The sequence below is a fragment of the Neomonachus schauinslandi genome, chromosome 3 (genome assembly GCF_002201575.2).
Source record: "Neomonachus schauinslandi chromosome 3, ASM220157v2, whole genome shotgun sequence".
Lineage (NCBI taxonomy): Eukaryota > Metazoa > Chordata > Mammalia > Carnivora > Phocidae > Neomonachus > Neomonachus schauinslandi.
In genome coordinates this window covers 123,787,892-123,932,070 of record NC_058405.1, presented here as the reverse complement: position 1 = coordinate 123,932,070, position 144,179 = coordinate 123,787,892, and the positions used below count along the sequence as shown (strand labels likewise).

The 144,179-nt window shown below is 37.4% G+C and overlaps 2 protein-coding genes across 2 annotated transcripts; both read right to left on the bottom strand.

Moving 5' to 3' along the window:
* Positions 1-12,232: 12,232 nt before the first annotated feature.
* On the bottom strand, positions 12,233-20,366 carry TBR1 (T-box brain transcription factor 1). Its single transcript, XM_021703206.2, has 6 exons — positions 19,527-20,366; positions 18,774-18,928; positions 18,288-18,409; positions 17,556-17,714; positions 16,318-16,379; positions 12,233-13,091 (listed from the first exon to the last, which is right to left on the bottom strand). Exons 1-6 carry the CDS (start codon positions 20,216-20,218, stop codon positions 12,233-12,235), a joined length of 2,049 nt encoding a protein of 682 aa, XP_021558881.1. The 5' UTR covers positions 20,219-20,366.
* A 4,709-nt stretch (positions 20,367-25,075) lies between these two features.
* Positions 25,076-131,381, bottom strand: PSMD14 (proteasome 26S subunit, non-ATPase 14). The gene is made up of 13 exons (XM_021702926.2): positions 131,318-131,381; positions 130,889-131,211; positions 123,971-124,098; positions 121,632-121,683; positions 69,109-69,180; positions 68,768-68,887; positions 65,688-65,758; positions 64,560-64,710; positions 50,082-50,189; positions 43,074-43,148; positions 39,519-39,644; positions 27,936-27,998; positions 25,076-25,491 (listed from the first exon to the last, which is right to left on the bottom strand). Exons 4-13 carry the CDS (start codon positions 121,677-121,679, stop codon positions 25,393-25,395), a joined length of 933 nt encoding a protein of 310 aa, XP_021558601.1. The 5' UTR covers positions 121,680-121,683; positions 123,971-124,098; positions 130,889-131,211; positions 131,318-131,381; the 3' UTR covers positions 25,076-25,392.
* Between the last annotated feature and the right edge of the window lie 12,798 nt (positions 131,382-144,179).

The window sequence follows — 144,179 nt, the reverse complement described above, 5'->3', positions numbered from 1 at the left end:
ATCCCCAAATACATTTAACCAAGGTTTTTCCTTTTAACCTTTCACTCTTTAACCATTTTGATTCCTAGGGCAGGTGAATTTTTGTATTCTAAGTGATATTTCTCAGCAAAAACAAAACAAAACAAAAAAAACAGATCTCATTTCATCCTATCCTCTAGTTATGGTATAACACTTCTATATATAAATATTATGTAAAACACAAGCCCAGATCAATTTATACGAACTTATTATTCCTAGGGATAATAATAGCAAATAATAACTGCACACTTTAGAGGATTCTGAATCTAAATGAAACAAAATATAAAGTTTCTATGGTATTTCTATTATAATATGCTTAATACAACAAATTCTCAAATACATAAATTTATCTGTGATTCACTTTGATGGGTGATGTTCATATCATGACTCAAGTGAATGCAACCACTTAAAAATGAATGACTTGGGAGATTGCCATGGACTATCTGAGTAAGTAGGCTGCTTATATCTGGCCTATATTAAGGGGAAAAAATCTTTCCATCTGATACATTTTGGAGGTAATCCCTCCATATCTGAACTGAAATATGATATATGGCTGGCATTGCTATACTGAATTCCCACCCTATAATTCTGTATTTGTCCCATGGATTAGGACTATTCTGAATACTCTGGCATGTATTGTTTTGAGAATGATAATCAGATGTCAAACATGCAATACTTCTGGACGATTTCCAATTTCAGTCTCTCTAGATAAAGGCTACGTTATGGATGACTATAGAGTTTCCAGAGACAGAACTAATCACCATGTTTTAATCATGATAAAGCTGGAGGAGGAATACAAATGCTTCTTCTATACAGAAAGTAAGAAGAAAGGGCTCTTCAGGTCACTTTGCTCTTATAGCCAAGGGCATAAACTGCCTGTTCTAAAACATGGCCATACTGTCACAATGTTTTTAAAAAAAAAATAGAAGGCTATTTGAAAATAGTTATTTTTAAATCTATGTGCTTATTTTTATTTTTAAGAACGTTGCCATTACCCAAGTCCCAGGCATGAAATTACAATGAATAGGTAGTTTACCACCATGGTTAATAGATGTAAAACTGAAAAAAACAAACACCTTTTTCTTTTCATTTCTACCTCTTCTTTCATTACACAAACAAAAAAACCTCAAAAAACAAAAAACCTAAGGGAGTGGTCCCCAGATTTTGCTGCACATCGCAATCACCTAGCAATCTTTTTTTTTTAAAGATTTTATTTATTTATTTGAGAGAGAGAGACTGAGAGAGAGAGCACATGAGAGGGGGGAGGGTCAGAGGAAGAAGCAGACTCCCCGCTGAGCAGGGAGCCCGATGCGGGACTCGATCCAGGGACTCGATCCAGGGACTCGATCCAGGGACTCGATCCAGGGACTCGATCCAGGGACTCCAGGATCATGACCTGAGCCGAAGGCAGTCGCTTAACCAACTGAGCCACCCAGGCGCCCCACCTAGCAATCTTTAAAAGTACTGATGCCTGGCTCTCACTACTAAACACTCACATTCTGATTCATCTGGGATAGGGTGTGAATCTGAGCATTAAAAACTTTTAATTTTTAAAAGCTCCCTTGCTGATGCCAATGTGAAGCCACTGACCTAAAGGATATAAGAGCTGCTATCCTCTTGCCCCCTTCCAGCTGTGCCTTAGGGTCAAGAAAGGGAAAGAGGCAATGCATGCAAAGAACCATACCAACAAGTATGGACCTGCTTATCCCCAAGACTAGAAGGGACACCAATTTTAATAAATCACTATGCTTGGAGTAGGCATGTGTGTGTGCATGAAAGAGAAAAGAATGAGGGGTACATGGCTGGCTTAGTTGGTAGAGTGTGAGACTCTTGATTTGGTGGTTTTAAGTTTGAGCCCCACATTGGGTATAGAGATTACTTAAAAATAAAACCTTCTAAAAAATTTTTTAAAAGAGAGAAGAATGTGAAATGACTAAGGACAAATAAGTTAGGTTAAATCTTAAATAAAGGGGCACCTGGGTGGCTCAGTCGTTAAGCGTCTGCCTTCGGCTCAGGTCATGATCCCAGGGTCCTGGGATCGAGCCCCACATCGGGCTCCCTGCTCAGCGGGAAGCCTGCTTCTCCCTCTCCCACTCCCCCTGCTTGTGTTCCCTCTCTCGCTGTGTCCCTCTCTGTCAAATAAATAAATAAATAAATAATCTTTAAAAACAAATCTTAAATAAAATCTAGCAATCTCAAAGAGACAGAATTTAAAGATTTTTTTTTTCTTAATGTGCAGATCATAATGGAAAGAACATTGTAAAGGACAATCTCTCAAGCCTTCCCCTCAAGCATCCTTTATGCCATACATCCAAGTAGGTTATCAAACAAGAAACAACTCATTCTACTTTACTAATATGTATAGTCTGCCATTCTAGAAAAGAAAGATTAGAGCACAGAGATACAACAGGAAACTGAAGACATTCTATGCTAGTCTAATTAACATCACCACTGTGAAATTGCTTCTCACTTTGAGGCACTGTCCATCAGAGAATCACGAAATAAATTTACTAGGTCATAACCAGAATGAAATTAAATATAAAAGAAAAAATATCAGAGTGTATCAAATGTGGTAAAGGTAGTATTTTGTGAAATCTTTGTGTGTGTCTGTGTGTGTCTGTGTGTGTGTGTGTGTGTTTATCACTGTGAGTCTCAGTTAAAAACTTTGAAAGCCCCTGCTCTCGAGGTTTTTCTACCCTAACTCAGAACACTGGAATTCAAGGTGCAGAGAAACTCAGAGGTCCACAAAAAGCAAAGTTCTTTAAAGCTGAAAAATACCTGAAACATTTGATTTATAATTTTATTTTACAAATGATTGTATTGAAAATCAGAAATAAACTGTCTTATTTGTGTCCAGTGTTTTCTGCTATACCTTAAGAGTCAGGTTCCTTTGAGACCTATATTTTCAAAATAAATTGAATGCAGGTATCTCACATACTAAATTGCCGTGGCACCAATGACAAGTTTTCAGTCATATTATGTGAACATTTCTTTGACATGGTGGCATTTTCACCAATTTCTTCCTCAAGTGGAAATTATACCATGTGCAAATTAAGTGATAAATGTAAAAGCCCTTGATTCCAGTGCTCAGAAGTAGAGAATTATTTTCATAGATAAGAGATTGCCAAAAGGGTATTTCTTCAGGCTCCGATAGGAGGTCCTCAAAAAGCACACGGTCATGACAGGACCTAGGGCAGCACTGTGCAAGAAGTGTGACAAATTCTCCTCTTGCTTTTCCTGAGTTTATGTTCTTATTCTCCCGTCGCATCATGGTGTTGTGTACACACACACACACACGCACGCACACACACACACATAAATGTATATATACATTTGCTGTAGAGCAGAAAGAATTGAAAATGAAATTAAAAATTGGTGTAACTTTAATCTCAGGAACAAAGAGTTTCCTAAATAAATGGTAATGCAAGTAAAACTGCTTCTCATGATCTGTAAGGCCTGAATCTCCTAGGTTTGGAACTTTATTTTTTGAAGCTATGTAGAGAAAGGGCTGATAATGTTGTCACTAATAAAGTATAGTACATACACTTGTAGAGCCATTCAAAAAAAACCCTTCCTTCCTCATCGTGTTGGCATACACACTTCATATTGCAATCTCCTTAAGGGGTTAAATTAATTAATATTAACTAAGAAAAATTCACTTTTAAAAAATTCATTTTAGTCTTCATCATGCTAAACTTAAGGGCAAGGAGAACATGTGTTCGTATCAGAAAGTTCAAGAAAGGATAATAGAAAAATTCAGAATGTCAATTAAAATGTACCAGGCTACAAAAAATAAGAAACCATCAAATAGGTAAAGGCTACTTGGCAATGGGTGGAAGGTATATATTAAGAAAATTAGTACCAGATCTTCTTTCTCCCACCCCATTCTTCCCTAACACATATATAGCAAGTTTTCTTAGGAGAAGTGTATGAGGACACACCCTGGGCAAAGAAATCCTATAGAAACATATAAATGCATAAATAAATAAGCCAGCAAACAGAGAGACCCATGAAAAGCTGGAAGAAGGAAGGGAAAGTGAAGGAGTTGCAGAATCAGTGATTCTGAGTCACCCCAAGGGCTAATTATGATTTTAAATAGCTAAGAGAATGAAGATTAGTCTGTAATAGGTCCTTACACTCAGTCAAGAGCACACTGACAAATGTAATAAGAAAGATTTTAATGTCTGTGCAAATGAGGAAGCTGAACTGAAAAGGATCAAAGAAAGCATTGAAAGATGGGTCCTACGTACAAAAGAGAGCAGGGGTAAATGGAGTGAGTGCCTCACAGAGCTAAAAATGTTAGGGGTAAAGAAGAACACAGAAACACCAGTAAGAGACAAAAATATTAATTTGTCCTTTCACAAATACAAAAAAAGATAATAGAAAAGTGAATATTAAGAGATGAAATGATTATAAAAGTATATAGGGGGAAAAAGCATAAAATCTTGAAAAACAATATGGGAGAAGCTAAATAAGAAGATACACTGTATCTGATGTTTGTCCTGAAAATTGTACAATTGCTTTTGGGGAAAGCATAAAAATTCTGACCTGAAATAAACAAACTGATGAATCAGGCATAGATTTTATAAAGATCAGGTTCAGTGTGGTGAGAAAAAAAAGAGGAGGTTAAAAAAAAGTTGTTGGCAAGAGAGTCAACAAGGGCAAAATGAGTGTCAGAAAGACAGCAGAGTTGGAGGAGGAAAGAACAAATTTGTTGAGGAGGAAGTCAGTATGTTTCTTTGACTTTCTCCACAGGAACAAAGCAGAATGTGAGCATAAATTAAGAGAGTTAATCCCAAAGGTGAGTGAGCTCTAAGGATTATTTAGAATGCAGTCAATTTAAAAATATATATATAGCAAATTAAGACAGAGGTAGAAAAAAAGATTTTATTTAAACAAAATATATAGCATTCAACGGTAAGTAAGCTGGAAGGAGTATGTCCCCATCATAGCCTTTCAAAGAGAAGTGCTGAGTAGTAAACATTGCTATTGTTTGGTAAAATTATAAATTTTTAATTAAAAAAGACATCAGGTTATAAAAGTGCTAACTACCTTTGAAACATTTTTAATTGGCAATAATGGTTTGGCCTTTAGTAAATTTCCACTTGAGCAAGCCATTCAAAATAGAAATCACTATGATAACTGGAAAGTTCTCATAAAATGTCATTGTTGATTGCAGATGGCCTGAACTGAATCTACATAACATGTATGCATATTTTATTAACTGAAGTTCAAGGAGGTTAAAGTTTAAAAATAGAAATGTGATAGCTTAACATTGTAAATGCAAAGATGAAACTATCAAGAAAGTTATAATTCCACGAAGTAGTCTATAATTTCACTGTACTACAAAAGGGGAGAGATGACTTTGCTATTTCATGTTTTAGATACAATCAAAGAAACTATCTCCTAAGGCAGAGGGAGAAAAACACCTCTGGGACTAAACAGAATAACCTTTCGGTAATAGAAGATAGCAAATGTTCGAATGTTCACGGGTAGGCATATCACTATTCAAAGAGGACGTTTCAAACACACACACAATTTAAGCACACGTATCTGAAATGGTCGTGCCTTCCATCAACTTTCACAAGCAGCCTTCCTTGTGCCCACAAATGGCAGCCCAGCAGGCAGTGACATCAGACCCAGAAATGATGTGGCCTGTATAGTATGCAGGGAAGTGCAATGCTCTACTTGTTTGCAATGGTTTTATTTTTCGACTAGTTTTTTATCACACTTGGCATGAACAAGGGAACATGTGCTTTGCTAAATTTGAACTTTTAAGATGAAACTGAATTAACTGAGAACCAAAAAATTGCTTCTGAATTATCCTAAGATTGAAAAATGCCTTCCCTTTCATACTAGGAATGACAAAATAAAAGACAAATACATCTTGGAAGTTGAAATGTGAGCTAGGAAGATCCTGTGGTTTGAGAACAACATTGTTGACTTTTTCTTTTTTAGGAACCTGAAATAAGATTGTCATGAAAAGGCTTTTTCCCATACAGTACACTTGCTAACGTGAAGATATGTACTAAACTGAAACCTAAATAAATCTAATATAAGCACTAAACCTAATATAAGCAAGATTTGTTTTGTTATATTTTTCAACCAGGAAGTTTAATTAATTTGTCATTCCTTAAAACTTACGATCATATATATATATGATAAACATATGTACTACTGATATATACGAAATCAGTATAATCCTTGCCCCAAAACTGAATCTTACATTCTTTTATTTTCTTGCTAGTATTGAAACAAAATAACTGTATGGGCTAAAATGACCAGAGGCATATCCAGAGAGATTCCCTCCCCTCCTAAATTTCCTCTTCCTCCTCACAAAAGATATGCCAAGATACCCAAGTATAAAATGCTTTGTATATAAAATGAGTGCCATCATGCAGCTATTTTTAAAGAGTTGAAATCCAAAATAATTTTAATATAAAATTCAAGTTATAAATCACAGGATATGTTTTAAGGAATCTAGTGATAAGTAATAGGTCAAACAACCTGAAAGAACCAGCTTGTGGTACAAGCTTCATTGCATTAATAATGTCACAGTTAGTATGTTTATTAAATTAAATATTACCAGCAAGGGTCTTCTAAATGCCACGTTCCTAACACTAGATTACATATTTATTTCAGAGTTAGCATAGTAAGAGGGGGAGCTATCACTAGAAGGTCTATTAAGCCATGTTTTTTTTTTTTCATTGCTTTAATGGAACTATTCAAATCAAATTTTTCACGCCATGCCTTGAACACCGCTGCAAACCATACTGTGGGTGTAAAATACATGCAAGGCAGATATAATCAGCTCAGATGAGACCAGTGACTTGTACACCATCAAGTTTACTTTATTGTGAAAGCAGTGGGGTTTTCTTTCAAGTGAATATATTTTTAAATATGTTGCAACCCAACTTACAAGCTAAAGACAGGAACCAGGAAGGCCCACAAATCTCAAGGCAACTGAATTGAACCAAGTATAATGCCATGCCTGAAATCTTGCCTAGTTTGCCTTATCTTGTTCTGGCAAAAGAAAATCTGATGGTCCAAATGTAAATCTTGCACTCAGATTGTAACTTCAATAAATCATATAGCCTCAACTTGCTTGAAAAGTCTCACCTGACCTTCTAAAAACCTGATTTTACTGGTATTACACTAAAAATTTATTCTTTCCAATATTAAAATTAGCCAAGTAACTGCCCACATACCAGAGTAAATTAAATATTTTTTAAATCGAGTGCTTATCACTGGTCTTTAAAGGTGCTGACGTCTGTGGCCACTGGCTTGCTAAGTCCGTGGACCATGTGACTCAGTCTCTGGGTTGTAAGTTCGAGCCCCACGATGGATACAGAGACTACTTAAAAATAAAAATCTTAAAAAAATAAATAAAAGAAGCTGAACTTCTTCCTAAGTTTGTCTAAATAATAGTTGCTTTTCCTTTAGGGAATCTAGATTAGTTTGTTTTCACACAGGTTCTTAAGTTCTACTTTTTTCCTATCCCCACGGGTAAAAAGCCTACATGATAAAATAACTAATACACACACAAAAAAGGTACTGCACCTGAGTTCAGGTCATTTTATAAAATCACTTACGAACACAAACACGTTGCCCAAATATTGCTATAGAGAGTTTTTTAAGTTCTGCAGGAATATAAATGGTCTCTATGCAACGAGGCTTTTGTTCCTAGCCTGCACCCTCAAGAGAAAGTAGAACATCCTTGAAAGCTTCAATGCTATAAAGATAAATACTTAACGTCACCAAAATGATGGGTCAAAGAGTTTTAGCAGTAGGATTTATAAGAAAATATAACTGCAGGAGGCAAGAGGGTGCAGAAAGTTCTCTAAATACCCTAAATTACTACATTTAAAGAGCTCGGGTGATGTCTGCCAGCCCTAAAGAGACAGAAACAACCTGGCTTTGGAAGCAAACTCATCAGTAAGCTTCTGCTAGGCCTAAAGGGGCCGTCATGTCCTAAATCCTGGCGGGTCGCCTGGCGCGGAGCTCTCGAGGAGCTACAGGCTGGAAAGGGCGCCCTCGGGCACAGCCAAGGTCGCGGCCCGGCTGCATCGGACTCCGAGGACGCAGAAGGAGTCTCCTGGACTCCGGGCCTGCAGCTGGGCCCGGGTTGCCAGTCTAGACCAGCGCCCCGAATCCCTGTCTGGACTGGGCCAGGACAGCCAGAGCCCAGCCGACGGCCCACCGGCCAAGCAGGGGAGCCTCGGCCCAGGCTCCACGTCGGGGAGCGGGCCTCCCGCACGGCCTCACTCGCGGCGGAGCTCCTGCAGGCGCCCGCCCCCCGCGCGCCTGGGCTGGAGGGCGCCCCGACCGACGGCGCTAGGCCCAGGCCAAGAGCAGCCTCGCCCGCCAGGGCCGCACGGACCTGCCGCCCGCCGCCGCAGCGCGCTCTGGCTCCGCCTCCCGTCTACACTGACCCACAGCGTCTGCCTCGAAGGTTAGGAACCGAGGGCACAGCACTTCTGGCTGGAGCAGCGCCGGCCGGCGGCGGCACTCAGCCCCGAGCGGGTGGTTGCAAGTGAGTTAAGATGGCGCGGAATGCGAGTGGCGGGAAGGCGTGAGCCAGGATGCAGTGCTCGCCGCACGCTCGCCTTTTTTCTTCCCGTCTCTTTTAGAAAAGACACTGCTGAAAACACACTTTTGGAAAACTGAGGATATCTGCAGGTTGCGGGGAGGATTCCGTCCTCGCCTGACCCCTGCCCTCACGGAGAACAAGCGGCAAATCGAAATCCAACCCGGGACGCGAACTTTGGTTCCCACGGGCCCTCCCAAATCCAAACTGATTTCCTTGGAACAGCAGCAGCTCCTCAGACACAGCGACAGTGTTACTTCACTAGACACCCAAGACATTGAAAGCGAGCAGAAATGATCATGCTTGAAAGGGACAGGAAAGCACACTGCCTCCGAGAGGAGCGCGGAGCTGCAAATTTACCTCACGCTGACTCAGTCCACACAGCAGATGGTGGAGATGGTGGCAGAGCTGCAAGGGAAACGACCTCCCCAATTTTTTAAAGTACTTCCTAATAGCAGCTAAAGTGCGTCTTTCGGTACAAGGCACTACGTTCCTGTGAAATCTATCCTCGGCTTCTGAGAGCTTCGTTTCCGCCACATGACAGCAGCTCGTTTGCTCGCCGTGCCTGTGGCCCGAGGGCGGCGGGCCGAGGGCGCCCCCCCCCCGGCGCCCTCGGGCCTCGGCGCCCCCCGCTCCCTCGGCACCGCACGTGCGCCTCCTCCCCGGCCGCACTGGGCGGCCCGCTCGCAGGAGCGCAGAACCCAGTGGGGGCATTACAAGAAAACACTGCTCAACTTCTCTGGCTACACAGGCACCGTGTTTTGTACTTTTCGTCCCCTCGTTCGGGTCTTAGGTGTGGGAAGGGTGAAAGAAACACAAAGGAAAATCAGCCATCGCCTTTCTGTGTGGCAGACAAAACTCCGCGGAACGCCGTCTAGTGGCGAAATTGTCCAGGGACAACAAACCGGTTTTGTTTCCCCCCCCCCCCCCCCGCCGCCCCCCGAATTTTCCTTTTAACTGGAACTTTGAAGCCTCTTTGCATCTCTCAATTGCAAAGGGGTTTCGGGACAATCTCTACGTGGTGGTACATTTAGTCCCATAACCTGACACTGACCCAGACTAAGCAAGAATGTTGAACCATTTTCCACCTCTTTCCTGGATCTCCTTTCTCTGGAGACAAAAGTACAAAAAATCTCTTCTCCACGAGATAAAGTCAGAGCTCTGCGGACTCCTCGACTAAGACGCAGCGAACCTACCCCACCCCCATCCCCCAAGCTGGGATATCCACGTTTCTGCATTTGTTCTCAAGGGATGGGCATCTGACCTGGGCAGGACTGGTACAGGAATTCCACTGTAGAAGAGATGGAGTGGTACCCCCCAGATACCTCCCAAAGCAAGTTTTAAGCTCAATGCTTAAATACCGACCATTCCGAGTTTGTTCTATGAGTCCTTACCCCACTCCAACCCTGCCCAACCCCCCTGAAACATCCCGCTCAAGAAATATAGGCCATTCTGTGTTTGCAGTTACAGATTGGCCACACATCTCCAAGGCCTCGTATTTAAAGACCGGGATTTTCGACATCTGCCTAAAGCGGTGGTCAACAGCCTATTCTGACACGCATTTCAATTACATCCTACTCTTGCCCAAAGCCTCCCGCCTGTGAAATTTAAAGAAATTCTTAAGTCCTTATTTAAGACCCTCCTTTTCCTGCTTGCATTATTTCCGACTTCAGAGAAAATCAGATAGCTACGATGAGGAAGTGCCTACATCTTCCTGGGGGGGGGGGGGGAAGTGCAACAAAGTGAAACTTGACTCAAAGGGAACTAAGTTACTTGTAAATAAGAAGGAAAAAGTAATTACTGGTAGTGCTATAAAACAAATTTAAGTGGGAAATGGGACATGATTCCCATTACACAGACTGCCCCATATTCAAGTGGGGACGGGCTATTCTTCCTTAACCCTTAAAAGTAATCACCTATAATAAAATATTTTCAAACTGTAAACTGCTTTCAAACACCATAGCGTTTTACCAGATTTATTTACTTGTTATACACAGACGATACAAACGAGCAAAAAACAAAACGTTTCTCAATGGAGTGTGTACTTGTATAAATTATTCAGTTCACAGACAAAACGAAACAAATATAAAAATCACAACATTAGATTTACAGAAGAGCCAAAATATACACACGTTTAGACCCTGAATTCCTATTAGGAAAAATCCCCCCATGGACTGGAATCTAGATTGAATATTGTGTATGATGCATATTTCACATTAATTTTAAAATACAAAAAAAAAGTATAGGTTTGCTACACAACATTAGAAATCCTACTAATCTATTTCCAGGGGGATTAATGCTCCTTATCAAATATAACAAGACTTAGAGGGGGGAAAAAACCAGTCTTACTTGCATTAATGCTAGTGTTTTCCCAAGGAAGTCAAATTTCAGCTGTTTCTAGGTGGCAGGGAAATCATTTTCAAAACTAAAATGCAGTAAAATATACAACTCACACAATTTATCTTCACTAGACTACACTATAGTTACCAACAATTCAGTCATCTATATCATTAGTAGAATATTCATTACAAAGATTTACAGCATATAAAGGTGGAGGGGGGACTGAAAAGATATTCAGAAACAGTTTGTCAGCATATTTGGCACCTGCACAGACCAGTAATGGATTTGGCACTTTGGGGAAAAACAAATAAGGCAAAATAATATTGCTGATGTAGAGCTATTCTATTGGGGGGGGGGTGTTGGGGTGGGACATACAACTCCAGTTAACTTTTCTTTGCAGGCATCATGCCACTTAATGGACTTGCCTATGAACAGACACCTATCCTTTACAGGTGTTTGGTCGGATTCTCCTTAGCTATTTGTGTGCATTAGGGCACAGAGTAATTATTTCATGCAACGGATTGAAGAGAAGTGAGAAACCCATCATTATCTATCAAGTATTTCACGTTTCCAGAGCCTCTTAGAATATTGTTAATTATCTCACAAGGCAATTTTTTAAAGTGGAGGGGGGGTGGAGAAAATGGCAAAGAAAGGAAAAGAATGGAAAGGTTAAGCGTGAACTGGTTTTGTGCCTTGACGATGAAAATAAAAACTAGCCATTCGGTACAATAAATTAACACTATATACAGTCATTTCACAGGCTTTGTTCCACTAAAATTATTAACATCCCTACCATCCATCCATCCATCCACTCGGGGATAAGAAAGGACGCGCTGGGTGGGTCCAGGTTCTAGAGTCAACATCCTACGGTTTAATGGGGAGGCCGAGACTTGGAGGGTCGGAATCGCTGCTGCCTGACAGGACTGCCCAGGTCTCCTAAAGGTGAAGAGTTTCATTACAAGAAAGAGAAGGAGAGGGTGAGAAAAAGACGAGAGGGAGGAGGCTTGTTAGGAGTATAACTTCACAGAAGGAGAGTAAGGAGGAAAACCAAAAGGTTTACAGCAAAGTTGAAGGTCGGTGTGCTAACTGCAGAAACTGCTGTGCAAAAAAAGGTTAAAATCGCACTCGGAGACCTGTGCTTATTCGTTGCAGACGGTATTCGAGGGCCAAATAACAGGAGGGGGTGCGCGAGGTGGGCCGTGGGGAGGAAGAGCTGGGGAGAGCTGCGAGGGGCTGGCTGGGGGGCCGGGCGGCGGCGGGGCGCGGGGCCGGGCGGGCAGGGCCGGCCTAGCTGTGCGAGTAGAAGCCGTAGTAGCCGCCTATGTCCTTGGCGCAGTTCTTCTCGCAGTCCCGCTGGGCCAGCACCTCGCTCTTGAGCGGCGACGAGCTCTCGGACACCGGCGTGTCGGCGGGTGAGATCCGCCTCCGCTTGGCCTGCTCGTAAATCCCCGAGTCGCTCGAGTCGATGGACTTGATGGAGGAGGGTGTCTCGATCCAGCTGGAGTCGGACAGGTCCTTGGGCTTGGCGTCCTCGGCGGCGCCGGGCGGTAGCGGCGAGCGCTCGGCGGCCAGGCCCTCGGCCTCCTCGCCCAAATAGGGGTTGGCGCCCGCCATGCGCGCGGCGGCCGCGGCGCTGTTGGGCCAGCAGGGCAGCACCGAGCCCGACTTGGCGCCGCAGTACTGCGGGGGGCTGCGCGCGCCCCAGCCCGACGGGTCGGCGTAGTAGCCGAGCGGGCGGCCGGTGCAGCCCGCCGCCTGCAGCGGCAGCGCCTTCACGCCCGCCGCCGCGTAGGAGAGCAGCGTGGCCGCGTTGCCCGCGAAGTCCGTGGCTGTGTCGTAGGCCGAGGCGGCGAAGTCCAGCCGGTTGTTGGCCGGTGTCACAAACCAGCGCTGCGGCGACGGCGCGCCCGGGTCCTCGGCCTGCTGCGGCGACAGCAGCCCGTTGGTGTGGGGCACACTGCGGTCCGTGCCCGGCCCGGGGCCCGCGCCCGCACCCGGGTGGAAGCGGGCTTTGGCGTAGTTGCTCACGAACTGGTCCTGCAGGAAAGAGCCGGCCATAGCGTAACGGGCCCCGGGCACGATCTGCGAGCGCGGGGAATCGTTGGGCGAGGGGGTCAGGCGGTCCATGTCGCAGCCAGTGTAGATCCTGCGAGGGAAGGAGAGAGAGAGAGAACCGAGGGGTGGCAGAGAGGTCCCCTCGGGAGGCAAAGGGAAGGCCACCTCCACTTTTCGCCCACCCCCACACTCTCCGTCTGTAACTTGCGGTCCAGGGCGGAGACGGACAAAAGGTCACAGACTTGCGTCCTCCCCAAAATAAAATAAATCGTGAAATTGTAAAGAGGTCGGTTTGTCGTTCAGGGACCTAGGCAAAACACAGATCAAGAGGAAGGCTTCCCTGTCCCCTCGCTCTCTCTCGCCAACTGTACAGGGGATCAGAGAGCGGAGCGCAGCAGGGATTCTCATCCCACTTCTCCAAGGTCTGCATAAACATTAGGGCAGATTTGCCCAGGGACTAAGGTGTTACTTGCCCAGTGGGCCTTTTCTGTGCAGTGAGAGTTTCTGAGCAAAATTTCTAAACAAGATACCCATTTCTTCACTCTTTGAAGAACACTTTCTTCCATCTGATACACACGCAGGCTATCCAGGTAGTAATCAAAAAAGACTGGCCTTCACCAGGCTTCTAAGACTTGAGCACTGCTGCTGGAAGCCTCCACGGTACTTACTGTCCATTGTTTCCCCCGTGTGATCCTTTAACCCCCACCTCTACCAATAATAAGAATTACTACTTGGAAACAAAGTCATCAATCAATAAAATTCTTTTACAAAGAAGAGGGGGTTTTGTTTTGTTTTGTTTTGTTTTTGCAAAGTAAGCTCCATGCCCAACGCGGGGCTTGAACTGACCACCCGAGATCGAGTCGACCCCAAAATCAAGAGTCGCATGCTCTGACTGAGCCAGCCAGGTGCTCCAAGAAAAAGGGTTCTCTACTCTTTTTCCAAGCTTTTGAACCGTTACTGGTAAATAATAATAATAATAATAATAATAATAATAATTTTTTAAAAATTTTAAAAAGACAAAAAGCAAAACAAAAAAACACCAAAAACTACCTTTGGGGCAAACTCTTACAGTGATTATCAACCTCCTCCAAGCTAACCCTTATACAACTTGACTATGTGCCAGGCACTGTTGTCTAGGACTGTACAGATAGTAATTTAGTTAACCATCACAACAATCCTCCCAGTTATGTAGCATTATTATCCCACCTTACAGATGAGAAAACTGAGGCAAGGGGAAGTTAAATAACTTGCCCACAGACGGTAATTGTGTTACTGGGAATCACCTTAGGTGAAATAATGATTAACTCTAGGCCCTGGGCCTAGAAAATCCCATTAGAATTGAGAGAGAACCAGAGATTGGATCAAGATTGGTAGAAGTGTTTTCTTCTACACATAGACACATGCCTCCCTTTTTATTTAGCTCACACATAAATGTTTTAATCTTTAATCAACACAGTGTTTTGAGAGAGAGCCTCAGTCTTGTCAGACCTTAATCCTTTGGGGAGGAGATTCCCTGGGGAATGGCCAAGCAACCTTCTAGTCCCCCTGAACTCTCATTGCTCACCCTGTTTCTCCAAAAGTGAGCCATGCCCAAAATATCAACATAAAAGGGGATAGGGTGGGTGGCATAAGCCATTTTGCTCTCCCCTGTCCCCTAATAACTAAGGTCTCCATTTGTATAGATAAAGAAGCTTTTATGGAAAATATACAGTTTAAGAATCAAAAAGAAGTGGCTTTTCCTACAGGAGTCAGCCAGAGGAGGTCGGGTGAGGGTGATGCTGCTGCCCAGGTCCATTCTGCTTACCACACAAAATTTCCCTCCTGAAATTTAATTCCAGTTTCAAATAAGTAGAGGGAGGCAGGAAGGGAACATAACCAGCAAGGTGCAAATATCTTCTCTGTTTGCCACCACAATAGTTTAAAAAGAAAAAAGCAGCCTGCAAAAGATACAGTTTAGATGCCCATCCAGGTCCCAACCCACTTGGGATTACCGAATTGATTTGTGCAAAATAAAATGCTTTGGAACAGATGTTCGCAACAGAATTAAAAGCTCAAAACCTACAAGACCCCCTAGTACAGAGACCAGTATCTCTGGTCTCCTGGGCCACATACTTTCCACAGTGCCGGGTCCACATTTTTAGATTGTGAGGACTAGAAAAGCTGAGTTTTTATTCCGGGGTATCATCTTGATGAGCCTTGTTTCCTCAAAACTACTTTTAAGGGAGGCACATGACAGTTATGGGCAGAAATATCAATGACTCTCTTTTCAATTTGTTATAAAAAATATCAGGAGGAAACTTTGTTATCTACCTGGAGATGGAATAGAAGAAGCAGCCACTTGTCTACTTCTCCATAAAATTAATCTATTTCTGGTCAAAGACAACTTCAACTTTGTAGCTCTATCCCAGGCACTTAATGCAAGCCATAAAATTAAAATTTATGTAGTCTTCCTTTTTATGGTCAGAATAAAAGGGGGGGGGGATCCCGACAATCCAGATTTAGATTTTGCTATATAACACTATCTGAACTCTTGGACACTGTATCTGAACTCTGAGCAAGAATGCTAGAACAAGCCCAGAAAGCACTAAGTTTATATCTCTTGTTGCCCCCAGAGAACATCATTTTGATAGAAAAGACACGGAGGTAAGTAAGGGAGGCCCGGAGAAAAGGGTACCAACACATTTAATTAAAACACGCCTAGATGCAAAAGATAAAAGGAAATATTTTTCTTTTGAAGCTTATAAATAATACACAGCAACAACACCTGGGTCCTTCCCAAAGCCCGAAATAACTGTAACAGTGGCTCTGCTCATTACCTTGCCTACGGTGGGTGCACATTTTTTTTCAGTCCATAGTAAACTTGCACAGGAAAAGCTATTACACAAAACTTGGAAATGGGTAAATAAAAGTCACATATGCCAAGGAGAATGTAACAACTGCCAGAGCCACATGCACTTTCCGGCAGAATCGGGCGGTTTCAGACACACAATCTGAGCTGAGCATCTGCAGCGCCACATACAGCTCCCACACCCAGGAACCAGGGCAGCTTCCCCAGCCAGCTAGCCCCAGAGGCCCGCCAACAACTTTGTAATTCATAAGAAAGATAAAAATAAGTGAAGGAAATCTTTGACCAAAACCACAAAAGCACCAGAAAGTCACCAGAAAGAAGGGGAGCCCATAAAAGGGCAAGGGAAAACCTTGGAAACAGCCTTGTCTGCACACACTCGAGCTTCCAAAAGCCTTGTACACAACAATCCACCTTTGACCTAAAGCCCAATTCCACAACTATTTGAGAAGGAAGGTGCAAAATTACTTACGTGTCATAATTATCCCGAAATCCTTTTGCAAAGGGGTTGTGATCTATTTTCAATTGTGTAATCTAGAAAAGACCAAAAAAAAAAAAAAAAAAGATTAATACGGTCTCACCTTCTATGTAGGTGGATTAGGTGTTTACTAATATAACACCACTTTTTACAGGGGCCTATGGCCCACAATTTCATTAAGTAGCAAGGTTTCCCTACCTGAAAAATTTGAGGGAATGAATAGAAAGGGAAAAAAGAGAAAGTATCATGAAAGTTATGAGAAACATGTTTAAATTAATGATGCCTAACACTAAAGGATTGCTTTCAATTAGCTCTCCCACGTGTTCTAAGTCAGTTAAAATGCACATTTTAAAAATGCTTGTTACAAAAAGGCAGAAATCTTTAAGGGGCACTTGAATTCATCACCAAATGTTGCCTATTTTAAGTGTTTCACCAAATTTTTAAAAGTTGGTCACTTCTGATTCACAGCCTCAAGAACCCATAACTGCATCTTAAAATCAGCTTTAATTTAAAATAAATGCATATTTTCATTTCTGATTCTTTCATTTAAGTTTTTTTTAAAAAATCCACCGTCACTCCTAGTAGTCAAATCAACAGAAGTAAAATAAGTTTTGGTGAACTTGCAAAAGCTGAAGAGGTTCAAGTGCTAAAAAAAACTCGCTCCACAGCTTCCGGTAATTTGATTTATTGTACTTTTTAGATATGTGAATGTGTCTGTTCTTTTGATCACCCAAAAAGTGGTGTTTGTTTATTTCAGCCATCAGTTCTGAGACTTTAATTAATTAATTAATTTATTTATTTTTAGATAATGCCAAAGCTTGCCAATAATAAAATGCAGGGGGAAATCTGCTTGTTTTCTAAATGGAAGAAGGACTCAAAAAAAAAAAAAAAGAGAGAGAGAGAGAGCGAAAGAGAGGAGAGGGAGAAAGCAGATTTAAATCTGTTCTAGTTTGAGAACTAAATTAAAATTCCCAAAAGAAAAGGCCCTAGAAATCCTGGGCCCCTCAACGGTGGCCCGCGTGACCCGCGATGGAGACGAATAGGAAGCGTTTCCCCACCGGCAAGGTATTCAGGGAAGGTGCCCAGCAGGCCCCTAGCCCTCCGCCCTTTTGGCGCAGCAGAGCCAGCTGTTGCTGATGTTAGTGCCCGAGCCGGGGATGGCGGGGACTGCGGGCAGGTGCCGGGAGAAGCCGGAGCCGCCCGCCGCGCGCCCAGCCCCCAGGCCTCCTTACATCGGTGTTCTGGTAGGCGGTGACGGCGATGAACTGTGTCTCGGGGAAAGTGAATGTCTGCACGCGGCCAGGCTGGCTGGTGTCCTCCGTGCCGTCCTCGTTCACTTCCACCACATGCAGGCGGGGCTGGTACTTGTGCAAGGATTGTAAAACCACCATCTGTCCGGCGAAGAGAAAGGGGAGCGCGGGGCGGCGCGTTAGCGCGGTCAACGCGCGCTGGGCTGGGGCCGCGGGCCGTGCAGGGGCTGGCTGGAGCCCGCCGCCCCGGCTAACTGACCGTGGGACTCGCCGGGCAGGTGACTGGCTAGCGGGGGCAAGACCAGCCCTGGTTCCTCCGGGAGCAAGGATCACCGGAGCACCGGAGGAAAACCGAACCCGACTGCCTGGTCGTCAGGGCCTCCCGATCCGCCTAGCCCTCCTTTTAGGAGGAACAAAGATTTTTACAACCCCAGATCCTGTGGGTTTCCTTTTCGAAATCAATCAATCAAGTATTTGTACAGTACTTGGGAAGGTCGGGCACTCGGGAATTGGGCGGGGGGCAAGAACAACTTTACAGGAGGGTGGAAATAGAATTTTTAAAAAGTCTTTTTAATGTAGCAAAGAAACATATGTCCAGTTTCTCATGCTGATTTAAACTAACGGACTGGATGTTAGCGAGGGACGTACGTGTGTGTGAAAGAGAGAGAGAAGAGAGAGGGTGGGGTGGGGGGAAGGAGCGCTTGAGCCACTGACCTGCCCATTGTTGTTTGAAGCTCCTTTGTTGTTTGTAAGTTTTAATTTTCCAAAAGAGATTTCTTGGCGCATCCAGTGAGCCCCCGTGTTGGGGGAATCCGGATGCATATAGACCCGATTTCCTAGAGAAAGAAATACGTTGTTTACATATACCCCGGGCACTGCCCAGTCCCAACTCCTCACCGCGTAGGACACACACACACACACACAGACACACACACACACACACCTTATTCCACAGTGAGGCCCATTAGCTGGGGGTTTTTTAGGCCTCGCTTTCTTCCTATTAACTGGAGATGATTAAAATAGCTTTTGCATAATCCTCCCCCTTCTCGCTGCTCAGTCTGTCCCCCTATCCCCCTCGTTTCCTTTTAGAAGTCATTGGCCGATCGTTTTAAAAGTCTCTCGAGCCAGTCCACAAAGGCTTTAATTAATCATTCTCACCTAAATAAGTGTCAGGAAAATGTGTTAATTGGAAGGACTTGCCTTGCACATTGGTGTCCGCTTTGCCGCAAGGAACCCATTTGCCTCCTTGAAACCTCCAGTGATTGGGATCCGCCAAAATCACATCCACAAAAATATTGTAATGAGCCGTGGGATCGAGACCAGAAATGTTAAAACTTAAAAAAGGAAACATGCGCCTATTTAAATTAAAGGGGGGGGGGGGAGAGAGAAAACAAGAGGGAAAAAAACCACATAAATGTTAAAGATTAAATGCAAGAAGCGCGGCGCCAGATAGCAAAGCAAAACTTGTTCTTCCAGCGTCGATGAGCGAATGTTTGCTGGGTTAGAGAAGGGGTGGTGGGGGAGGAAAAGAAGTGAAGCTGAAGTCGGGGAGACCGGCGGGTGAGCTGTGGAGTGGGGAGTCGGCAGGTGTCACTGCCCAGGTGGAGAGTGAGGTTGGCGACCCGCACCTCCACCTGCCCTTGGTTCCGGGCTTTGATGCGTCCCTACAATTTCCCAGCCGCAGGCCGGGACTCTCCCTCTCTTTCGCCTTTCTCCGGCCCCTGACTGGTTCTCTGACCACCTTTCTAGAGCGGGAACACCCTTACCAACATCACCGCGGCGGTTATATCTTCCACTTTCCCCTTTTTCCAAAACCAGCCAACTCCAGGGCGCACCAGAGCGCCTTCCACTCCGCTCCCGACCCCAAAACATCGCTACCGGGGTTAGTCACAACCCAGCGCTCTTGCCCCCGGGCCGTGCCTGGAGCAGCGACTGCCAAGAATGTAGCATTACCTTCCCTGTTTGGTGATGATCATCTCCGTTTGGTGGCGGTGAAATTTCAGCCAGAGGGGCCTGTTGCACAGGTACACCTGCGCTTTGCCGGGTACCAGTCCGGGCTGCGTGGAAGAGAACTGGTAGAACGGGGCTCCTTGGTAGGAGTGGCTGTACTGCTGTGGGTAGGGGTAGCCGGCCGCGGGGTAGCCCTGCGGTGAGGAGTTGGACAGGAGGCTGTTGTAGGCTCCGTTGGTGATGACCGGGTGGTGGGCCATGTAGCGGCTGGGACTGCCGATGGAGAAGGCGGGGTGCGCCGGTCCGTGCTGGCCGGGGTACGGGAACATGGCACTGGGAGCAGTGGCCGCAGACTGTGGCTGGCTGGACTGAGAGAGGAGGTAGCGATCTGCAGCAGAGCCATCGAAACTGTGACGAAGCTCAGAGACCCCGTCCAAGACAGGAGAGAGTTTACTTCTCTGGACGTCCCCTGGTGAGTCCTTGGAGTCAGGAAAATTGTCTGTATCTGACTGATTCGTCATCCCCCTGGTAATTTTTTTCAAAGGTGAACTTCTCTCCAGGTTGTCAGTGGTCGAGATAATGGGATGATCGTGCAAGACAAGCTCAGATCCGCCTGAATGTGGGTAGCTGCTGCTCACATTGAGAAATTTCTTGGAGAGCATGATAGAAGGAGAAAGGCAGTGCTCCAGCTGCATAGCTCTAGAACCTGAACACTCGCCCTCCTGTCCCTGGTTTTTAAAGTCCTATTTATCATAAACTAGAAATCCACAGACCCCCTCACTAGACAGAAAGCACTTCAACCAGCAAATGCTTCTCAAAGGTTTGATTTACTTTTTTTTTTTTCCCTGGGAGAAGAGATTGGCCAATTGACACTATGCAGCAATCAGAAAAGGCTCACTTTTGATCTTGCTGCTTGTGCAGCCGATGAAACGGCTCCTGCCATTGGTTAACTGCTGACAGTAATTTAATTAGATAGACATTAATTAGGATAATCACCTGGCTCCTGGTCGCGACGATCATGGCAAATTGAAGGGGATGATTTTATTGTTGGCTTGGGGGGTGGGGAATGTGTGTTGGCTTTACGTGAGCACTGTTGTGTCACCTTTAAGCTTTGTGACCACTGCTTTAGGAAGATTCAAAGATGTGCAATTTACTAAACATTTCCCTACCTTCCCCCCACCTCCCTCCTCTCCAGCCGAGGGGCGGAGGAGGGAATTCGATGATGCTAGGAGACTTTTCGGATCTGAATGAGCCAAATATTCAGTTGAATGTAACGATTTCAAGTGCAAAGTATACAAAGCGCGAGCCGGTGGCCTCTTCTCGCCCTGTAAAAGTTCCAGAGTCTGTCTTTTCCAGTTAATACAGAAGCACATAACACCTGAGCCAGTCCTTTGTGAGCAGGTCCTGCGTGTCCTCGGCGAACCGCCTCCCCCCCACCACCACGCACACCTTTTTAACTACATACATAAATAAATAAATCACTGCTGCTGAGAGCCACAGCGATGAAAGTGAGCGGGAGGGGGGAGAAGTGGGGGCGAAAAGCTGCAACTCACCCACCCATCCACCCACCTCGGGAAGGTTCGGTTTCTTGCTTGAGCACAGAAACAGTGACAATCCATGATCACCTTTTTAAGTTTTGAAATAATCATAAGCTGTCGGGCTGAAGTGCTTTAATGTATTTGCAGTGATGTTTACGAGGTCTTTACTAAATATTTTATCAGCGAGCTTGGTTGCAGATTATCTGAAGAGCATCTAACTGGGGGCAGGCGCCATGCATGCCGCGCGTCCCACTGCACTTCCTTCTCTCTGAGGTACTGGCTTGGCGACAAGGTTCAAAAGCCTCGCCAGGAAAAGAAAGGGCCGAGTCCTCGTGCAAATGGGTTCGCTGGAAGCGCTGATCTGGGGAGACAGAGTGGAAGTGGTGTCAACGCAGTGATCGATACCGAAGACGTGTGTGTGTGTGTATGTGTGTGTGCAACGTTTATATAATCTGGAGGGGAGGGGGAAAAAAAAACCATGCCAGTAAGTTTAAAATGAGGAAGAATCAACGGAGGAATAGAGAAAATAACCAATTTAAAAGGATGTTGGCACAAATAAATAGCACGAGGCCCAAAGCGACCCTGAGATGTCGGAAGAAATCTTCCAGTACTGGCTCTAGAGAGGAACCCAGCCCTGCGCCTGGACCAGAGGGCCGAGAGCACAGAGGCTTTATCCGCCCCAAGTTGCTTCCGGCGGCGGCACCCGCCAATCTGCCCTCCTGCGGCTTTCCCCGGGACGCCGAGCCGCGCGGGAAGGAGGAGGAGGAGCGCGGCGGGAGCTCAGTTGGGCCCCGCAGGCTGGCCGACAGGCGGGCGGGCTCCGCGCCGAGCACTGCTAGCGCTGGCAGCCGAGCGGCCCTCCCCGCGCCCGGCCATCCGCCCGGCTCTGGTCCATTGTCTAACGTCCCCGAGCGGCCTGAGCGTAGGGTGCCCAGCTCCTCGGCGGTCCCGAGAGGCAGCCGCCGCCCGGGAGGCTCAGGGAGCGTGGAGAGAGCCGCGCTGGCGCAGACGCCGGGGGCACACACTCTTCCAGTGGCAGAGGCACGGCCCGGGAACCTCCGCCCGGTGCCGCCGAAGCCTTCGAGAGGGCGCGTCAGCCCTCCTCGGGCCTCGGCACCTCCCTGACAGAGAGCGGCGCTGGGGACACTGGGTGGGTCCTGGACTTGGGCAGAGAGGGGTTAACCAGACTCGACTTCCGCCTAGGCGGACGCCTTTTTAAAGAGCGCTGCCTCTTTGGACCGAACGGTCAGCGCGGAGCCCAGCCTGAGTCCCCGAGGCGGGCTGGGCGCCTTGGCTGCAGAGGGCACCAGCTGTGCCTCCAGCAGGGCGCCGCGAGCCAGGCCCAGCGCGGACGGCCCTGGGCTGGACAAGTGGGTGACCAGATGTCCGACTGAAGCCGAGACAGTTTTCGGAGAGAAAAATACAGCCAGACCCATTTTTTCCTTCCGGAAGCAAAGCTCAGCTCCTGGCCATGAAGCTTCATCAACAAGCAGGGCCTTGGCTGTTGAGGCTTCGAGGTGCGGGGGAGGGGACAGTAGCTATGACACTATTTGACACTTGGTATTTCTGCCCTTTACCTTCCACCACCATTTCTCCTGAGAGGTTTTTGCCCAATTTTGGCTAGTCTTGCTTTTCTCCTTTCTTTGATCATTAACTTCTTTGTCTCTGAGGGCCTCTCTGTCCCCTGCTTCCAAGGTTACCCTCCGCCCCTTTCTCAGTGGGCCAAGAGCCTTAAGTAGGCAGCCAAAAAGGCAAGACTGCACCTGGGCTCTTGAGGCTTTCTCATTCGTGGCATCCTGAATTAACTTTTTAAAGAATGAAGAATGCAAAAATGAAATGTTAAAGTATAGAAAAGGAATAGAGTGAAACTTCCTCAGTTTTTAAGGAATTGGAATAGGAGATAAATGTGCATTCTGACTTTAGATTATCAGTACTAAATTCAGTGATTCCTCATTACAGGCTATATCTTGAACTTACATATGCTCAAAAGGGAAAACTCACTTTCCTCAAGATCAGCACACCTGCTCTTGGGCCATACTTGTGTGCAGCAGGGATTCTCAGACTTTAAAGTGCATATGAGCCATGCCAGGATTCTTGATTCAGGTCTGAAGTGGGGGCCTGGATTCTCTCTATATAATGAGCTCCCAGAAGAGCCAGGTGCTCCTGGTCCAGGCAGATCACACTGTATAGTCAGGCTGGAGCTTCCAATGGCCCCATGTTAGTCAAAGAGGAAAGCAGGGACATGTCTATACTAGAGGCAAGCAGGAGTTTGGGTTCTTGTGCTGCTTTAACGCTGCATAGGAGATGGGTAAAGATGCCCACATAAGCACATACACACCTTACTGAGCTTGTGATTAAATAAGTCATTTCAATGCCTAACTGGACCTGAGCCACCAGGCTGCTGCTAAAATAGCTGTACATTCCAGGACAAAAGTGTTCATTGAGACTCAGAGCATCCTAATTTTGATCCATTCCAAATCTCGAAAGAAATGCAGGTTTTTGCTAGGAGGAATCCTGGTAAGGTTTTGAAATTGGGAGTGTTTCCAACATGAACCAAGTAGGAGAAAGTGGTACTGGTTTTGGGGAGTCCACGATGATGAGGTGATCAAATAAGAGCAAAAGGCAGGCATTGTGTAAGCCTTCTCAGGAGATGTTTTCAGGAGACTAAAATGAAAAACAAAAAAAAGTATTTCAAATGGAATGTTGAGAATAGCCTCTGGATTATTGAGGCCTTCTTCTAAGGACACACTGTATGAAAAAAATCTTGACTAGCTCTAATGATTATCTGTGAAATAAATCATAGAACCTTATTTATGTAAAGGGAAAGATCATGTATTCAAAAAGTCTGCACACAAGATTAAATTAGGCAAAAGGAAAACTTCTGCTAACTTCCACTTATATTTTAATTGTAAATGGTTAGCTGTTGTAATCTCAACAATTAAATTAATACATATTACATGTCCTACATAAAACATACTATGACTATATATAAAAGAAAAAGCCACAGGACAAGCAAATGCTCAGAATACCTCTTATTCCACCAAAAAAGAGACTGTGAAACATAGTGGGAATTTAAGCCATTTCTACTTTTAGTTTCTGGTAATTGTTCATTAGGCAACCAGTAAGAGCCTAGAATTGTTCAAATAGGACGGTAATTTGGTCTACCACACATTCCTACCACCTCTAGTAGGAGTTAAGTCTAAATTCCAAGTCCCCAAGTAAAACCCTCTTTTAATGAAGCCTTAGAAACAAACATTTTACCATATTTTCACAAAGGATACAGACAAGAATTAAATCTGTCTCCATATGTTTTCCCATACTCCTTGGTATACCCAGAATGGTGCTGTGCCATGACTATTAATGGGGGCAGTTATTATATCAGGTTAGAAACAGGTTGAGGGATAAGGTCATCTATAAAACCTGCTATTAGTCAAATTTTTGTCTTTATCAGAAAACTGAGTACTTTAATTGGGGAAAGATGAGAGAAAACAGTGACAAAATTATTTCTTATGTGCTCATGATACTAAATTCACGTTATGGTGCCTTTTCTTAATTTGCTTTGAAGAGATTATATACCTTCTGTGGCTGTCTTAGCTAAAAGTTTAGTGGAGTTTGAAGCAGGCAACTTCCAGGTAACCTCCGCATTGGTAGAATGTACTCTTTAAAAAAAATAATAAAGTCTAAATTAATATTGTTCCCTTTTTCTCCTTAAATGTACTCCTCTGAAACCCTGGAAAGTATAATATGTTAAGATACTGACTATACAATATTAATTTGTGACAGATACTTTTAATAAAATATGTCAACATTTTTTTCTGGGTTACTCACTAATGGGGTAGCAACTCTTTAATGGCGATCATTTTCTATTTGTGAAGTTTTGTTATCACACTGATGTTTTATGTGTTGTAAGATCTTAAATTGCAAAGAGAAACATATCTTTGTGTGAGATTTTGAGAGCACTGTCAAATGTTACTCTCTCAATTCCACCCAGTGCCAAAAAAACCTCAGGAGACATAGATTGTAAATGTATTTTATTTTGTAAGCAACAATCAAAATATATTTGTGTTACTGATTTCTTCAAATATTAAATGGGATCTTAACAAAATTTGTCCACTTTGATGTACTCTTATACAACTTTGGAATCTGCAAAGACCCTGACTAAAGAAACAGAAGTAATTGCACAACCGAGACTGAAGGTGTTACAGTACTGCAAATGATGCCAGATGTCTTACATTTAACCAAACACACCTTCAGAGGTCCCTTGATTTTGAGCATTAGGAACAATAGAGGAATATACGCTGAAAGTATCACCAATAGCTTTTTGCATTGTTTTATTTAAATACGACAGTATCCAACATAGCTGCTAAACACTGGACAATATTTGAAGTCATAAGTACATCCACATGTTCCTCCAAATGACGTTTGGGGTCCTAAATAAGAAAATAAGGAAAGAAAAAGAAAAAAGAACCATATTACTGACAGAAGAATTACTTAAAGTAGTTGATGAAACTGGTAAAGAAAGCCAAACCTAAATTTATATATATTTTACAATTTCATTTTCCTAATATATTGTTATGTTCTTAGATAAAACCTGATAAAATAATAGATTACACAATAAAAAACTTATTTACACAATCAATGCTTCGACTCTGTACCAGAAATTATAAAGAGTAACAAGGAATTCTATACAGCCGCAGCATCTGATTTTTTAAAATCAGTGTACATATTTAAAAATAAGTGTACATAAGCCCAAGTATGTGTTTATTTTCTGCCATTCATATTTATTGACTGTCTAAGAGGTTCTTTACTCGAAGCAGACGTACCAATAGGTAAGAGTTCAATGTGAATTCTTTCTCATCCCTTCCTCTGCAATTTTAATTTAAATTTAATTCCTGTATAATTTTAGTATTTCAGGAAAAAGTACTTTAAATGATTCAGGAAATACTCTTGGATCAAAAGCCACTGTTAGTTGTTTAAAAATCTAAATACAATGTTAAGATATACATAATTTACATGTATATAATGTGTATAAAATAATGCTAAGAATACATATTTTCTGCAGCTATTTTGAAAAAATAAAGTATCAGAGAAAAGGATATAGGTACAATCTTTTAACTGAAACCTGATCAAATCTATATTTGAAACATCTGAGTTAAAAATGAGGCTTAAAATAACACTGTAATAAATGAAGTTAAATTAAAATGCTTAATTATATTTATGTTTAAGGCTGAGCTGAATGAAGTATTTCAACTACATGTGAAAGCTTTAAAATATATATATCGCACACAATAAAAAATTCTCAATTAAAGCATTATTTTTGTATAGATATTGCTAAAATACCCAAGACTCCTAACTTTAAACAAATGCTCATCACTGGAATTATTTCTTGGCTGTTCTTTTCTAAATTACAATTTCAAGACATGCTTGATTTCCTTAAACAACCCAGAGATGCAACATGCTACAAATAATTTCAAGTAATTAGACCACATATTAAATTTTCTTTATTTCAGAAATAAGCCTTAGGACATTTTAGGTGAAAGTGCCTGAGAAAGACTGGCAGGAGTAAAAGATAGTGATCTGATTCCATTACAGACAGTTTTGCTTTTGCCACGCAATAGGCTAAACCAGTTAAATGCTAGATTAAAAAAAATGATTCTGATGATTATTCGACTTCGCCCATTACATATTTTTCAGCTTCACTTTTAACTTAGATCTTTTATTTGTTACTAACTGCTAAAATCTACATCGTAGCCTCAGAGTCATTTATTCAAAAAACAGTGAGTTCTATCAAGTGCAAGACTCCAAGTTGGTGATCTAATAATATATATTAGGACTACAGTAAGTAGTGGGAAATGACAAGGTAACCAGATCACACAAGATGTGAGAACAAGATGAACTATACTTCATTTTGTTTGGGGAGGGTTCTGGCTGTTTTAAATTATAATATTCAGAATGTAGTGAGATTTAATTTCACTAATTATGATATTTAAGTCAGACCTTTGCCCCTACTGCTCTGTTGGAGTAACTGGTTTTGTAGTGAACTGGTAACACACTTCCCTCAGTTATCTACATTACTTCTTGTGGCAGCTGGGTGATTCTTAGAGATTTCCCATCCAAGAATGGTCCTGGCCCAAACCTACATAGCTTGTGAGATGTGATGGGATCAGAGCATATGGTAGGATGGCTGAAAGCAAAGACAGCTTAGTGTCTTGCATCTGAAATATCAAGATTCTGCCAACATCAGCAATATGATAACCATGTTCCATGAAATGAAAAAAATGTAATCAACATTCTTTAAAAAACAGTCTAATTAATCTGTAGATTCTTTTAATTGGCTGGTGTGTTCCCCCAACCCTCAGAAAATAGGAACTAAAATATATATTTCATCTTGGAAATGTGAAAGAGCAAATACTTAAAACCCTTTCTCCTCACTCACTATAATCCAATGGGGCTCTCAGCCTTCTTAGGAACATTACCTACAAACTGAAGCCTACATACTGACAAACTGTATCATTTAAAAAACTGATACATATGAAATAAACCATTATATTATCTTCACTGATAATATTATTTCAAGTAAAAATAATACCTGAATAATTAACTCAGGACATAAGTTTCTTGATTTATTTCTAGTAAGTCATTTTCACTAAAGATAGTATCTTACAGATCTATTTGTGACTTCACTATATATGGCAAAGAGCATTTGACATCAAGTAATTCAGTGACCTTTAAAATTAGCATCATAGTTACAGGACAAAAGAAAAATGTAGAGCGAACAAACAGGGAAACAAAAATCGTACAGGCCCTCCCACAGTTTTAACTCTACAAGAGCACGTCATTGTGCGACCGCATAACCTATTTCAGTATACCTCACCTGCTTGCCGACATTCTTTATTGCCAGCTGTTCTGCTGTCATCTTATCTTCTTCTTCTACGGCCTGTGAATGAGACACAAAGGACAGAGTTTCAAGTTCCAAATTTATTTTTCCCACCACAGAACACTCACGGAGGACAATGGTGATCATAATTTTCATTCACAGAACCTTTTATTCAAATGACTTACTAAACCAAAAAGCAAGTTTGCTAATCTTCAGAATAACCTTCAGTGTAATAAAAACTATTACCGCCATCATTTATGTTTATTGTATCTTTTATTTTATTTATTTGAGAGAGAGAGCGAGAGAGCACAAGCAGGGGGAGTGGCAGAGAGAAAGGCAGGCCCCCTGCTGAGCAGGGAGCCTGACTCCACGAGGGGCTCGATCCCAGGACCCCAGGATCACGACCGGAGCCGAAGGCAGACACTTAACTGACTGAGCCACCCAGGCCCCTACCACCATCATTTTGAAAACAGACTTAAATACGTAAAAGACACTGAATATGTCAAACTGGACCACCAGATAGTATTCACCACCTGGAAACTGCTACAGAATTCTTTGAGGGATGGCTAAAGTGGAGGAGAGAAGTACCTGCGGCAGTTCTTATGGCACCATGGTGCTAACTAGTCCTTGATTTATTTCTAGTAATTTATTTCTAGTATTCTAGTATTTCTAGTATTTATTTCTAGTATTTCTTCTTTTCCTTGTTCTACTTTCATTACACCTCTGCCCCAACTTCCCATTTCTTTGTCTCTTTTGGTCAACTGAACCCGTGCACACCCAGTATCTATTTAACTATCAGCAGCTCTTAGGATGCTGCCTTTTGATCCACTTAACAAATCATATAGTTTTCTCCCTTCATAACTCTACATATTTAAATCTCTAAAAGTAGTACATGTATTCGGGAAAAAAAAAAATCTCACTTTTCCATGACTGATCTTTAGTAATCATGAAGAAACAGAGTAATCTGAAGTTTTCAATAGGAAAACTTACTTGAATTCAAAGCCAAATCAAGTAAAAATTAAATCAACAAAACAATATACACAAACCATTTTCTACTATTTTCAGTTAGCTACAAACTCCTGTGTGTATGACCATAAATTTTCTAGCAAGTAATTACGAAAGAATTACAGCATGTAGATTAGCTACCATCACTGCCCCCTCTCTCAACAACGGCACCACCATAAAACCTCTTTATTGAGAAGCAACCTCCTTAAGAGTTTGGGTAATTTTCTGTCTGAAGCCAGGACTCTATCTGTATCAGGTGAACTCCTGGTCTATGACTTATTCATAGCATATGATAACTGGAAAACACAGAAAACTGAAGGATCATCAACCTTAAGAAATAACACCACAGCACTTACCACAAATATGATTACAAAAGGGGTGAGATGGTGGGGGTGGAAAGCAGGAAACCAAAATCCCAGTGAGGGTTAGATCTGGATACTCTAAACTTAATAATCTCGCAGCTGCCAAATTTCTTCATGTGTGAACAATGAACATGTAGGAAATGCAATCATCAGACATTTCCCATAAACTGGGAAGTTTGGCTGCATTTCACACCTTCTTAATAGTTTTGTAAACAGAGAACTTGAAAATGAGCAAAGATGGCAAGTGTCTAATTTTATAAATGGACAAACTATCTAGAGAATTTTCCCCAGTAGAACCTGCCTAAAAAGAAAAGATGGTGAATAAATACTGTATCTACTGATTACTAGAGGATACTTATTTACAACACATCATTAAGAAAATACATTTATGACTCATAAACCTGGAAGAAGGAAAAATAAAAGCTAATAACACTCCAAATCTAGAATTCCCTAGATAGAGAATATGTTCATTTTCAGAGTCAGATGTCACTCCTGTTATGCTCAACTAAGTAAAAAAGTATTACGTAAGTGGGAAATTGCTTCTCCCACTATCTCAATGTTTTACATATATAGAAACATGAGCAACACATAAAAAGTTTGTTTTTCTGAATTACTTTTACAAATCATGACACTATACCTTACCAACTTGAAAACATTATTGGATGAGTGAATGGAACAATTCACATAAGTTTGTACTCTGCATTCATTCAGTGTTAGCTGCTCTATGCACATGTCAGAAACCGTACAGTACTGGAAGGAGGTAAGACTTTTGGAATTTGGCTCAAAATACCATTCAATGTACAAATAGTTATTACAAAGTATTCTGGAGTACTGCAAATATCAAAGATGGCAGGTATGCAAAGATGAAAGTCAAAAAACACTGATCTTATTTAAAAGGTTAAATGGGATGTAAAAAGCTCTAACTTAATTTTTAAAATCTTTTACATCATTTAACCACTTTACCAATTAGTTTTTCCATTTCCAATAATTAAAAGAGAGAGTTCACAAACTCTTTGAGAAGTGCAGATGGTAAAAAGTACTCCCAGCCATAGATGCCATCTGGAAAATGAGGAGCAGCTGTAGATTTAGGCATATACTAAGGTTGCAAACCCCCATGACAAAGAATAAGCACATCTTTTTCATTCTAAGACAGACCAGAGCAGACCAGATCATGACATCAAACCCTTAAATATTTTCTCCACTTACCTAAGTCACCTATATCTCATCTACCATCTGGGCAAGACCAGTTGTCTTCATTCATAGTTCTAATCTGGCTAGTCACCAGGAAAAATTAAGAAATGGTAGCAGCAGAAACAAATGAAATTCAGGCACAGGCAGTGTCCTCACTAGGGGAACTTCTGTGTTTATGGCAACTTCTGTGATTTGGCATCAAATTTTGCTTTTGCATTCATGCTCTTCGGTTTACTCAACCAACAAAAAAGCACTGAAAATGTTTGTGGCTATTCACACTAGAAACGTTTTTTAACAGTTTATCAACAAAGACCCCCAGATGGCTATCCCATCATGCACGGTCTGCACAGTTCTAAGAAATTCCTAGAATTTGGTCTGTTATGTTATCATAATCCCCTCAGATGTACCCCCATCTTAAAGAGGCTTTTACGAAACCCATTAACTTCATTCTCTTTTTTCTGGTAATGGTCAAATTTATTAAATGGAAAACCAGTATCTTAGATTCTACCATTTAATCTACCCTTTAATAAATATGGACTGGATTCTTTGTACTTCATTAACACTCTCCACCACGTAAATTCCAACGAACTGTTTTCTTGAACTTTCTGAATGCCTTTAAGAGCTTCTCCAATACCTGTTTTCTCTTCTAATCCTTTAACCTCTCTGCTTTTATGACACTGTGTCTCTTACTCTACTTCACACTTCTCTAGTCCTTGGGTTTCTTCTTTTCCCTTTGAAATGTTAACTTTCTTCACTCTATAACACACCATACTCCCATTTAAACACATGCTTTCTAAAATCACATATATGGTAATTTTTTTCACCATTAAACAAACTCTGAGTAACTGCTAGTGAATTTTAAGATAATGTATTTTACTTCTTTCTTGATTTTATGTGAGGTCAATGTATTGACTATATAACTGAAAATCACATTACTGGGTTAAGGCAGTAGAGAATGAGTTTAAAGAAATGGCTTTTATAAAACATAGTTGGGAAAGCAAAATTAACAAACACGAAACAATTAGAAATCTGAGACAGGATAAGAGGTGTGAGTTTGGAGAAAATTGGTTTTCCTACCACTATCAGTAATTCAAATATTACCATACATGTGCTTTTACAAATATTAATTTACTGAATCCTTAAAACATCCCAGTGAGGGCGCCTGGGTGGCTCAGTTGGTTAAGCGACTGCCTTCGGCTCAGGTCATGATCCTGGAGTCCCGGGATCGAGTCCCACATCGGGCTCCCTGCTCGGCGGGGAGTCTGCTTCTCCCTCTGACCCTCCCCACTCTCATGCTCTATCTCATTCTCTCTCTCAAATAAATGAATAAAATCTTTAAAAAAAAAAAAAAACATCCCAGTGAATTCATGTAATCTACATTTTACATATGAAGAAATTAGGCACCTTTGAGGAACTATATGTTAATTCCAGCAATACTTCTATTATAAAAAAACATATTTCTAACTCTCCTTTTGGAATAGCTTATAACACTCCAATACATTCTATACATGTCCTCAACAGCAGAATTTTCATTTTACATATTGGTAATCATTCATTCTGAATAAGATAGTTCTTGCTCTTCGAGGAGCTCACATTTGGGCTTTGCTTGCCTATAAATCTCAAACTGCAATGCAGTATGAAATATACAAAAATGGAGTGTGCACAGAGAACAACAGGGACACATACAGCCATACAGCTAATAAGCAATGCAAGTGTGACTTCAACAGTACTATCTATCTCCAAAGACCTTGAAGCAACATTCATGACAATTCAGGAAGTGATTAGTTTTTAATGACACATCCTAAATAATAACAAAGCCAAATCTATGATTTAATAAATGGCCTGAACAGCATAAATTCTTTCTAAAAATCTTACAGGGAATCCAATTTTCAAGTGTAATTACACAAAATAGAGATATACAATAAAGATCGTATGTATATGTGTGTGCACACATAATGGAAATTGTAGTTCAGCTTGTTGAAAAAATTTCTATGGCAGAATCTATTTGCTGCCTACCCAACATATATTTTCCCCTTCTTTTGTAATATAACCCTGATTTTAGTAAAGGCAGTGATGCTCCCAGGTAAAAGACCACACTAGGGGCGCCTGGGTGGCTCATTCGTTAAGCGTCTGCCTTTGGCTCAGGTCATGACCCCGGGGTATAGAGCCCCGCATCGGGCTCTCTGCTCAGCAGGAAGCCTGCTTCTCCCTCTCCACTCCCCCTGCTTGTGTTCCCTCTCTCACTGTCTCTCTCTGTCAAATAAATAAATAAAATCTTAGGAAAAAAAAAAAAAGACCACACTATATAGCCTTTCTCAAAGCAAGGTGTGTCCGCTTGAGTTCTGCCAGTGAAATATAATCAGAAGTGCTGCTGGGTAGGACTTAAGAAAAGGATTGTGAAACGGAATTGATTTAGCTGGGAAGTAACCCCCTTTTGCCCTTCCTTTTTTACCTGTTGCTGGGAACTCGGATGGGATAGCTAAAGCTCTAGCAATCACCGTGAATCATGAGGATATCTACAGGATGGAAGCCACTATAAGGGAAGTGGAACAAAAGATAGAAGGAATCTGGGTTTGGGGCACCTGGGTGGCTCAGTCAGTTGAGCATCCAGGTTTCGCTCAGGTCATGATCTCAGGGTCGTGAGACTGAGTCCTGAGTCAGGCCCCACACTCAGTGGGGAGTTTGTCTGAGATTCTCTCTCTCCCTCTCCCTTTGTCCCACCACCCCCGTGCACTCTCTCTTTCTCTCAAATAATAAGTAAATCTAAAAAAAAAAATCTGGGTTCATGATGACCTCAAAGTTTCATACTGGCCTTGAGTTGCCAGAAACCTACATTTCTATCTTGTTGAAGCCATTGCTACTTTGAGCTAACACAGTCTTAGATATAAGTAACACCTGGTTAATGCAAAAACTGAAAATAATGCAGGATTTACATAAAGCATATCATTTCCCTGCCTTCCACCTTTAAGCTGACAGTGTTAACAACATAATACGTTGAGATAAATGGGAGACAGTTATCTTTTTTTTTAAGATTTTTATTCATTTATTTGAGAGAGAGCACAAGCAGAGGGCAGAGGGAGAGGGAGAAACAGACTCTCCACTAAGCAGGGAGCCCACGCAGGGCTCAATCCCAGGACCCCGGGATCACGACCTGAGCAGAAGGCAGACAGAAGGTAGATGCTTAACCGACTGAGCCACCCAGGTGCCCCAAGATAGGGATCTTTGAAAAGGAAAGGGAAGGTAAAATAGTAGGCACTTTTCATGTTGTTTTATAATTTAATTTTTTATATAATAGAATTTAAATATTTCTCTAAGTCGGTACTTATAGAATTTTATTCTTCATAATAAACCCTTAAAAGAGAACATGTTAGTTTTAAGAGTCATACGCATTTAAAATTGAAAGATGGCCTCCAAAAATGTTATGTCACTCTATTTACCCACTAGTGATGCATTTTCCCAAATTGTTTTTTATATTTGAAAAGAAAAAAAATTCTATTTATAATTTTAATTTTCTTCTTTGACTACTTAATAAGGTTGAACTTGTCTTTTCATGTTTATATGCCACTTGTCTTCAGTGAGTTTTCTAGCTCTTTTGTCCAAATTATTGTTTTTTAAAACTATTTTACAGGGATTCTTTGGATATTATGCATTTTTTGGATACTAGCCCTTTCTGTGTTACCAGTACAAATATTTTCTCCCAGTCTGACTCCTAACAAGCATTCAATAAATGTTAGTTATTTTTATTGCAGATAAACTTTACTGTCAAGTTATCAAAACTTTAAAACCTCATTGATATTCTTACTATCATTAAAGTAATCTTTAGGAAGCCTGACAGAAGCTTTACAATACTGAATCTTCCTATTTGGAAACAAGGGAATCTATTCGCAAATTTTTTTAGTATTATTCAAATAAGTCATATACATTTATACATTTCTTTCTTATGGTAATTATTTATAAGTATTTGGTAATTTTGAATGCTATGAATTGATTTGCCTATTGTATTTTTCAACTGGTTTCAGCCTATGTAACTGCTTGGTTACTACCCACATAATTCTCTATTGTAACAGTTCTAACAATTTGTAGTTTAGGCTCTTAGATTTCTGTTTGATTGCAAACATATCCTATCATACTTAAATAATGATAATCTGGCCTGGTTTTCCCAATATTTACATATTACTTTGTTTTTCTTATCTTATTACACTAGCATAAAACAACATTTTCCTACTTAACTAGCTACTGTAGTAAACCAAACGTAGTCATATAATTACACGTTTTATATGTAAAAAATACATATTTATTTTCTGAATTTTCTGAAATATATCTGAATTTTCTTTTTTTTATTTGTTAAGACTGTTTTTTAATTTAATTATTTGACACAGAGAGAGAGCGTGCGCACAAGCAGGGGGAGCAGCAGAGGGAGAGGGAGAAGCAGGCTCCCTGCTGAGCTGGGGGCCCAATGTGGGGCTCAATCCCAGGACCCTGCGATCATGACTTAAGCCGAAGGCAGACACTTAACCGACTGAACCACCCAGGCATCCATACCTCAATTTTCTTTCAGGTTATAGAGCAGGCACTATTTCTATCTAAAAGGTACACAGTCAAATCTCAGATTTATAGGGCTACATGTTTGAAAACAAGGCAAATTTTTATGTCTCTCTGTTATTCTTAAAATAATCTCCTACAATTCATTTTTCACTTGCACTTTCACTTACAAATAGCCAATCAAATATCAATATTTTAAAATTTGATGCATCTTAGCAGAATAAATTAGGAGATCTGGAATAACAGAGTGTGGGTGTTGTAGTTCGGTAATTAGAGAAATCAATGACTAGTAATCAAGCAGAATCTTTGTGTGGAATTCAGACTTGAAATAGAAAAGTTGGGACAAAGGAATTTATTTTCTGATCTTCTTTCACTTTAGGAGCTAACTGGCACCTAACGGTAATTACCTTAGTTTAAAACACCAACCAATTAAAAAGAATACTATGAAGAATTGGTAGCATGGGCCTTTCTTTTTATATTTTAAGTGTTACTAAAAACTCCACCACATTCTCTTTCAATCACAGAGGGAATTACATTCTCAAATTTGGACTCCTTCATATCACAGCTTACACATTGTTTTCATTTTATAACCAAACCTTACAAGTTTTTGAGTACTACAGAGATTTTTTAAAACTGTAAAATAGGAAAAACTTCTGTGGATGGGCAGCAGTAACCATAAATAGGTTATTTCCTGGCAGTGGTACCAATATGAATTTACTTAAACTTGCAATGTTACAGAGAAATGAAAACCATTCCTACAGTCTGCTGAATAATATTACTTAAGTCACTAATGTGTAAAAGGTTAATAACTGTTTTAAGTATGATAAACTACTTCTTTTTCTTTAATATCACTACATGAAAACATATACTAGAAAGATAAAAAGAATTTTTTTCCCCCCTATCATCTAGAATCAGTGGAGATTTCCAGCTGGAACACTACATATACATCAGGGCATGATCTTCAAAGCCAGACCTAATTCTGCTGGAATTTCGTTTGTATGGGCCCATCAATTTTTTTCAAAGCTAAACTCTCTCCAAAGACTTCTTGCTACACGTGGCAAATTTTATATACTGTCTCTTGGCTAATATTTATTTTGGTAAGACATGTTTAATGTAGAAAGAGAAATACTACTTTTTGGTGTGACAACCAATATCAATTTTAACTGTCTCCAAAATCTTAAGCTCTAGCCCCTACCATTAAATTCTAGTCCTATATTTCCACTGCTTGTTTAAAATAAAACTCTAACTCCTTTCTCAATCCTTCTACTTCTAAATTGGAAAATTTTAATGGTACTAACATACTTCTTGTCACTTAGGAAGAAACCCTGAATTCACCCTTGATTCATCCTTCTTCTTTCACTTCATCCATCCAATGGGTGCCACGTTTTATTTATTTGTCTACTGATGTCTCTGTTCCTAATGCCACTGTGGTAAAGCTGATACCTAGTCCATTTTGTTTGGATAATAGAAAGCTCCTCCTAAACAGAACGTCCATTTCAAATCTCCTCTTACAGGGTTGCTGGAGTGGGGGGTGGGGTGGGAAGGATGGGGTGACTGGGTGATAGACACTGGGGAGGGTATGTGCTCTGGTAAGCGCTGTGAATTTTGCAAGACTGTTGAATCTCAGATCCGTACCTCTGAAACAAATAACGCAATATATGTTAAGAAAAAAAAAAAAAAAAGAAGAAGAAGAAGAAGGTAGCGGGAAGGGAAGAATGAAGCGGGGGAAATCGGAGGGGTAGACGAACCATGAGAGACGATGGACTCTGAAAAACAAACAGGGTTCTAGAGGGGAGGGGGGTGGGAGGATGGGTTAGCCTGGTGGTGGGTACTGAGGAGGGCACGTTCTGCATGGAGCACTGGGTGTTATGCACAAACAATGAATCATGGAACACTTCATCTAAAACTAATGATGTAATGTATGGGGATTAACATAAGAATAAAAAAAAATTTAAAAAAAAAAATAAATAAATAAAAAAAAAAAACAAATCTCCTCTTACAGCACACTCCTCCTTTAATACTGTTGTCAAATTACATTTCTAGAGACAGGTTCTGGGTATATCATGCTCCTGGTCAAAAATAACTCTATCCTGATATTCCAAGCCCTGTTATTTGACTTCAGTAACTTAAAAAAACTATTCTCCCCCATTCACCTTCATATATTATATACTCGAGCCAAACACAGTTTCCTAAAAGGTGTCTCTGCCTTTTCTGTCTCCTAGTCTTTACCCGTAATGTTTATTTTGCCTAGGGTAACATTTCTCTGTATGTCCAATCTTATTCAAGCTTTAAGGTCCAGTTCAAATGCTGTTATTCTCTAAGACAGCATCCTGGGTCTCCCACAACTGAAAGCAAAAGCCCCTGAATCTCTATAGGATTTCACTACAGACTTCTCTAGGGCAGTTCTCTAACTTCTAACTTGTATACAAATGAGTATACAAATCTCCTGGAAATCTTGATCAAATGCAGATTCTCATTCAGTAGGTCTGAGAGTCTGCATTTCTAACAAGATCCCAGGTGATACTGATACAGCTGGTCTGTGGACAAATTGAATACTAAGGTGTTAAGGAACACGCCAATTTTGGCCTACTACCCTGATCATTTGTGAATTTTTTTTACTGCCTCTGTTTTCCTATAAATGAAGGAAGGATCCCTGTTTTCCCCTGCAACTTGTACAGGAGATATTCAATAAATATTTGTAAACAAAACACTGTATAATTTGTGTGTTTTACAAAGTGCAGGTTTTCAATACATTAATGGGTTGCAAGCTATATGTATGTGTATGTAATATATATATGATTGAAACAATAAAATTGAGTCAAATGACAACACATCACATGTAATAAGGGTAAATATTATTTCGTAAAACTTTTGTTGCAACTATATATATACACACATATACATTTGCATGTTCTGGGTCAAAATGTAAAACCTATTCTTTATGTGGGTTTTTGTCAAGAAAGCTGGAAAATACATGTTAGGTTGAATCATGTTCCCCCCTCCCCCCCCAAATATGTTTAAATCCTAACCCTGGTTAGAGATTGGAGTTGTCACAAGCTAAAGAAAGCCTGGGACTAAAGCATCTGGAAAAGGAAAGGAAAGATCTTCCCCTGGAGGCTGCTAATACCTTGATTTTAGACTTTTAGCCTCCATAACTGTGAGGGAATATATTTGTTTTAAAATACCCAGTTTATGGAAACTAATACAACACAGAACATACATTTTAAGTCATAGTTCAAGTATTTTTTTTAATTTCAGAATTGTAAAAGAATATAAATTTATGAACAAAAATATTATGGCCACATGTATTTTAGCATACAATAAATATTTTCAGGAGATTTCACAAAATATAACTTTTTACACATCCTCATATAAAGTGATCTCCCCTAGTTATTCTTACATCATCCCATTTATTTCGTATAGCACCAATCACAATATATTATTATATTGTGTTTCTCTGTTTACTTTGTTTCCTCCACCAGAAAATAATTTCTGTGAGGACAAGTCTTGCTTCTTACCATATCCCCAGTGCCTGGCACATAGCAAGTTTTCAATAGACACTTATTAAATGAATAAAAGAAAAGATCATAAACTATATGTAGAAGTATTAAATGCTGTTGTTATTATCCTACATCTCCTTGTTTCCCCTTCCCTTCCAAGAAAAAGCCCTCTGGATAAGGAAGAAATTTCAAATGTAAAACTATTTTATATGGGCTACAACAGGGTTGGAAACTACAGCCCACAGGCCAAATCTAGCCAGCTGCCTGTTTTATTAAATAAAGTTGTATTGGGGCGTCTGTGTGGCTCAGTCGGTTAAGCAACTGCCTTTGGCTCAGGTCCTGATCCCAGGGTCCTGGGATCGAGCCCCGCATCGCATCAGGCTCCCTGCTCAGCGGGGAGCCTGCTTCTCCCTCTCCCTCTGCCGCTCCCCCGCCTGTGCTCTCTTTTTCTCTGTCAAATAAATAAATAAAATCTTTAAAAAAATTTTTAAAAATAAAAATAAAATAAATTTGTACTGAAACACAGCCTCACTCATTCCTTTATGTATTGTCTGTGGCTGCTTTTAGACGACTCACAGCCGAGCTGAGTAGCTGCCAACAGACTGGATGGCCTGCAAAGTCCAAAATATTTACTATCTGATCTATAAAATAGACCACTCTATTTTTAACTATATATTTATACCATGTTTGCCATCTAATCATACATATTTCAAAGACTGTAAGAAATAAATGTTGGGGGGCGCCTGGGTGGCTCAGTCGGTTAGGCATCTGCCTTCGGCTCAGGTCATGATCCCGGAGTCCTGGGATCGAGCCCCACGTTGGGCTCCCTTCTCGGCGGTGGGTGGGTGGGGGGGGACACGACACTCTGCTTCTCCCCTAGCTTGCGCTTTCTCCCTCCCCACCTTCTCTCACAAATAAATAAATAAATATAAAATCTTTAAAAAATAAATAAATAAATAAATGTTGGAAGTAACTTTCACCTTATTGTAATTCTTGGCTAATTCCAACATCTCTTTTACCACTGATTCATTGTGTTTACAGTGTTCACTGTAGTCCTGAAGTGTCAAACCTTCCATCCAACTCTTCTTATGCAAATTTAACAACATCTAAAAAATATAAAGAAAAAGTAATTATTTTCCTGTATTGAGGATATTTCCTTCACTTGTCTTGAGAAACAATGTCACAAAAAAACTTCGGAATTAATGAAAGAATTTAAAACTTAATTTTATTAAACTTGAATTAGAATTCTCCTAAATTTATATTAATATAACATCAGGAGTATTCCAATGCCATGGCCTTTGTACTTGCTGTCCTTCTGCCTCAAAGGCTATTTTCCTTATCTGTGCATGGCTTTTATTTCTCATTTCCTTAGAGTTAGATGCCTTTCCTCACCACACTATATACAAAAGTCACCTCACACTATCTTAAACATCTGTCTTCTCTTATCATTTTTATAACACTATCAACACTTGAAATTTTTGTTTTCTTTATTATTGCATTTCTCTCTCACTAAGGAAAACTCAACAGGGTAGGAGCTTTGACCTGTTGATTTCAAGATCACCAAGATCTAGAGTCTAGAACAGTACCTAATCTAATCATAGCAGACATTCAATAGACATTTGCTGAATGCATAAATGAATGAATGAATGAATGAGTGAACTACTACGTTACACACAAGGTCTCTAATAGTTCATATAGCCCAGCTTTCAAAGGCCATGATAAGGAGGTAAATGTCCCATTCACTGAATGACTTCATTTAAATCTTTCTGAGCCTCAGTTTATAGTCTACGAACTAAGGCCTCATAACTCTCTAAGTTTCTTTTCAATCCTAATATTCCATCTATAATTTTTAAAATGAAAACTTCCTTACTGTCAGAATGAAAAGTCATGAAACTGGGCAAGAAATCACAGATATGTCCAGTCTACAATCAAAGCAGCAAACTAGGATCAGACTCTATTAGTGATCATGGAACTAAACACCTTAGTTCGTTGTTTCTCAAGCTAGACTCCTCGTTCTGAGTACATTTTCCTCAAAGTTCCTTAAGTTTTCAAGTTTAGAGTCTTAAGACAGTTTTTTGTAGTCTTATTGCTCTATAAATGTTCTTTAATTGAACTTACAATTGAGTAACTTTTTCAAATGACTGATAAAATCTTTGTGGAAAAAAAAATGATTGTTGTTCTTTTACCATTAGGACCAGTCTATCTTGTGAGATCCATGAGCCATGATCTGAAGATATAGCTGAAGTGTCGAGTTTAGTGTAGAAAAACTTCTACTTGCTTAGAATTTTGCAGTTATATGTGGTACAAAGTTGGTTTTTTGTTTTGTTTTGTTTTTTGCTTCTATGCTAGAGAATAAGCTGCATGTCAAAAATCACCTATAAGACTTCACAAGACACAAAGCTCCAAATTCCTCCATTCCTATTCAAGGGCCCATAGGGACAAGAGTAGTTTGCAAAATAACTGAAAAAATCCTGCACAAGTAATTCCAGTTTCTTTGACTGCTTCTCCTCTTCTCCAATGGTAAGTGTTCTAGAAAATACATCTTCAGGAAATTTTGGTGCAGCTGCAACTATGTATGTTATAAAGCTACCTATAGTTAAGTGTTGAGAACTGGATTTTTCCTACCACCTCAAAAGCAAAGTTCCCAGAGAGCATGAGGATATCCTTACCATGCCTAAACAAGGATTCCATTGTGACCCCTGAGTATGTTTGAAGGTAAGTATACAGGTTGGTGGGATAAGAGTAAAGGCAGGGCTTCTGGTACTATAAAAGCTCCTAAACTGAGCTACTAGGAGCATAAACATAACATTAATTATGTAGGTATTTATGTGTGTATCTTTTATGCCAAGGATCATGGTAAATTTTAGGGGCATCAAAAAGGGGGAAAAGTTAATGTAATTAGCTGGATATTTCCAAATAGTTGGGTGTCAGATATCAGACTGATAAAATATTTACATATGTGAATAAAGTGTTCAGTTTGTATCTGACTGGTGCTCTTTTTCATGGCCTGTACCTATTCTATAAAAATTAAAAATAAGTGTTGAAAATATACTTCAAGCTATCAACTAAATCTACCACAGCACATACAAACTTTGGGACACAGGCAAGCAGCTGAAGAAAGATTTATGGCTCTGTGTCTCCCCTTGGGTCAGGGAAGAACTGGCACCTGCAGCCCCTCACTCATCAGCATGCTCAAGCACACAGGTCCTTTGGGTGAGTTGACTGGTAGCTTTGACCTTTTAAAACAATGGTTTATAAAACTTAACAAAACAGAATTCTTCTTTCAGTGAAAATCTTATAGAGCACATCTTTCTGCACAATATATAAATGACATTAAAAGTGGAGGTCATCTGGTTGAAAGTGGAGGCAATATGGACAGCCCAATTCATCCCACTTCCCATTCACCTCATGCACGAGAATTCCCTTCTAAGGCACCTTTGTGAGGAACAGTTTTGATCAGTTAACTAAGGTCTTATTTACTCCTGATTACTTAGCATGTTTGGACTTGAGAGTCACATACAAACCCAAACTTACTGGCTATCAATAGTACTCAGGGTTCTTAAAAATTATTTTAAGTCTTTCTCAGGGAGAAAAACAAGAAGCTAATTTGGAAGATGACTAATTGTAATAGTAAAAAAAAAAAAAAAAGGCAGTTCAGATTGTAATTTCAAAAAGCAACAGGCAGACTGAAATATTTGGTATTAGTTGAAATAATCCTAAAATAGTAGAAATAAAAGAATGCTAAGCCACCAAGAGGCTAGGTAATTTTTAAAGTAACCAAATTTAAAAATTGCCTAGTATAAAAAAGGGTAAGAATCTAGCTTTAAATATCTGAAAACCTGGGGCGCCTGGGTGGCTCAGTCGTTAAGCGTCTGCCTTTGGCTCAGGTCATGATCCCGGGGTCCTGGGATCGAGCCCCACATTGGGCTCCCTGCTTCGCAGGAAGCCTGCTTCTCCCTCTCCCACTCCCCTTGCTTGTGTTCCCTCTCTCGCTGTCTTTCTCGCTGTGTCAAATAAATAAATAAAATCTTTAAAAACTTTAAAGCTTAAATAAATAAATAAATAAATAAATAAATATCTGAAAACCCTACGGTATTTCCCTTTTGATTCACCTTTCACCATTCACCTATGTAAATAGGGTAATTTTTTTTAAGTACTACACAATTATAATCTAATTTATTCCTTTCAAATTTGGAAAAAGTTTCAAAAGGTCATTTTGTTGGAAAAAGATAAATTAATCAGAAAAATCAGAACGAGAAGAAAGATTTTTGTAATTAATCATATACTCAAACAGAAATGTTTGTTACCTACTTATTTTCTTGTTTAGCACCTACCAATAAGGTAAAATGTCTTTCAATATATCCAATAAAATATTCCTTTATTTTATGTTCCTGCAATTCATCAGGAATGAAAAAATATTTGAACACATCAATGAACAAGGTCAACAATTCAAATTCAAATATACTATGTAATAGTTCAATTGGTCTGAAAAAGATTTTTTTTTCCCTCTCTCTAAGATAAAAATTTTAACTTACCTTCTGTTCCAGTTCATTTTTCCGGTAGTTAATAGTAATGGAGTAATAGTGTCTGTTTAGTCCATGAATTAAGGCCTATATAAATAAAGGAGTAGATAAAGGACAAATTAATGTTTTGCATGTAAAAAATAAGTTTGAAACTGCTGACATATCCTATAGACAACACCTTTATTATCTTCTCACTAATCAGAATTTTTTCCACTGCACTTGACTTCTCTAAGACAAACAGGCAGATAATAAAAATTTAAGCTAATGACATGGCTTTATTAAGAAACAATAACCCTGCCTGTCATGTAATCTATTCACAACTGCTCAAATATCGAACTCTAGCAACAGATGTTCAAATGAGGTTCAGAATGATATTCTGGGGGATCCTCTATCAGCCTAGTAAGACATGAAAGTACAGATACACCTTGGACTTATTTTCAACAAGTATAAAAACAGAAGGGTAAAAGTTTTAGGGTTAGCTCAACTATAAAGATAAAGCTAACCAAAACCACCACTGCACTCTCTAATTACTGGATTTTTACAGTGAAGGCGTTAAGGTGTTGAGGTAGAAGAAGGGCTAGAAAAGAAACATTTAGTGAGTACACAGCATCTGCTTTTCACATTAGGTCTTCTAATCTTTGTAACAACCTGGTAAGGCTGGTTCCATTTGTATTTTGACAGATGAAGAAAATATAACACAAATCTTAATTTGTCCCAGTTTTATAGCAAGGCAAAGGTGGGATTTGAACCCTAGTATTTTTGACTCCAAAGCCCATGTTTTTTCTACCCTAGTATGCCACAATGTGTCTTAGGAAATTCTTGGATTAAGTCTTTATACTTTAAAGGATCAGGATAAAAACAAAGCATGGCCAGTCTTATTTTAAAACTATGCTGGGGCGCCTGGGTGGCTCAGTCGTTAAGCATCTGCCTTCGGCTCAGGTCATCATCCCAGGGTCCTGGGATCAAGCCCCGCATCGGGCTCCCTGCTCGGCGCGAGGCCTGCTTCTCCCTCTCCCACTCCCCCTGCTTGTGTTCCCTCTCTTGCTGTCTCTGTCAAATAAATAAATAAAATCTTTAAAAATAAATAAATAAAACTATGCTAGCAAAAAAATCATTCCACCAAGTACTAAAGCATTTTAGGTAGTACTATAACAATCCATTCTTATCCTAACATCTGCTATAATAAAATGGCTGATGTACAAAATTAAAGTACTAAGTGTATCTATTAAATCCTTATCCATCTCAATAATCATCAAGAGTAGTGAATTAAATTTCAGTGCTCAGAAATGCGGTGCTGTGCAGATCAACAAATAGAATTAATCAGGGCCTTCCTTAATATGTACTCATATTTATGTAAATTAGGAAGTATATCCCCTGGGTGGAAGAATTAGAAGAAGATGGTACCTAGTCCTTCCGGTGGATAAAGCCTGACTGGAGAGTGGAACTTACACTAGACGTCAGTTGCCAGTTGCCTTCCTCATCGAAGGACCTTTGTGCAATGCCCTGACTACATAATTCTACACAGCAGTTTTAATGCTAGTGACACCTGTGGCCAATAAATGGGCCCACAGTCCACATTTTAAAGATTAACTATACTGCTAAAATATGCAGTTTGGTATCTGAAGGCACTACCTACTTGATTTTTAATGACCTTATTTAGATAAAGGTAGGAAAACTAACACAGGCAGCATGAAAAATGAGCAGGTATAATGATTAAAAAATATGTAAGTTTAAATAAAATGATATCCTCAAGCAGTCTTCCAATTTCACTTACTCACCGGCTGTGTATCCCCAGTACACTCCAAATCACAACTGGCCATATACAGTTCTCCTTCCACATGAGCCCAAAAAACACAGCCTCAGTGAACAATAAATTCTTTCAAATTAACCAATTTAGTCAACAAGTTGAGGCAGCATGTGCCAAATATAAGATTAGTTTTACCAAGAGGGAGAACCAACCTTTTGTAGGGGTCAAATTGCAAATTAAACAGAATATACTAGCAAATGGCATAGTATGTCAGGCAGATAAAGGAGAAATATAGCTAGGAAATTTCTTAAAACATCATTACTTAACTTTTTAATTTACACTTAACAAACATATGATGGACTTAGGAAAATTTAGGCAATTCTTCATTAAATCAGGATATGTTCCCCAAATTCATTAATTGGCTATTTAAAATCTACAAGAGTTTCTCATAGAAGCATTCTTATAGTTTGATTCAATTCTATAATATTATATACTGTAAGCTAAATAAGCTTTCAGTGGCTGATCTGGGATCAGCACTTTTTTACAGCACTGTTTCTAGGACAATACGTTTTGAATTTACCAACAGCAGTGAGCTTATTTATTTGCTTCTTGTATATCCTGACCCTTGTTTTCTTTGCTCAAACCTTGCCAACCTTTCAAGAAGGAAGTTCTGCCTAGGTTGGAACTCATGATCAGTCTAAGGGGCTATCTATTCTAGATAAAGAATGGTTTGGAGGACCATAGACAAAGGGGAGTTTTGAGATCCCGCTGATTAACTTCCTGGTTATTTCTAAGCTGCTTTAGTTAATCTTTAGAGTAGAGCTTCATAATTTTGTTAGTATGACAAATTCAAAACAAATATATAAGGGCGCCTGGGTGGCTCAGATGGTTAAGCGTCTGCCTTCAGCTCGGGTCATGATCCCAGGGTCCTAGGATCGAGCCCCACGTCCGGCTCCTGGCTCAGCAGGGAGCCTGCTTCTCCCTCTCCCTTTGCCTCTCCCCCTGCTCAAGCTCTCTCTCTCTGTATCTCTGTGTCTTGAATGAATAAATAAAATCGTTTAAAAAAAAAAAACCAATACATAATCATTACAGTGCAATCAACTTCAAAATCAACCACCATTTGAATTATTTATATTTCTGTATTTGTTCATTCATGTGATTTACAGAACTTGAGTATTATAAATATCTTTGGGAGACTAGATACCTAATCCCAAAGAATGTTCAAGACTGTCTAAGCCACTAGAGCATAAATAATAGCGAGAAGGAAAAGCAGTAAGCTTAGAACTGTAGTGATATATGAGCAAAGGTGGCAGAAACTATGGAATAAACATATAAGCAGTTTATGAGAGGCAGTCAGCTATCAAGTTGGAATGAATTGTGTAAGACAGTATTTTATGTAAAGGGATTGTTGACAACAGATCCTAAAATAGGATCCTTTACATTTTTAAATGGCTTCCTTTATAATGCCTGTGTCAAATAACTACAAACAACTAAAACCTATCCTCATTATACTTCACTGACACTGCCCAGACTACTGAGAAGAGGTTAAAGTTATATATCCATATACTCACTGCTATGGAAAAGCAGGCATATTATAAAATACACAGCTTACGAACTTTATAATAACTTTTTTTTTTTAAAGATTTTATTTATTTATTTGACAGAGAGATAGAGAGCACAAGTAGGCAGAGAGGCAGGCAGAGGGAGAGGGAGAAGCAGGCTCTCCGCGGAGCAGGGAGCCCGATGCGGGGCTCGATCCCAGGACCCTGGGATCATGACCTGAGCCGAAGGCAGCCGACTAACCGACTGAGCCACCCAGGCGCCCCTAATAACTTTTTTAGAGGTTCTTGATAGGTCAAAAAAGTTCCATGCTCTTAAAAAAGGCTTGTTTCGGGGCGCCTGGGTGGCTCAGTCGGTTAAGCGTCTGCCTTCGGCTCAGGTCATGATCTCAGGCTCCTGGGATAGAGCCCCACATGGGGCTCCCTGCTCAGCGGGGAGTCTGTTCCTCCCTCTCCCTCTATGCTCTTTCTCCCTCTCTCTCTCTCTTTCAAATAAATAAATAAAATCTTAAAAAAAAAAAAAGGCTTGTTTATTCAGATCCAAAGGTAAGTTTGTTTGCCTTAAATTATTTTACACTGATAAAGTGAAAATGTGGAGCTAAATAGTATCAATTAGATCATATTTTTAAATGAATGGACTTTTCTTTCTATAAGTATAGTAACTCTGAAAAGAAATAAAATGTGTTTTGTTTTTCCCTTAAGAGTAGAGAACTGGGTTGCAAAAGGCAAAAGTAGAAGAGAGTTTCTGCTAAATACCTTTTTGTACCTTTTGAATTCTGAACCGTATAAATATACTATCTATGCTAAAATTAATTATTTAATTAATTAAGTTCCAAGTATAGTATTAAGAACCAGGAGCCCAGGTTATGAATACCAGTTCCTACATTAACTCACTACAAAGCCTGTGCAAATTAGGAACTTTCTGGGCCTCAGTTCCCTCACCGACAAAATGACCACAATGGTTTCTTCCAGGCCAACTGTTTTATAACTTTCAGTAAGTACTGAAAATGATGTTTTTCAAAGAGCTTAACTCTGTTAGACAATGCAATTGTACCCAGGGCTACACTTAGAGGCTCACAGTCCTTGTACAATGTATCTGTGCATCAACAGTTACTAAATTTCCATGCAGTTGACAACCCAATCTTCATATATACTATGGCTCTTAAGGATCTGAAATGCTTTGAACAGTTCTTAAGTGGACTAGTTTAAAATTTTTAGTGACTCAAATAAATGCTTGTTAACCCTCAATCCTATACGTTTGACAATAATGGTAAATGTTTCGAATACAAAATAATACAAAGTCTCATATATTAAAACAAAAGTCTAGAATGTAAGCATCATACTTCTGCCTCCCTATCAGGACTATTAATGGCTTCCCTTATTTAAAACATGAAAGTTAACATAAACTTTGCCTATTAGCTTTGTCTTGTAGATATTTCCAACATTGTTTTAGTGCTTTAAAAATAATATTTTCTGTAAGTAATATATGTTTCATTGTAGAAAGTTTAAGAAATATGGAAAAGGAAAAACAAGAAAAAGAATTCCATAATCCCACCACCAAAGGTAATAATCACCAACATCTTTGTACAGATAGGCACATTTTATAAAATATGTATTTGCAAAGAGGAGAACTTGTAAATCCTATTTTATAATCTTTTTCTTAACACATTTTAAACTTTCCTCAAATTATTAAACAGTAGTCTATAATATAACCATAATTTCCCCCATTACTATAAGTATAATAGTAAAAAATCAGTGTTGGAAAAGCATTAGTCACCATCAGCGTAAGTGCTGATGGCTGCTGTCAGGTTTCTATCGATACCTACTACTAGAAAGTTGGTTTAGGTGCAAGGCCCCTCTTAACACAAACTAATTTTCCTTCAAAATAAAACCCCTTCAGAAAGGCTTCTGATCCCTGAGTCAAAGATTCTACTAACATATATTAAAATTCTATTATAAATATTACCATTCACCACTTCAGGTTCTTCTGGGCTGCTTTCTTTCTAGCTTGTCTTAGAAAACTAAAGTAGTTTTAAGGTGTGGCTTTGTTCTGTTACTTGTTGGCTTGGTCCTATTTAAGTGTTTTAGTATTGAAATTGTCTTAAAACTGTAAAGCACCCAGATAGATGTCATTCTGATGAGCACTATGTAAACTGTGAAATAAATATATTTACAGATTTTAATTAGAAGGCAAAACAAACTAAAATGAAAGGAAAAACAATGATGCTGTAGCTATTATACACACAGGTCCTTTTAACTTGGGTTTGGAACTTGCTTTATAAGGTCCACCTTAAGTTACAGACTGTCAGGTAGGACTAAAAAATACAAACTGGACTACTGTAGGGAAAAAAAACAGATTTTAATATTGATTTTACTCAATTTATAAAGTTAAAAAGCAGGGTTTACATTTAAAAGATGAAATCGGCAACAGGTGGCTACTGACTTGCAATTAGTAAAAACTTCTGGTAGAAATATACCACGTAGTAATCACAATGATCTTGGATTGTGAGATGCTACTTAACCTTTGGCAAAAAAAAAAAAAAATAATAATAATAATAATGAAGCAGTATGATACTATGGGGGTTTATAAGAAAGGTCATTATCACAGGCTAAACAGGTCCAATAATATATTCTCCTGGAACATACAAGCATGGGCTTGTCTGTACCCAATCAAAAACACTGGTAGCTTATTTCATACTCATTAAACTTTGCAGTTTTCCCTGACTTGTAAAACAATCTTATTCAAAAGCAACACACCTCAATCCTTTGAAACAAAACGTTTCACTTTGACGAAGATTTCAGATGAGTGACTGCTGCAAAAGTAAGTGTCTAAAGGTGTAAAGTTAATCAGAGTGCAACCCAGGCTTAACCATGGTTAACTGTTAAAGCCACAACTCCCCAAAGACAATCATATGACAGAGCCAGGTTTCAGAAAGGCGAGAAGCAATAGCTACTATAATGTCTTTGTCCTATGTGTTCTATGGTATTTCTGTCCATTTAATTAATCTTCAGAGAAGCAATTAACTATATAGACACAGGTTGTGGTGCATTTAAAAACACATTTAAAATAATCTTTGCAGACAATAAAGATTTGTGTAACAACAATGAGACGTGAATGATACAAAAAAAAATCACTCAGGAGGATATTAAATGCCTGCATAACTATAATAATGGTGGTTGACATTATTAGAACAAGATATAAATGAATCAAAAGTAATAATATAGATATGTTTTGTAGGATTTGTTTTAAATGTGGAGAGTAAACAAAAAAAAAGGCAGAAAGTTTTAAGTACCATTTAAAAGGAATTGTTTCTGTCTCTTAAAGTATATCAATTTTCCCATTTTTAATGCTGAGAAATGTCTACTAACCAATCAATAATGATACCCCTAATGCACTCTACCCAAAACTTGTATCAGTCCTCTACTACAATGTTAACCATGCAAAGCCATAAGTTACTCTTAAGAGAAAGACTCTACTGTGCTTCCAAAAAGAGTATCCCCAAACTTTGTTAGGTAAGTTTAAAGACTCCATTAAAAACGGACTCATAAATGAGCAAATCTAATTTTTCAAGTGTTTCCATAATCTTCTCAAGCACAAGAAAAATTAATTGCAAACAAATTAAAACGCTAAGTATTAGATCGTAAAATGGCCATTTATAATAGGTTTTTAAAATATAAAACAGAGTTTAACACATTATCAAATACAGGCATTACCTGGATAGATGGCTTGTTTAAATGACCCAGATTTGAGGTTGTTTGTCTTGGTTCATGTCCTAAGACCATCATATTAGCATTGATCAATCTGAAGGCATCAATAACAACCTGTAAAAATAAGGTGTCAGGTCAATTCTTTTTAAAAAGCAAGTGATGATAGCAAGCAACAGTGGACAGGCATGATCAACTTGCATCTGTTTCTGGCCTATTTCCAGAAAATCATTTAATTATAATATTAATAAAAAAGAGCCTCCTGCTGACTGTGCCATCAGCACACCACCCTCTATCTTGTAATGTAAGGTGACACCAATTATTGCAATTTTCATGAAGCAGTAAAGAAAAATACTAACTTTGCATCTTTATTATTGAAATACGTCATTACTAAACTTACACACCAAACAGCCTCCATTGGTGTGCATATGTTTGTCACCTAAATTTTACCTAATCAAAATGAATGACAAAGAGAAACTAAAACTGAAAGTGAGCACAAGCTAAGGGACCACATGTAAAGCCCAGCCCTGTCACATCAATTATACTACCACAGTACTTGAAATGACAACAAAATTACAGCCAGCAAGGCACTTGCTCCACGTATTCTCTTCTAGTCAGATACCTTTTACTTCTTGTGACTATAAAAGACTTTATACCTTGTCTGATGGCCTTAAATATCCAAGCCACTGTCAAGAATAGGAGGCAAACACAAGAAAACCAAGGTCATCTGTGCTTTAAGCCAGGAACACAGTATAGACTGAGATGGCCGTAAGTTCATAGTAAAGAAGTAACGATAGGTATCATCTTTTTCTAAGTGTATTCAACATTTCTGTATAAAAAGAGTTCAAATTCTTACATGATACAGTATCATCTGTTAGCTCTTATATATTAAGAGATTTAACAAGAATCACATATTATCCAAACACCTTTTTCTGTTCATTATCATGGATTTGAAAAGAACTCGTTAAAGCTTTTAAAATGCTGTGAAGTTTTATGTAAAGCACTGGGACTTTAAGACAGATGCTTCTTTCTGGGAAATTAAATCAATTACCTAGAGAATAAACTCAATACCTCTGTCACATAAAAAAATCTTAAAGCAGGATAATATATTTTTCTAGATTTGCCATAAAAGTGCTTTAACTGAGATTTATTAACATTATAAAAGCTACCATCAACTAGACTTCCCCATTTCCATATAGTTTGAGTACAGCTGAGTAAGTATAGTTTAGTAAGAGGTAGAAAATCAAATTTATTTTCAAGCCAAATGAAATCTAATCAAGTTTTAAAAGTCTGTATTAAGTATGTATACATGTTGTATACTAAAGAACAAGACCTAAAGAAAGAAAAAAAGTCACCCTTTCTAAAAGGCTACCACAAAGGGTCAAACAGTACAAAGAATACAAACTTAGACCTAAAGCATTACAAGTGTCCACTCTGGCAGGCCAAAAAAATCAACTTTGAAATTTTGCTTTTATTTCTAACAGTTTGAATTTCCCCAGAGTCCTCTTGCCTCAAAATAAAACCAAGTATTCCCAGAACATACATGATTTAATAGTTTGTGAAAACTCCTTTTTCTTTTTATACAGTTACTGTAATTCAGACTTAACTTTCATATTTATATATAAATAATATGGCCTGGGTTAATACTTCTTGCTTATACTTACATTTTTTGGTCATTTATTTTCTTTTTTTTTTTTTTTTTAAGATTTTATTTATTTATTCCTAAGAGACAGAGATGGAGAGAGGCAGAGGGAGAAGCAGGCTCCCAAGGAGCAGGGAGCCCGATGCGGGACTCGATCCCAGGACCCTCGGATCATGACCTGAGCCGAAGGCAGACGCTTAACCATCTGAGCCACCCAGGCGCCCGGTCATTTATTTTCATAAAACAATAATAAAGGTACTAATATCAGACATGCTTTAATCAGATATTATCATAAATAATTTCAAACTCTTGTTTAAAAAATACAGAAGTAAAATTTTCTACTAAAAAGCACCCTAAAATAAAATTAAAATGTAAGCAAAAGAAGTGACCATTTTAATAGATGTACTTAAATAAATGCAGGATTAAGAACCGCCACCATTTAAAGATTGAGGTAAATTTAAGAGTAAAGCATCATTTTGGCCTTATTATTCTTAGAATACTTTGATTCCATTTTAAGATTTCCGTAAAATCTGGGCGCCTGGGTGGCTCAGCTGGTTAAGCGACTGCCTTCGGCTCAAGTCATGATCCCAGGATCCTGGGATCGAGTCCCACATCAGGCTCCCCCTGCTCTGCAGGGAGCCTGCTTCTCCCTCTGCCTCTGCCTGCCACTCCCCCTGCTCGTGCTCTCTCTCTAATAAATAAATAAAATCTTAAAAAAAAAAATTTTTTTCAGTAAAATCATTTGTAGGAAAAAAACCAGTCCTACAAAACTATGAAAATTCCATCATATATCACAACAAAATGCCTATATATTGTCTTATACTGAACACTTTCATACTAAAACAGCAGGTAGCTATTTTACATGCAAAAATCTCCATTATATTTCTCTGGAATATTATAAGCAGGTGTGAAACTTCATAAAAAGGAAATCAAATACCAGCTAAGTAGGTATTATGATCAGTTAGAAACCTATCTAAAACAAAAAAATTAAATTCTATTAAAAAATGAGAAAAAATTTAAAAATATACTGTTCAACTAATAAATGATGGCCTATGTGAAATAACATGCTTAGATTGACAATTCCTCAGTAGCGATATGATAGCCAACAGAAAAGAATACTTTAACTACACCAAGATTAAAGGAATTTGCTGCCATTGCTATAGCAACTGTCTTAAGGAAACTAACATGTTCAACAACCTGCAGACCAAAATTAGATTTAGTACGCAATAAAAATATAAATATGGCAATATAGTCTACATTTTAATTTCTGTACACTTTTATAATTGCCTTTTGTACTGTGAGAATAAGTGGGTTCCTCCTTTAAAGCAACTTATCAAAATAGACTCATTAATGTCCAGTGCACTAATGAGCAATGCGTGAAGAAGGTGTTAATTATGCCACAGTAAGATTCAAGAAAAAGCCCTGGTGAGCACTTGGAGGTGTGTATAAGCTGAAGGCGTTTCTCCATGTTTATGTATTTACAGCATGATGCAACAGAATGACAGTGAAGTGGTCACTCCACAGATAAGAAAGGAAATCTTAGATACAACATACTGCACAAAGAGCCCCCAAAGATTAATTAAGGTATGGGGAAGGGGACAGGGGAAAGAATCCATTTCTGAAGCTATATGAATTTTCTAAACAGTTTGTTTTAAAGTATACATACATTAAACCAGTCCAGTTCATAGCTTATAAATCCGAACAGTAATTTAGCCAAAAACTTTGCACAAAAACTACCTCATTAATATGTAGTAACCAAAACTTCCAAACAAAAGTATAAAGAATATTTTCAGGAATGTGATGCTAGACTTTTATAATTCCTTTCCATGCTGAACTCCTATATACCACACTGAATCTCAATCCACCAGCCTGACCATTTAATTTTTTCTGGTACAAGTGCCTTGAGACTTTTCAGAGGTCACTGCAACAGTAGACAGCTTATAACAAAACCATTAGCAGTTTGGCTAGCTTAGGGAAACCTCTTACTTTCCTTTTTTGTTTATTATCACTGCATGAATCTGCAGCATATGATAGTTTATAATTTCTCAGGCTTGTTAAATTCATGTTAAAGGTCTGTTTTCTTGTTGAATAAATTTTGTTCATATAATGCTGCCTATTTCATACACTCAGTCTTTAATAGCACCTTTGGTCTATGCGCAACTCACAGATCAAAACAGAGGACTAAAATAGGGGTTGATGATGCTATTTACATGTGTGATTCCTGCTGTCTTCTTGTTAGTAGCTTTAATATAATAGAAGACCTTGTCTGTTTTGTAATTAACACATCTTTACTGGAGAGATATTTGGAAGTGATTGCTGTGAATATACTGGTTAGTAAAATAAACACAATCACACACCACTTTCTGTTATCAGACAAATTTGTGAATTGTACACATTATACTCCAGATCAACAAACTGTGATATAACAGCCAAGCAGAAGACACATATTTATATAACCCTTTATTTTTCTGAAAATATGTATTCACTCTGACCTTGCAAATATAATTAGCTTGTGGGATGTGCAGATTTCAGTACCATGGTTGCTTTACTAATTGCAACTCTTGGAAATAGATACTAAATATTTGGAAGCTGCCAATACAAAATAAAAACTGCATCTTTTTTGTACATCTGTCTTAGCTTATAAAAGCAAAATAGTTTTAAAAACAATACTGTGTTCCATATTTATTCCAAGAACACCCAAGGGTCAAGAACCTATCATTTCATTTTAATAACGAATCTGGTTTAGGACTGAAAACTGCAATTATTTTCAAATTCAGTTTAATCCATAATTTTTTTGGCTTCTTTCATGCGTATAGTACAGTTTACCCAATATGCTATTTATTTTCAAATTCATATTTTCATATCAACTGCTAGGTCACTGAGAGACTAGACTAAATTTCTAAAGCATCAATCTAGGTTTCCCAATTTCTCCATTCAAAGGAGGCTATATTGTAAAGCTCCTAAAATTACTTTAATACAAAGGTGTTAGAAAGAAAAATGCATACACACTTTTGGCAGTAGTTACTATAATTATCATCTCTCCATCTCTCTCTCTCTTAATAGTAGCTGCCTCTGGCATTTCCAATTGCACTTATATTGAAGTCAATGACTATGGAAAGTGCTTAGAAATAAAATGAACTGAAATAATTTTTTAAACAAAGCTTGAAAGAAAAATTTTAAGACCTCAAAATCAATTTCAAATATCAAAAAAAGAAAAAAGTTGTAATTCAGTTACCAGTTGTTACATACTTAAAAACATAAAGTCTCTAAATGACTATAAAAAATGTTAGGTGTAGAAAGAAAAGCAGCACTCCATAACAAATACCCTTTATCACCTAGAAATGACCTATTATCAACTGCTTAGGTTGTTTCTAGATTCTTTAAAAATTAAGGGTGCATGTGACCTGGGAAGTACTGCTGGGGTTTGTGACCCTTTCGTTACTTCTGCTGCCATGCACTGCCAAGCATCTATAAGAGAAAAACATCTTCTGTCTCTTGTAAGCCCACAGCATAAAAAATTCAAAGAAATCTTACTTTTTATGCCATTTCCAATGAAAAGCACTAAGAACTAAAACTGACTCATGCCAAATGCATATCACTGAATTGCTGTGATTTCTTAGTCTCAAGTTTGCAACACGGAAATTATTTATAAAATGTCAATTTTAGCTCTGGAAAAGAAATTCCTATGTGTATGTACATTTTCTTTCTTCATCCTTGGAGAACTGCTTACTGTAGCTAGAGATCTGTAGTACAACTTCAATATACTGGGAGAGAAGGGGGATGGGGTGTAACTAGCATAATGTACTTTTTTTGACAAGTGAAGACATGCATCAAAATTCAAACAGTAAAGCCGCAAGTTCTGAACATGTATGCCTTAATGAAAACAAATGGATCTTTAGAAACTAGTATGGCAAAAGGTAATGAGACATTTTCAGATTCATAAAACTTTATAAAAAGAATATAGTTAAATCATAAAGTTCAGCAGAATTTTTTAGGGTATGCATGTAGTCAGTCTGGTAATAGGTACTTAAATGCTTGAGACACTGGAGTCAGAATCCTGCCTAAGTTACAATTCTGGTTCTACCACTGGCTAGCTCAGCAATCCAGGATAAGTTATTTACGCTCTCAATGTCCCCATTTGCTCATGAATGACACCTCACAAAGTTGGTGATAAGATTAAATAAAATACATGTATACCTGCCACCGTAGTTCTCAGTGTTATTAACGGTGGCAGTCACAGAGTTGCCCAGCTCAGACCTCCGTTCAACAGAAGCTGCTGCAGAGAGCATAGCTGACTCACCACCTCCACATGCTAGACCTCTGGATCTTCCGGGAGTTCACCCCAGGTCATGTTTCCCTCGGGCTACTCCCAGGTAATGACTGGGCAAAGTGGGGGTACTAGAAACTAGCCATTCCTGCCAAACAGAGAAAGGATTCCTCTAAAGGGCAACTTTGTCTCAAGGACTCCCCATCAGTGTGGCTGAAACTTTCTCAGAAACATGCTGTATAGTCTGATACTGCTCCTACCTTCCCAATTCTACCGAATTCCCAATTCTACCTTCCCTTTCTCCTTCCACAGGGTCACACCCGTACTGCTGTCCCCTTTATCCATCACAGGTATTTACCCAAATAAATCTCTTGCACAGCTAATCCCATTTGGAACCTGCTTCTTGGAGCACCCCAACTGATCTGGTAAACAGCAGAGTACTGTTACTGCAACAGAGTGTTAAAGTTAGAAAAAAGCTACTCCCAAAACCACATACCCAGACACACGACATATGAAAACATCAATAGAAAATTAGGGAGGGAGCACCTGGCTGGCTCAGTCGGAAGACCATGCAACTCTTAATCTTGGGGTTGTGAGTTCAAGCCCCACACTGGGGATAGAGAGTACTTAAAGAAAATATTTTAAAAAGAAAAGAAAATTAGGGAGCAACACTGAAAGACATCTATTTCCTTAGAAAAATTCCTAAAGTTTTTTTTTTAAAGTATACAGTTATACCCAATATTATTATCTCTTTTTAAAAGTAACAGTATCCCTAGAATCTTGACACTCCTGTAAAACACATATTTCTACACAGTGCCAAATAAACACTAAACTTAAAAACTGAACTAGACTATTTATGAGCTACCAGAGACTATCACCTCTGGGTCACTGGTCTGATACCAACTTAGAATACCAATTCTATCTGGTGGCTACTCACCTAGCCTATATAAAAAGAGCAAGTGACTTCAGATTCCTTTCTGGTACACAAACTAAAGCAATACAGTTGGTATGCTTATTGACAGTTCCCCAAAAAGGAAAGAAGGAAACTTTTAGAGACTAAAAGTTAGAGCTCAACCATGTTAACAAGGTGGTAAGGCAGCTGGATAAGGGGAATAAAGGACTTACATACACTGTTTGTGCTTTAACATCATCTTCAAAACAAATGCAAATATAACCTTCAAACTACCATCTCTCAGTAGGCAAGGTCATTTTTGCAAGAAAAATATGTAAAAGTTAATACTTGGTTGTGTATCACTTATATTTATTTACTGAGCTTATTAATTAAATATTGTACAGAAATTATCTTGTGTAAGCATCTGAACAACCAAGAGGCAGGTATTAATATTCATAATTTATGGATGAGAAAATGGAGGCTCAGAGAACTTGGATAAATTAAATGACACAACCAGCAAAGTGATACCACTGATTTGTACATACACAGCATGCCAAAGCTAGTACTCTTCATCACCAAGCTATTTGATGTAACACTTTCTCTAACACAAAAGCAAGAAAAGACTACTATTAGATTCAGTTACTTGACAGCAAGGTTTGCATCTTATTTGCCATCAAATATCCATTCCCCAGCAGAGTACCTGGCACACATAATGTTACAGAATAAATATCTATTAAATCAAGAGCTCCAAAGAAAGCATTTTATATAAAGTTTTACCATTCATGTTTATTTTTCCTTCAAAAAGGGGGGGGGGGCATTTGTTTTCTATAAAAATCTAATAACTAGCTTTACAAAATATATACTTACCATTTCTTTATCACTGATCAGTTCTGAATTCATAAAATACTTACCCATTGCATACTGAACTGAAAAACCCCAAACATCACAAAGCACTGATCTCTGTTTAGTCTAGAATAAAAACTTAATCCAGTAAAGCAATTTGAAATGTAAAAAGTGGCAGTGGGTATCTATTCATCAGCTTACTAGTACTTACAATAATCAACTATGACCTACAAGAATATCTAGCACAATAATCAATCCTAACTTATTTAGGAAATTACAATGATAAGAACATATTAAACTTATTAAAATATATGGGCTATGGAAAGGCTTCTTATACAATGTCACAGTTTGCATTTGCTGGTACAATACTGGCATTAACAACAAGGAGTAGATCTTGTTCTTTATGTCTCCAGTGTATGCCTGTGACACAGTAGTGATCAGTAAGTATCTGGGGAATGATCAAGCATCATTAGATTGGGGAAAGAAAAGTATTTCCGAATCAAAAGTCAGTAATATTTTTATAGGTAATGGGAAGAGTTTTAAAGGTTTTCCTTTATCTTTACTGAAACAGCTTAATTTGAACTAATTTGAAACAGGTTTATATCACTCAAAATACATAGCAAGTACTAAACAATAATAAAATAGCTCAAAGACTACATTATTAATACAGAAACTATAAATTAAAAGAATGATAGTTCTATATAAGATTTATGTTTCTTAGAACTTTAAACATAAAATTGCTTTAACATTCCTAGCTGACAATTTCTGATAATAAGAGTGTAAAACAGGAAGCAAACAAAAGATAATATAGTAACTAAACTTGTTCCAAGAGTTGGATGGGTATGCTCACAGAGCTATATTAGGAGTGGAAATAGAATTTTTATGTGTCCTATTTTCTATTTTTCTCTTGCAATCTGGAAAACTAGATGAAGAAAAGGTGTGTGTATGTGTATACAATTTGAGAGTAGGACTATCCAGCCCTAACTGACCCTTATGGGATACTGATCAAAAGAAAATCTTATGGACAACAGGTATTCTAAATATCTTTCACTACCTTAGATACCACCCTGAACGCTCCCAGTCTTGTCTGATCTCGGAAGCTAAGCAGGGTGGGGCCTGGTTAGTACTTGGATGGGAGACATTAATCACCTCAAAGGCCAAAATTTTAATGTATGTATTTTTCTCTCCATCAGCATGTCCTAGAGAAATATGTTAGAAAAACAGTTAAGTGTTCAGTAAAAAAAAAAAAAAATCAGCTGATTCAGAAGAGTATTCTTAAATTAGGAGGTACAAAATACAAGGGAAAGTTTTCATTTCTTTTGTAGTCATCACCCTTACCTTCTTAAAGTGAGCAACACAGTTACAGACTTGTTCTTAATAAAATTCTCAGAAATATTCATATTCTAGGGGCACCTGGGTGGCTCAGTCATTAAGCATCTGCCTTCGGCTCAGGTCATGATCTCAGGGTCCTGGGATCGTGCCCCGCATCAGGCTCCCTGCTCCACGGGAAGCCTGCTTCTCCCTCTCCCACTCCCCCTGCTGGTGTTCCCTCTCTAGCTGTGTCTCTGTCAAATGAATAAATAAAATCTTAAAAAAAAAAAAAAAAGAAATATTCATATTCTATATTTTAAAATATGCTAGTTGTTAATGTATTTAATAGCAATTAATTTATTTTTTAAAAAATATTTTATTTATTTATTTGAGATACAGAGTGAGAAAGAGCGCACAAGCCAGGAGACAGAGGGAGAGGGAGAAACGGGCTCCCCACTGAGCAGGGAGCCCAGCACAGGGTCCTGGGATCATGACCTAAGCCGAAGGCAGATGCTTAACTGACTGAGCCACTCAGGGGCCCCTAAGTAGCAATTAATTTAATCTTGAGAATAAAATGTTTATTGCACATCTCCTATATGGCACGGGCACTCTACTCACGACGTATCACTTCATAATACCAGGATACAGGTACCAAAAGCCCTGTTTTATAGATGAGAAAACTGAAGCTCAAGATCAGATAACTTGCTCAAAGTCATACTATAAGAAGAGATAAAGAGATAAGAAGGGGATTCGACTGCAGCCCTGATCCCAAAGCCTGTGCTCTTCATTCCTCTATGCCCTGCCTTTATGATACGTATTTTTTAACAATGAGAAGAAAAAGCTAAAACAAAACTATTTTTGAGTAGTTTATAAAATCTCCACCACCTTAAAGCTTCTAATACAAAACTTTTGGATAAGTAAAATATTTGCCCCCCATTTACCCTGAAAAAGATAAAATCTTACAAATCCCTGAAAAGGTAAACTCTCATAATATTCATTCCCTAATCCTTTCCTCCTATATTTGCATTTACTTTTCAAAGCCCCATTTTTTTATAAAATGCTGAATAAAGACAACAATAACAACATCAAAAACTACTCATTTTAGATTCTAAAATATCTGTGAAAAAAGCATGAACAAAGAGTTAAGTAAGTATACCACCTGGAATAGAATTATTTCTACATTCTTTCCCAGAAGGACAAACTTCTCTTTTCTGAGTGATGTCCTGCCTATCAAAGCTCAGTCCAAGCTTCACTTACTTTGTGCAGCCATACCAATTTCTCTCTTCTTCCAATTTGCATTTACTATGTTTGCTACACAATTACTACTTTATTGCAAATTGGCACATACAAGGTTCTGAATAAGTATTTGTTGAATTATTTCTCTAGCAAACAATTTAATACTTAGTTATAGAAACAAAGCAGTATTAGTGGTAATTTGTATTCTATCAATATGCAATGCAGGATTATCAGCATATAACTGGCAAAATGTTATCTGGCTCACTAGATATATGTTATCTGGCATACACTAAATGTATATGACTTAACTTCTCAAAATGACAAAGACTGGCTTTTTATCTATTTTATATACCAGAATCATTAGCACACAGAAACATGAGATGTACTTAAGAAATACCTGCTGGGGCGCCTGGGTGGCTCAGTTGGTTAAGCCACTGCCTTCGGCTCAGGTCATGATCCTGGAGTCCCTGGATCGAGTCCCGCATCGGGCTCCCTGCTCGGCGGGGAGTCTGCTTCTCCCTCTGACCCTCCCCCCTCTCATGTGCTCACTCTCATTCTCTCTCAAATAAATAAATAAAAATCTTAAAAAAAAAAAAAAAAAAAAAAAAAGAAATACCTGCTGATAAGTTATTTCTGACCAGACTGAATAAAAATTTCTCAAGAAAATTCAACCAGTGTGAAGATTTATATGGACTAAAGGGTTATTAGTGTTTTTTTTCTTTTAATGTTTTCAAAATAGAGAACAAACACGAAGATTGTTATCAGTTAGCAGGTAACATATGACCATTTTACTGACAGGAATTGTGATAAGAAAATGGGTTCTCAAAAGGAGTAATAGTTGCATGGTAGTTTTATGACTTTGCACAAAGTCATCATTCTTTTTGCCCTAAAGAAGTATAATCATATTATAAGCTAAATTAACTTCTAAATCTGCTGCTGGATCAAGTCCAGCTGTGGGCTGAATAAACAAGATAAAAAACTTTAAGCAAGAGGCTGCAACTTTTCTACTTAAGAACTGAAGCTTAAAATATTTGAATATGTGTATTTTACAAATAAGCTAAAACAAAATTTTAAAAACTATTTCACTGTCAAGTTTAGAGTCAAGCTCATCAGTAATTTCTATAGCTTACTCTCCATTTAAATTATACATGTTTGTAATTTTCCGCCTTTTAAACATTTTTTACATTTACAGGACATTTTTTAACATTTTTTAACATTTACAGGATTATATAATATACAGAGTGCTATGGATTCTTTATCATATAGTATATTTTATTATTTATGTAGGTCTCAACGTTTGGTCCTAGGCATGTCGCAAAAGCTGACAGGAATGAGTCTGTCTAAATTGTTTTTTAAAATTAATACAACAAATACTGTATGAGGAAAATCAATTAATACATAGTAACTACTATAAATAGTACAGTGAACTATTGAGAACTTAGATAAAAAGTGTAGCCCCTTACCCTGACTTACACTGAAGGGAATGGTATCTATCCATATAAGAGAAAGTTTTGCAATGACCTCTGGTACTCATTTTCCAATCCTGAGTTACTCTAATTACATAGTTCATAATTGTCTAATATTAAAGAGCCAGTAAAACAGCTTGAGCTCTGAAATTTTATAGACCTGATTTGTATCCTTGTTCTGCTGCTTAATAATGCTATAATTTTGGGCAAAGTAATCTCTTTGACCCTAATTTGTTTTACCATTTCATTGATTAAATGGAGTAATAATGGAATCTCCAGAATTACTAAAGAATACATGAGACAAGTTGAAATATTTATCTCCACAATACCTGGCACACAGCGGTAATTCCATAAAGATACAATCAAGTCACTATAAAAGGAAATCAAACATTATGAATTAATGAGATTCTAAAGATTCAGTGCTTACCTAATCACTCAAAAATAGATAATATTGGGATTTATAAAAATGAAAATATAAAATTTACAGGGAAGAGGTATTAAGTGAACAGAGTCTCAACTTGAATAATTTACATATAGATTGTCATTTTAACTCTTGATCTAATCATTGTCTTACTAAATATTTTGACAGCTCTGATAAATCACATTCAGGGAAGGGGGAGGGAGAATCCTATGCTATTATTCATTTTTTGAAAGCTTATATTCTTGATTTACTAGCATTTAATTTGGCTCACAGTTTTGAGAGGTCTTGACACTAAAATAACCATAAATTATAACCAAACTCAGACATCCTATAGATGAAGTTACATTATTGAGAAAGAATTGGATCCTTATTTCAGGTCATGAAATTGTATAAATCTACATGTTAGGTACAAGAAGTGATGTGAATCATCAGTGACAAGTATTTATACTTAATTTTTCAAAAACATTTTTTCATGACACATAAACCTAGACAGTGATACCTGATTTTATAAAGTAATTTTAGATATCTTATTTTGAAAAAATAACTACATTTTACATGACAACAGTCATGTCATACAAATATATTTTTAAATGAATTTCATTCTTTTAACATGAAATATGATTAATTAGAAATAATGCAAATTCCAGTTATATAATATAAATTAAAACTGGCATTTAAGACACTATAAATAACTAAAAATACATATTTATTTATATTCTGTTTTGAGAATGTCTTCTTTCATTGTATTTAAGTTTATATTTTCCTTTTCAAAGTGGCCATCACGAGTTAAGTATCATAAAAAGTCAGATACACTAATATTACAAAATAGAACTCTAATTATATTAAACATTAAGCTTCAATTATTTTTTGTAAATATTGTGGAGAAACTTAATCAAATAATTCTGTTATATTTCTAAAATGATAATTATTACTTAAATGAGTTAATGTGAGTTATTAAAAAGATACCTTAATTATCAGGAATTAAATTTAAGAAGTATTATACTGTACTTTAGTTCATAAAACTAACAAGAGTCAAGGATTTTCAACTCTTTTTATCTGTAGAGTTAAGTAACAATATACTTAGTTAAAAAAAGTAAACTGAAATATAGGTATACAGCAAGCATCAGAAGTAATCCATTCTGAACTGTCTAGTATATTGGTTTCTATTATTATTCTTTTTGTGGCTAGATTCCACCTCTGAAAAGCTAAATCACATCTAATAGGATCATGATTTAGAGAAGGCCTCAATTTTTATTCATCATAATAATATGATGTCAGAAAGTGTTCAACTTCAAATCATGACAGATAAAAACTCCATGTTTAACAGCCATATTTAGTTTGTTTGAGCTGGTGAGCAGATGTAAATGTAATCTGCAATACTAGCAAACTCCAGGTCTGATAGATAGCAAGCTAATATTTGTTTTTAAGTGCTCTAAAAATTATTTGTAAAAGCTGCATAAAAAGGATTTCATAAATGCATTGTGATTTTATTTTAACAATTATTCTACACTACAATGGAAGTACATGCTCAAACAAGACACCTCAGCAGTATTTTAAAGCAGTAACCACCTAGCCAATTTCTGTATGTTCTGTAGTTTTTCTAATCCACTCTCCCTGTGGTTGAGCAAAATCGAATTGCCTCTCACATTTGCAGACAGCTCTGTGAAGGTGATAATAGAGCTGCTCCCTGCTGTCATGAGGCAGGAAATAGGAAAATGGCATATGGGGCTAGAAAGAAAGAAATAAAAAAAAGAAAGAAAGAGAGAGAGAACGAAGGGGGAAAAAAAAAAGAACTAAACAAGAACAAAAGATTTCAACAAAGAACAACTATAACCCAATATGCTTTGCAAGTTAATCTCTTTTCATAATCACTTAGCATATTTAATCATTCATCTGTGTCCTCACTCCAAAAATGCGAATGGCTGATACCAAGTCTTTGGGTCAAGTTTTCATTGTCTAAAATATTTGGAACATCCAACTCCAGAATATGTCCTGCACAATGTATGCAAACAGAGTGTCTTTAACTAGATACATAAAATGTTGTGCCAAGCCCAAATTCACCATTTTAAAGTAAAGGAAGGTAGAACAATGTTTATTAAAATATTAATAAAATGTATACAGCAGGCTTTTAGTATGGTTTCACATTTCTAAATCTATGAAATACAAATTTAAAAATAAACATTTATGATTAGACAATAGCTGATTAAAGTAGAAACAAATCTCTAAGTGGTTATATTGCTAATCATACCAAGACAACACATTTTTCAACTTGTACAGGTTTTTTTGTTTAAGTACACAGACAAGGTTTTTTTGTGTAAGAATCCTGCTTTAAACAAAAGAAATTTTAATTTAATGTATCTGTAAACAGAATGTGGCAGTAGATGCTAATAAAGATAGAATCTACTCTACCTTTCCTTTTACACTCTGAATGGGGTCCACAACCACTGCCACAGCTCTCTCCGACAAGGCTTCAAAGCTCTGCTGAGTGTTGATATCCACACCAGAAAGCCAACAACCAAAGCCAGGGTGACTGTGATACCAACCAACAACCATCTCAGGCCTGAAACAAAGAGGGCATTCAGCGGTTCAGAACAGAACAAGTAATACATGTTTATGATATGAAAGAAACAACACACTAACAGGGTATAAATTAAGAAGAGATGAAAAACACACAGGTGTGAAAAAAGCACCATTAGAAACACTGAAATCATACACCATATTATCCAGAAAACATGGAAATAAGCATGACAAAGGAGTGCTATCATTAAGAGATGCACATTAGCAGTGGTAGATAAGGCTTTCAGTTTTTCACCTTGTTACCACACTTTCTCTGAGCCAGTTTTACCCTTTCAGCATTCAAGTAAATATCTACTCTTTAACTCCTTAGGTCTGGGAGTTGGATTTTCCAGGCAGAGTACATTTTTAACAATGGACACCAGGATCCACTGTTGTGAAAGGATTAAATATCAATTAAACCAGCAGTAGAACTAGGAACTCAGTCAAAAACCAATTTGCACTGTTCTGCTCAGCTGCTGAGCCTTTTGCTAACATTAATTTTGAAGTTTCTTCCACAGTAGAAGAATTTGAGCAAGAGAATGACAACTATTGAGATTTAATCTGGGGAGGGGGGTTGAAGAATATTTGAATTCTACTTTCTCTCTCTTTAAAAATCACATGCCTAATATAATTAAATATTCAGAATCTTATTCAGTTCCAATACCTGGAACATACAAGCTCTTTCAATTATAAGTGACTAGAAAGTAACTCCATATGCTAAACAGGGAAGCTACAGCCCAAGCTTACTATGTGATGGTTGAGAATTTTAACATGAGACAGTTTTCTCATTGGCAAATTTCTCTGATTCGAGAAGAAAGAGATACTAGGTAGGTGATACATAGTATTGAGAGTGATACTTTTATATTAACTACATGGCTTTTTTTCCCTAGGTATGATATTCATAAACATCCAGATTTTTGAAATACATCTTTCCCATTATTTTTCCCATTATTTCTTTATAGAATCAGTTAAAATACTTACCTTCCTGTCTGCTTCAACATATCTAACATTTTGGCTTGGAATACTGGATCAACTGCCTCCACACTGACACCCTGGTTTAGATAGAAAGAAACATAATTAGCTTTTAGAACTATGAAAAAAGACCCACAAACATTTATTCACTCTAAATGAACAAAAAGCTACCCCAAAACCCCCTATACATATTATTTTGGGATACCAAAATAATTTTATAGGTTTGGATATTCATAATTGATTCCCACTTATATCATTAATTATAAGCCATACTTTAATAAAACTTCTAAAACTGCCAAGTACCAAACTGCCGTTTGCTAATGAGTTAAGACAGTTTTCAGGATCCTTTAAGAGCTTATGGCCATGGCTACGTATATGTGCACACGCATTCGAACACACACACACACACACACTACCAGAAATACCAAATAATCGAACCATTTTTGTTTAGACCTATCTTGGCAAGCATACTTTCAAATGCCATCTCTGATACCTGATAGGCACTATGTCCCTTCCATCCCATCCAAAGTTTTTCAGCTATTATAATAATCAACAACCTGAAGTCTTCTTTTTCCTCGGTAATATAAATACTTTGAAGAATGAAGATTCTCTCTCTCCTGGGCGTCTGGGTGGCTCAGTTGGTTAAGTGTCTGCCTTCGGCTCAGGTCATGATCCTGGAGTCCCGGGATCAAGCCCTGCATCGGGCTCCCTGATCAGCTGGGAGTCTGCTTCTCTCTTTCCCTCTGCTCCTCCCCCTGCTCATGCTCTATCTCTCGTTCACTCTCTCAAATAAATAAATCTTAAAAAAAAAAAAAAAGATTCTCTCTCCCCCCCCCATTCCCCATTAGAGACAATCTATAACCAAGTCTTTTAAATGTTGCATTATCTCGCTAGTTCAACCAAAAAATTTTAGAACATGGAAGAATTAAAGGCATTCATGTCTCTCCAGTGACAGATCACTGACATTTTAACTCCTACAAGGCTTTCTTCTAATCAGGAATTTAATTCTAATCTAGCCCAATACACCAGTTAACATCAGCACTTCCTTCCCACCAAAACAAACAGTATCTGAATTCCAATTGAGAAAGCATCCTCAAGAACAGGGGTATATAATCTGTTGCTATAGGTTTTTTACATTTTTAAAGTGTTTAAAAAAAACAAAAAAAAACCACAAGAATATGAGGCAGAAACATACATCTTTACAGAAAGTTAGCTAACTCCTGGGCCAAAAAACCACCTTTCTAATCCACTACACAGAATGAACACGAAGATAAAAATCTTCTATTTCATATTGTCAAACAAGCATTTACAAGGAAATAATGATATTAAAGCTTAAGAACTCATAATTGATAAGGACCACATGTAACAGAAATACTAGTTAACTTTATTACATTTTTCATATTCTGACATGAAAAGATAAATATAGGCAAAAATAGCCTAAGATATAAAAATATAGCCTAAGATATAAATCTAAATCTTTAGTTAATACGTAGCATATTGCTCTATATCCAAATGTACAAAATAAATACAATGGATAGCCAGATGGACAAAATCAGCAGATCTAAATTAGTTTACCTCAATAAACTAGTCCATTTGGAGAAAAATTTGCGTATTTTTCTATACTTTGCATTATTAACAAATACACTGCAATCTGTAGTAACTACTCTATTTAAAATGCTGGGGCCTCTCTTTCTTCCTCTAAAATAAATAATAATAAATAAATAAACCTTAAAAAAATGGGGCGCTTGGGTAGCTCAGTCGGTTAAGCATCTGACTTGTGATTTAGGCTCAGGTCATGATCTCATGGGTCCTGGGATCAAGCCCCACGTTGGGCTCTATGCTCAGCGGGGACTCTGCTTGAGATTCTCTCTCTCCCCCTCTCCTTCTGCCCCTCCCCCAACTCGCACACACGCGCTCGCTCGCTCTCTCTCAAATAAATAATAATAAATAAATCTTTAAAATGCTTGGGCATCTGAGTGGCTGAGTCGGTTAAGCAGCCGACTCTTGATTTCAGCTCAGGTCATGGTCTCAGGGTCATGAGATCGAGCCCCATGTAGGGCTCAGCCAAGCATGAAGTCTACTTAGGATTCTTTCCCTCTCCCTCTGCACTCCAACCCTCAGTGTGTGCTCTCTCTCTGTAAATAAATAAATAAATAATAAAAAAATAAAAATATAACTTGTTTTACTCTATTATCTACTTTATCGAGGTATACTTACAGTTAAGAGCCTCAAACAAAGCAAACAGCTTTATGACAATTTTTTTAATCCAGTTTATTTTATAAGGCTCAGTAAGAGAAATGTTGCATATTAGAGAAAACACAACCATCAGATAAATATACATGTTTTCTTTTTCTAGGCAAACAGATGTGAAGGATATGTGTGTAGTTTTTTATAAGGCAGAATGCTTGTTGTGTTTTGGCCATTTTCTTTAGATATAAATGCACACCTTTTTACACAAGTTCAACGCATTAAACAAAATATCAAAACAAAACAAAAACCTTCCAGAAAGAATAATGCATTCTAAACAGGTAAAGTAAATGACTTCTAAAATTTGTATGTAGTATACTTCCTCTATAAAGAAATTACTATGCCTGGGCAATAGAACTTTAAACTTAACATTTTGAATATGAAAAACTTAAAGAGTCATTTATCACCATCTATAAAAAAACAGGGTCCAATATTTCAAATCAAAAGGAATAAAATGTGAGGACGAGATAACACATGTGACTTAAAAGTCTAATTAAGAGAGACTCTAAAATCTTCTGAATGGAGTGTTCAAATTAACACCCTACTATTATAGGGTAACTAACTTATAAATCTGGTATGCTACACTAGTTAAAGTTTAAAGTAGGAGTTAAGGGATTTAATGCTAACATCATTCAGTTTGTGGACCTACAGGGAATTCATCATGCATTTAAAAGATGAATGATTTAATTCCATTCAGGGTAGAAATTTCTATCATTAATCTTATGATGGATTTTTCCTATCAGGAAGAGAAAATATAATGTGATCAAAATTATTTTGCATAGGAAAAGGAAAGAGAAAAGAAACACATTTACTTACAGCAGGCAACCATAAAAAGTACTCACTGTTCCTGACTGTGGCATAGCAAACACATCAATCACTCTGACGGTGTAATCATCAACAAATTCTCCAAGCATGAGACCCATAACTTCCATGGGAACTCCAGCCCGACCATGCTTTAACATCTGTAAAGAGGAAGATAGGTGGATATAAAGCTTTAAATTAAGATCCTTGGTATTTTTTTTTTAATAACCTAAGTTTGTTTCAGTGGAAATAAAACTCTTATTTTACAGATGCACCTAGAGCAATGGCTTAAGTTTGGGGGCTAACATAACAAATATTCCCAAGTAAAAGAAAGTGAAAGCAACAGAGTTCTCTAAAGCAAGTATCTCTATTCAATACTTACTTTTAACAGTGCAAGGGAAGAAATATAGACTTGTTCTGCTGTGTCCACTGCAGGAGCATCTGTAGGTGGCCCCTAGAAATAAGCACATCAATTATTACATACATACAGCTTATGAGTTTAAAATTAAAGTAATATGTTATATAAACCTGATTGTTTTTAAGAGTTTTGGGAAAACCCATCAAGCATCCTTTTATTCTCAAGTATCCTTTTATTCAGCACAACACAAATAATCAAAATAGTAGGGGCGCCTGGGTGGCTCAGTCGTTAAGCGTCTGCCTTCGGCTCAGGTCATGATCCCAGCGTCCTGGGATCGAGCCCCACATCGGGCTCTCTGCTCTGCGGGAAGCCTGCTTCTCCCTCTCCCATTCCCCCTGCTTGTGTTCCCTCTCTCGCTGTGTCTCTCTCTGTCAAATAAATAAATAAAATCTTTAAAAACAAAAAAAAACAAAAAAACAACTTAGTAAATATCAAACCTCAAACCAGTGGAAAACAAATCAAACTTAATGCTCAGGCAAGTGTCCAGCTGACATAAAGCTTAAATCTTTCAGCAATGCTAATCTACCTCTGCTACAAAATAACTACAATGCACCAATTAGCCATGTTTCTCCTTCTCAATCTGAGATTGATTTTCAGCTACAGACAGCATGTACTTTAGGGCTATGGGATCTCAGCAGATGCACAGATATAGTTGTGGGGAGGGGACAGAAGATGTCTAATCCCTAGGTGAAAGAGCTGTGAACAACATACTATGCACTTCACCTGATAAAGCTGTTCCCCTCCCCAATACAATAAATTTAACACAAGTGCACCAGGTGTGAACAAACTGGCTGAGACTGGTGTGGCCAACATGAAAATACTTTCAAATTCTTACTACCTTTAAAACAAATGTTACTATTTATCTTACTACAGGTTAAGGCAGACACTATATTCTCCCTAAGGATTGTGTCTTCTTCATCAAAAGCAACAACCCTCTTTTGACTATAACATTCAGAGGCACAAGGTAATTTACATAGGGTCCTTACCCTCAAGATGACTACAATCTTATACATATAATTCTGCACACAAGAAAGCATCCTTGTTTTTCAATACTCGACAGTCTGGGAAATGAAAATGAGATGTGTCCTATAATTGCCAGGTTCTGTTTTGCTCAAAGTTCCCTTTCCTTGACAGTAACTCTAATACAAATTACAAAACAAATGTTAGTTATCCAAATTATAAATCAATATTCTATTTTGCTTTTATGGGTTTACTTATTAAACTTAATCAACTGATTTACTCATTACATTTCAGATGTGTAGGTCTATGTGTATTTTGTGCTTCTTGTCTACTTGTATGCTAAATTCTGTCATTTTTTTAATTTTTATTTTTTGTTTAAAAATTCATAATATTTGCTGGGAGCATTAAATATAAAGAGTTCTACAATAAGTTTTCTCTGAATACAAGAACACAAAATTATTTCCTTTTTTTTCTTACAGAAATTGTTTCCTTATGTACAAAGGGGTAAGAATCTAATAATACATATCAGATAATAAATTTAAAAACCAAAAGTAATTCTCCATTTATTATTGCCTAATGCAGCTTTATTGCTTACTTTTCAAATAGAGATGAGTCTCTTTCAAAGGTTTGTTTATTTGAGAGAGAGAGAGAGAGGGAGGGAGCGCATGAACAAACGAGCTGGTGGGGGGGGGAAGAAGGAGAGAATCCTCAAGCAGACTCCCCACTGAGCACAGAGCCCCACGGGGGGGGTTTGATCACAGGACCCTGAGATCATGACCTGAGCCGAAATCACTCCACACTTAATTTCCTGAGCCACCCAAGTGCCCCAATATAAGTCTCTTTCAGAATGAAAACTCTAAGGTAAGCTAAAGTACTATCATGCCAAAACATTTGTTGAGATCATCATATAAAACAAAATACTTTTTTTTTTTTTTAAGATTTTGTTTATTTTAGAGAGTGTGTGGGAGCGTGGGCAGGGGTAGGGACAGAGAGGGACTAGCAGACTCTGTACTGAGCACATAGCCCAATGTGGGACTCGATCTCATAACCCTGAGATCATGACCTGAGTCGAAGTCAAGAGTCACTGCTCAACCAACTGAGCCACCCAGGCACCCCTAAAACATGATAATTTTGTTGATATGATCATTTTATTCATCTAACTAAGAAAATAAAGAAAGTTTAAGAAAAAAGGTGAGGACTGTAGTAAGTCAGCTGTGATGACAGGTCTTGGGGAAATACTACTTTAAATTAGGATAATGAACACTATATTTATTCATAGAGATTATTTCCTGAATCCAGAGCAACTTAAAAATTTCATATGGAAAAAGAATTTAAAATGGTATCTAGACTGTAGTTATTAATACAGCCTTTCTTTCTTTTAATTTTTTTTTTTAATACTGCCCTTCTTAACTTGCCAGAAAATACTAAAAAAGGAATAGGGAAATAAAACATCATACCATCAGGAAAATGTATTACTGACAAAGTCCAGAAACTACCCCTGCCATCAATTAAAGAACCGTCTGTTTTGTTCAACATTACATATAACCAGTACCTAGCAAAGTGCCTGAAAAGAACTTAAGTATTGGCTGAAAAAAATGAAATGAATAAATTGAGGCACTATAAGCCAATGGAACAGAAATGAAAAATACCCACCAGTTACTCTGTGAGAGAGAACAAGCCATATGTAAGTAGATATAAAAGATCATCACCTCCTCTTTCACTATTTTCTTCTGGTTCAGAAACAGACTAAGAGAAAACCATTCGACTGTTTCTCTACTGGATGGGTGCTGTTTTTTGAGAGAGCAGCCAGTGATATTTCCTGTTGCTTCTCTCACTCCACTACTATTTTGTTTCTTGATTTAGTCAGAGACTAAATTCCTTAGAAAAAAACTTGGCAAGAAGTAGAGAAGAGTTTATAGAGGTAAACTGCATTTTTTATTCATTCATTTATTTATTTTTTGTTGGCAGTACTTTTTTTTTGTGTTATGTTAATCACCATACATTACATCATTAGTTTTTTTTTTTTTTAAAGATTTTATTTATTTATTTGACAGAGAGAGACACAGCGAGAGAGGGAACACAAGCAGGGGGAGTGGGAGAGGGAGAAGCAGGCTCCCCACAGAGCAGGGAGCCCGATGCGGGACTCGATCCCAGGACCCTGGGATCATGACCTAAGCTGAAGGCAGTCGCTTAACCAACTGAGCCACCCAGGCGCCCTCATCATTAGTTTTTGATGTAGTGTCTCATGAGTGTATCATATGATCTCACTGATATGAGGAATTCTTTTTTTTTTTTTTAATTTTTTTTTTTTAAAGATTTTATTTATTTATTTGAGACAGAGAGAATGAGAGAGACAGAGAGCACATGAGAGGGGGGAGGGTCAGAGGAAGAAGCAGACCCCCTGCTGAGCAGGGAGCCCGATGTGGGACTCGATCCCGGGACTCCAGGATCATGACCTGAGCCAAAGGCAGTCGCTTAACCAACTGAGCCACCCAGGCGCCCGATATGAGGAATTCTGAATCTCAGGAAACAAACTGAGGGTTGCTGGAGTGGTGGGGGGTGGGAAGGATGGGGTGGCTGGGTGATGGACATTGGGGAGGGTATGTGCTATGGTGAGCGCTGTGAATTGTGTAAGACTAATGAATCACAGACCTGTACCTCTGAAACAAATAATACATTATATGTTAAAAAAAAAAAAAAGAAGAAGAAGAAGATAGCAGGAGGAGAAGAATGAAGGGGGGGGAATCGGAGGGGGAGACGAACCATGAGAGACTATGGACTCTGAGAAACAAACAGGGTTCTAGAGGGGAGGGGGGTGGGAGGATGGGTTAGCCTGGTGATGGGTATTAAAGAGGGCACGTTCTACATGGAGCACTGGGTGTTATGTGCAAACAATGAATCATGAACTGCATTTTTTAAAAGTAAACTCTACACCCAATACGGGGTTCAAACTCACAACCCTGAGGATCAAGAGTAGACATCAGAATCACATGCTCTTCTGACTGAGCCAGCCAGGTGCCCCTGAACTGCATTCTTAAAAGAAATAAAAATAAAAAGAGTAATCCATGTAAAATACTGTCTACAGGACAGATGTTCAGGACCTCTGGTAGTTGTGAACATTTGAGATATCACTTTTCATATGCTCACCTGTCCAGAATATCATACAACCAGGCAAGGAAGAAAAAGAAAACTCCATCAGAGACCCTGGAAACTGAGCTTAACTTAACCCAAGTTAAGAAAAATGTGGGGCTATGGACAATGTACCTACATTGTCTTTCGGCAAATGCTCCTGAGCAATAGCATCCTGATGATTCAAAGAGAGGAAAGAAATCTAAAAATAAGACTCATAAACAAAATTTTAGAGAACTATTTGGCATCAGTACAATATAAGCTTTCCTAACTTTGAAACAGAAAGTTCAAGGACAGATCAGTATGAAAAGATGAAAAATAATTAAGAACTAAAACCACACGGGAGGAAACAAGGGTAAAAATAAGATTATGACAAGTTTAATTCACTGATACAGAACACAAAGAAGATGTCTCAGAATGCAGAGTTAAAAGTCAGAGATGAAAACTACTAAAAATATAATGATACTAGAGGACAAAGGAGCTATAAGCTAAGAAATAGTTGTTCCTAAGGACAAAATAAGAAATAGAATCAATAAATCAAGATAAACATGAAGAAAACTTTCCTGAAAGAAAAAACAAATTTTTTTTTTCAACTTTCAGATCCTAAATGCTAGGCAATAATCAGTGAAGAAAGTATTATACCTTGAAAAATCTTGGGCAAATTTTTTTTTTTTTTTTAAGAGGGGGAGACAGGGAGGGGAGGGGCAGATGGAGAAGAAGAGAGAGAATCTTTTTTTTTTTTTTTTTTAAAGATTTTATTTATTTATTCATGAGAGACAGAGAGAGAGACAAAGGCAGAGGGAGAAGCAGGCTCCCCGTGGAGCAGGGAGCCCGATGCGGGACTCGATCCCAGGACCCTGGGATCTAGACCTGAGCCGAAGGCAGACGCTTAACCGACTGAGCCACCCAGGTGTCCCGAAGAGAGAGAATCTTAAGCAGGCTCCATGCCCATGTGGGGCTTGATCTCACACCCCTGAGAGATCATGACCTGAGCCTAAATCAAGAATTGGACGCTTAACTTAGACACCCAGGCACCCCGGGTAAATCTTAATTACATGGATAAAGCAAAATTCCTAAAAACATGAAAGCAGAAAAACTAACCTGATGAAAAAACTGCAACTCAGGTTGACTTCAGATTTCTTTGCAACATTAAATGGCAGAAAACAATGAAAGAAAGTTTCCAAGTTTTAAGAGAGAAACCCTGTTGAGTCAGAAATTTTATACTTAATGTCAAAAATGTATGAAGGCCCACAAACATGTTACTAAGTACACAAGATCTCAGAAAATATGATTCCATATATCCTCCTTCAAAGAACTTCTTGAATAAATAAAACCAGTTGTGCCCCCAGAAATCAAAATTAAAACCTGAAAAATGGAAAAGCCATCTGTTAAGATTATTGAAAGCAGTTAAAGACAGATATGGATCTAAATAATATAAATAAAGAGGGTTCAAAACCACAGATATTGTCCAAATAACAATACACGGCAGTGGAAAGAAATGAAGTAAACAAAATTCTCTATTTTACATACAGGAGGGGGGAAAAAAAAAACACCACCTCTAATTTAAGTGCTGATTTTGACTACTACAGAAATATGAATTAAAAAGTCATCTGAACAACTTAAAAATAACCATAATAAACATTAAAACAGAATGTACACCTTACAAAATCATTAGAGAAAAAAAAAGCAAACACAACACTGATAATTAAAAAAACAAAAAACAACCCAAATACCAGTAGGGAACCAAGAAGAGAGTGAAACAAAAACAGCAAATATAAGAAGGAAAACTATAAATGAATTAAAGTCCCTTGTTAAAAGCCTCTCATAATAGATTTTAAATTGAAATTCAGGGGCCCCTGGGTGGCTCAGTTGGTTAAGCGGCTCGCTGCCTTCGGCTCAGGTCATAATCCCGGGATCCTGGGATCAAGCCCTGCATCCGGCTCCTTGCTCAGTGGGGAGCCTGCTTCTCCCTCCCCCTCTGCTGCTTCCCTTGCTTGTGCTCTCTTTCTCACTATACCTCTCTCTGTTAAATAAATAAAATCTTTAAAAATAAATAAATAAAATGGAAATTCATGTATATACTGCTTACAAATAAAAATTAAAACAAAATAAAAGGATTGGTGAGATTTGTATACATTTCTTTTTGTAAACACAGCCGTAACGACTACTATGTTTTACTCACCTTGCCTCTGTCAAGTGATACATTACAGTAATAGTTTTCCCACTATTAAATCACCTCTGTACTCCTGGGATAAAACTGTTGACATGATTTACTTTTTTTTTTTTTTTTAAGGGTTTTTGTTTCCCTATTTACAAGTGAGACTGGTCTGGCATCTTCTTTTTTGTATTAAATTTGTCAGCTTTTTATATCCTTATGCTAGCTTAAAAATAAGTTTGAAATTTTACACTTTACCATTTTCTGTGTTCTAGTGATATTAATATAGTTAACCCTTGAACAACATAGGGGTTAGGGGCACCAACCTCCCACACAGTCGAAAATCCACATACAAATTTTGAATCCCTCAAAACTTAACTACTAATAGCGCACTGATAACATAATTTAAATAATTAACATATTTTGTATCTTATATGGATCACATACCGTATTCTTATAATAAAGAAAGGGTTATTAAGAAAATCATATACATTTATAGTACCATACTGTATTTATTGAAAAAAATCTGTGTATAAATAAATGGACCCATTCAAACCCGTGTTGTTCAATGATCAACTGTATATACTAAATTATCTAGGTCTTAAAAATTTGGAAAAGTTCGGGCGCCTGGGTGGCTCAATCGTTAAGCGTCTGCCTTCAGCTCGGGTCATGATCCCAGGGTGCTGGGATCGAGCCCCACATCAGGCTTCCTGCTCAGTGGGAAGCCTGCTTCTCCCTCTCCCACTCCCCCTGCTTGTGTTCCCTCTCTCGCTGTGTCTCTCTCTGTCAAATAAATAAATAAAATATTTTTTTAAAAAAATTTGGAAAAGTTCAATATTAAATATTTGCCTCTAAAGCTGATTTTGGAGCTGATCATTATAACTTTTTCAGTGGTATTAATAAATTCAGGTTATTTATGTCTTTTTTTTTTTTTAAAGATTTTATTTATTTATTTGACAGAGAAAGACACAGCGAGAGAGGGAACACAAGCAGGGGGAGTGGGAGAGGGAGAAGCAGACTCCCCACCGAGCAGGGAGCCCGACGCGGGACTCGATCCAGGGACTCCAGGATCATGACCTGAGCCGAAGGCAGCCGCCCAACCAACTGAGCCACCCAGGCGCCCCAGGTTATTTATGTCTTGATACTATTATATTGTTCCAGAAAGTTTCATTTCAGTAGATTACAAAGTTATCACCATAGAATTGAACATATTCTAATTTTTAATTGTTTAATATTGAAAACATTTAAAACTAAATGTGTTTCTCTGTATCACATTTATCACCATCCAGTTAGATTAATAATTTACATTTACAAAAAATCAAATTATAACACAACTTGGCTAAAAATATTGGTGAAACTTCCTAATTCATTCTCTGAGGCCAGTATTACCCTGATGCCAAAGCCAGACAAAGACACTACAAGAAAACTACAGACCAATATCTCTTATAAACACTGGTGCAAAAATCCTCCACAAAATACTAGCAAACAAAACTCAGCAGCATATGGAAAGGATTATTTTACACATGACCAACTCGGATTACTGAAATGTAAGGATGGTTCAACAAATGAAAACTGACCAATGTAATATACCCGATGAGCAGAATGAAGGGAAAAAAACCCCACATGATCATTTCAACTGATGAAGAAAAAGCATCTAACCAAATTCAACACCCTTTCATAATAAAAACACTGAACAAACTAAGGGTAGAAGGAAACTACCTCAACATAATAAAAGCCATATCAGGTGCACATGGGTGGTTCAGTCAGTCAAGTGTCAGACTCTTGATTTCAGCTCAGGTCATGATCTCAGGGTCATGAGATCAAGCCCTGCGTCAGGCTCCATGCTCAGGAGGGAGTCTATTTGAGATTCTCTCTATTCCTCCCACCCCCCCACACTTTCTCCCTCCCCCTAAAATAAATAAATAAATCTTTAAAAAAAATAAACAAAAGCCATATCTGAAAGCCCACAGTGAACATAATATTCCATGGAAAAAGACAAAAAAGTGCTTCCTCTAAAATCAGGAACTAGGCAAGTATACCTCTTTTCACTACTTCTATTCAACACAGTCCTGGAAATTCTACCCAAAGCAATTAGGCAATAAAAAGAAGTAAAATGCATCCAAACTGGAAAGGAAGAAGTAAAATTGTCTCTGTTTGCAGACAATATGCTCTTACATGTAGAAAACTCTAAAGATTACACACAAATTATTAGAACTAATAAATGAACTTAGCAAAGTAGCAGGCTACAAAGTCAACACAAAAATCAGTTGCATTTCTACCGTGAACAATGAACAATCTGAAAAAGAAATTACAAAAGCAGGGTGCCTGGCTGGCCCAGTCAGTAAAGCATGGGACTCCTGATCTCAGGGTCATGAATTCAAGCCCCACAATGAGTGTGGAGCCTACTTAAGGGGGGAAAAAAAAAAGTAATTACAAAAGCAATTCCATTTATAGTAACATTTAGCAGAATAAAATACTTAGAAATTAACTTAACCAAGGAGGTTAAAGAGCTGTACAAAGAAAATTATAAAACACAGTTGTAAGAAATTAAAGAACATAAATAAATAACATGAAATGGGAAACATATCCCATGTTCATGGATCACAAAATTTAGTATCAAAACGTCAGAACTACCCAAAGTGATCTATAGATTCAATGTAATCTCTATCAAAATTCTAATGATGCTTTCTGCAGAAATAGAAAACCCATCCTTAAATTCATACGGAATCTCAAGGGACCCTAAATAGCCAAGACAGTCTTGAAAAAGAACAAAGCCAGAGGACTCAAACTTCCTGATTTCAAGACTTACTACAAAGCTACAGTAATCAAAACAGTGTGGTATTGGCATAAAAATAGACATACAGACCAATGAAGAGCATAGACAGCCCAGAAATAAACCTTTGCATATATGGTCAAATAATTTTTAACAAGGGTGCCAAGACAATTTGATGGGAAAGGACAATCTTTTCAACAAATGGTGCTAGAAAAACTGGATATCCACATGCAAATGAATGAAGTTGGAACCTTACCTAACACCTTAAAAATCTGACTCAAAATGGATCAAGGACCTAAATGTAAGACCTAACCAATAAGAGAAGAAAACAAAGGACAAAAACTTCATAATGTTGATTTGGCAATGATTTCTTGGATATGACACCAAAGGCACAGGTAACAAAAGAAAAAACAGATACAGTGGACTTCATGGAAATTTTAAAAATTTGTGCATCAAAAGATACTATCAACGGTGTAAAAAGACAACCCACAGAATGGGAGAAAATATTTGCAAATTATGTATCTGACAAGGGATTAATATCCAGAAAAAAAGAGAACTAAAACTCAAAAACAAAAAAACATGATTCAAAAATGAACAAAGAACTTGAATAGACATTTATCCAAAGAAGGTATATAAATGGTCAATAAGCACATGAACAGATGCTCAACATCACTAATCATAAGGGAAATGTAAATTAAAACTACAATGAGATACCATCTTACACCCATTAGGATGGGTACTATAAAAAACAAAAAACAGAAACAACATGGATGTGGAGAAACTGGAACCCTTGTGCACTGCTGATTGAAATGTAAAATGGTAAAGCAACTGTGGAAAAGAGTTATGGCAGTTCCTCAAATAATTAAAAACAGAATACTGTAAGATCTAGCAATTCCACTTTTAGGTATACACCCAAAAGAATTGAAAGCAGGCTCTCAAAGAAATATTTGTAAGCAATGTTCACAGCAACCTTATTTACAATAGCTAAAATGTGGAAACAACCCAAGTACACATCAAGAGATTAAAAGATAAGCAAAATGTGGTATATACATACAATGGAATATTACTCAACCTTAAAAAAGGAAATCCTGCAATATAGTACAACATGGATGAACTAAATATCATGCTAAGTGAAGTAAGCCAATCACAAAAAGACAAATACTGTATGATTCCACTTATATGATGAGGAACTTAGAGTAGTCAAAATCAAAGAGAAAGTATAATGGTGATTGTCAGAAGCTGGTGGAGAGGAGTGTGGACTTAGTTACAGGATATATATATATATATATATAAGAATATCTATCTGATCTGGGTGAGGAAACACATTCTAATTTGGACATATAATAAAATATAAAACTGACAAACTAAAATTTCTGAATATTAAAAAAATTTTTTTAAAAACCCCGAAAAAAAATAGTTGCCCCATTTATGACAAAATGTCAATATATAAATTAACAAAATACTAAAACTGTAATAGAAACATGGGCAAAGAATATAAAGCAAGTAATTACATAAATACATGGTGAAATAAATATGAAAATGTTCAACCTCACTAGCTGACCTTCTTTAATTAAGAAATGCCAATTAACACATTAAGACGTTGTTTTCTATCACACGAGCTTTACAATGCCTAATTTTGGAGTGGGTATTATAAAAGAAACACTCTGAGCACTGTTAGTGAGAATGTGAACTGGTATAATCTATCAGAAAAGCAACTGAGCAATATCAAGAGCCTTACAACTGCACAAACTTTTTGACCCTACTTTTGCACTCCTAGAAATTATTTAAGTAAACAGAGATGTTTGCATCAACCAGAATGTTCATGCTTCTTTTAATAATGCAAATAAATCAAGGAATGAAATAACAACCAATAATTAAAGAATACTGTTGAATTTCCTTTCTCTGAAAGACAAATACCATATGATTTCACTCATATGTGGAATTTAAGAAACAAAACAAATGAACAAAGAAAAAAAAAGAGACAAAACAGTCTCTTAAATAGAGAGAACTAACTGGTGGTTGCTAGAGGAGGTGGGTCGGGGGATGGGTAAAATAAAGGGGATGAAGAGTATACTTATTTTGATGACCACTGAAAAATGTAAAGAATTGTTGAATCATTATATTGTACACCTGAAACTAATATAACACTGTATGTTCATCATACTTCAATAAAAATTTTAAAAAAGAAAAGTTCCTTACGCTGAGATCTCAAGATACTTCAGGTGCTAGATGGCTATACCCTAGGCAAAGATATTGAGGTATAGCTCTATTTCAAATAACTTAAGAATTCAAGAAGGGGAATTGTATGGAGTAGGAGTGGTCAGGGTAATGAGGTAGTAATAAGAATCCCAGGACTGTGAGGCACTACCCAGCAAAGCAGACATGATGGTTTTTATTCTTCACCCACTGAAAGTTTCCAAGTCCTTTTAACTAGGCCTTCCCTCATGTCTCATATATGCAATCCTATGACTTTAATAAAAAACTAAGGATTTCACAAATAGAAACTGATACAAATGGTTTTAAGGTAGACTTAAGGTAACCATTGTTAGGCTATGTTTACATTCAACTAAAATGGACATGTGGTGATCACAAATAACAAATTATACATGTCTCATTTGTACAATGAAAAACATCTGAATAAATGCACAGAATCTGAATTACTTCAATCATCTTTCACTTTTTGAGAACTTATTATGTTTAAGAAACTAAGCTAAATGCTGGGTAAAATAAAGTGAAAAACTACACAATGATTAAATCAAATGAAAACCTAGACCCAAATGTTTTTGAATTTTTACACTTGGCTATTACTACTATAAAAATAAGTAATGGAGCAAATAGTTTCTTTCTGGTGCTTAATCAAACAGCATAATTCTAAAGTTACCAGCTTATATAGTGTGTGAACTATTCAAGTTCTCTGCTGACCTTATAACAACAATTCCACTACTACCATAATAAATAAGTACAGAAAGTCATGTTTTTTTTGGAGATTGAACATGATGTAACTTAAATTTCAAGGTCCTTTAAAAACAACTATTAGAGGGCGCCTGGGTGGCTCAGTTGGTTGAGCGGCTGCTTTTGGTTCAGGTCATGATCCCAGAGTCCAGGGATCAATCCCCGTGGTCAGCCTCCCTGCTCAGTGGGGAGTCTGCTTCTCCCTGCCCCCCACCCCCACCCCACGTGCTCTCTCTCGCTCTCCCTCTCTTTCCTGTAAGTGAATAAAATCTTTTTTTTTTTTAAAGATTTATTTATTTATTTGAGAGAGCGAGAATGAGAGAGAGTACATGAGAGGGGGGAGGGTCAGAGGGAGAAGCAGGCTCCTTGCTGAGCAGGGAGCCCGATGCGGGACTCGATCCCGGGACTCCAGGATCGTGACCTGAGCCGAAGGCAGTTGCTTAACCAACTGAGCCACCCAGGCGCCCGAAGTGAATAAAATCTTAAAAACAACATCTATTAGTTGTACCTGAAGGCACTGGTATAACTAATGTGGTATTAAGCAAAGGAAAAACTAAAATAAAAAACTAAAGAAAACTGGCCTGTATTTCACACAATGCCACTATAAAATAGAAACATACATATCACTGATAACAGATAAGTAAAATAAGAAACATCTATGGGGCTCCTGGCTGGCTCAGTTGGTAAAGCATGCGACTCTTGATCCTGGGGTCATGAGTTTGAGCCCCACATTGGTGGTAGTTTACTTAAAAAAAAAAACAAAAAAACTAAATATTCTGTAACTTTATTGTTAAAAATGTAAATTAATGTTACAATTTAAAAACTGGAATGGTTTAGTTATATATTGCTGTAAAAAACATGTAACTAAAATATTTGCATATAACCCTCTTATAAAAAAGAAACAGAAATACAGTAATCACATTTGCTACATAACTCCTCAATATTCAACAGGCAACTTTAAAATCACTTACATAACTCTGATTCTTCAAAAATAAGTTTATTTTAAAAGGGGAGAAAAATCCACACTTTTAAACTAAGAGTATAAAATCAGCTATTTAATAGAACTATAGGATAAATTGGTGAGCCAAAGGTACAAGCAGTGCAACCAACCTTTATATATACCATGAAAATCTGCCCAACTGGTCTTATAACACCTATTATGACTCCATGAAGGCATTAAACTTATCTCTGTACAATGAGTTTTGATCTGCCATGTTTAGTAAAACAGAAATTAACAACCAGATCCACAAATTTTAAGTGTGGTTAACTTAAATGAGATACGGTTCCCCACACTCCACCCCATTTAGAAGGTTAAAATCTTATCCAGCATAAAAAGCTGTGAGTTTTACTTGGGCAGCCCTTGTTGACTAAGTGTTAAAAAAAAAAGGCATTTGCCATTATAACAGGATAAAACTAACGCCTCTAAGTGTTACCTACTCAGGCCTTTTAACAAATTTGTTAACACTATTAGTTATATTACTCCACCTTTCTCTTAGTGTGAACTGGTATCAATTATTTAGCCAATTTTATTATGTTATTAAAATACCTGCTGATTAAACATGAACCAAAGTGTCACTTAAAAGAAATGTAAAATAAATAGTATCACTGAACTGCAACACTCTAAAACTATCTAAAAATATAAAGTTATCTTGGGAAACAACACAAACATTTCAAAATTTGTCAAAAAGTTGTTCTAGGATTTAAATATTACACAGCCTTTATCTTTATAATGGCTGTTTAAAGGTATATATTTGGTCCTGCATCACAGAATTAAGGTCTTTAAAATATGTATTTTTCAACAAAGAGAAAATAAATTTTATTAACAAATGGAGGTGACTATGTTTTTAAAAAACAAAATAAAACCAAACATATACTGAATAGTTGACAGAAAAATTTTAATTTATAGTATCCAATATCACCCAAATTTGACAAATACTGTAAAAAATTTTAAAAATTTGATGAAGCTACCACCTTCAGTTTCTGCAATTAAAATACCCTGAAAAAAACCAAGTGAACACAAAATAGGTGAATTCAAACATACACAAATAACTACCATGGTATTGTTTATCTACTATCTAGCAAGGTAAGAAACAACCTTTTAATACTTTAATTTTGTATTAAACAACTAGTGTGAAAAACAAGCTGCATGTAAACTATTTCTACTGCCTGAGCTTCAATGACTAGCTGAGGCAACCTGTTATAGGAGGTGTTAATTGGCAATAGGAGTACAAGTCAGAATCATGCTCCCCATCGTCCTAACCCAGCAAGGCTAGGTCATTAAAGTGGAAATGAATTCTTTCATGTCGACTTAACCCCTTCAATGCATGATTTCAGCTGTTTTCTCTCAATTAATTTAAAAAACTTGTTACTTTTTAGAGTTAAAAAAAAAAAATGTTCCCAAAAAAAGGTCCTTTGGCTGACAGTTCCAATGACTATATTATTCAGAAGAGAAGAATAGAGCGAGTTAATTGCAATATATAATATTGCAACTCTCCCTTCTGAAAAATATAGAAACTAGTTATGTTTGCTTGTTTTAACACTGTAAAGAAAATATAGGAAATAAGTGTTTAGAAATAGTTTAGAACCATTTAGTCATATAGGGTTTTGATTTACATTTCTGTTTAAGGATCCAACTTATCCTATGATAACTTAATCATCTTAACCCTAGGATAGGGCAATATTAATTTTTTTATTCCCATAATGTCCATATAAGAATCCTCAATTTAAAAATGTTTTGAAATATATATGAGTTAAACACCTTTCTAATTATGTTTTATTATTCTGATAAGGTGCATAGTCACAGCATATCCTAATGACTGGTTGCCAAAAAGCCTAAATTCCTTTTATGGCATGATCTTAGAGGTTTCCAGATGGCACATTAATTCTTAAGAAAAAAAAAAAAAATACAAAAAGAAGGAAAGAAAAATAAGAATGAAAATGTCAAAATAATGATGCACTGCTTTCAAAATGCCAAATTTATAAATACTAATATTCTTATATATTTTAAGCATTACAGGTATTTTAAATAAAATTCAATTATATAATATTCTAAATATTACAATTAAAAATTAACATACTTATGCTACATCTTTCATCTCTGTGTAACCCTGAAAATATTCCTTTAGTGAAAACAGTATCAGAGTAAGAACATTAGAAAACGTATAATACCTAACACTATGTACCTTGTGATAAATCAATAAAAAATTACTAACATGACAATACAGACATAATCTCATCCACTGTTGTAATATAGCTGGGCTCTTGAGTAATTATAACTAAAAATATGCTTATTAAAAACTTGGTCAGCGGGGCGCCTGGGTGGCTCAGTTGGTTAAGCGACTGCCTTCAGCTCAGGTCATGATCCCAGGGTCCTGGGATCGAGTCCCGCATCGGGCTCCCTGCTCTGCGGGGAGCCTGCTTCTCCCTCTCCCGCTCCCCCTGCTTGTGTTCCCTCTCTCGCTGTGTCTCTCTCTGTCAAATAAATAAATAAAATCTTTAAAAAAAAAAAAAAAAAAAAAAACTTGGTCAGCAAGGTCTTAGATAATAATGGGCAATATAATGGTTTGAGGATATCAAAAAACAGAAATTATACTACAACTGATTCTATATTCCTTTCCCTACCTCACCCACTCTTCTTCCAAGTCTTCCAATTATTTGACAAACTCAGTTCTTGCTTCTATGAAAACTGACTTTCCTTCCCTAGGCCTACTGACCTCCTCCAATACAGCAAACCTAAGTAGCTGCCCTGGAACCAATATTTTGAGAACATAAAAAATTTCAGTGGGAGAAAAGGCAGTGGGGTGAGGCTACATAATAGTAAGGGAGAGGGTAAGATGACATTTATAACATCACCTGGTTATAAAGACAACTGATCAAAGTAATATAGGATCTGAAAGCCTAATATACATTGCCCGATCTGACATTTCTTTCTCTTTAAGATACTCATTTTAAAATAATTTTTACCTACTTAAAAGTGTGTGTGTGACATATGCTGTAAGCACCAATCACTTTAGACATCTATGAAATCCGTCTCACCGAATAAGGATCTACTGTCTCCCACTCTGGATGACTTTCACTCTGCTCCTTAGCAGAGGAAGGAGCAAGCACAATGCTTGACTTCCTTTGTTATACAGAAGAATCATTCACAGATCATCAGTTAGTCAAACTTCAGAAACCAGAAGATAACTACAAATGTTAATGGGGCACCTGGGTGGCCAGTCAGTTAAGCATCTGCCCTTGGCTCAGGTCATGATCCCAGGGTCCTGGGATCGTCCGCATTGGGCTCCCTGCTCAGCGGGGAGCCTGCTTCTCCCTCTCCCTCTGGCTGCCACTCCCCTTGCTTGTGCTTGTTCTCTTTCAAATAAATAAATAAATAAAATCTTAAAAAAAAAAAAATGTTTAGGAGTGGCTAAAAACATGCTGTCTTTTATAACTGGAAATTAATTCCCACCATCAAGCAGAACCTTGAATGTCCTACAACAGACCATTAAGTTTTATCAAAACTGTTGCACAACAGACACTACAACTAGCTTTGACTTTAAAGGGCTTATAGTCATGGATGCCCCTTTCTTCTTTTACAATGTTCAACTACAGTACTATTTATTTATGAATTTAAATTATAAAACATGCAAAATATAAGTCAGCTACAAACTGGTTATTTTGGGAAGCATTCATAATCCATTAGCCCACCTTCTGAATTATATATTACATAATGCCATGTATGAAATGTTACACACACACACAGAATGTTTTTATTTATTCACTCAACAACCACAGAGCCCACTTGCTAGATAAACAAAGGCAGACAGGCCTTGGCCCTTAAAGGTTTATAAACTAAAAAGTAAGCAAGAAAGAGAAAAAAACCCCATAAATGTAATATAGTAGATTAAGTGCAAAAATAGCCACTTGTATAAGGGGCACAATGTATAAGCACAGAAGTCAGAGCAATCTATTTGATAAAATCTTTCTATAGGCTAAGAATTAAAGAATATGCAGAATTTTTTCAAGCCAAAAAAGGGATAGGGGAGTGTTAGGAAAAGGCATTCCAAGAAAAAAAAATGACTTATTTATTTATTTTTAAATGACACATTTAAAGGCACAAAGATACAATACAGAAATCATCCTGCACATTACTGTTTCAGGCTTTTTAAAGATTTTTTTTTTTTATTTATTTATTTGAAACAGAGAGAATGAGAGAGACAGAGAGCACATGAGAGGGGATAGGGTCAGAGGACGAAGCAGACTCCCCGCCGAGCAGGGAGCCCGATGCGGGACTCGATCCCGGGACTCCAGGATCATGACCTGAGCCGAAGGCAGTCGCTTAACCAACTGAGCCACCCAGGCGCCCTGTTTCAGGCTTTTTAAATAATGCGCTAAAGCATGGGGGTTTTTTTGGGGTTTTTTTTAGATTTTATTTATTTATTTGACAGAGAGAGAGACACAGCAAGAGAGGGAACACAAGCAGGGAGAGTGGGAGAGGGAGAAGCAGGCTTCCCGCTGAGCAGGGAGCCCAATGTGGGGCTTGATCCCAGGACCCTGGGATCATGACCTGAGCCGAAGGCAGACGCTTAACAACTGAGCCACCCAGGCGCCCCTAAAGTATGGGTTCTTAAAATTAAATATGTTAATATTGCTTCAATTTCAATGGATGTTTTTCTGAGAATATGACTTTTTTATAAAGGCCATCTTTAAAAGAAATGCTTTTTCTTAAAACCACACTTTTCCCTTTATGAAAAATATTTAGCACTTTAGAATATAAATCAGTCTGGAATTCTGAGATGCTTTAAGATATATATATAGTTACAAGACAGTAGAGGAGAACATGTGTTTTTTCATACAAAATGTTATCTTAGGGGCAACCTAGGTGGCTCAGTGGGTTAAGCAACCGACTCTTGATTTTTGGTTAAGGTCATGATCTCAGGATCAAGAGATCAAGCCCTGCGTCAGTCTCCACCCTGGGCTTGGAGCCTGTTTAAGATTCTCTGTCCCTCTCCCTCTGCCCCTCCACCCCCCCCCCACTTGCACACACACTCTCTCTAGAAACAAAACAAAACACCGAAAAACAAAATGTTATCTAGTAATAAGCAGTGTCTCTGTGGTTTATAGATTTTGTACAAATATTATATGAGGCCAAGGACTATTTCTCTTTAACATATAGTTCTCAGAATAAAATATTGTTTTAACAAACAATATTACAAAAAGCTGATTACCTGACATTTAAGCAATGGATACCACTGGAAAAGAAGACACAGAGTTCAAGGCTAGGATTAGCTGGATCACTAATCAAAGATGCCGAAGAATAAGTGGATACCACTGTGATCAGCTGTTACAGCCACTGAACAGCCATAAAAACCAGGCCCTAGAGGTGTTAACACAGAATACTAATAACCTTGCCTGTTTGGGTGTATCTTGCTTTACATTTCTCAAATACGTTACATTTGCATCTTACTCTGTGTTTTTCAAATATGTTATTTATATCACCTAATGAAAGAAGAGAAAAACCAGGAACAATATATGAAAGACTACTACACAGGAGAGGGAATCCAAAAAAAATGGGTTAATGTAGGCATGGCTAGGAGGAAATAAAAAAGACAGGAAAGCTCTGTGTTCAACACACTATGAAGCAGTAGGTATATGATGAATGAATTAGATGTGGTGCTAGTCCTTAACATGTATGTTGGAGACAGATAATACAAAAGTAAATATAAAAATGAGTGTATAATTATAACTTGAGTTTGGTATCAAAATAGGAAAGAGAACAAGCTTTGGAGATGTAATAAAAACAAGGCCTATTTTCAAAGAGCCTTCCCCAGAAAGCAAGTAAGCAATGAACATGTAAACCAGTGATTCCTAACCTTGTTTATTCCTCAGAATCCCCTGGAGGGCTTCTGATGCCTGGACCCACCCTCAGAGATTGATTTAAATTGCTCTGGAGTGAGGCTCAGGAATCTCTTATTTTTTCTAACACACAGCCAAGGTAGAGAACCACGGATATAAACTTATAAACCAAAGGATTTCATTATTTTGAGGTTAATGAAATTATTGGGGTAAGTTTGCCTGGCTAATTGGCTAGGAATTTGAGAGATCTAGAGCCAATCGCCAAACAAATCACATTCAACATTAAAACAAGGTTTTATAATAATCTCAATTCAATGAAATGCAGAGGTTTTACAAAGTGTTGCAGAAGTATGAAGAAGAGATTCATCAAGTTTGAAGGCGTCATGTGTGGTAATTACTGTTACCCACCAAATACTTCTGGTCCTTCTCTCCAGCCCATAATAGGAGTGCACCTCCTTGACCTCCTTTTAAAGTTAGATGTGAACATATGACTTGCTTTAGCCAATGAAATACAGAGGTGACCTGTCATTTCCAGTCACAGCTTTTTAAGAATCAGAGTTCAATGATAACATTCTGTCAGCTTGAGTCCCAGAGTAAGGATGACACACAGAATGGCACCCAGCTGATCCATGACAGACATATAAGCAGAAGTGAAAAAGAAAGCTTTGTAGTTTTAAGTCACTGAGATTTAGGGGTTGTTCTTGAAGCATAACCCAGCCTTCCTAACTGACACACCATAGAAGACTTCCAGAGGAAGAATATTATTTAAGCAGTCCAGAAGGAAAGTTAAGAAGTATAATTCAGGGGCACCTGGCTGGCTCAGTCAGAAGAGCATGTGACTCTTGATCTCAGGGTCGTGAGTTTGAGCCCCACACTGGGTGTAGAGATTACTTAAAAAAATAAACTTAAAGAAAAAATAAGTACCATTCATTAGACAAACAATGGGGGCAAAGGGCATTTGTTTTCAGAGACTACCTTATACAAAGTCATGAATGAATAAGCAGAATGACATGGGACACTTGAGGAATTATAAAATAGTATAATATGGCTAGTTTAGGATATGAGAAGGTTGGAGCAAGAGATAAAGCTGAAAAAGACAACTCATAAAGGACTAAAGATCTAGACAAGAGATCAACTCACAAAAAGGTCAAAGCAGCCATTCCACAAAACAATTCACATACGAGTCCTCAATCTTCTTTCTGCCCTGTTATACCTAAGTGAAGACCCATTTTCACCAGTAACAATGGCATACTATTATACATACCAGTTTAGAAAGCTCGGGTCGATTTTGATCCACTTTTAGGAGAGATGGCCCTCCCCCTTCCCTATCCCCTCAAGAAACACTACACTTTGGCTTGAGGACTGTATTTACCCTACAGTGAAGATGACTGAGGCCTTATGAAAGATGTTTAAACAAATGAATAAAATAATTAGTTCTGCATTTTAAAAAGGACTTGCATTTCTGGTGGCAGAAAGATTTACTAAAGGATACTGTGACAAGAAGGGTACAGATAAAGATTATGTAAAGGCCTGAATTAAGCAGAGGCAATGACAGAAGAAATATATTCAAGAGACTTTAAGAAAACAGACCCCAAACTACAATTCTTGAGGACTAACTATATAGAGGAAATGGAGTAGTACACTGTGATTGCATGTTTTTCCTGGGGAAGCTGGGTAAATACTAATACCATTAATCAAGATAGGAAATACCTTCAAGCCATATCCAAGATCTCCAAAATCCATTTCTTACCACCAGAATCTTACTGCTTACCACCACAGCTCTCTGATGATTAACTATAAATGTTACAGGGAATGAAATCCATCTATATCTCATTTTATGTAATTTTGTTTCTCCTCTTATTAGAAATTATCTGAGATCTCCTTTCTTTCCTAATACTTTGATTAAGCAAGACCTGACATTACAAAGTTCAAATTTAATCTCATGCAACTTTAATAACATTATATCTAGTACATCTGCAAATAGTGGTTTAGGCCTGCCTAAAGAGGAACAATTTAAGACTACCAAAAACCATGACAGCAATCAGTTACTCACTCAAAATTAAACACAGTAACAGCTACTCTTAGCAGGACTAGTATTCTTCCTTCTCAATATAAAGCACTGAAGTTCTTTATCCCTAAGCAGAATTGATGAATTAAAAAAATACATAATTCTCAGTTAAATTTGAATTTCAAATAAATGAATATTTCTAATATGTACATTCCTTGCAATATTTGGGACATACTTCTATTTTTAAAATACTTATTGTTCATATGGAATTCAAATTTAACTGGGCATCCTATGTTTTATTTTGTGATTTAAATACAGCAACCCTATTCCCAAGTAACTATTAAGTACCCTTTTCTTTTTGAAGATTTATTTATTTATTTATTTATTTATTTGAGAGAGAGAGAGAGAGAGAGAGAGAGAGAGATGCACACGCGTGCACACGCACTCGTGAGCACACACGAGTGGGAGCAGGGGCAGAGAGGCAGAGAGAGTGGGAGACAGAGAATCTCAAGCAGACTCCCTGCTCAACGCAGAGCCTGACACAGGGCTCGATCCGAGCCCAAACCAAGAGTCGTTGCTCAAACAACTGTGCCACCCAGGCACCCCTATTAAGTACTTCCTAATCTAAGTCCATATTTTAAGTCTCTTTCCCATTTTATTTGTTCTGCCTAGCTTAAGCCAGAGGCAACTTTATATTACTACACATACCAGTAACTTTTTTAAAACCTACTGCTACTTCTGGGGGCACCTGGGTGGCTCAGTCGGTTAAGCAGCTGACTCTTCATTTTGGCTCAGGTCAGGATCTTAGGGTCCAGAGATTGAGCCCAGCTTCAGGCTGGTGCTCAGCCAGGAGGCTGCTTGAGGATTCTCTCTCTCCCTCTCTCTCTGCCCCTCCCCTGGCTCCCGAGTGCACTCTCCTACCCCTCATAAATAAATAAATAAATCTTAAAAAGAAAACAAAACTAATGCTACTTCTTTATCTTTAAATAAGTAATACTTTCAAGACTAAAGCACCCTGACCAAAAAGTCATTGAGTTCCCTTTAATAAAAAAAATACAAATGAAATTATCATCTTAATGATATACACATATTCCTATTCTTTTGGAAATTAGCATCTACTTTGAAATGCCTTCTCTTACCAGATGCTAAAATAATCATTCATTAACCAACAAATATATCTTTTACTTTAGGCAACAAAACATAGTTCAGAGTACACTGTCTCCTGCTGGTCTCTCCAACCTCTGTCCCAGGTCTAGCTGACAGCAGATCTCCACGCAGGCCCTGAGCAGTGCTCCTTAGCTCCCCTAGATTTTCTTTGCTACAAACTCTTCTCCTTATTACGTCATTAAGTCTCCATTTAGTAAAATATCTGTAAGGGCTTTGCATTCACTTGTTTGTAACTCCACCACAGCATCTGGGGGAATGCTCTGCATATTACTACTGCTCCCTGATAGAATGTCTTAATAGAAAAGTCAAAAAGTTAAGAGAAGGCTATGGACATAACTGAAAGAATTCCACACTAGATAAAGATTACCCAACACCCACACAAAAGATGCTCAATAACTCTTCAATCTCTTTATAAATAAATGCCGTTTTGGCTTTTATTTTTGATCATTATCTCACCCACAAACATGCCAGCAGCAGGCATTCTGATGCCTCTGTGAGCCAAGCATACATGAAAATGCCAAAGGCAATCCTTTGCTTGTGTGGTCTCCATTAAGAACTTTAGATCCCTTCTCCCGGATAAATATACCCAAAAGGCAGAATAAATGAGAGGCTACAGAAAAGGAAACTAATATGCTTGAAGCATACTAGAAAAAGAACAAGAAGCTGAGACAGTAAACCAAGTAGGTAGCAGACTGGGCCCAAGGGTTATTCATTTAGACAACTGATCTTTCTAAGGCTTAAGAGTAGAAAGTTGCTTTCCAGGGTGTGAGAGAAGCCAGTGAGGCACCTATATCAGCAGTTGAGAGGAAGAGAGAGCCAAGTGACAACTATCTACAGCATGAAGAACTAATGTTCTTTTCTAGTCATTGTTAGTTACTTTTAAACTTTGTTTCTTTTAAAACTTATAAAATATTTAAGAGGTACAAAGGATCTAATATTAATGCAATATACTCTCATTACCCAGCTTATGAAATAAAACATCATTAAAACAGTTGGGCTGAAGTTCCTTTGTCATCCTCTCTGACTGAATGCATCCTCTCCATACCCCCAGGTATAGCCACTACTCTAATTTTGGTGATTATCAACATTTCTTTATACCTTCATTATAAAAGTATACGTAGATAAAGTATTACAGTATTTGCATGTTTTAAGTTCTATATGAAAATCTCATATAGAATGTACTATTCCTCCATTGCTTTATTCATTATATTAGTGTGGATTAATCATGTTGGCATGTGAAGATCACCTTCTTTATAAAAATTCCACTATTAAGCAAAATTATGTACATTCTCCTACTGCTGATGGACAATTAGGTTGTTTTCAATTTCTTGATATTATAAAATAGAGATCAAAACTACAGCCTGTGGGTGAGCCAGCTGACTGTTTTTGAAAATGAAGTTTTACTGGAACGCAGCCAGGCCCATTCATTCTTTTTTTTTTACGTATGGTTGCTTTAACACTACGTGGTAGAGCTGAATTGAGTAACTGCAACAGAGAACATTTGGTTCCCAAGCCTAAAATATTTACAATCTGGCCTTTTAAGGAAAGGATACCAACCCCTGCTATTAACAATGCTGTTATGAATGTTCCCCTATCCATGTGGGAGACTTTCACTAGGGAACATAATTAGGAAAAGATCTGCTAGGTTGTAGAGTAAGCCAATCTTTATCATTACTAGATTTTTCCAAACTATTTTTCCAAGGTGGTTGGTTATACACTTTTATAGACCATTCATGTTTCTTCCAATGTTTGTATCTTTGCCCATTTAAATATGGACATCTTTCTTTCTGATTTGCAGAAGCTAAATATATATGTAGATAACTACTGCTTTGTCCACTATGTTAGATATCTCTTTCCCAATCTGTGGCTCACCATTTTGCTTCTTACCTTCATGTCTAAGCTGCATCTGAAAAATGAAGATTATAGCATAATCCAACTTTATACAGTTGTTGTAAAGAGTACCTGAGTTAATAGATTTAAAGTACTTAGAACAGTGTCTGGCACATGTAAGTGCTCTACAAATGCTAACTATTTATTCTACAGTGGTGTTTTTGGAAAATGAATTTTAAATTTCAACGTAAATTCATTTATCAATCTATCCCATTAGTATTTGTGCTATCTTGTTTAAGAAATCCAACCCTACACATTCAATTATGTGTCCACTAAGCAATATACATCTCAACCTATGTTTATTTACTACTTCTGAATGCTAAGAAAGAACACTTTCAGTTAACATGGTTTCAATTAACTATTCAGTTTCAACATATTTTCTTCAATATAATTTTAATACTGATCTCTATGAAATTCAAGTAGAAAATAGAAACTCATCGAGAATATCTAGTCCAACACAAGTTCTGCCCCTTTGTGCAGTGGCAGTATTGTAGGCAGTGAGGTTTATCCAGGGTGCGATTATTGCTAATTGAAAAAGTAAATAAAAGAGTGATCCGCTGATGTCCAAGATATAGTAACAGAGACTAAATTTACACTCCCACCTAAAAATGGATAAAACTATATAAAATAACAATTTGTAGGACATGGCTGATAGGCAACAAAGGACAGTGATAGCTGAGGACTGTGAAACACAGAGATAAGCCGTACTACCACCCAAGCTTATTGCCTTAAGACAGTTTCCAGGCTACAGTGCAGGAGGAAGGAAACCAGGCAGAGAGTCTAGTGGACTCCCTAAACTGACATGATGGAGCTGAGATTACTGGGAAACCAAAGTAGCTAGAGCTATCAGGACGGAGTACTGATAATAGCTAAGAAAATAACTGCTAAGAGAGAAAACTCTGGAGATCTTGAGGGTCCTCCTTGAGTATTCAGCTCAGTACTGTTAAGTGCATGTGTGTAAAGAAACTACCAAAGTCTGGGGAAAGGATTAGAGAAGAATACCTCCCTCTCACATAGCACTGAAAATAGTGTCTGTTCCCACCAACCAAACTGAAAAACCTCCAATGCAAAGGCATCGATTAGACAGAAGGGTCTAAGCATTACTCCAGATTCACCTTATAATTTTTAAAAGCGAAACTAGAAAGAATCAAACAGATTCCAAGTAACGTACTGCATCTCATAACAAATACCGAGAATATTTATAAGAGTAAAAAACAGCCAGCATACAAGGCAAAATTCAGTCAGGCACTAGTGAAAAATTACCAGGCATGCAAAGAAGAAAATATAACCCACAATGAGGAGATCAATCAATCAACTGAAACCAATCCAAAACTGACAAAGATGTTAAAATTAGCAGACAAGGACACTAAAGTGTTATTATAATTGCTAAAACGTGGAGACATGGAAGACAAAAAATGACCCAAATCCAAGTTCTTGAGGTGAAAACTGCAATAAGTCAGCGGCGATAGGATGACATAGGCATGAATTCAGAGAGGCTTGGTAGAGCTTTCACTCTACAATGTCCATGGCTGGCCAAAAGGTGAAAAAATATTGTAAGATGAAAAATACACTGGATGGCATTAATGGAAGATTAAATCTTGCACAAGAAAAAATGAGTTAACCTGAAGACACAGGAATAGAAAATGAAACACAGAGGCCAAAATGATAGGAAAAAAAATTAACAGAGCCATAAATGAACTATGGGACAACTACAATGAGAAAAATATATATGTCTTTGGGATCCTTGAAGGAGGGGGGGCGATAGGAAAACAGAAAAAATATTTAAAGAATATCAAAATTTGTTGAAACTTGATGAAAATAATAAACCTACAGATATAGGAATCTCAAAGAACCACAAGCTCAAGAAACACAAAGTAAACCACATCAACGCACATCATAACCCAAAGACCAGTGATAAGAGAAAAACTCTTAAAAGTATTACAGAACTAGGATAAATACAGAGATCAATAAAACAGAATTAAAGTTCTGGGCGCCTGGGTGGCTCAGTTGGTTGAGCGACTGCCTTCGGCTCAGGTCATGATCCTGGAGTCCCTGGATCAAGTCCCGCATCGGGCTCTCTGCTCGGCAGGGAGCCTGCTTCTCCCTCTGACCCTCCCCCCTCTCATGTGCTCTCTCTCTCTCTCTCTCATTCTGTCTCAAATAAATAAATAAAATCTTTAAAAAAAAAACAAAACAGAATTAAAGTTCAGAAATAAATCCTAACATTTCAAGTCAACAGGTCTCTGATAAAGGGACCAACACAATTCAATGGGAATAGTCTTTTCAATGGTGCTAGGAATATTTACATGCAAAAACATGATCCCCCACCTCACACCACGCACAAAGTGGATCACACACACACACAAAAAAATGTAAGAGCTAAAATCACAGGGGCACCTGGGTGGCTCAGTCAGTTAAGCATCTGCCTTCAGCTCAGGTCATGATCTTGGGGTCCTGGGATCAAGGCCCACACTGGGCTCCCTGCTCAGTGGATAGTCTGCTTCTCCCTCTCCCTCTGCCCCTCTTCCCCCTACTCACGCTCGCTCTCTCTCTCAAATAAATAAATAAAATCTTAAAAAAAAAAAAAGAGCTAAAATCATAAAACTCTTAGAGAAGAAAACTGAGGAGTAATTTTTCATGAACTTTGGTTAGACATTGATGTCTTAATACAATATCAAAGGCACAAGTTATAAGAGAAAACTGATACACTGGACTTAAATAAAAATTAAAAACTTTTGTGTTACAGGGCGTCTGGGTGGCTCAGTCAGTTAAGCAACAGACTCTTGGTTTTGGCTCAGGTCATGATCTCAGGGTCCTGAGATCAAGCCCCATTTTGGGCTCCCTACTCACTGGGGAGTCTGCTTCCCCTCTCTCTCCCTCTGCCCCTCCACCTGCTCCTGTGCACGCACGTGCACACTCCCTCTCTAAAATAAATAAATAAATCTTAAAAAAAAACAACTTTTGTGTTTCAAAGGTCAGCATCAAGAAAGGGAAAAGACGGGGCGCCTGGGTGGCTCAGTCGTTAAGCGTCTGCCTTCGGCTCTGGTCATGATCCCAGGGTCCTGGGATCGAGCCCCACACTGGGCTCCCTGCTCTGCAGGAAGCCTGCTTCTCCCTCTCCCACTCCCCCTGCTTGTGTTCCCTCTCTCGCTGTGTCTCTCTCTGTCAAATAAATAAATAAAATCTTAAAAAAGAAAAAAAAAGAAAGGGAAAAGACAGCCCTCGGATTCAAAGAAAACATTTGCAAATTATATAAGGAGGCTTATATATGTAATATATAAATTTTTACAATTTTTACAATTCAGTATTAAAAAGAAAAATAACCCAATTGTTTAAATGGGCAGCAGAACTGCATTTAAAAAATGTTATATCCTTCAGGTGTAAGGAAAATGACAGAAATACAGATCTACGCAAAGGAAAGAAAAGAACACAGGAAATAATAACTACATAGGTAAATATATTATTTTTTCTTATTATTTAAATTTCTTTAAAAGACAATAGACTGCTGTGTCAAAGAACATGGTAGTTCCTCAAAATCTTAAAAACAGAATTAACATATGATCCAGCATTCCACCTCTGAGCATATACCCAAAAGAACTGAACACAGAGATTAGAGCTGATATTTGTACACCAATGTTCACAGCATTATTTATAATAACTAAATGTGGAACATCACAAATGTCCCTCAAAAGATGAATAAACAAAATGTAATTTATCATACAATGTAATATTATTCACCTTAAGGAAGGAAATTCTGACACATACTACAAGGGTAAGAAGATATTGAAGATATTATGCTAAGCGAAATAAGCCAGTCATAAAAGGACAAATATCATACGATTCCACTCATATGAGGTACCTAAAGTAGTCAATTCATACAGATATAAAGTAGAATGGTGATTGCCAAGGGCTGGGGGGGGAGGGGGAATGAGGAATTATTGTTTAATAGGTACAGAGTTTCTGTCTGGGAAGATGAAGTAGTTCTGGAGATGGATGGTTACACAACAGTGAGAATATACCTAATGCCATTGAGCTGTATACTTAAGAATGGTTAAAGTGGTAAATTTTATGTTACATATATTTTACCACAACAAAAAAATAAGACTACTTAGGCAAAAATAATAAAAATATACCATGAAGTTTACAACATAGGTAAAACTAAAATGTGTAACAACAATGATACAAATGTTAAGAGGGAAAATATAAAGTATACTATTTTAACATTCATATAAGTAGTACACATCACCTGAAGGCAAATTGATAAGTTAGAGATATATACTATAGGGATGCCTGGGTGGTTCAGTTGGGTGAGTGTCCAACTCTTGGTTTCAGCTCAGGGCATGATCTCATGGGTTGAGGTGATCGATTGATCAAGCCTGCATCAGGCTCTGTGCTTGGTGGGGAGTCTGCTTGAGAAGAGTCTCTCCCTCTGCCCCTCTCCCCACTTGTGCATACACACACTCTCTCTCTCAAATATATAAATAAATAAATCTTTTTAAAAAAGATATATTCTGGGGTGCCTGGGTGGCTCAGACGGTTAAGCGTCTGCCTTCAGCTCAGGTCATGATCCCAGCGTCCTGGGATCAAGCCCTGCACTGGGCTCCCTGCTCAGCTGGAAGCCTGCTTCTCCCTCTCCTACTCCCCCTGCTTGTGTTCCCTCTCTCTCTGTCTCTATGTCAAATAAATAAAATTAAAAAAAAAAAAAGATATATACTATAAATCCTGAAACAAATAGTAAACTAACAAGAAAGTTATAGCTAGAAATCCAACAAAGGTAATATAATAGAATTATTTAAAAACTCAATCTAAAAGGAGGCAGAAAAGAAAAAAAAGACACAAAAGAACAAGTGAGAAAAACAGGTAAACAGTAATATGATAGATTTAAATGCAATCATATCAATAATTGCATTAAATGTAAATGACCTAAATATCACAATTAAAAACCCAAGATTATCAGACTGAATAAAGACAAACAAGACCTACCTACCTATATGCTACCTACAAGAAAGGTACTACAAGTAGGTTAAATAAAGACCTAAATAAGTTCACTGGGAAATATATATCACATTAACACTAGTCAAAAAGAAAGCTGGAGTGTCTATACCAATATCAAACAATTTCAGAGCAAAGAGTATTACAAGTGTTAAAGAAGCTCATTATATTAAATGTGATCATCTCAACAAAAGCAAAAAAAAAAAAAAAAAAAAAAAGACAAAGCCTAACATCCACTCCAGATGAAAACTAATAGAGTAAAAAACAGTAAAAAAAAGTCTGTAATCTGATAAAGACCATCTATTAAAAAACACATAGCTAATATGGTAGAATGAATGCTTTTCCCCTAAGATCAGGAACAAGACAGAAAAGTCCACTTTAACGTCTATTCAACATTTTACTGAAGGTTCCAGTCAATTCAGCAAAAAAGGAAATAAAAGGCAGCCAGATTGGAAAAAAAGACGTAAAACTGTCTCTTTCACAGACAACATAATCACTGAAATAAAATACTGCTATGGGGCGCCTGGGTGGCTCAGTCCTTAAGCGTCTGCCTTTGGCTCAGGTCATGATCCCAGAGTTCTGGGATCGAGTCCCACATCAGGCTCCCTGCTCCGCGGGAAGCCTGCTTCTCCCTCTCCCACTCTCCCTGCTTGTGTTCCTGCTCTCACTGTGTCTATCTCTGTCAAATAAATAAAAATCTTAAAAAAAAAAATACTGCTATAATATCATCAAAAAATATGAAACAGACATAAATATGACAGAATGTGAAAATTCTGTACACTAACAACTACAAAAAATTGTTGAGAAAAAGTTAAAACCTTAAGAAAGAGATATATACTGTATTCATGGGTTGGAAGACTCATTACTGTTAAGATATCAATTCTCCCAAAATGATGTATAGATCTTACACACCATCAATTAAAATACCAACAGGTCTGGGGCGCCTGGGTGGCTCAGTTGTTAAGCGTCTGCCTTCGGCTCAGGTCATGATCCCAGGGTCCTGGGATCGAGCCCCACATCGGGTTCCCTGCTCCGCGGGAAGCCTGCTTCTCCCTCTCCCACTCCCTCTGCTTGTGTTCCCTCTCTCGCTGTATCTCTCTCTGTCAAATAAATAAATAAAATCTTTAAAAAAAAATTAAAAAAATAAAATACCAATAGGTTTTTATTTATATAAATTAACATACTTGATTTTAAAATCTGTATGAAGATGCAAAAGACCTAGACTGGCCAAAACAATGCTATTAAAAAGAACAACTGGAGGACTAAACAACCTTATTTCAACACATTATGGAGCTATACTATTCAAGACAACGTATTGGCTTTAAAAGATAGACAAATAGATAATGAAACAGAATAGATTCTGGAAATAGAATCATACATACAGGGACAAATGATTTTCAATAAAGATGGAAATGCAAAGGTAGAGAAAAAATAATCTTTTCAATACATGTTGCTGCAAGAGTTGGATATCCACATGCAAAAAATGTTTTAAAATCTGAACATGATTCACACCTTACATCATATATAAAAAATTCATGGGGCGCCTGGGTGCTCAATTGGTTAAGTCTGTCTTTGGCTCAGGTCATGATCCCAGGGTCCATGGATCAAGGCCCGCATTGGGCTCCCTGCTCACAGGGGAGTCTGCTTGTCCCTCTCCCTCTGGCCCCCGCTCTGTCTGCTTGGCCTCTCTCTGTCTCACTCTCTCTAATAAATAAAATATTTAAAAAAAAATTCAAAATGGATCACAGACATAAATGTAAAACTTAAAACTATAAAACTTCTAGAGGAGGGGCACCTGGGTGGCTCAGTCGGTTAGGCGTCTGCCTTCGGCTCAGGTCATGATCCCAGGGCCCTGGGATCAAGCCCTGCATCGGGCGTCCTGCTCCATGGGAAGCCTGCTTCTCCCTCTCCCACTCCCCCTGCTTGTGTTCCCTCTCTCACTCTCTGTCAAATAAATAAAATCTTAAAAAAAAAAAAAAAAACTTCTAGAAGAAAACATGAGAGACTATCTTCGTGATCTTGGGTTGGCAGAGATTTCTTAGATATCACACCAAAGTATAATTTGTAACAAAAATTTTGTAAATTAGACTTCAAAATTAAAAACTCTGCTTTTCAAAAAATAACTAACAGAGTAAAAAAAAATAATATCTGCAAATTATATACTTGATAAAGGAGTTCTTTCTAGATGATATAAAGAACTCACAAAACTCATAAATACAACAGCCCAATAAAAACTGGACAACAGACTTGAATAAAGACCTCACTAAAAAAGATATATGGATGGCAAATAAGCACATGAAATGAAGTTCAATATCATTAGTCACTAAGGAAGTGTGTGAACTAGAACCACAATCAGATACTACGACCTATTAAAATGGCTAAAATTAAAAAAGATTAACCATACCAAGTGTTGGCAAGGATGTGGAGGAATTTGAACTCTCATACATTGCTGGTAGGAGTGTAAAATGGTACAACCATTTTGGAAAACAGTTTGACAGTTTTCTTTTAGTGAGTTAAACATATACCTACTGTATGATCCAGCGATTCCACTCTTAGGTGTTTCCCCAAAAGAAATGAAACATGTACATAATGTTAATCCCTGCTTTACTTATAATAGCCCCAACTAGAAAACACCAAAATAGCTGTAAACAGGCAAATAGATAAACGAAGTGTGGTATATTGATCCAATGAAATACTACTGAGCAATAAAAGGGAATGAGCTATTGATACACACTTAGAAGAATCTCAAAATACTTATGGTATAAAAGCCAGAGAAAAAAGACAACTATTGTATGATCCCATTCATTTAACATTCTAGAAAATGAAAACTAATGTATAACAGATCAGTGGTTGCTTGGAGAAATGGGAAGAATAAAAAATGAGGGACTACCAAGGGGCCTAAATAAAATTTGGGGAGTGATGGATGTTCACCATCACGCTTGTAGTGCTAGCTCGGCAAGTGTATACATGTCAAAACTTATCAAATTATGTATTTTATGTATGTATAGTTTAATGCACGCCAATTACATCTCAATAAAGCTAATAAAAGCAAAAGCTTATAAATATTCCTATTCTAAATTCTTACAACTCAAAGAATATTGTAAAGTTACTTAAAGCCTTCTGTGATCATGTACTGCCTCTTGTGATAATTCTCAAGTACAGTGACTACAAAATAAAATTCTTTTGTAAGCATAAAATAGAAAAAGGCTTATGAATAGGATAGATAATATGATTTGGTGTAGCAGCTCAGCAAATTCATGTATCAGAGTCAAAAACAGCATTCATTCAGAAATGCCCAATTAAAACATTTTAAGAGCAGCTTTCCTATCTTTCAAAAAAAAAAAAATCTCCTGACTCCACCTACAATGTGACTGGATTATAGCACCTGTGTTTACACACACACACACACACACACACACACACTGCAGTTTCCAAACTTCATATCTCATAATTTGTAGTTCCAAAGATAATTAATTCCAAAAGTTGTTAGGGAAATATTCTGGTCAAAGGTGACAAATCTAGTTTAGGGATGCTTCATCAAGGCTGCAAATTACATACTTGATAAAGGAGTTGTAACTCACCACAATGTTATGCATTTGGAGACCAAGTTTTAATCTTTTAGATTAAAATATGTAAATGCTATATGATCTAATAAAACATTTTTAAATCCTCTCATCATTTTTTATTGATCCTTAAAACAATTAAGTAGTTAGAGAGGTATAATCATACTTCTACTGAACATACAGATAGGCAAATAAATATAGATAATTTAAGTAACTGTGCAAGCTACAGGTCAGGAGGTATATTCAGGTCCAATCTGCTTTCTGTTACAGTGCATCTTTTCAATTATCACAAATGTTACCTGTTTACACAATGAAAAATACTATGACTTACTGCTCAAAGTCATCTGCACAGGCAGCCCTGAGCCGTGAGCCCATCACCATGAACAAAAATTGACTATCTGCACTGGGTCATTCCTATAAATTCAGTATATAAAAAAAATGACAATGCTTATCAATAATCTGATAAAACCCCCTCCCAAATTAAAATATTGGTAAGAGGAATATTCTGGAATCAGAAAGAATAAATATGAGGTTCTATAATTGCCTTGCTGCTTAAAGCTCAGATTCCTGTGAATTGGGGTTTCTCATACCCATGGTACTAATTACTGTGAGTACTAAATGCTAGAACATTAGATACTGCATCTAGTATGGTACCTGGCACACAGCTGCTACTACTCTCCCTACTACTTTTAACAATACACTTTATACTTAAGTTACTGATGTCTGTCAAAAAACAGTAATTCTAACATCAATAATACATACATGCTTTAGAAATAAATACTAAATTTAGATATAAAAAGGGTAATACTTTGTCTTTCCTTTAACTGAATTTCACTCACAAGCATGCCTGTTAGGTATGCAGATTAAGAAACAACTACAATAATAAACAAAGTCAGCACATTTTCTTCACAGAATATAGAGACATACAGCATGCCTGAAACTGGTTCTGAATCTGTGTACTTGTAAAAATTCTGGTTAGTGGTTTTAAAAAACTAATTTAATTTTTCTTTAAATAACTTTGAATAAGTAAATCATTCATATGACAATACACAGTGTTGATAATAGATCTTCATGTTTATAAAAAATAAAGTCAAGATAAACTTAAAATGAGCTTATTGTTTCCAGTGTACTAAAAATATAAAAATCAACTGTGATCAAGAAATAAAGTTTCAAAGAAGTTTACTTCTTCAATATAATTCTAAGGGTTTTATTTCAAATAAGCAATGTCATTGAAAATACTAAAGAAAAAAAATTATACCCAAACTCATAATATGCTTCCATAATCCATATAATTTTAGGACCTACGGCCACTTCTAAATAGTATCACAGCCTTTTTATATCCCTATTTTTCATCAATATTCCAAATTACCATAAAATATTCGAATACAAACAATGTTATATTAACAACAGTGACCTGCTTATTCAACATAGTATTATAAGTCCTAGCCACAGCAATCAGACAAGAAAAATAAAAGGCATCCAAATTGGAAAAGAAGTAAAGCTGTCACTATTTGCAGATAACATGATACTGTATACATAAAAACTTAAAGACTCCATCAAATAAACTATTAGAATAAATAAATTCAATAAAGCTGCAAGATATGAAATTAATCTGTTCCATTTCTATACACCATTAATGATCTGTCAGAAAGAGAATTTAAGAATCCCATTTACAATTGCACCAAAAGAATAAAATACCTAGAAATAAATTTAACCAAGGAAGTGGAAGACCAGTTCTCTGAAAACTCTAAGACACCGATGAAAGAAACTGAAGATGACACATGCAAATGGAAAGATATTCCATGCTTATGGACTGGAAGAATTACTACTGTTAAAATGTCCATATTATCCAAAGCAATCTACAGATTCAATGCAATCCCTATCAAAATGCCAATGTTATTTTTCATAGGACTAGAACAAATAATCCTGAAATTTGTAGGGAACCACAAAAACCCTGAAGAGCCAAAGCAATCTTGAGAAAGAACGAAAAAGATGGAAGTATCATGCAACCTAAATGCAAACAATACCACAAAGCTATAGTAGTCAAAAGAGTATGGTACTGGAAACAAAAACAGACACAGAGATCAATGGAACAGAACAAAGAGCCCAGAAATAAACTCACAGTTATACAATCAATTAATCTACAACAAAGAAGTAAAGAATATACAGTGGAGAAAGGACAGTCTCTTCAATAAATGGTATTGGGGAAACTGGACAACTACATGCAAAAGAATGAAACAAGACCACTTATACGATAAGCAAAAATAAACTCAAAATAGATTAAAGATCACAAACCATAAAACTCCTAGAAGAAAACACAGGCAGTAAGCTTTTGGGCATCAATATGAGCAGTATGTTTTTTGGATGTCTCCTCAGGGAAGGGCAACAAAAGCAAAAATAAAAAATGGGACTAAATCAAAATAAAAAGCTTTTGCACAGCAAAGGAAACCTTCAAAAACAAAAAGGCAAACTACTCACTGGGAGAAGATATTTACAAATGATATAAATGATAAGGGGTTAATATTGGAAATATATAAAGAATGCACACAACTCAATATCAAAAAACAATCTAACTAAAAAATGAGCAGGGGCACCTGGGTGGCTTAGTCGGTTAAGTGTCTGCCTTTGGCTTAGGTCATGATCCTGGGGTTCTGGGATCGAGCTCCACATGGGGCTCCCTGCGCAGCATGGAGTCTATTCTCCTTCTCCCTCCCTCTTCCCCTCCTCGCTGCTCGCACACTCTCTCTCTCAAATAAATAAATGTTTTAAAAAAATAGGCAGAGGTCATGAATAGACATTTTTCCAAAGAAAACATACAGATGACCAAGAGACACATGAAAAGATGCTCAATATCACTAATCATCAGGGAACTGTAAATCAAAACCATCTCACACCTGTCAGAATGGCTATTATGAAAAAGACAAGAAATAACAAATATTGGCAAGGATGTGGAGGAAAAGGAACCCTATGCATTGTGGGTGGGAAATGTAAACTGATACAGCCAGTATGAAAACCAGTACGGAGTTCCTCAAAAAATTAAAAATACAATTACCATATGATCCAGCAATTCCATTTCTGGGTATGTATCCGAAGAAAATAAAAACACTAATTAAAAAAGATATATGCATCCTTATGTTCACTGCAGCATTATTTACAATAGCCAAGATATGGAAATCAACCTAAGCATCCACTCACAGATGAATGGATAAAGATGTGACATAAATACAATGGAATATTACTCAACCATAAAAAAGAATCGTATCTTGCCATTTGCAACAACATGGATGGACCTAGAGGGTATTATGCTAAGTGAAATAAGTCAGAGAAAGACAAATACCACATAATCTCACTTATATGTGGAATCTAAAAACAAAACAAATGAATAAAACAAACAGAAACAGACTCTTAGAGAACAATCTGGCGGTTGCCAGGAAAGAGGGGTGGAGGGAGAATGGGCAAAATAGTTGAAGGAGATTAAAAGGTACAAACTTCCAGTTATAAAAGAGGTAAGTTGTGGGGATGCAATGTACAGCACAGTGAATATAGTTAATAACAGTATAACAACTCTGGTGACAGATGGTAACTAGATCATGTCTTAATGCAAAGAAATGTTAAATCACTATGTTGTACATCTGAAATTAATATAATGTTGTATGTCGACTACCAAAAAAAAAAAAGTCAGTGACCCTGCTTAAATTTAACCACTGTCTGACAAGGAAGGCACTATGGAAGAGCTTGACATGTACAATTTTGCCAGCTGATATACAAAAGTTCTAAATTAGCATATGAAAAGTAATCTACAGATGGCTATGTACAATTCAGAGAAGTCAAGTGAATAAAAGGTGGAAACTATCTGTACTTACAAACCTAAATTGAGCTAAGCAAAGCCTTTTGAATGTTCTGCCATAATTCAACATTAAATAGACCTCTGGGCTTGTTACGGTCTCATTGTTAAAATAATAAGTTAACACAAAGGCTATCATTATCTACCAATCCTAATATGAGCTCCTAGCACCATTTTGGAGGTCTGTTACCTAACATTACTTCTAATAATCACATAATCCTGCAAAGTGAGTACTATTGTGCCTATAGTATAAATGAGGAAGCTGAGGCTCAAAGAAGTTAACCAATGTGCCCACAGTGATCAAGGTAAGTGGTGAAGCCTAAATTTAAAGCTGCCAATGTTACAGTAAATATCTTTTTGAAAACATTAACACAGGAAATGACCTAAGTGTGTATCAATAGAAGACTGGTTAAGTAAGTCATGATTCATTCATAAAAGGGAATAGCAAACAATCACTTAAAGAAAAATGAGGTAGCTTTTTATGTACTGAATATGGGATGGGACAGTATCCAGGATATTCTATTAAGCATGTACATTCCACTGTCCGATATGGTAGCCACTGGCTACATGCAGCTATGTAACCTTATTTAAATTAAATTAAAAATTTAGTTCTTCAGTCATACCACCATATTTCAAGGGCTCAACAGCCACATGTGGCTAGTGGCTACCATACTGGGCAGCTGAGTATAACACATTTCTTTGTTCACAGAAAGTTCTACTGGACAGCAGCAATACAGAATCTTTGGAAGGACATAAACTTGTAACAGTGTTCGTTTCTAGGGAAGGAGACAGAAATGGCAAGGACACGTACTCAACATATATACACAGTTCTAACTTCTGAACTCTGTTAACATGTCATACCTATTTTAAAGTAACTGCCTATTTAAAAATACCTTGTTTCGTTCTCAAACTCCTTGATTTATGCTAATTAGAAGCATAAAAGGCCTCAAAGTTCTGAGGCACAACCGATAGAGATTAAGGGATAGAAAATCTCTCTCCAAGATTTCCTAGAAATACTCCTGACCACTACCTTAACTTCATTAAGCATTTGTCTATTCATAATACTATTTGGGATACCAACCAAAAAACTACAGAGTTGCTATTTCAGAGAAATTAAAGAAACAGGGACAGAAAAAAAAAAAAATCAGAAGAAAAAGTATTACAGAGCATTAAAGAGGCTGTGGTCAAAAAGCCCAGAGGAAAATTCTATTCTTTTGGGAAGGAAGGTACAGGTGACATTGTCATATCTATTTCTCTTCTCCCTTTCTCATACTGCTCTTTAATGCTCTACAGAGGAGCACCTGAAAGCAAGTCTTTCAGTTCTACTCCGAAATCATATTTTCTCCTTCAAAGGTCGTAAGTTACTTAATTACTGTATGCGTCAATCTCTTCACCTGTGAGATGGAAAACTGTTGCTTAATCAATGTTATTTACTAACTACTGGGCATTTTTGCCTAGGAGAGGTGAGAGAGAATAACAGCCAAACCTGAGAATAAAAAAGGCAGTCACCAGGTAATCCAAAATAACAAACAACAAAACATTTGAATTGATACTTTTTTTCTCATTGGGAGATAGCTCAGGGAGGTTGAAGGGCCTGCGGATGATGCTAATGTATGAAAATATACCCTGGAAGAAAAACGAATAGGAACAAGATCCCAAACATCCACTTTCTTGCACATTGACACTGTACTGTCATTCTCTTTTCCTCTTCCACAGATCTCTGTCACCATTCAGATCTAGTCTAGTTCCAGAATGTGGCCTTTTGATTGTTGCCCAATATATACTACCTTCCTCAGTGAGTTTGAATTAGATATCCATGCCAAGGCAGAAAGCAAGCCATGCTGGTGGCATGAATTTATCCCCACACAAACTGGGGACCAGAGAGGGACTCCATAATCTAATCATAACCACAAGCATTCAAAGACATCAACTTACTAAAGAAAATATCCTGCAAAACGTTAAGACCAAGCAAGGAAGATGTGGCATAGTGAGGAAAAACGTATGACAATTCTTTCCAGAAATGTATATCTCCAAATTACTAAACAAATTTTAAAATGCAAGAATTACCAATAAGTAATTTAAATCCTAAAAAAATTGTAGGGCAGATGTCAAATTCATTTCATACAATTGCTACATGTAGAAATCTATGTGGCCTTAGACTACCATACATTTATTTAAGGGAGGGAGACATTTGAAAATGAGTTTATATTAATGGGAAAGTGCAAAGAAACTTGCCAGTGTGTGCCAGCTCCATAGCCCATGGGCAGTGAGCACTGCCTGTCTGTGCTAGTCAGATCACCAACCAACGTTACTGTGCAGGCCATTAAAGAAGCTGCTAATACTCTGGTTTAAAACCAATCTCAGCATGGGCCAGAGCAGCAGATTAAGCAGAACTTTACATCAGTGGCAGGTCTTCCAAGTTCTCCTGATGCCCCAGAATTCGTAAGTGGGATCAGTATGTTCTAAAAAAACATGGTACTGCAAAAGGAAAAAAGGTTCCACAGCACCAAGCCGTGTAATACTTGAAACCTCATCATCAAAGTGACAGTTTTCAAGTGCCATTTATGATGCCCTAGTCTGGAAACATCCCAGCTAACCCATCTGATCAACAATTTCACAGATGGAAGCACTTGATGGCTAATTGGCAAGTCTATTATTCAAATAAAACAGCTCTCTGTACCTCTTCTTTCATTATTACAAGTCAAGGTACAACAAGACCGGTCATTCAATTTAGCTTAATGAGAGAAGCCTCTTTCCAAAAATAATTTTTTAAATGAAACAACTTATTTTGACAATTACTTTAGAGTACTAATCAATTTCTGAATAGGAAGGAAAATGTTTTATAAACTAAAAGGAGTAAGGTACATAAACCTTCTTTAAAAAGTTGTACTATTTGTATCCTCCTCTACTTTTATCTATCAATATATCAAGGTATATATTATATGTTATCATAGAGAACAAAATGAAATATTCACTCATTCCTTAAATATTCTTAAAACATGAAACAAGGGGGGGCGCCTGGGTGGCTCAGTTGGTTAAGCGACTGCCTTCGGCTCAGGTCATGATCCTGGAGTCCCTGGATCGAGTCCCGCATCGGGCTCCCTACTTGGCAGGGAGTCTGCTTCTCCCTCTGACCCTCCCCCCTCTCATGTGCTCTCTCTCATTCTCTCTCTCTCAAATAAATAAATAAAATCTTTAAAAAAAAAAAAAGAAAAAAAACATGAAACAAGGGGCGCCTGGGTGGCTCAGTTGTTAAGCGTCTGCCTTCGGCTCAGGTCATGATCCCAGGGTCCTGGGACCGAGCCCCGCATCGGGCTCCCTGCTCAGCGGGAGGCCTGCTTCTCCCTCTCCCACTCCCCTGCTTGTATTCCCTCTCTGTGTTTCTCTGTCAAATAAATAAAATCTTTAAAAAAAAAAACAACAACAAAAAAACATGAAACAAGAATGACATATCACAACAAAGGAAAACCCTCTCAAATATTTTTGTTTCTTAAAAATTTAAAAAGCGGGGCGCCTGGGTGGCTCAGTCGTTGAGCGTCTGCCTTCGGCTCAGGTCCTGATCCCAGGGTCCTGGGATCGAGCCCCGCATCGGGCTCCCTGCTCCGCGGGAAGCCTGCTTCTCCCTCTCCCACTCCCCCTGCTTGTGTTCCTGCTCTCACTATCTCTCTCTCTGTCAAATAAATAAATAAAATCTTTAAAAAAAAAAAATTTAAAAAGCAAGCACCTCGGGTGCTTGGATGGCCCAGTCAGTTAAGCGTCCGACTCTTGATTTCAGCTCAGGTCATGATCTCAGGGTGGTGGGATGGAGTCCCACATGGACTCTGCGCTCAGCAGGGAGTCTGCTTGAGATTCTCTCTCTGTCTCACTCTCCCTCTGCCCATCCCCACCACTGCATCCAAGGGCACACGGATGCATTCTCTCTCTCTCTCTCTCAAAAATAAATATTAAAAATAAATAAAAAGCAAGCTTCTTACTCTTCACCTACATTTTGCAATAAACATTTCCAGATTATTTAAGGTTTTTTAATTTATGAGGCAAATAGCCAGGGACAACACTATAAGATTATCTACCTGAGAAAATATTGATGTAGAACAGCCCTTGGCATCAGAAAAACTTGTGTTCCAACTTTAGCTTCACTTCTTAGTTCTGTGACTCAAGCCTATAATACAGGAATAATTATCCCTACTCACATAGGATTGTTGTGAGGATTAAATGAGATTAAATTCATAGACACCTCAAAACATGGGAGGCACTCAGCATCAGTCCATTTGGCTCTCATCCTCTCCCCCACCCACCTTCTATAAATTCTAGGGGAATCCTGATACAACTGTCAAAATATGTGGGTTCTCTTTAGGGATCCAGACATTAGCCCTGGATCCCATTGACAATTACATTCCCTATTCAGAATACCTCGTTATATTGCTACAATATCGCTACAATACTGCTACAATGTTCACAGCCCTCATGGAAACCCCTAAGGAAGAATCTTGTTGAAAGACTGAACTATAAAATATGCAAAGATCTCATTTAGCCTATAAAATAGAAATGGGGGGGGGGGAGAATGGGAAGGAAATAGTAGCCAGAAACTGTGGAACCAGATGCAAACTAAAGTAAAATCAAAATTATCTCCCTTTAGTGATATGGCTATTATGTATTCTACTAGGTAATAAAATAAGCCATTTCCATTTAGTAGAAGAACACCTTTTATATAAAACAGAAAGGGGTGCTTTTCCAAAACCAGGTTTTGTTGTTTCATCTACTTCTGATAAGCATTTTGCTTTTGATTACTTAGGCTCTGGTGTTTAGAACACTAAGGGAATAAAGAACTTATCAACAGAGAGCTACCACAGGCAGGTAAGAATGTACACGGGTAAAAAGAGGGAAAATATACATAGGAGTAAGAGAAAAGTATAACTACCACAATCATTAATTTATTCTTTATTGTCCCTAAGCCCTCCCATGGTGCTCTGAACAGGCACTCAGTGTCCTGGCAGTTAGAGCCTGTGAAATCACCAGCAACAATGTGAAAAGCAGCACTGGGAGGCTGCTCAGTGGAGACCACTGCCCTGCTCTGGTGGCATGCTTCTGGGGCACTCAACCCAGATAACATCCCACAAAGAACCACTGTGTGTTGTGGGAGAGAACACTGACCATGTCTCCCCGATTTTAGATGAGTATGAGATCTAGAGTACTGTCCAAATGATAATATGATCTGAAAAATTACAAGTTACATTACAAAAGTTTAAGATAGGAAACACAAAGATCAATGTACCAAATGAGCAATGTAGCCAGTAAATCAAATACGTAAAACAATATAAAAGGTAGAGAAGAAAAAGACAGAGACTGGATTTTCAAGATTATAACATCCCATACATTTGGCATATTGAGATTATATTGCAATACCTCAGTTTCCTATATTAGACAGAGGTATCTTATTTCTCATCCCATGTATCTTTTCTACCAAAAATGGTATCAAATGTCATAGATCCATCACATACTTTTCAATTTTAAAATCTTAATGTTTCATTTTTCTCATAATTTTGATTTTCTATTTCATCAGAATGTGATTAATTTTGGAAGATAATCTCACTGTAATTGAAAATAACTGCTACCTTTATATTCTAAAGAATTCAAACAAAATCATTTATGGTAATTTCATATCAAAATAGAAATTTAACATTCACCAAATGTCAAAGATCTTTCCCACTGAAAGACCACTCCACTAGAATGTTCAAACAAAATGACAGAGAGTAACTATAATGCACCCACCAGGAATTTGTTTTCCTTTCACTTGAACACTCTCAAGAGTAGATTTGAGACCTCTCCAGAGCACCACATTTTTCATGGGGTTTAATATCTATTCAGAAGAATTACATTACAATGATGACTAGAAAGAGTGTGCTCTAATTAGCTTGCTATTGACCTGACCTTTCTTAATTTTCTACAGTAGAAACATCAGCTCAAGTACATGAATAGAATAATTAGGAACTATACTTTAAAAATAATAAAATTATTACATGACAAGTGCAGCAAATGAAAAAAAACTAAAGGCATCTTGTATTTTTCCTTTGTTTCTAAAGCAAAATCACTATTTATTTGTAGTTAAGCAAAGAAATAAAACAATTACAATTTCTTGACCCTTCCCTACTCTTAATAGGCAGAAAAATGGCCAAATTAATCTACCAATGTTTAGAAAGGCTCTTTGTAAATGTTCAGAGGATCACATAAGGATAGATACTCAAAGAATCAAAGAGAAAAAAAGGTAACCAGGAGCATCCATCACTATATAAAAATTGTCAATACAGACTAAAGCACTCAAGGAACATAATCACAAAAAGGCTTTTGTAAATGCCTGCTCATTTTCATGCTACTGCACCTTTTAGTAAATAAAGGTCATATTTCAAATATGACAGGTATAAAGATTAATTGTACACATTAACCTGTGTTGGCTCAAGCTACACCAGAATCTCTCTGGCAGATAAATATACAATAAAAATAAAACATTATAATCTATAACTTATCTTAAAACAGTATTGTAGTAGCTTCTTGTCTCTGCTTCCATTCTTTCCATCTTACATCTCATCTCTAGAGTACCCAAGTTCTTTAAAAATGTTTGGTAAGGGGCGCCTGGGTGGCTCAGTCGGTTAAGCGGCTGCCTTCGGCTCAGGTCATGATCCTGGAGTCCCTGGATCGAGTCCCGCATCGGGCTCCCTGCTCAGCGAGGAGCCTGCTTCTCCCTCTGACCCTCCCCCCTCTCATGTGCTCTGTCTCTCATTCTCTCTCTCTCTCAAATAAATAAAAATAAAATCTTTAAAAAAAATTTAAAAATAAAAAAAAAATAAAAATGTTTGGTAAGTGTAACTCCTTTGCTCAAAAATCTCTAATGATTTCCCAACTCACTTGGAAGAGAATCTTCTATAAAGCCCTAAATAGTTTAGCCTCTGGCAACCTCTTTAGAGTTATATGAAATACCTAAGTAAAGCATGAAAAAAAGTACTGAAAAATAAATTAAAATGCGTTTCTGAATTTGTTTCACTTGGTGACTTTTTAAAAAAGTACTAAAGGAAAATGTTACTTAATGTCATTTAATGGTACTCACTATTTGTTCTTTTACTTAGTTTTTTTGTTTGTTCATTTGTTTATTAAAAAGAGAAAACATGGGTGCCTGGGTGGCTCAGACGGTTAGGCGTCTGCCTTCGGCTCAGGTCATGATCCCGGGGTCCTGGGATCGAGTCCCGCATCGGGCTCCCTGCTCCTTGGGAGCCTGCTTCTCCCTCTGCTTCTCTCTCTCTCTCTCTGTCTCTCATGAATAAATAAATAAAATCTTTAAAATAAATAAAAAAAAAAAAAGAGAAAACATTATATATGAAGTAAAAGTTCCTTTTGCCTCCCTCCCATCTCATGAATTTGTGTGGGTTTATCTAGGCCTATGGTAGTCACTAGCTACATATAACAATACATTTAAATAAAATTAAAAATTCAGTTCTTCAGTCACATGAGGTAGGCACAATCCATGGACTCAACAGCTACATGTGGCCATTAAATTTAAATTAATAGAAGTTAAAATTAGGGGCGCCTGGGTGGCTCAGTCGTTAAGCGTCTGCCTTCGGCTTGGGTCATGGTCCCAGGGTCCTGGGATCGAGCCCCGCGTCGGGCTCCTTGCTCCGCGGGAGGCCTGCTTCTCCCTCTCCCACTCCCCCTGCTGTGTTCTCTCTCTGTCAAATAAATAAATAAAATCTTTAAAAAAAAAAAAAAGTTAAAATTAAATAAAATTTAAAATTCAATTCTTCAGTTGTTCTACTCACATTTCAAGTGCTTAATAGCCAACCACATATGGCTAGCGGCTACTGTGTTAGAGCCAATACAGAGTATTTCCGTCACTGTAGAAAGTTCTATTGGACAGTACTGCTGTAGAACTTGTAATACGTTTACTCAAGAGTTACGTACCCTTTAAAAAAAGTGTTATGTTTTTAGAATTAACATTAATGCTTTCATATCGTATCTCTCTCTACAACCTCAATTTTTCTCTTCATATGTTTAAGTCTAAGAATCTGGTTCATTTTAACTGCAATATAATATCCCATCATAACACATTTTTGCCACAAGTAGACATTTAAGTATTCTGCAATTTTTCAATAGTGTAAACAATGTCATAATAAATGTCCTTAAACACGTGTCCTGATACACATGTGTAAGAATTTCTCTAAAGTGAATAAATGGAATTGCTGAGTCACAGATGCCGAGTCACAGGAATTAGGGCATTTTCAACTTTACTAGATACTGTCAAATTGATTTCCAAAGTGACTTCAACCATTTATATTCCACATGCAGTGTGTTCATTCAACATATATATTCAACATATATTTATGGTCTTCTATTTGCCAGGTAATGTTCTAAGCACTGAGATACAATCCTTAACCAATTCCCACACCCAGACTCCATACCCACACCCCACCTACATAAAAAGCTTACGTGAAAATTTCTGCTTTTCAAAATCTTCATTAACACTTATTAATACAACAGACTTTTGTTTAAAAAAAAATCTAATACTTGTTTTAATTTTCATTTCTCTGACATACACTGAAGTTGAGTATCTTTTCCTACGCTTGCTGGCAGTTGTTCTACGAACTGCCATTTCATGTTCTTTCTTCTATGAGGCTGTCTTTTTTTGTCTTACTGATTTGTGGTTCTGCTAAATGTGCTGCAGATGAATATGTTACAAATATCTTCTCTCCTTCTATTGCTTATCTGTTAAGTTTGTTTTTATTGTCTTTGTTGGGACAAGAGTAATGTATTGAAGCAGTCAAATTAGCAATCTTTTGAGTTTTGCTTTCCTATTTTGAGGTCATACAAATTATCTTTTAAAAAATATTTTTTTGGGCTATCTTCTGTGTGTCTGACATATTTAATCCTTTTAAGAAACATCTAAGGTAGGTACTAATCTCATTTTAAAGATACGGTAATTGAAATTTTTATTGTGGTAAAATATAAATATAAACATAAAATTTATCATTTAACCATTTTTAAGTATAGTTATACAGTTCTGTAGCATTAGGTACATTCACACATTCACATTTGCTGTGCAACAAATACGACTATCCATTTCCAGAATTTTTTGTCTTCCTAAATTGAAACCCTGTAACCATTAAACACTAACCCACTTCACTACTTCCCCCAACCTCTGGCAACAACCATTCTACTTTGCGTCTCCATGAATCTGACTACTCTGGTACTTCATATAAGCGGAATCATTCAATATTTGTCCTTTTGTGACTGGCTCATTTCACTTATCATCATGTCTTCAAGGTTCATCCATGTTATATCAGATGTCAGGTTTTTCCTTCCTTTTTAAGGTTGAATAATATTCCATAGCATGTACATATCACATTTTGTTTATCCATTCATCTATCGCTATTACACAAGTTGCTTCTACCTTTTGGCTACTGTGAATAATGCTGCTATGAACACTGGTGTACAAATATCTGAATCCCAGCTTTCAATTCTGGGGGAATATACAATGACAGAAATAGAATTACTGCATTGTATGGTACTTTTATGCCTAATTTTTTGAGGAACCACCATACTGTTTTCCACAGAGGTTACATAATTTTACATTCCTACCAGCAATGTACAGGGCTCCAATTTCTCTACATCCTAATCAACAACTGTGATTTTCTTTTTTTTTAGATTTTGTTTATTTATTTGAGAGAGAGAGAGACAGAGCACAAGCAGGGGGAGAGGCAGAGGGAGAGGGATAAGCAGACTCCCCGCTGAGCAGGGAGCCCGACATGGGGCTCACTCCCAGGACCCTGGGATCATGACCTGAGCTGAAGGCAGATGCCTAACTATCTGAGCCACCCAGGTGCCCCAACAACTGTGATTTTCTAGTTTGTTTTTTTTTTTTTTTTTGAATAGCTATCCTAATTGGTGTGTCTTCCAAAATTATAAAGTTTGATTTTCATAGTCATACCGTCAATCCATGTGCTATACATTTTTGTATATAAAATAAGGTAGGAATCTAGTATCAGTTTTCCCTCCATATAGAAAGCCACTTGTTCTGGCACTATTGAATGAACAGCTCAGCTCTCTCCTTCCTCACTAATTTTTAATACAATCTCTATCACAAATCAAGTTCCCATATATGCATGAGTCTATTCTGGGCTTTCTACTTGATTACACTGACCTATCTATATACCACTATTATACTACTTGAATCATATAACATTAAAATTTATTTTGATATTTGGTAGAGCAAGTTTCTTTTTCCTTTCTAAGAATTTCTTTGCTATTCTTGGATTATTTTTTCATATATGAATTTTAGAATCAATTTTCTAATTCTATGAAAATTCCAGTTGATATTTTTACTGGAACTCCACTGAATTTATGATTAAATTGGAGAACTCACATGTGATACTAAGACTCCTCATCTATGAAAATGGTATTTCCTCATTTATTCCAGGCATTTTTTTTTCCATTCCTATGTTAAGTAAATCCTTTCTATAAAACATCAGACCAAAACCCAAAAGACAAATAACTGAAAAAAACATTTCTACTCAAAGACCCAGGGAAACAGAAAAATGACTATTAGTTATGTATACAAAATCCACATACTGTAGGGATTTGGGAGTTATAACAAATAAAACAACACATCCAATTCAGGAAGTTTTTGTTGTTTTTTTTTTTTTTTAATCAAGCCACCTGAAATACTCCCTCAAAATATAACTTACATCTCACCACTTTCAGAAAGCCTCCTCTATTCATTCATCTATAGTATTTCCCCCTTTTTTTTGCATCTGGAAATCACTGACGTCTATATCAGAAAGATACAAACTGATAACGTAGGCAGCACAGGTCTGCATATGTGCTTAGTTTGGTCTACATCATGTTCCTGAAAACAAAAACCAGAGACCAAAACAATTAGACATTTCACACAAAAATCACAGAATCTGTGACTTGCAGGTATGTTATTCGCTCTCAGGAACCCAGCTAACAAAGATTCCATCTCCATGCTTTCTTGATTACCAGGGCAGGCAAATCATACTGATTTTTGAAGCTTCCACATAAAAGTGACCTATTAATTTCCAATTCACATTCCACTTGTCAAAGTAAAATCATGGTCAAGCTAACTTAAAAAATGATAGAGAAATAAAAGCCTGCTACGTGCCCAAAAGGTTATAAATCAGAAGTTATTTCATATAACTGATGACTCTGCCTTCAATCTCTTCCCTTCTATCTATTCTGCAAATTACCACTAGAATTACTTTACAAAAACACAGACTGCATCAAGGCACCTGGGTGGCTCAGTCAGTTAAGGGTATCTTGGTTTCAGCTCAGGTCATGATCTCAGGATTGTGAGATCAAGCCTATGTTGGGCTCTGTGTGCTCAGTACAGAAACTGCTCAAGATCCTCTCTCCCTCCCCCTCTGCGACTCCCCCTGCACACGCATGCACTCTCTCTCCCTCACTCATATAAATAAATAAAATCTTTTTTTTTTAAAAAAGGCACACAGATTGAATTATCTCATAACTCTGCTAAAAAAAAATCATGAAACTATAATGCCTATGAAAAAAAAAAAGTAAAAATCACTAGGAATGGATGGCATTCAGTCCTTTCACAATCTACTCCAAATTCATTCACCAGCTTCTTTCCTTGTGATTTTCCCTTACATCACCTATTCTCCAACCCTTTAAATATGTCTTGCCATATATTCCAAAATTTAGCTCAATCATCTCCTCGATTCAGTCTTATTTACCTTTATCATGGAAAAAGAAACCCTACAACCACTATACTTTTAAATCACACTATTTATAATAAGCGCTAGTATCCACTCAAAGTAGTTAATATGTGCCAGGCACTTAAAACATAATTGGTGTGTTTATACTAGGACATAACATACTCTGCTTGCTTCTGCAGCAGCATATATACTAAAATCGGAACAATACAGAGTAGAATGTTACATACCTAGGTTAAGTAACAATGTTCTTAGAAAATCAAAATACTAGCCTAACAAATTCAAATACAATACAAGCCAACAGATGCTACTGACATTTCATTTAAGAATTCATTTACTTTTCTTCTTCTTTTTTTTAAGATTTATTCATACTGGAGAGAAAGAGCACGTGCACAGAGAGGAGCAGAGGGAGAGAATCCTCAAGCAGACTCCTTACTGAGCATGGAGCTGGAAGCGGGGCTCCATCTCTTGACCCATGAGATCTCCACCCATGAGATCACGACCTGAGCCGAAACCGAGTCGTACGCTTAACAGACTGAGCCGCCCAGGCGCCGTGAGAATTCATTTACTTTTAAGCTTACCTTAAAAGCTTACCTTGACTTAAACTAAAACTTTTAGAGACTGGAGACTATGACAATGCTTTGGCTATGCCTATCTCTTGGGTTTTATCTTCACAGATTTTGGAAAGTTTAGTTGCCAAGACGTAAATTGGGATAGTTATAATCAAGTAGCCAAATTACAGCAGTAAATGCTTTTAATAAATCATCTCATGTCTTATAGTAATTTCAAGTTCATAAACACTTTAGCAAATAAAAAAATACATCTGAAATTTAAAGCTACCAGTTAACAAATTTTAATACTTCTAATAAAACATCTGTGTGTGGGGCGCCTGGGTGACTCAGTCAGTTAAGCATCTGCCTTCAGCTCAGGTCATGATCCCAGGGTCCTGGGACTGAGCCCCACATCAGGCTCCCTGCTCAGTGGAGAGTCTGTTTCTCTCTCTCCCTGTGTGTGTGTGTGTGCGCTCTCTCTCTCAAATAAATAAATAAATCTTTTTAAAAAAAATCTGTTTGTTTCTACTTCAAACTACTAATACATTTATACTGGGGATGCCTGGGTGGCTCAGTCAGTTAAGCATCTGCCTTTGGCTCAGGTCATGATCCCAGGGTCCTGGGATCGAGTCCCACATCAGGCTCCTTGACCAGAGGGGAGCCTGTTTTTCCCTCTGCCTGCTGCTTCCCCTGCTTGTGTTCGCTCTCTATCTCTGACAAATAAATAAAATCTTTAAAAAATATATTAAAGTCCAGTGAAAAGGGAACCAAAGGCAGGCCAATAGATTGGGCAATTTGAGCAATTCCAGGAAAGTAATGGAAGAGGAAGCCAGTATATAACCTCAGAAGAGTCGAAGGTAAGGAAGTATAATATAATCTGTGAGTATAAGCTATTATTTCAGGAATTCTAGAAATAAATAAAAGAAAGGCTTAGTGGCAGGGTACAGTGAAGTTTTGTTGTTTTTTTGGATACAGACAAATATTTTTGTACACAGAGAAAGGGGTCAGTGCATATGGGAGCAAGGTTTCAAGAGAAGATGGGATCAGAGAATAAGTGGAAAGATTAGCCATGGAGAAGAGAAAAATCACTTCGTTTCAGAGAAAGTTCAGAGTTGTTAGAATGAAGAACCCTGTTCTGTTTGTATTCTCATGTTTTCAAAGGACCATCTGCAAACTTACCAGCAAGTATCCTGCCCCATCTATAAGGAAATTCTGACTTTTCCATTAAATGGTAAGATAGTAACATTACCCATTTATTTTTGGAGGGATAAAACTGCTTATGTCTCCTTTTCCACTTTTACTGGCTGCTATGCATTACTGAATGGAAAGAGTAGCTTTTAACCCAAACATTTTTTACTTTATTAAAAATAAATAATAAACAACATTCTATTCCTGTATATTAAAAAATACACTTTACATTTGTTGCAAAATTACATCTTAAATCTAGAACAAAAGTAAAATAAAAAAAAATTTGGAAGATTTTTATTTATTTTTCGAGAGAGAGAGCACGAGCATGAGTTGGGGGAGGAGCAGAGGGATAGGGTCAAGCAGACTCTGCACTGAGTGCAGAGCCCGACACAGGGCTTGATCCCATGACCCTGAGACCATGACCTGAGCCAAAACCAAGAGGTGGATGCCTAACAAACTGAGCCACACAGTCACCCCAAGAGTAAAATAAAATTAAAAAAAAAATTAATCATTGAACACTAGTATTTGATAAAGGAGATATCACAGAAATAAGCACCCCACAAATTATCCCATTGAGAGTTTGTCATCTAATCGGGAAGATGAAACACATACTTGAAATAATAGATTCTCAAATAACATATTTTTAAGTTCAAATAAGAATAGAGGGCACATGAGGTGATTAAATTATCAGGAGCCAAGGAGAGGTTATTGAACCAAACTTAAGTTTTTCACTTACTACAAAGGTTTGCAGTGGCCACTGAGATATGATGTAGCTCAATTTGTGGTCAGTAAAACTATATTTCACATCCAGCAATTTCCCAGCATGGATTTCTAACATGGATATATAAATTTATTGCATCTAATGCTTAAGAAAAGGGACTTGGGCATTTAAATTTGCTGCAACTTCCTTTAAGAATTCTACTAAGGCAGGGGCGCCTGGGTGGCTCAGTCGTTAAGCACCTGCCTCCGGCTCAGGTCATGATCCTTGGGTCCTGGGATCGAGCCCCGCATCAGGCTCCCTGCTCAGCGGGAAGCCTGTTTCTCCCTCTCCCACTCTCCCTGCTTGTGTTCCCTCTCTAGCTATATCTCTCTCGGCCAAATAAATAAATAAAATCTTAAAAAAAAAAAAATTCAAAAAAAAGAATTCTACTAAGGCAGTATCATGGCCTATATTATGCAGGTAAATTTGCAGTACCTATGTTATCACCTCAGCTCACTTGTGACACTTTGATATGCTTTAACATTGTTATTGCTAATTTCAGAATAAATGAGGGAATTCTAGAAGGTATCTAGAATGCTTACAAAAGCATGGAAACAGCTTTGGAAGGGTCAAGTTTCAAGAGGCTTAGGCCTCTTTTTTTTTTAAGACTTTATTTACAGGGAGAAAGAGAGAGCATGTGCACATGTGGCATAGGGGCAGAGGCAGAGAGAATCTCAAGCAGACTCCGCACTCCACTCAGAGCCCGATGCACAGCTCAATCTCAAGACCCTGAGATCATGACCTCACCCAAAATTAAAAGTTGGACACTTAACCAACTGAGCCACCCAGGCGCCCCAAGGCTTAGGCCTCTTAAGAGAATGGATTACAGAGATCTTACAAAAATGAAGAATCATAAAGAAGTAGGCTGATAGTAAAGAACAGGAGAAATAAATAGTCAACACTAACAAAAGTAAAAATAACTGGAAAAAAAAACGGAAAAATAATTGAAGTCTATAAAGGATGCAACACAGAATCACGAAATGATTCCAACTTTCTAAAAGGAAAAGGTTTATTAGTAGAAGCCATGAGACAGACCTACTTAAGGAATTCCTACGGAAGTGCCTCCACTTCCTAAAATACCACGAAATCCCCAACAGAACTGTTTCTTTCCCAAAATACAGACCACTTTAAATGAAGGAAGACAAACTGATTGACCGTGATATGAAAATGAGGGAAAGCTGGTAGCTAAAAAGGTTATAAAAGTAGGTTATAAAAATATTCCCAAAGTTTAGTCATAAAACACTATGTTACATAAAAGTCTCAGGAAAGGAACAACACAGTTATCACTTTTGTGAATGGAGGACTGGAAAGATAATCAGTGTAGAACTCAAAAAAGGCAAAAATTTCTGCTTCACCTAAAGCAGAATATTCTAAGATCAAAAAAATCTATCTAGAGGCCATTTGCCCAATAGCAAGAAACAAGATAGATGATAATATTAAAACTGAAAAACAAATTTAATTTTAATAAGAATGTAAAAAGAAACCATACATACCAAATTTAGAGAAAAAAAGAGGTATTACATATTATTTCAGCCATGTATCATAACTACTAGAAGGAATTTACCAGTATTAAAACTGTACATACAAACATTCTATGGGTCAGTTTTCTGGATCTTGCCAAGAATATGGCATGTTTACTTTTTCATGTGTTACTTCTAAAGTCTATGTTGTAAACCCAGAAATAAGATATTTTGACTCCTTTTTTTTTAATTAAAAGGCAAGTTTGAGAATCTTACATATCCCCAAATTTTAAATTAAAAAAATACAGAAAATTCTTATTCTTAGGAGAAAATTAAATTAAGATAATAGAAAATGTTCCCCACATGTTATTTAGTGTTGCAATACAACAACCAGCAATAAGGTAAACTTCTTACCATAAGGTTATCTGTGAGATGATTTCCTTGGGAGTGATTTCTTTCTCTTTGGATAACTAGAGAAAGATGTGTAGTTTACAAACAAAGAAATACTGAAAGTCTATATACTAACCTGGCCCAGTCCAGGCATACCTCCTCCAAGTCTAAGAAGTCTGTCCATATTTCTAGAAAACAGAAACAAAGGAAAACGTTCCTAAGCACAAAAGTGTTTACTCAATTGCTATCTATATAATTCACCTTCAGTCACTCAGTATGTCAAAAATATTGGTGGTAATTACAACACAACATCAGACTTCCTGTTAATTAACACCACATATTAATTCAAGAAGCTGTCTTCCATGCTAATTAACAGACCTTACTTTACTGCTCTTGTTTTGGGTTATCCCCGGTTTTAAAGACAAGCAATCTTAGCATACTTTCAAAACTTTGCTATCATTAAGTTAATTATATTTTCTCATTGTTATCTAATAAAGTACCTGAATGAGGAAAAAGTGCCTGAAATGCTTATCATATGTATGATTGAATTTCCTTCAATTTGTTCAGAGTGTACAAATAAAAATCCTCACTTTTAAATTAAATTTTAACATCCTCATTAGTAAGTTCTGTGCTAATTAACTTACAGCTTGTCAGTTATCATCAAAACTACATGTGAAAGACATTGTGAGCAGATTATGGATCTCTGAATTAGCATCAAAGGCTTTTTAAAAATGAACTCATTATACTAAAAGAAATATTATAAAGTAAACATTAAATGCATTAAGATAGTGTTCCAGAACCTACACAGATATTTTGCCTTATTTCAGATGTTGTGAACATATATACCTTTTTCACTAAGGAAATTCAGCTGTTCTTCCCAATGATAATTCTAGAGTTAATCAATACAAAGAAGATTAAAGTACCAATCTAATTTGTTTTTTATGTCTAGAATAACTATAGAAGACATTCTTATAAGCTTGAAAAACTCAGAAGAAATCAAAGGAAAGAAATAACAAGGGTATCGATATGACCTCAACTACACAAAAAAGTGTAACCAAATTCTAAAAAGTTAATAGCAGTACAACTAAATACTTTAAGAGTGACAATGAAGCATTTCATCTACTTGAAAATTGCTACTGTGCCTTAAAATTCCTTTTCTAATGTATGCTTTAGAAAATGGTATTACTACAATTTATATTCTAAATTAAATGCTAATGAATTAGTCATTTGTTCATATTCTTTTACTAGTTAGGACAGCTATACAAACTAAAAATTAATAATGTACTCATGATCATTACACTACAGCCTAATCACGTTTGTTGGATCCTGCTAACAATTTATTTCTGTATTTAACAATGCTAATATTGCAAACTTTATCCAAGTCCACGTACGGAAAAATGCACAAATGACAAAGCCATGGAATCTTCACAAAGTGAAAACACTCCCACAACCACCACCTAGATAAAAAACAACATTATGGGCACCTACGAACACCTCTCATGCCGCCTTTCTGGTCCCTTCCACCGTGCAAAGATAGAATTTCAACTTCTAATGGCAAAGATTAGTTCTGCTGTTTTTGAATTTTATATAAACAACAATTTATAAATAACTTTATATCAACAAGTCTGTGAGATTCACAATGGATAAATTCATTTTAAAAAAAGAAAGACACATTAAGAAAACTTGTTAGTCCAGACAAAGTTTCTGCTTTATGACCTTAACACATTCTAACAGTAGCATTTACAAACAAAATCTCCATTAAATTCTCATTAAAATTCCTCAACTCAAATATACCATTCAATACATGGCATTTTTTTTAAAGGCTTATAAACAGAGGGGCAAAACCTGACTAGTTTAAAATATTAAAGACATTTCTCTAGAATGTATTACCAAAGGAAAAAAATTCTTTTGGACCATTTCAAGCTTATAAACTTAAAGAACAAATAGAAAAAAACTAACAACATACAGTATACTTTAGACATTATATATATTCCAGGCCAAAGTCGATTCCCAGCTGTGTTCAGTTTATCTATTCCCCCAGTGTTGTTTCTTATGACTTTACACAGACTCCAGATGCTGTGAATATACATGAGCAATGTGGGGAGCAGAGGGAAAGAAAATCTGGCAGGTCAAATTTGTGTTTTTAGTAAAATTAGATGTCTCAGCAAACAGGAAAAAATATTTAACAAACTAAAACATTTTAGATAACAATGAGGTTTAATAAAAATACTAACATTTGGAAATGAAATATATCAATAAACGTTCTATATCACACTATTTTTTAAAAAAAGTTTACAGAAAGCAAATAAGAACAAAAGTGTTAGTTATCTAAATGACTTTCATGAGCTCTTAAATCTAGATATCTATCACATATTTATAATTTGATGTGTGTTTAAAAAATGATACATTTTCATAACATCTTTATATCATATCCTGAAAGAACAGGTGAAAGTTATATACATTCTTAATTCTCACCTGGTCAGTAACTACAACTCTTGAGGTGTTAAGCTTCAATTCGTTGAGTTTGACAAATTTCTTCTTAACTCAAGCTCTTGCTAATACTGGCAGGTATAACTTTTCCTAAGTATTTTTTTCTCTCTCTCCTAAAAAAGTAAATAAAATAAGATACAATTACTTTGAGAACTATGGAGGAAACTATGCCACAAACTTTAAATGAAACAAAATTCCTAAAAACAAAACAGAAACAAAACTGATTTTAATCACCATTTCCAGAAGAATATGGAAAGAAATAGCATCCTAGGGAGCTACAGAGCAGAGGATTACCCCATACACAAATTCTGTTTTTAAGTTTCTTTTTTGAGCAGTTCTAATTATATGTAAGAATTGACATTTCATGACTTTTAGTCTTTCTAGAGGTGTTTCAAAGAACAAAGAGAAAATTTACTCATATTTTTAAAGAGAACATTCTATTGTGTAATTACCATATTGTTCCATTGCACATTATTACAAATCCATGATATATTATGGAATCTTAGTGATGTTATTGCCTATATTTGAAAGTTTGCTATTTCATTATCATAGGAATTAGTTCAACATTTTTTAGTCAGTTATTCCCAACTATGCCAAAGTAACAAGAAAATGAAAAGAGTAATTATTCAAAATGATGCAATAGTGAAATACATTATCGCTATTGCTTCATCCTTCAGTTTTTATTGTGCTGCCCAAAGCATTTCACCATCTTTCAAAAAGAAAAGACCAGAGACACAATCTTTGTAGTCTTTTTTTTAGCTTTCATTTGAACACAGTTGAAAATTCAGAATTTTTCATATTATATCTATAATGTCAAAGAGAGAAGAACAGAGGAAAAAAGTTTCCTAATGATTAGAGAATCATAAGGTGAATGTAAAGAAACCGGTAACAGCACTCTAGTCTCTAATGATTACAATAAAATTGACGGTATAAGCCAGGTTTCTTCGGCACTGTTGACATTCAGAACCAAATTTTTTGCTGTAGAGGACTGTCTTGTGCATTACAGGATGTTTGGCAGAATCCCTGGCCTTTACTCATTAGATGCTGGTAGCACCTACCCAGTCGTGATAATCAAAGGTGTCCCCAGACATTACCAAATGTCCCCTGGAAGGGCAAAATCACTCCCAGTTCAGAACCACTGATAGAAACAAAATTTCAGACTATACATCTTCAGATGACAATACCTTAGATTAATCTTCTCGAACTTAAGAACCAAGGAGTGCTGGAAACAACTTGGGAGCTCTTCAAAAAATTCAACAAAGAATTACCATATGACCCAGCAATTCCATTCCTAGCTATATATCCGAAAGAATTAAAAACAGGTATTCAAAACAAACACAGGTACATGCATGTTTAGAGCATCATTATTCACAACAGCCCAAAGATGGAAAAAGCCCAAATGCCCACCAAAAGGTGAAAGGATCAACAAATTCTAGTATGAATATACATACAATGGAACATATGGAATATCATTCAGCTATAAAAAGGAATGTAGTACTGATACATGTGAGAATGTGGATGAACCGCAAAACATTATGCCATGTAAAAGAAGACATGCACAAAAGGTCACAAACCATATGATTCCATTTATATTAAGTAACCCAAATACCCGAATCCTTAGAAAAAGAGTACAGATTAGTGACTGCCAGAGGTCACAGGGAAGGAGTAATATGGAGAAACTGCTTAATGGGTAAGGGATTTTACTTCAGAATGATGGAAATGTTTTGGAACTAGGTAGAGGTGGTAGTTGCACAACACCGTGAATCTACTAAACAACAATGAACTGTTCCCTTTATTTTTTTCAAGACTTATTTATTTGAGAGCAAGAGAGAGACAGAGAGCAAGCACATGCACGCTCATGGGAGAGGGGCAAAGGAGAGGGAGAGACAATCTCAAGCCGACTTAAAGCACGGACGCTCAGTTTGACTTCATGACCCTGAGATCAGGACCTGAGCCAAAACCAAGAGTCGGATGCTTAACCAACTAAGTCACCCAGGGGCCCCTAAATATTCACTTTAAAATGGTTAATTTTGTTACCTGAATTTCACCACAAAAATTATTTGCTAAGTGGATCAATGAGCAAACAATATATTTCCAGGACTAAAAAACAAATAAGTTCTCATCCAGTTAGGTATTCCACAAGAAGGACTTCTTTACACACTATTTTACAACCAGAACTTGTTTTGCTGAAGAGATATGTGACATATTCTTTTATCTTCTATGATGTTGATGAAGTTCACATGTGGACAAAAGCTGAATTGTCCACAAAGATGAGCAAAAAGAAATAGATAATGTAGAAGTGAAAAAAATCACTGGACTGACTTTAACTGTTTATAAATCTAAAAGAAAAAAAAATGTTTTGCAAGCAGAGATGATAGCCATCGTCTCCTCAACAAAATTATGATCTATGTTTTCAAAAGTACTGCAACTGGGAAATGAAAAAGTTCCAGAGATGGATGGTGGTGATGGTTGTACAACATGAGTGTACTTAAAGCCACTGAACTGTACATCTAAAAATGGTTAAAATGGTAAATTTTATGTTATACATATTTTATATGCGGATTAAGAGCTAGGACTCTGCAGTACAAGTGCCAGGATTCAAATCCTGTGTCTGATACTTATTAGCTGTGTGTCCTTGGGTCAGTTACCTCCCTGAGCCTGTTTCCTCATCTGCAAAATGGGGATACCTTACAGTTGTTTAGAAAATTAAAGAAGACAGTGGACATAAACAACATTTAACATAATGCTTAGTGTATAGGAGGTAAACAATGAGTGCTAGCTGCTATCAGCACCACCCTCCTTAGCAGGGCTACACTTCATACAACACAGATTCTTCTTCCTACACAGTTTGCCACTTGGTGAATTTCAAAACAGTAGGCACATTTCACAGTACTAAATGAATTATATTGGAGAGGAGGGACTTGCATTATGCAGGATTTAGCAAAAGGGTTAATAAAATTAAAGTGGTTACACCATAATATGAAAGACAATTCTTAGAAATAAAAGCCATACATAACACCTATAGATCTAAAGCAAGCTTTTACACCTATCAAAAAACAGAGGACTCAAGAGCTTATCATGAAATGATTAACCTTACTTAAAACATTATCAGATAGGGGCATCAGGGTGGCTCAGTAGGTTAAGTGTCTGCCTTTGGCTCAGGTCATGATCCCAGAGTCTCACACGGGGCTCCCTGCTCAGCAGGGGAGTATGCTTCTCCCTCTGCCCTTTCCCCTGTTTGTGCTCTCTCTCTCAAGTAAACAAATAAAATCTTTAAAAAAATTATCAGATAATATGAATAAAGTGTTTAGCTGTAACTAACATATCATACATAGAATAATCTTTAGTATCCTAACTGGTAAAGAGTACAAAATAAGCATTGGTATTTTCAAAAGGTTGTACATCGGGGCGCCTGGGTGGCTCAGTCGTTAAGCGGCTGCCTTCGGCTCAGGTCGTGGTCCCAGGGTCCTGGGATCGAGCCCCGCATCAGGCTCCCTGCTCGGCGGAGAGCCTGCTTCTCCCTCTCCCTCTTTCTGCTGCTCTGCCTACTTGTGCTCTCTCTCTCTGTGTTAAACAAATAAATAAAAATCTTTAAAAAAAAAAAGGTTGTACATCAAAAAATTGATGATCTTCCACTTTTTCATCTCCCTACTGAGTTAATAGCTGATGAGAACCTGATACAGTTAGATTGTGTTCATGTTGGAACTAAAATAAATCAATTCTCAAATATTTACAGAAAATGTACAGAACCAAGAATAACTTTAAAAAACAGATTCTTCAAAATTAACTTAATCTGGACTTGGAATGTGGCAATTTTTTTTTTTAACTTTTCAACCTTTCACAAGGGACACTGTTGTCCCAGTAATTCATAACATTCAAACAAAATCATGAAGCTCTTAGCTGTTCGAGTTTATCATTGTTTTTCTTAGTTCATTTTGTACTCCTCGACCCATGCTGCAGTTTAGTTACATATTACTTCTCAGATTGATGCTAAATCCTTTCTTTACTCCAGATCTCATTGTATTTCTAATTCCTCTACTTTCTGATTTGTGGAAAGTAATTAGGAACTTCTTTGACTTTCTTAAGGGCTTTCTTCAATGGAAGAAATAGAAAGAGTCAACATTAAACTTAATTATATAAATATGATTTTGAAAGCAAGATTTTTCCAGTTTAGAACAGTGAAGATGGAACTACCACAATATCTTTTCTTGTGCTGTTTCCTAATTACAGCATTCAATTAAGAATTTATTAAGTACAAGGTTCCCCCTCTATCCAAAAGCAGAATGTTCCTTTTAAAACTTTCCTAAGTGGAGAGGCGCCTGGGTGGCTCAGTCGTTTAGCGTCTGCCTTCGGCTCAAGTCATGATCCCAGGGTCCTGGGATCGAGCCCCACATCGGGCTCCCTGCTCTGCGGGAAGCCTGCTTCTCCCTCTCCCACTCCCCCTGCTTGTGTTCCCTCTCTCGCTGTGTCTCTTTCTGTCAAATAAACAAATAAAATCTTTAAAAAAACTTTCCTAAGTGGAAATGGCATAAATCAAAGAAACAACATTTTGTAAAAGCGAAAATCCTCTTTGGATTTCTTTCTGTTAGCAAAAAAACGGGTATAATGCAGGCCTTCTGTAAAAGTGAAGTGGGGTAAAGCTAACTTTCAGACAGTAGGAGAAACCTGTACTACCTTGTACATAAGGTGATATAGAAATAGAGCCACTAAGAAACTCAAGTGACTTTCACTGAAAGAATTTATAGTCTATTTGGGGAGGCATGATATAAACCTATGAAAAATACATTAAGTGAAAGGAAGCAGTGTAGAGCCAGAAAGGCTGTGAAGGCAATCAGACCTCAATCGGAATCCAAGCTTCAAAACCTACTCTCCAGGTGCACCTGGGTCGCTCAGTCAGTTAAGCGTCTGACTTCAGCTCAGGTCATGATCTTGGGGTGCTGGGATCAAGCCCTCCATCGGGCTCCTCACTCAGTGGGGAGTCTGCTTCTCTCTCTCCCTCTGCGCCCCACCCACCCCTTTCGTGCTCTCTCTCTCTCAAATACAGTCTTCAAAAAACAAGCAAACCTACTCTCTGTATGATCTGGAAAAAGTTACCTTCTTCTAGAATCTAGATTTCATCTATAAAATGAGGACAATACCTACCTTGCAAGTCAGTGGTAAGATAAAATACAAAGCACCTAACACAGTGCCTGGAACATTTATAAGGTACTCAGTAACTGCTGTTACTGTTATTGTTATCATCATCTCAGAACCAGAAGCTATTATTTAATCCATCTCTCATTTTACAGGTGGAGATGCCAAAATATCACAAAGCAGGATATGAATGTCAAATGAGTGCAACAAACTGGGTATGTGACAAGTTCATGAGTAATAAATGCCATGAATATTCAGGTAAGACTTTCAGAAGTGGACAATGAATTATGAAATGAACACTGCTATAAAATAAAAAACAGAAACACAATTGCCTCTCGTTCCTGATATTCAAACACGGGTTCTAAACCTACATACTAAACACAAGGTTTACATGACAAGCATAAAAATAAAATAAACCCATGACGGAGAGGCTAAAATGCAGCTTTACAATTAGAATAGCAAAATATTATTTACCAAGCACCTTGGGGAGGGCGGGAATAATACCCCAAAGTCAACAGGTGAGACTGTTGACCTTGAAAGATGACTTCAAAACTTTCTTCTGTGGGCCAGAAGTAATTTTGTTCTGGGACAAATTCAAGACAATATTCAGGCCTTTCACTAAATATCACTTCACTAAACACAACTGTAGTTAATTCTGAACTACTATATCTTAATCTCTCCAAATGTACAGTTATTCATTAAATTTAAATTTATTTAAAACCTATAAACTTTAAATGAGCCAGTTGCTAGACTTACATGACAAAACAAGGAAACCACCACTGTCTTAATCATCTCCACCAAAACTGTATTCAGTTCTTTTTTGTTCTTTCAACATTATCAGCGACTCTCTTCTGGCTTTCCACATAATAAACAACTTAGCAGCACTAAAAACATATTTTTGTGAGCAATAAAAAAAATAATTTTCACCCTAAAACTGCATTTCTATGATAATTTTTAAGGCTTCTTGCCTGCCTTTCCCATGAATCTTTATCAACTTTCAGTTACCATTTTTAATTTCCAGAATTTTTCATTCGGTCGCTAGATTTATATTCGAACTCTTCCGAAAAGTTTACATTTTTTCTTCTTTTGACAGACACAAAGTAAGTCCCCAGGAAAAAATAAGTTCCAAGAGGTAACACAGAGTAGCAGATTACTACTTTATTGAAAACAGGAAATGTTATCTATTCACAACTACTCAATTAGGACAAACTGAAAGTAAGTTAAATGGCACAGCAGAAAAACCACACTTTGTTTTGAAGAGTTTCAAGGTTAAAAACCAGTGCATCTCTGGGGTTTCTGTTTGGTTTTTAAAGGGAATTGAAATCCTAACGCTAAGAGAAAAAGGGTCAAGGCCCATGAGAAGGACAAGTGATAAAACAAGCATGCCTTCAATGGGAAAGTTAATTTTATTCTCTCTCCCTTGTTTCCTCTGCCAGCTTTGAAGTTTTTCAACACGGGAATAACTATCAATAGACACACACAAACGGAGGCCACACACAAGGGTTTTCCTGGTATCGGGAGAAGAGGGTTCCCAAGATGTGTTTCATTCAGCGAAGCAGAAACGCCTGGAAGAGAAGACCACTTCCAGACCTAACTTACAAGAGACCCTAGTAACCGGCGAGGAGGACGCAGAAGCCTGAGCTCCTCCCTCAGGGCCCAGGCCTCCCGTGGCAACTCGGCTGGGCAACGTGACTCAGGAAAGCACGGGGCTGGCGGCGGCCTAGCGCGGCTGCCTCCGCGGACCTCCGGGGCCTGCCTTCCCTGTCTTACCTGAAAGCCGGAGGGGTCGGGAAGCCGCGGTCTGGGCTCTCGTCTCCCACCAGCGCTGACGCGAAGACGGCGGAGGCGGCAGCTGCGGCGGCAGCGGCTCAGACTCCACGGGGCTCTGGCTCCGCGAACCGGCGATGAATCAGCCCGATTCCATTCAAAAGAGTCGCCCGGGCCTCCGCCGCGAAGCACTTCCGGGTTCACTGCTCCGCTTCGGCTTCCGTTCCCCCCGACGGCCAATTGGAGACGGCTCGGGAGTCCGGCGGGCGTCCCGGGAGGAGAGCGCCGGACGGTGGGCGCGGGCCGCCCCGCTTCTCCAGTCTAGGCTGGGAGGGCCGGACGGAAGTTAGCGCCGGGGCCTCTCCCGCCCCTCCGACATCCTCCCTTTTCTCCCCCCACCTTTTTCTCCCCTCCTCTGCGAATCCAGGCCGCGGTCGAGATCTGGGACGCCGGCTTACTGGACCCTGGAGGTGACGGGCTAGGAAATGCAACTGCGGGCTTGGAGAAACCAGAACCCCGTTCGTTTGGGTGTTCACCGCGGTCCTTGAACTCAAAAACTGAAAGGTTCGTTTGAACTCAACTTGGTCGTCAGAGAAGCAGAAGAGAAAAGGAAGAGGTGTAAAAAGAGGGGAAATAGGTCAGAGGTTCTCTTCCAGAGCGCAGTCTACCCACCTCCTTGTCTTCTCCGCTTTCCAGGAATTGGATTTCAAGGAAAACCAACGTTTCCCAAATGTTAAAACCACCCACTTTAAGCCCAATTTAACTTACAGGGCTTAAAAAGAATCATTACGTTTCTCCAAATAATTAGCAGCAACAACGTTTTACCCATTATCTGTTCTGTGCTAGGTTTTCAGAGAGCAAACCCACGCAAGAGATAACTGATTATCCGGATGCCTGGATGGCTCAGTCAGTTAGGTGTCTGCCTTCGGCTTCCGGGGTCCTGGAATCGAGTCCCGCATCGGGCTCTTTGCTCAGCGGGGGGCCTGCTTCTCCCTCTGCCTGCCGCTCTCCGTGCTTGTTCTCTCTCTCTCTCTCTTTCTCTGATAAGGAAATAAACAAAATCTTAAAAAAAAAAAATGACTGGTGGTCGACAAATTTATATCATATTTAGTTACAGGCTCTGTTTATATTATATTTAGTTACAGGCTCTGTTTAGTTACACCAAGTCCTTCTCACTTTGTCAAATATGTTCCAAATAATAAGCATCTTTAAAGCATTCCTAAATCAAGAATGGTGATGAATCTTCTGGATGGAGGGGAAGGAGGAATTACAGCATCTGAATTCAAAGCTATTTGAGTGGGCGTAATTACAAAAAATTCCCCTCTTAAAGATACTCCATTTCTACCTTAAAAAAAAGTAATAATAATACATTGGTTCTACCTAAAAAAAAAGTGATAATAATACATTGGTTATTTTAACCACAGGTAATACTGTATTTGGATCAGCATCTTTATGTGTCTACCCCAACCTGTGCCTTTTCTGTTTGCTTTTTTTTTTTTTGGTGAATGAACCCATCCTTCAGCTAGTTTCCCTAATCAGACCTGAGAGTAGACATATTCTCCCCTATTCATCTATTCCTACCTACCTCCCACTTAATCACCCTATAAATCATTGTCTAATCGGTAAAAGAGCTTTTCTAATCCACCACTCACCTTTCTCCATTCCCTCTTCTCCAACCTTAACTCAAGCCTTCCTCACTTTTTTCCTAGAATGCTGCAATAATCTTAATCCCCCTGCCTCCAGTTTGTCCCCCTTAAATCCATTCTCTTTTATGAGCAAAGATTTTTTTCAGCTACATGAATACAGTCATGCCCCTTCTTTTTTTTTTTTAAGATTTTGTTTATTTATTTTGAGAGAGAGAGAGAATGAGAGAGAGAGAGCACATGAGAGAGGGGAGGGTCAGAGGGAGAAGCAAGACTCCCTGCTGAGCAGGGACCCCAATGCGGGACTTGATCCAGGGACTCCAGGATCATGACCTGAGCCGAAGGCAGTCGCTTAACCAACTGAGCCACCCAGGCGCCCAGTCATGCCCCTTCTTTGCTAAAAATTTCACCAGCGACTCCCCCTAACAATTAATACAAAGGTCAAAAATCTCTTAACTTTGTTTAGAACATCCTTGCTTCCAGCCACACTAAAGTATTTAGCAAGGGAATGAGATGTCCATAGAAACTTTGAAAAACAGAGACATTTCTGGGGGTCTAGAAGGTAATACACATGCTTAGGGACATTTGCATACCTAGCTAGGCCTGTGCAAATGCTCAGGAAGGAACTGAGAAGGCCCCAAGCTCTCACCTCTGTCTGACCTTGAGGCTCTACAAGAGCAAGAAATAAAAACTAATACAGAGGTGTAAACTCGCTGCCTGAGTGTTGAAGGCATGTCCCAATGCACATACTAAGACCCTCAGCAAAGACTAGGAAAATCATGGCTAAAATGATTTAAGGAAATCTCTGTCCAGTCATCAGATGACTGCTAAACTAACTAAGCAAAGACTTCGCTGGTCACACACAACAAAGAATATAGACTTAAGGAACGCATTCAAAAAGTCACTAAACCAACATCCACTATAACAAACAGAAACAACAAAAACCCTGGGGAGGGAGCAGAACCTGATTTCCAGAATTGCCACATTATATTATTTGAAATGTCCAGTTTTCAAAATAAAAAAAAAATTTTTAAAGTTCAATACATGCAAAGAAAAAACAACATATGGCCCATACATAGCAGAAAAAGCAATTAATAGAAACTGTACCTGAGGAAGCCCATATGTTGAACTTACTACATAAAGACTTTATATAAGATATTTTAAATATATTCACAGAACTAAAGGAAACCATGTCTAAAGAACTGGAGGAAAGAATGAGGAGAATGTTTCACCAGATAGATAAAATCAATAGAGAGAAATTACAAAAAACAACAAGAATTCTAGAGTTGAAAAGTATAACTGAAGTGAAAATTCATTAGAGGGGCTCAATAGCAGATTTGAGCAGAAAGAATCAGCAAATTCCAATACAGATTAGTTGAGATGATCAAGTTTGGGGAACAAATAGAAAAGAAAATAAAGAAACATGAATCACGGAATTCTGTGGAACACAATCAGGCATACCAACATATGTATAATGGGAGTCTTAGAAAGAGATGAGAAAGAGAAAGGGGCAGAAATATTTGAAGAAATAATAGTCAAAAACTTCCCAAATTTGTTGAAAAACATCAATTTACACATCCAAGAATATTAATAAATTCCAAATTGAATAAACTCAAAGAAATCCATACCTAGACACATTGTAATCAATCTGTTGAAAGCCAAAGGCAAGGAGAGAATCTTGAAAGTGTCAGAAGAAAAGCCGCTCATCACATAATTATCAATAAAATTTACAACCAAGGCTATGGAAGCAGAAAGCAGTGGCATGACATTTTCAAAATACTGAAGGAAAAAACCATCAACCAAAAATTCTATATCCAGAGAAACTGTCCTTCAAAAATGAAGGAGAAATTAATATATTTCCAAAATATATGTCTAAACAAAAATAGAATTCATCACAGGAAATCTACAAGAGATACTAAAGGGAGTCCTTCAGGTTGAAATAAAAGGACACTAGACAATAACGCAAATCCACATGAAGAAATAGAGGACACTTGTGAAGATAACTGCATAAATAAATATAAAAGACAGTATAAATATATTTTTATTTGTAATTCATTTTTTTTCTATTTGACCTAAAAGACACTGCATAAAGCAATAATAATAATTCTGTGTTGGCATATTGTGTGTAAAGATGTAATTTGTATCACAATAACAGCACAAAGGAGAAGGGAGGGAATGAAGCTATAGAGTAGTAAAGTTTTTGTATACTATTAAATTTAAGTTGGTATTAATCTGAACTACATTGTTATAACTCAGGAATTATAATCCCTGGAGCAACTACTAAGAAAATAATCAAAAGATATATAGTAAAAGAATGACAAGGTAGTTCAAATGGTACACTAGAAAATATGTATTTAACTGAAAAGGCAGCAGTAATGAAGGAATAGAACAACAGTAAGCAACAACAAAGGACATAAAGAAAATAAATAGCAAAATGTCAGGTGTAAATACTACCTTATCAGTAATTACATTAAATATAAATGGATTAAACATTCTGATTAAAAGACAAAGATCTGCAGAATGGGTTAAAAAAAAAAGATGCAACTATCTACAGTCCACAAGAGACACACTTTAGATTCAAAGACACAAAAAATATTGAAACTAAAAAGATGAAAAACATATATATAATGCGAACAGTAACTAAAATAGTACAAGCACTTTGAACATTGTTCTGCTATTTTTATTTTTATTTTGTTCTGCTATTTTTTAAACAAAATTAAAAAATACAACCACCATTTGACCTAGCAACTACACTGTATATATTTACCAAAAATAAATCAAAACATATGTCCACACCAAGATTTGAATGTGATAGTTTATAGCAGTTTTATTAATCATAGCTCTAAACTGGAAATAATCCAAATGTTTCCCAACTGGTAAATGGATAAAGTGTGATATGTCCTTACAATGCAATAATACTCAGCAATAAAAAGGAAACTAATGATATGTGCAACAACATTGATTACCTTCAAAAACATCATGCTGAGGAAAAGAAGTGAGACACAAAAGAGTACATGCTATGTAACATCATTTTAATGAAACTCTAAACAAATGAAATCAAATATATAGTGACAGAAAGTAGATCAGTGGTTATCTTGGGGACTTGAAGTGGAGTTAGGTAGAAGAACTGATTGTATGGAGGAAAAGAACTTTTTAGGTTGTTAGAAATGTTCTATATTTTTTTGTGCTGTGGTGCTTTGTCAAAACTCATCAAATAGTACACTTAAAATGAGTACATTTTATTGTATATTATTTATACTATCATAAAGTTTATTTAAAAGAAGAAAAAATCCTCAAATTTGTTATTGTATCTCTTTCCTTGGTTATACCAAGGTATTTTGTAGTTAAAGCATGTTGTTTTATGCCTCAGAATATTCAAACCTATTATTTCTTCTCTCTGAAATGTCCTTCCTCCTATCTGCTCTCCCCACAGTCCACCCCATCTTTTTGGAGAGTGGTTGGTTAATACTAGTCATGAATCTTACCCTACGATCCTACTCTATAATCTCTTTTTTTACTTGTCTGCCTTTCCATCTAAACTTTAAATTTCTTCAGAGCAGAGAACATGGTCTGGCCATAAATTGGTACTAAAAATTATTGTTGGCTGTTGAAGTATTACTTGTCCAAGTACTTTGCTTCCTGACTATACTCAAAAGGATCAGAAACATTTTAAATCCAGATATGGCCCCTCTTGAAACAATCAATTCTTCAAAAATTAACAACCAAATTTATGGAATTTAAATGGCCACATATCTGATACAAGTACTACATGCCTATGATTAAAGCATTCATTGTTTGTATTAGTCCCAATGTGGCTTTGGAGAACACTACAGTGCACAGAATTGTGAAATGTTTGATATGTTTCCCAAAATGATAAATTGCCAAAAGCTCACATTATTAAATATGTAATGTACATTGTATCAGAGAGAAACTTTCCTGCTCATTTGGTATCTTCTGAACCTGAAAGGTTTGTTAAATGAATGAATAACTCTGCCTAGTAGTGGTAATACATAGCTGTTCAAAATGCATCATCCTTATTATAAAAATTTCCTCCTATCCGTAAAGAGCACTATGTACATATACATATAACTCCTTTCATATACAAAGTCTGACCATGTGTCTAATAAGAAATTGTAACAGTAAATTTTCAGATAACCCAGCTTTACAATTATGAATATCAGACAAGGGCTGTTGCCATTTGAATTTCAAAAAAATGTTTGGAAAAAATTTAAGAAACACATTGTTTTATGTGCAAAATTTAAGATCCATTTTAATTGTTATACCTAATTATAGTTTTTGAATTATGCAGCTTTTGAGTATTATAAATAAATTTAGATCTAACGCAAGAAAAAGGAAAAATAGGAAAATATTTACTCTTTAAAGTACAGTGAATTAATTTAATGTATAAGGCCAATAAAATAATTGTTACTTCTGCCAGATGGTATTTTACATTTTGATAAAAAGATATATTCTTAATCATATATGTCAAGGAAAAGCAACCATATGTTGTTAAACACTTCCAATTTGTCATTTAATTTAAAAGGCACTACTGATGTTGCCATAAATTTTTTTGGTGATGTGGCCTAAGTATCCTTGGTGTCAATAAAATTTAATCTTCCCAAGTAATTTCCATATTTTTCTTTGACTGTTTGAGTGAATAATTCAGCAAAGAATTTTCTTAGCATCTATGAAGAAAGTACACCATAAAGGGGATAAATCAGAATCCAGAGTCTATATTCAAGATACTACTGGGTAAAAAGCATAACCTTTGTTTTCAAGAAACCTCTAAAATTTAATTTACTGTATTTAGCAAAATAAATAAAATAAAAGGAATAACTCAAATGATTCCAAATTGATGTGCCCTCAGTTTAGAAACCCAACATATTTTTACAGAAAAAAAAGATAGTGATTATTTATATTACAAAATAATTTTGCACATTACAAAAGGGTTTCTAATGAAAGACACTTTACAGAAGACAGAGAAAATAGATTCAATCTCTAATGGAAAAAGAAAATAGATATTAGATGATTATTAAAGGTTTGTATACCTTTGTTTCCTCTGTCTCTTTGAAAGGGGAATTTGTTGGTCCCTCTTGCCATTTTCCACCCATTTCTTTTTTCACTCTACAGGACTTTATGTATGATTTTTTTCAGGCTTAAAGTTTGAATTATTGGGGTGCCTGAGTGGCTCAGTCAGTTAGGCGTCCAACTCTTGATTTCAGGTCAGATCCTGGTCTTGGGGGCATAGGATCAAGCCCTGCATCAGGTTCCATGCTTAGCAAGAAGTCTGCTTCTCTCTCTCTCCTTCTCCCCCTCTCTCTTGCTCTCTCCCTCCCCTCTCTTCTTGCCCCTCCCCCCATAAAATAAATAAATAAATCTTTTTAAAAAATAAAGTTTTCATTACTATGTACATTCTGAAGACTTGCAAATTTCTAATATCTGTGTCTGTCTCTTCTTCAGGTTTTTCATTGTTGGGTGGCTATATTATTATTTATCCATTCTCCAGCTGATGAACATTTGGGTTGTTTCCAGTTTTTTGTTATTACAAACAATACTGCTATAAATATTCTATGTTTTCCATGTCTATTTGACCAAGAGATTCTCAACGATATATACTTAGAAGTAAAACGGCTGGGTTCTAAGGCATGCATGTTGTCAGTTTCAATAGATAATACCAAATTGTATTTCAATATAATCTTCAAACTTTCTCATCACTTTACATTATCACCAACATATAATTTTGTTAGACTTCTTAATTTTTGCCAACCCTAATGGGAAAAAAATGATATATTGTCTTGCTTTAATTTGCATGTTCCTGATCGCTCATAAGTTGGATATCTTTCATATGTTTGTTGGCCATTTACATTTTCTCTTTTCTGAAATGTCAATTCATGACTTTGGCACATTCTTTACTATGGTTTTATGTGTCCTTTTTTGCATACTTTCAAACTCTTAATTTTGCACTTCAGTAAAATGAAACCTGAAGAGGATACATCACATGGGAAAGGTCATGTTGTTAGTAGCAGAGTCAAAATTCATAGTAACCAGTGATTTTTTTTTTTTTGGTGGAAAAGCAACTCATATGCAACTAATGTCATTTCCTTCTATGTCATAATTTTATTTTTCTAAAGTGGAAAGAAATATAATATTAAATTTCCATGACACTTTAGATTGCATTCTATACTATGGATTGCATTTGATCACCTCCTTTCTGAGCCAGGCAGATATATGGGCTTAGCAGTCCACTGAGATTGGCATGCTGCTCCAGGGATGCTACACCCAATAGTGAACATTAAGAAGTCATAGGTTTGTCCATTATATTTGTAAATAACACAGGAAATTTATTAACAACTATCTTGGAAACTCAAATTTGGGGGATAGAGTGAGGGAAGTACGTTGCGTGATAAAGACCCACCGAGGAGACTGATCTTTTTATTCACTGTGATCTATCTACTCATTATCTAAAGTGATTGAGAGGCAAAATCAAAATGCAGTGTATTTCTTCTTGTTTATAATGAGTTCGACAGGTAGCACACAAGATAATTTTAGATAGTCTATGGACATTTTTCACATTAGTAGATATATACTTACCTTGATGAATACTAGAAAAATATATTAAAGGCATATTGGATCTGTGATTTAATGGCTATTATTGCTTAAGACAACACTCAATTTCTTTTTTTAATTTTTTATTGTTATGTTAACACCATACATTACATCATTAGTTTTTGATGTAGTGTTCCATGATTCATTGTTCGTGTATAACACCCAGTGCTCCATGCAGAACGTGCCCTCTTTAATACCCATTACCAGGCTAACCCATCCTCCCACCCCCCTCCCCTCTAGAACCCTTAGTTTGTTTTTCAGAGTCCATTGTCTCTCATGGTTCATCTCCCCCTCTGATATCCCCCCCTTCATTCTTCCCCTCCTGCTATCTTCTTCTTCTTCTTTTTTTTTTTTTAACATATATTGTATTATTTGTTTCAGAGGTACAGATCTGAGATTCAACAGTCTTGCACAATTCACAGTGCTTACCAGAGCACATACCCTCCCTAGTGTCTATCACCCAGCCACCCCATCCCTCCCACCCCCCACCACTCCAGCAACCCTCAGTTTGTTTCCTGAGATTAAGAATTCCTCATGTCAGTGAGGTCATATGATACTTGTCTTTCTCTGATTGACTTATTTCGCTCAGCATAACACCCTCCAGTTCCATCCACGTTGTTGCAAATGGCAAGATCTCATTCCTTTTGATGGCTGCATAATATTCCATTGTATATATATACCACATCTTCTTTATCCATTCATCTGTCGATGGACATCTTGGCTCTTTCCACAGTTTGGCTATTGTGGACATTGCTGCTATAAACATCGGGGTGCACATACCCCTTCGGATCCCTACATTTGTATCTTTGGGGTAAATACCCAGTAGTGCAATTGCTGGATCATATGGTAGCTCTATTTTCAACTTTTTGAGGAACCTCCATACTGTTTTCCAGAGTGGCTGCACCAGCTTGCATTCCCACCAACAGTGTAGGAGGGTTCCCCTTTCTCTGCATCCCTGCCAACATCTGTCGTTTCCTGACTTGTTAGTTTTAGCCATTCTGACTGGTGTGAGGTGATATCTCATTGAGGTTTTGATTTGGATTTCCCTGATGCCGAGTGATGTTGAGCACTTTTTCATGTGTCTGTTGGCCATTTGGACATCTTCTTTGGAAAAATGTCTGTTCATGTCTTCCGCCCATTTCTTGATTGGATCATTTGTTCTTTGGGTGTTGAGTTTAAGAAGTTCTTTATAGATTTGACACTCAATTAAAGTCATCTATTAAAGAGAAATATTAAGTAAACAACACAAATAGGATGTGGGTGGGAAAAATTGTGAAATGATGAATAAATGACAAAAATTTCAAAAACACTGGACAGTGATCTTGGTCACAGGTGACTCTGAGTTTATAAATTGACTCCAGGGGTGCCTGGGTGGCTCAGTTGGTTAAACATCCGACTCTTGATTTTGGCTCAGGTCATGATCTCAGGGTGGTGGGATTGAGTGCCACATTAGCCCCACATTAGGCTCCACACTCAGTGGAGAGTCAGCTTCTCCCCCTCTCCCTCTGCCCCTCCCCCTGCTCTCTCTCAAATAAATAAATAAATCTTAAAAAAATAAATTGACTCCATCACTTTCTATTTGCATGAACTTGGGAAGTTATTTACTTTCCTTGGCCATATTGGTTAGTATATTTAGTTACTTTAGCAAAGACCAAAATAGTAATGGCTTAAACAAGTTATAACATTTTTTTCTATTTCACATGAAAGTTCAAGGTGGTGAGGGAGTCAGGGTAGCACTGCTCCATGAAGTTTACTAGAAGCCTGGGATCCTTCCACCCAGCTGCTCCATCATCCTCACACTACAACAATGTGGGAAGGGGAAAAGAGGAAGTATGGAGCAAGCAGCTTTTTATTAAGTGCATGAACTAGAATTTACACATATCACTTTTATTTACATTCTAATAACTAACTGCAAAAGAGACTATCATCTCTAGTGGGATGGAAGGAAACAATGGAACTTCAGACATTGGACATCAAGCAACAAAGGACAATGAATCTTGAGAGATGGAAAACAAAGGAGGGGAGCTCTCTGGTCCCCCCAGTTGTCCCAGCTTACACTCTGGAGAAAGTTTCCAAGCCTCAATACAGGAAGGAAGAACTTAATCAGAACCCAAGGGTCTACCTGAGTTGAGGTGATAGAGGTGGAGTCTAGGGAAACCAGGATGCTAGAGTTCACAGGGCTGTGTACTAGAGAGGAGAGAGATCACAGGGAGAACACCAGAGATCTGCAGAGAGACTGCATTTAGTAATCAGTTGAGTGTTAATCAGTATCTGTGTTTGGCTGGGTAAAGAACCATGTGAAAGGATCAGAGGGAACAGCGACTGGTTTGTAGGGACTAGGAATAATACCTATTCCCAACAGCTAGACTTAATAAAAAAACTTCATAATTCAAACAGCATCAGTTAGAGCACCAAGAAGGGTATGCTTCATTAGTGGGGAAAATTAGCCCTAGACTAATTGCAGGTCTGGTTCTGCTTAAAAAGCTTAAAAGCAAAACCCCAAAGGATCAAAGTATTTCTACATAACTGAGCCAGATTCAATATTAAGATATCAGTTTTCCCCAAGCTAATTCTAAAATTCATATGGAAATACAAAGGACTTAGAATAACCAAAACAACTCTGAAAAAGAAGAACAAAGCTGAAGAACTTATATTACCTGACTTCAAGTCTTATTATACAACTGTAATAATCCAGACAATGGTATTTGACAGTTCTAGAATCAAATCCCAGTTCTATCTCTTACTTACATTGGGCAAGTCACCTAATCTCTGTAAGCATCAGTTTTCTTATCTGTAAAATCAAAATAATAAAATTAACAACCTCAGAGGATTATGTGACTAAATGAAATAGTGTATATAATGCACTTAGCACAGTACTGGACCTGTATAAAGAACATCACCTTTTCTCATCCATTCAACCCCAGGCTCCATTGGGCAGGAAGGAACTGTATCTGTCTTGATTATTCCTGTATCCTCAAGGCCTTAAAGAACTCAGGTCTCAAGCCCAGTTCATTGTTTTCTAGTGGTTCACAACCTTCTCTCAAATACTTTGGCTTTGGAATACTTAAATTTTTTTTAAAGATTTTATTTATTTATTTATTTGTTTAAGAGAGAAAGAGAGAGAGAGAGAAAACTAATAAGGGGGGAGGGGCAGAGGGAGAGACAGAGAGAAGCAGACTCCCCGATGATCAGGGAGCCCCATGTGGGGCTCAATCTGAGGACCTAGAGATCATGCCCTGAGCCGAAGGCAGACACTCAACCGACTGAGCCACCCAGGTGCCCCACTTTAATGTTTATTTATGGAAAATCTTAACACAGATCTGTAAAATTTTGCCTAGGATAGTATTAGAACTAAGCATAGTCAGCATGAAAAATACGAAATAAAAAATATATTAAAAATATTTAAAAATATTAAAAAATTAAAAGTATAGTGCGATGGGTAGAACTTGTCTAAAGATTTAAACTTGACTTCTAGGGACCCCTAGGTGGCTCAGTGGGTTGAGCGGCTGCCTTTGGCTCAGGTCATGATCCCACAGTCCTGGGATCGAGCCCCACATCAGGCTCCCTGCTCAGCAGAGAACTTCTTTCTCCCTGTCCCTCTGCTGCTTCCCCCGCTTGTGCTCTCTCTCTTTCTGTCAAATAAATAAATAAAATCTTAAAAAATACATAAATATACTTTACTTCTAATAACCCCAAGTTCAAGGCATAGATAGTACTAATTATAAGACAAACCTTTAATCTCAGAATAGTATATTTAGAATCGCCCCAGTGCCCTCTAAGCTAAATATAAAAGTATAAGCAGGGGCACCTGGGTGGCTCAGTCGGTTGAGAGTCAGACTCTTGATTTTGGCTCAAGGTAATCTCAGGGTTGTGAGATCGAGCCCCGTGTAGGGCTCAGCTTAAGATTCTCTCTCTCCCTCTCTGCTTCTCCCCCTATCCCTCCCTGCCCCGCTTAAAAAAAACAAAAACAAAAACAAAAGTGTAAGCAAATGCTATTGTTTCAAAACTTAGCATGATATTGAGTCATTTTGCATAAAATTTTGTTTATAAGAATTTCAGATTAGAATGTCTGACGACTAGTATTTCACATCTCCAGAATCTACCCCTTTCACTTTGTAGTAAAAAAAAAGAATCTATAGGGCACCAGGCTGGCTCAGTTGGTAGAGCATGAGACTCCCGATTTCAAGTGAAAGTGGTGAGTTCAAACCCCATGTTGGGCATAGAGCTTACTTAAAAAAAAAAAAATTGAATTCTGCTTATCATACTTTAAATTCCAGCACAAACCCTTAAAACTATTATCAAAGCCATCTGACCCCTTTTTACTGGTTTAACATAGACCTGGGTCAATTTTTTAAATCTCCCCACTATTTTTTTAGTTCAAAATATGCATGTCCTGTTTTATGTTATTAATTTTGCAGAAATATTCCCAAATTCTGACTTCTTCCCCAATGACATTGAAACTAGCATGTAATATCATTCTCTCAGTATAATCAGGAGAAAAATGACTGTGGTGACCCACACTTAAAGGCTGACCTGTTACGAATAATGGTTGATAAACAAGAAATTTAATTTTAATCTTTAAAGAAAGTCTAATTTCCATTTACTCTCCATCATATTTTGCTCATTCCAAAGAGCTGCCCTTTTCCATATAATGTCCTACTTCTGGCCATTTTCATGGTTAGATTTGGTGTTTAGGATGTATTTTCCTCCGCTTACACCTACCTATCATTGTGAGGCTCACCAAAATCTCCGTCTTTTCCATTTGGACACGTTCTAAAATCTTCCCATTCTTGTTCTAATAAGCACGTGCAAGAAAGTAATCTCTTCCTATTTTTGGCATTGATAGTCCCATTTTGGAATCCAACATCTAACATTTATCATCACATTTTAAGAAAAAGAAATAGTAATAATTGTTTAATAATAGAAAACATGAATAAAGATGAGAATAATTTGGGGGTTTTTAACTCAGAGAAAAAAAACTAAGGAATGAATTCAAATGAATGCTAAGTTATTTCAGAAAAAATGCTGAATGTCCTCTATTCCAT

What these genes read in the sequence shown, in the direction of transcription:
- PSMD14 (XM_021702926.2), bottom strand. Translation starts at nt 121,679, where the DNA reads ATGGACAGACTTCTTAGACTTGGAGGAGGTATGCCTGGACTGGGCCAG. An exon ending in ATGTTGAAGCAGACAGGAAG is followed by an intron (nt 64,711 to 65,687) that starts GTAAGTATTTTA and finishes TCTTTGTTTCAG; the next exon opens with GCCTGAGATGGTTGTTGGTT. An exon ending in TAAACAAGCCATCTATCCAG is followed by an intron (nt 43,149 to 50,081) that starts GTAATGCCTGTA and finishes TTATTTATATAG; the next exon opens with GCCTTAATTCATGGACTAAA.
- TBR1 (XM_021703206.2), bottom strand. Translation starts at nt 20,218, where the DNA reads ATGCAGCTGGAGCACTGCCTTTCTCCTTCTATCATGCTCTCCAAGAAA. An exon ending in ATCATCACCAAACAGGGAAG is followed by an intron (nt 18,929 to 19,526) that starts GTAATGCTACAT and finishes TAATTTAAATAG; the next exon opens with GCGCATGTTTCCTTTTTTAA. An exon ending in AGCGGACACCAATGTGCAAG is followed by an intron (nt 18,410 to 18,773) that starts GCAAGTCCTTCC and finishes TTCTTTCTCTAG; the next exon opens with GAAATCGGGTCTATATGCAT.